The 123,670-nt window shown below is 36.8% G+C and overlaps 2 protein-coding genes across 2 annotated transcripts; both read left to right on the top strand.

Annotated features, from left to right (window-relative positions):
* Positions 1-4,046: 4,046 nt before the first annotated feature.
* LOC127847186 (uncharacterized) lies at positions 4,047-111,278 on the top strand. Its single transcript, XM_052378909.1, has 58 exons — positions 4,047-4,332; positions 7,975-8,007; positions 9,541-9,978; positions 10,701-10,841; positions 12,050-12,067; positions 16,201-16,215; positions 16,663-16,763; positions 17,239-17,578; positions 19,666-19,803; positions 21,021-21,290; positions 23,689-23,970; positions 25,037-25,318; positions 25,784-26,065; positions 27,855-28,136; positions 33,457-33,738; positions 34,598-34,879; positions 36,662-36,931; positions 37,321-37,505; positions 37,974-38,073; positions 41,332-41,352; positions 42,237-42,362; positions 42,920-43,097; positions 44,775-44,927; positions 45,387-45,496; positions 47,239-47,283; positions 47,858-47,872; positions 50,397-50,589; positions 51,695-51,917; positions 54,409-54,562; positions 60,695-60,967; positions 62,015-62,296; positions 62,838-63,119; positions 63,491-63,775; positions 65,090-65,374; positions 66,867-66,996; positions 69,304-69,397; positions 70,116-70,292; positions 70,601-70,763; positions 71,760-71,810; positions 72,991-73,217; positions 77,641-77,731; positions 81,706-81,791; positions 84,302-84,464; positions 86,413-86,523; positions 87,771-87,953; positions 88,696-88,930; positions 89,940-90,082; positions 91,340-91,453; positions 92,164-92,209; positions 94,218-94,403; positions 96,000-96,190; positions 97,726-97,863; positions 99,560-99,673; positions 100,231-100,396; positions 103,941-104,107; positions 104,764-104,841; positions 105,502-105,656; positions 111,165-111,278. Exons 1-57 carry the CDS (start codon positions 4,062-4,064, stop codon positions 105,600-105,602), a joined length of 9,792 nt encoding a protein of 3,263 aa, XP_052234869.1. The 5' UTR covers positions 4,047-4,061; the 3' UTR covers positions 105,603-105,656; positions 111,165-111,278.
* LOC127849038 (vitrin-like) lies at positions 110,213-117,959 on the top strand. The gene is made up of 4 exons (XM_052381762.1): positions 110,213-110,243; positions 111,165-111,278; positions 116,984-117,206; positions 117,599-117,959. Exons 1-4 carry the CDS (start codon positions 110,213-110,215, stop codon positions 117,957-117,959), a joined length of 729 nt encoding a protein of 242 aa, XP_052237722.1.
* Positions 117,960-123,670: the final 5,711 nt, after the last annotated feature.

The following is a 123,670-nucleotide window of genomic DNA, read 5'->3' as shown; positions in this document are numbered from 1 at the left end:
GTATGTTTGTGCCGTTAAATTGATAGATAATTCTAAAATTCGTGCCCTCGCACCACCACCCAGCGAAAGAAAAGCGATCTTTCTTCCAACGTATGAGAACCTTATTGCCTACGCAACTAAATATTTTGAAAACCCTTGTTAAGGTATTTTAATATATTAATATTATTTCTTTGCCTAAAGCCACATTTGATAAAATGATATATCTACAAGAGGCATGGCTTCTTTAGTCATTTATATTAAGTCAATTCAAGTACAATATGATAATGATTTCGAGGTATTATCATATTGTCAGCGTACCATTCAAAAAGCAAAAAAAAAATCAATTACGTTTAACAATAAGGATGTTACAGGACTTGAAGTTGCTGACCCTTCACTTCGTATAAAAATGGTGTTTTCTTATAATATGAAATTCTATAAAAATCAATTCGATGATAATGTATTTGCTGTTTATTTTTCAACTAGTTTTGGTGATTCGGCTTTTTCCAAAACGTGAGCGATCGTATAAAGTATACCGAGAGACGCTACTATTACCTCTAAGGTCGTGCGAGTCAGTTTGTCTACCGTCAACAATTCTCCAAAAGTTATTAGCAATCTGAACACATTTGGTGACAGAAATGCTAATGGAGATAGACTCTGTGTCTCTTCGGGTTTATCTCTAAGTCTATTTGGGTTTATCTCTTTGTCTCTTTCGGTTTAACTCTTTGTCTCACAGTCTGCGTTAATGCAAACAATCTTGTTTCTTTAATATTATATATAATTATCATTTCATACACTGTATTCCTTGTTTTGGATAGTGTGCTGTTGCTTAATATTGCTTTCACTTCAAACGTCTAGAAATCAAATGCCACAGTATCGTGTTTGTTGGTCGCGTCCTGTTCATATATATAGAAACGTGCACATACATTTTGTATATTATGCAATGGTTTAATATAATGTTTACTTATAATGTTTACTGCAGCACTCTCTTATTTCAGAAGTCGATGAGAGCAATATGTGTTTGTTTTATCCATGTTAGATAGATTTTTGATTGGCGATTTCGTGTTTTTCCTTCAATCTTGGAAATCACATTACTGTATGTTCTAACATAGTGTTTAAACAAAAATATCAAATATATTACAAAGATGCATACATGACAAAACATCAATCAAGATTAATATACGATTAACTTATATACAAAATATCACATTCATTGCAAAAATGTATACATGTCAACAAATCTTTCAAGATTAACACGAAATTAACTAACAATTTTGAACACCAAAATGAAGTAATACAAATAAAGAATTTACTTTGGTTGGACCGTTTAAAAAGGAGTGCATTCGCATCATCATTTAGAGACGCATGAACATGTTGTTTTAACAGGAAGAAATAACCTCGTGACTCACAAACAAGTACCTCAACCATCGACTGAAAGTACTGGTATTGTACGTTTTATACACATCAAGTTGTATTGTAATCTTAAATATTATTATTCGAGTTTCGTTCAGTGAAACTTAGATGTACATGTATGCATGTGCAAAAAGTGCAGTCCGCATAGGCTAAAAAAGGGACGAAACTTTCCGCTTTCATGGAATTTTTCGTTTAAATGAGGTATCTTCTAAACGAAAATCAAGTCTATGTGGAAATTGTTGCCCCTGGTTAGCCTGTGTGGACTGCACAGTCTTATCTGGGACAACAATTTACGCACATGCAAAGCGATGCTCTTATCTTTTTAATCATAGCTTTAAACATGTTTAGTAAAACAAGTTTAGTCACTCGAACTTATACATGGTTTTGGTTAAAAATCATTACTAACATACTTACATTATGCTTTTACATTAACACTTATATCAAATGCACCAACCGCATCAGGTAGTGTCCATTAAACTGCGTTATGTATGTACGCATAATTGTATTATAATTTGTTTCAGCTGCTAGCGGCGGTTTGCGCAGTAATGCATGTAAGTGTTTTGTCATTTGATTTTACCAAATTATTTTTATTTGCTTTTTATTTAAGTTTCTTATGTGCTGTATGATCAGTTTTATAGTTGTTGTTTTTTTATGCCCCCGGATCGGATGATCGGAGGTATATTGTTTTTGGCCTGTCTGTCTGTCATTGGATGTGTGTGTCTGTCTATCCCAAAACATTAACCTTGGTCATAACGTTTGCAATATTGAAGATACCAACTAGATATTTGGCATGCATGTGAATCTCACGGAGCTGCACATTTTGAGTGGTGAAAGGTTAAGGTCATCCTTCAGGTTGAAGGTCAAATATATGGCTTCAAAGCGCAGTATGTGGCATTGTATTTCACAAATACAGCTCTTTTTTCGAATGTATTGATTTATTTATACGCGTTTGATTATGTGCCTTTGAAAGAACTAATAGCTAATGGAAAAAATAGATCAGACAACACCGTGTCTCAAGCCCCTTTACTTTGATTTGTAAAATTATAATGTGTCAAACATTTTAATGTTGAACATGATTTTGTTTTTTACTGTCTTTGAAAATTATTTATGCGCGTTGGAGAAGAAAAACGTTTACACATGTGAACATGAACTAACATGAACTAACCTGGAAACTGATTGCAAACCTTGAATCATATCACTAGGAGGTGCAGAGTTATTGTTAAATTGTCCAGGTGGGAGGGGGCGATTCGTCAATAATTTATGTAAATCGTAATTTACAACTAGTCGTTAATCGTTGATGAAACGGCTCCCAGGTCTTAACGAGTGGATTTCTTGTTTCTTTATGCAATATTTATCAAATCGCAGTAAATGCATGTTATGTTACTATGTCCATTCCATTATATGGTTCATTTACAGGGAATGTCGTTCAAACAGTAAAATACTGGGCTTCTTCAAATATTGCAAATATAGTTAAGTACATATTCCCATTGAAAGCGCAAAAACTGCAAACAAACACAAATCTAGTTTTGGAATTATTGTTTGCAGCGAATATTTTTTTATTTGTTCTGTTTTTTTCAAGAGCAGTTTTGAGTTGCCAGCTTTTTGTAACTTCATAATAGCTAAACTGTCTGTGAACTGCAACGCATTGTGTAATTTTCAGCTCTGTCCGGTCGCTCTGACAGTAGGGCATGTAAGTATTGAGTCGCGTTCTGAGAAAAAAAGGTTCGATGCATGTGCGTAACGTGTCATTCATTATTACCATGTGAAGCCCACATAGGCACATCAGGGACGATACTTTCCGCCTTAACTAGATTTTAGCTACGAAGAGACTTTTTAAACCAAAAATATAAAAGCGGAAAGTGTCGTCCCTGATTAGCATGTGCGGACTAAACAGACTTATCTGGAACGACACTTTGCGCACATGCACTTACGGCCCTTTTCACAGAGCAAGGCTCATATGTTTGTTTTATTTAATCCGGATTTAACAGTACACATTGTAGTAAAGACAACACTATTAAACCCCCCTTGTATATACCCGTATAGCAATGTATGTTTCTGAATCGATAAACTAAGGAGATGCAAAGGTAGTGCACCAATTGTCACCATGTTTATGAATTGTTATAGTGTACTCTCTGCATTACTTACGATAAATAGATCACCCTCTGCATTATGTACGTTACAAAAAACGCGTATTATTTTATTATGTTGCGTTATTTGTTTTATGTAAGTTATGTTTTAGTATTGGAGACACACCAATAAAACAGTTTTTAGTTTTTAATAACAGCGCTTTCAATTCTATTTTAATGTCAAAGGAACTTTTTACTTCAATATATCGTATATATCTTAAACACTATAAACACTGATTTGCAGACACAAATGTAACCTGTGGCATTGCACAATTTGACTTGGTGATCATTTTGGACTCGTCCACGAGCGTCCAAATCCAGAACTGGAACACCATGTTGGCCGCGACCCAAACTTTGGTCAGCGGCCTTGACATTGATAACGGCAACGTTCGTGTTGGTGTCGTTGTATTCAGTAACAATGCAACTGTGGAATTGTTCTTGAACTCTCATCTAAGCAAACACACACTGATTGAAGCTATCGGTCGGTTAAAATACACTTACGGCCAAACAAACATTGCCGATGCTTTGCACACAACGCGAACTGAAATGTTCACTAGAGCGAACGGTGACCGTGAAAATATACCCAACGTTGCTATCCTGATCACCGACGGTAATTCGACGATAAACATTGAACGGACTATTCCGGAAGCTCAAGCAGCAAGGCATAGAGGTATTCTGCTCTACGCAATCGGAATTGGGCTGACCGACACCGAAGAATTGAACGAGATTACTGGTTCGGAACAGAATCGCTATTTCATCGACAACTTTGACGAACTCGAACAAAAACTGGAGACGATATTCAAAAGTCTTTGCCCCGGTACGCAAGTATCATTTTAGAATAAAAACATATAATATGTAGTTCTTCCAAAACGTGTCTGAAAAAGATGAAATTACGAAAATATGCAATCAATATAGCTAAATAGTTAATGTTTTGTCCGGAGTCGTTGTCATGTAATTCCCTAAGAAACATCTATTTGTTTTCTCGAAAAAAAAAGAATTTGGTTAGCAAACTTAATAGAAACGAATATGTAAAAAAGACTATTCCAAATCGTTTTATCTTGAACTTGGTCTGTTAGAAATGTAGTCAAATTTCACAAGTATATTCACATTTTGGTGTTAACGGTATTTCGTTGCTTTATAGGCCTATAAGCATTCCTTTTCAATTTCCTTAGCATGGGGATGGATCTGCTTATAAGCTTTATTACTATTAAGATAGTTCACCATCAAATTCTTATTACATATTTAGCGTAGTAAATTATAAGAAAAAATACTTGTAATAAGTAAGTAGTTTAATTGTTTAAAGATATTTGCAGAAACCACACTGGTACCATCAACACTTGAAACCACAGAAAGGCGTAAGTGAATTACAATTGTTGAATGCCGCCATAAATATTTTGTTTACTCATTAAATAAAAGTATAATTAGGGTGAAACTTTCCACATACACAAAACATATCTTTTTAAAATACGTATGATACAAATTAATAAGTTGAACGTGTATAATGGTTTAAAGAAAATTGCTAAGAATTAATAACTTACAATATCTTGTTTTCTCAAAAAACGGAAAGCCTGCATCCAAACCCGAATAGATCTAGTGTTTATTCTGGACTCATCAACAAGCGTCACACTTAATAACTTTAAACTCGTGCTGAACGCTACCAAGGACTTTGTTGCGAAATCTGACATTGACTCGGGCAACACACGTGTAGCGATCGTAACGTACAGCACTAAAGTTAGAGAAGAATTTTATCTAGGGGACTATGCCTCCAAGGAACGGCTAATAGACGCTGTTGACAACATAAAATACGTGCACGGTGATACTAATACAGCTGGAGCTTTACATGTTATGAGAACACGAATGTTCAGCGCCGATCGAGGGGATAGGGCGAATGTTCCAAACGTCTGTATTATAATCACTGATGGAGTTTCGAATATCAATTCTTCGGAAACGATACCCGAAGCGATCCGAGCGATACAGGCAGGCATAGAAATCTTTGCCATTGGCATTGGTTTAGCGAAGACAACCGAACTAGATGCCATCGCTGGGCGGCCTAATCACAGATTTGACATAGAAGATTTTGAAAAATTGGAGGTCGATATAAATGCCATTTACAAGGAAGTATGCACTGGTATGAAACAGAATCAAGGTGTTAAGTAACATACACATATTTCCTTACATTCTAACACACAGCGTTGCAAATTACAATTTAATATGTCCAGATGGACGCTTGTTTTTATAAAAAGAAAAGCAATGAAAGTATATTTTAATTTGAAATTTTTAAATTGCTAAAACTTTTTGCATTGACAATTTATAATATTTTATCGTTTGTTTTTAAACAATAGTGGACTTCACCACGGCCGTTTCCACGCGAGAAATTAGTAAGTGGTGTAAAGGAATTGTTCCAAACATTGGCTACAGTGACTTACTTTGTCACGTGCATCTTCTTCTATATGATCGTGTTGGTAACCATGCACTCTCTACCGAACTTGTGTCTACTTTGTGTCTTCTTGAGAACTGCAATAGTGCTAGCAGCTAGTTATCACTGTTCTAGCTCACTCCTTTGCTCTGTCACGTGAACCACGAACTGTTAATGGTTTTAATTATATCTAAAGAAAAACTGTGGCGAGCGCGTATGAACCTCTAGTTTTTAATCACGTGTGCTCTGCAACATTTCTTTCACTTTCACAAACACTGTTTCACTAACTTTCTTTACACACTAACATACAATTGTGTAAATTGTATGTGTTAACACACTGTTTATCCATTGTTTTCTCCCTAAAAACTTTTATCTTGTTCACAAACTTGTTCAATGTGCTCTAATTCATTTGATGTTGCCAGCGTTCTAGGAAACTAACGCGCCCACCTTTACTATAATATGTATTCAAAAATTATCAAACAAATTTGCGCAAGTCATTTTGCATTAAGCGGACATGCTGTGCTTCAAAAGGAATCAACCGAAGAGGAATTACCCAACAAGAACACATGGCAAAAAATAAAGACAACCCCATGAAATATCTGTGTGCTGGCATACAGTTTGAGAATCTCAAAAATGGTATTTTCTAAGTAGACGACGCCTCACTATGTTGGGAGTGAAAATGCAACCGCCAGAGCAAATGGCAAGGTCGAACGCTTTTATCACTCCATTGTTTGATGTCCATGTTGACTATGGACATTATACTAACGCAATCAGATATCATTCAGTGAATTACAACATATCATTGGACAAACAAGGTAATGCTAAAGCATTAACGCGACGGGGACGTTCTTTTCAGCCCCGAATATGAGAACAAAAATAATAATTGCAGACTTTTTGTGAGGGTGAAACTCGAAATTATTCGGAAAACAAGAATCGTTGTAATATCTGCCTAAACTTGTTTCCCATACTCAAAAACGAAGTTACTCTGGTATACGATTTAAACTCATTAACAATATCGATCGAAAAGTGTTGATATGAAATTACAAATAAATCTTCAAATACACAAAATAATACTGTGGAAGATAGAAATGGCATGAAAAGATACATACAATAATATATTCAGTCAGATGTTCAACATGTTTGGTCGTATGTATTTTTTTTTCAAAATGGATCTGTAGAATAGATTGAAATGGGGTGTCGGTGTACAGACTAGATGCAAATATATAAATGTGTTTGTGTGTGTATGTTACGTGGTTTTGGCGTGCATGTGATTATCAATACTGGTTTTGTTGCATAGCAGGTAACAAAATGGTAAGAATATTGTCATTCGCTCCTCCCTTAGTTTCGTATTGTGAACGTGACATTCAGTTGTTGTTGTGATTGGTCAGAAGCAAGAGTGTTAAGGGAGTTTTGCGCGTTATTTTTTATCGTTTCGACTTCCGTCACAAATATTGATTTTGGAAATCGAAGGCTTTGTTTAATTCGTCAGCATTTGTGTTTGTGTTATATTTAGCTAAGCATTTAGTTTCGCCAGTTGTGCTTTTGAATATGTTTACAATTGTTATACCGAAAAGATAGGTAGTAATGCGCATGGATAATTACTAAGTGCTTATGCGTTGCTAGGCGATTTAATGTTCCCTTTTCAGCGCTGAGCGTGCATGTTTGTCGCAGAGACCTCGTGTGAAGTCGCATAAATTATATTCTTTACTCTATTTTTATGCATTAACCCGATTAATTGAATTATCTCGTATATCTTTTTTATGTTAACAACCGCTGTTTTCAAACACTGTTTGTTTGTTCATTAACACGTCCTTGTTATTGCTTTATAAATTAATGTAGTTTCTTTATTCGAAACATTTTGTTTTCTTTTAAGTTGCATAACAAGTACTTTTATTTTATTTGTTGTAAATGTAATTAAGTGCATTTATATAATACTTTTAGTTTAATTAACATATACTAACGTCAAATATACTTACAAATATTGCAGCATAACCTGACACATTATACATTGTTTTATTAGAAAATAACACTTTCTATTTACAGTGTCGCGGACTACGACATTAGCCCCGCTAAAATGTAAGTACAGAAACTTTATGTGTCACATTTTTTAACAATCATTAAATTGTCCAACCACCGCGCAGAGATCTGACTGAATCAAAATTGCTGGATCAAATCCCTGCTTTTATAACCAACAACGAGCCTAGACTCGCGGCACAATAATGTTACCGTTGTTATTTTTACTTGAGAGTTTTTTATCATGAACCTGAACTTATACACTATTTTCAAATTTTAAAAGAAAATAAGACTACTTGTCATAAAATAGTACTAAAACAAAAAAAAATCCTACCAAATCTGGTAGGATTTTCTTGTGATGGCAGAGATTGTATGTGAGAGCAAGGAACGACAACTCTGCGTTGAGATTGTAAACTGTCATGCTAAGGGGTAATGATATTTAAATATGCATATAAAAAGGCAGAATAAACAAATAATTACTATATTGAAAAGCTAACATCTACACAATTTCTTGCTTTTTGTCCTATTGCTTATAAAAGCTTAGAACATGCACTTTTGTATATTCAAGTAAATTATATATTGATTTTACTACAGCAGCCTTTTAAAACGCTTTTCTACACTTGCAAAACTCAATATAAAGCATTAAATGACAAACTTCAATACATGCCAAAATCTTTGAAAAGGTTCTTTAATACACGTGCGTAAGTGTCGTCCCAGATTAGATTTTGCAGCCCGCCTATTTGCCTAGCTCGGACGCCAACGCCGACACCGTCGAACCGGACAAGATTTATATATATAATTTTATTTAAAATAGCCCCTTCTGATTGGTCTGAACGCATTCTCGTAAAGTGTCGTCCCAGAAAATCCTGGGCAGTACAACAGGCTAATCAGGGACAATACCTTCCGCTGTTTTATTTTATTTTTTTCGTTAAAAGGAAGGCTATTTTAAACAAAAATTTAGTTTAGGCGAAAATATTTGTCCCTGATTAGCCTGTGTGTACTTCACAGGATTTTCTGGGACGACACTTTATGAGCATGCGTTCAGACTAATTTTATCAGAAGGGGCTCTTTTAAATAAAATTATATATATAAATATATAAACCCATTTAAGCTTGGCGTCTAGAAAAAAGGCCTTTGCAAACAGCGTAGACCCTGATGAGACGCCGCATGATGCGGCGTCTCATCAGGGTCTTCGCTGTTCGCTTAAAGGAATTTCTGGATTAAACTCGTTCCGTTCGACGGTGTCGGCGTCGGCGTCCGAGCTAGACTAATGGTTTTTGGTTTGCTAGTTTCTCAAGAGTGACTGTAGAGATTTCATTCAAAGTTGACAATTGTTTTCCCCATACTAAAATGACCCTATGTATTAATTTTCTTCAATAATAAGCTTAAAGGAACAAAGTTGTGAACAGTTTTTTACTGAAATCGTTTAGAATTTGATTGTATAACACTCAAAAGAAATACGTTTTAACAGTATTGTACTATTGTCATAAATCGTTTTTTCTCTATTAAACTGAAAGACACTAAGTTTGTAAAACTGTTATGCTGAAGGCATTTAGCGTTTTACAGTTTTATACTATTAAAATTATCGTTCTACAGCTAAGTGCGGCCTGGCGACGGTCGATGTGGTCATTATCATTGACGCATCGACAAGTGTCACGGAGGCGAACTTCAAGAAGATGCTCGACTTCGTCAAAGACATCGTGCAGTCGGGCGACATCGATTCCGGTGACGTTCGCGTTGGCGTCGTCATCTACAGCACGGAAGTGGAGGTCCAGTTCCATCTCAACCAGTACACCACGGAGGCAGACGTGGTCGCCGCTATCGATAAGATCCCGTACATTTACGGCAGCACCAACACTGCGGATGCGCTGAAGACGATGCACGAGCAGATGTTCGTGACGTCACGAGGAGATCGGCCGGAAGTGGATAACGTCGCTATCGTGCTTACTGACGGCGTTTCCAATATTAACTCGAGGCGAACGATCCCGGAATCGGAAGCTGCGCGAAACAAGGGCATTGAAGTATACGTTATCGGTTAGTAGTTTGTTCATGCTTTAGGATACGGATCATAGCGTTTACATGCAAATGTCGACTTCAAGTTATAATCATTGAATTCTCTATTGATTAAAAAATATCATCAAAACCCCCAAAAAATGTAAGAATGTTTTGAAACAAAATGCCGTGAACCCATGGATGAGAAAAGACTTTATTATTGGTGTAATATGACACTTCTTAAAGATGTGGGACGTAAATGTGTGGATAACTGATAATGGAAAAAAATAGCAATTTGCGTTGATCATTTTCTGATGTTTGTGTTAATTCGTTGATCGTTTTACCCTCGAAACCAACGGTAATGTATGTCCCACGAATTCATAATAATTTTACAGTGATAGAGAGGCAGGAGAGGCCGATTGATTTGAAGTCAACATTTGAAAGGGCACATTATACAATGGGTTGTTTTTGCGGTTCATAGAGCACACTTTCACGATTGCACAAGTTGACAACTTGGCTGCAAGTATTGGGCTACAAGTGCCGTGACCAAGTAGGCTAAGTGTCTCCCTAGCGACCGATAGGTCACGGGGTGGGAGCGTTCTTTAGATCTCCCCAAAGACACCAAGTACTGGTTCTACTCAGGAAGCGGACTCTAGAGCGTTTGAGTAAGCCTTGGGCTTTCGATTCATTCGAACTAAAAAAAAATAGGGTTAACCTAAAATAAGTCTTCGGCATACCTCATTTACAAACATTTCGTTTTGCAGGTATTTCCCTCACTGACATCCGTGAGGTCGAGGGGATGGCTTCGATTCCCAAGACCAAGTACCTGTACAATGTACAGAAGTTCGAGCAGCTCAAGGGTCTAGAGGAGGACATATTTGGAGGTGAACCCGGCACCGATTGTGGTAAGCAATAAGAACTGTTTCTGATGAAGTACAAGATTTTAACAGTTTCTGCATTTATTAAGCGAGCATCGTTCTGGCAAAACCGGTCTTAACACATGTGCGTAAAGTGTCATCTCATATTAGATTTTCAGTCCACACAGGCTTTTCAAAAACGACACTTTCCGCTTTTATGGACTTTTCTTTTTATGGAAATCTCCTCTAAATGAAAATCATGTTTAGGCGAAAAGTATTGTCCCCGATTAGCCTGTGCGGACTGCAAAGGCTACTTTGGGACGACATTTTACGCACATGCATTAAGCCCCGTTTTTCCAGAACGAGACTCACATAAACCATCATGTTGATGTTTTTATTCGGTGTGATGAGGCCGTTATATCTTCACTTGAATCGAGAGATTTTGTGGAACATTACGGCTGAACCCATTCTTAAATATATTGTTATAAATGAAACCTTTATTGACATACATATGTAATGTGTAGTGCACAAAAACCATAACTATTGTGTACATTCTTATTTGCAAACTTATTACCCTTTTTTAATCTTCGTGCTAAAATAAGTCCGGGTATACCTCGACAATTTTGACAGGCATCGGTTTCAAATTGTATTTATATGAAGTTTTCTTTAGGGGGATGTGCAGTACCAAAGAACCATAACTATTTCAGTACTAGTTCTCGCTCCTTGTTTAAAAACCGAACTAGCAATTCCCTCGAAATCGTCAATGCTCAGACACTTCTTGATGGTGTTGTTTGTTTGTTTTTTCAATTGAATGCGGATATATGCAAACGTAATCATGTAATTATGCCTTATCACTGCTATATTAGCAATTCCGATCGCCAAAATCGCCATCGGCGATTGAATCTTTCCTCTGGCGATTAAAGTCTATTCTAAATACGAAAATGGCGATTGTCAGAAAAAAATTAGCAGATGGATTGTTAAAGGAAATATAATACTGATAACTTATCAGTATCATATTTTCTTAACAATCCAAGCGTATCAGTATGATATTTCCTTAAACAATCCATTTGATGTTTAATATTTCCTTAAACAGTACACCTGAGTTAAGAACAAGGGGATAAATCAATCAGAAGCAAACAGTTTATTTAGTGTTTCACACATGCTTTGCGAAAATAACTGTCACACCTGCAGCATGTTCACACATATATGTCTCTTATTCACTGTATTCACTTTTGTGTCTGCTTTCACGTAAAAAGGCAAAAAACCTGTTATGAGTAAGTATGGAGCATGTCATTTTCACCCAACAATTTCGTATATTAGTGTGTATATGTGCGAGTTCCATTTAGTTCAAATCCAACATGTTGCTATTTTGCTGTTACTGACTCCCAGAATGAAGTAATGTATTTTCCTTGTATGAGCCTTGTTCTGGGAAAACGGGGCTTAATGCATGTCCGTAAAATGTTATCCCACATTAGCCTGTGCAATTCGCACAAGCTAATCAGGGTCAATACTTTCCGCAAAGACTGGATTTTCGTTTAGAAGAGACTTCCTTCAAACGAAAAATCTCATAGCACAGGCTAATCAGTGACGACACTTTACTGACACGCATTAAGCCCAGTTTTCTTAGAACATGGTTCATATGTGGAACTATTTTCAAATGTTTCGAGCGCAGGAATACACAAAGTTTGTAAAGTAACCTAGGCCGCTATTCTCCAACCTATTCTTAGATTTAAGAATATAGTATAGACATGTCCGTTAATAACGGGCGCCACCTCTTTTTGAGATACATTAAGAAATGAGTCAATGCTACTTCCGTGGTGGCGCTAAAGACCGGATGTCTTCAAATTTAATGGATTATTTTATAAGGTGAGTAAGTTTTATATGTTTTTTTCAAAATGTTTCGCTTTTTCTAATCGGTCAATGTAGTGCGATTAAGCGAAAATTAAATCAACCACAAATGTACAGAAACGTACAATCCTAGCCCATTTGAACATGTGAGGACCTTATTAGTTGTGACATGTTATAGCTTTTAAAAGCAAATCGATGTATTTTGCATTTGTGACGAGAACACTTTATACACGAGATGGCGCCCGTGAGTAACGGCCGTTAGAGACATAAATAAAACAATATTTATCATTTTATTTACATATGACTTGCTTTACGCATTTAAATGTTAATACATGAAACATGAATATCCGTACACTGTAGGAGTTTCAACAGTATTCTCGTACGGAAAGTTCTTTTCCACGCATGATGGAGTATTGCATTATAATGTGTGTGTCTGTGTGATGCATTGAGAATTGTGTGGTATTGACCAAGAAATGAGTTCCCCAAAACAAAAGTGTTTCCACGCAATTATATATATATCGCTCACTTCATATGTATTAAAAAATAGTTTTGTTAGTAAAAACATATCAGTTAATTATTGCATAGTGTATAGTGGAAACCATGGAAATATGTGGTAAGGTATATCTAAATAGTACTAGGTTAATGCATTCATGAAGCCATACAAATACAGGATTATTCTAATAAATGATCCGCGATATGGGAAAACGGGGCTTAATGCATGTACATGAAATGTCGCCCCGGATTGGCCTGTGGAGACCGTGTAGGCTTATCAACGACTTATCACCTTAACTAGAGTTATGCTAAGAAGAGACTTATTTTAAACGAACAATACCATAACGGAGACGCACGTGTCATACTTGATTAACCTGTGCGGACTGCACGGGCTAACATGGGGCGACACTTAACGTACCTGCATTAAGCCCCGTTTTCCCGGATCGCGACTCTTATATATGCATGGTCCATTTTAAACTGTAACCGGTAAACAACTGATAAGAAGCTTGGACGCTCGGGTTGAGATAAAAGTGTGTGGGCGTGTGAACTGCTTTTGCATCATGCAGCGCATTATATCAAATTGTATAGTCTATATATTCTGCTATTTATATAATATCACATGCTGAATATAAAGTAGCCAGCTTTCAGCTAAGCTTTTGCTTAATTTGCTCTTCCCAGGTCCAGATTGTGATCAGACAAACGCAGATATTGTTTTTCTTTTGGACGCCTCGTATGCCGTAGGAGATCGTGAATTTGTACGTATGCTGCTATTCATCAAAGAACTTCTCGCCGACGTTGACACGGAAACTGGAAAAGTTCGGGTCGGCATTGTTACCTTTTCCACTAAAGCCGCGATTCATATGAACCTTGGGCAATTTTCATCGATGACTAGTCTTTCCGATGCGGTCGACGAGATCCCGTATGTTCCCGGCGGAAGAAATATCGCCGACGGGTTGCGGAAGTCCCGGACCGTATTTGCAGACGGCCGACGAATAGTCGCCGGGAACAGCAGCCGCCGGCAGGAAGTTCTTATACTTATAACAGCGGGGGAGTCGGACATCGAATCCGAAGAGACGCTGTCAGAAGCCCAGAAGATAAAACAAGATGGCGTACATATTTTTACCATTGGGATTAATATTGAAAATATCGAGGAAATAACGCGGATAACTTCTCCGCCGGAAAATGAAAGCAGATTCCTTCTTCTTAGATTTGATCAGATAAATTTACTGACTGAGACTATGCATTTTGTTCCTTGCGAAGGTAATAGTAGTGTTTAGCAATTAAGATGCATCCTTTACATTGTATGTTGTATGAATCCTTCAAGACTTCCATATACTAGTATTATTTTATATGTTACTGTTTCGTTGACTTCATTTGTTCTTCAAACAGGTATATAGCTGATGAGCTGCTATATTATCACATATTGAATTTCAGTTCGTCTCGGTAACCCAATGTCCCTACGTTTATCCCAAAGTATAATTTATTTAATTCTTAAAGTGACCTGTTCACGGTTTGGTAAATTTACAAAATTGACAAAAATCAGATTTGCAACTTTTTGTTGTAGTTATGTTATTTGCGAGGAACCAGTAATACTGAACATTTACAATGCTGAAAAATATCAATTATATGCATCTGTGGACGATTTAAAAACCTGAAGATTATAAAGAGTTGCAAAAGGGAAACGAGTTAATAATTTGGAGTTTTCTGTTGCTATCGTTAGATTTTGTGACACTACCTGGATTGCTTATAAAATGTTTAAAATACACCATACTCAGTACCAGCACGGATGGCCGAGTGGTTAAGCCTCTAAACTTCTGCTCCAAGGGTCAGTTGTTCGAGTCCAGGTGTGGATAACCTTTTTTCTTTCTACAATTGAATTCTTGTTTTATAATGGAGCTTTTTAGTTCCGATGTTTTCATTTATGAATTTAAAGCATTCGACAACAAATTTCAAAACATGCCAATATCTGTGAGCAAGTCCCTTTAAAGCATCGCAATGATCACACACTAATTATGTTGTTAGTGGTACATATAATCCTATTGTGCTCGAACAGTTAAAACTATTATTAATACGATCTATCTTTAACTGTAAAATCATATTTATTCGCGGGGATGATATTTCGTGTGTGTGTGTGTTTTTTTTTTTTTGTAAACAGAACTTTTTCGCTGACACGTTAATTCGTGGATTTCTGGCTTTTGAAAAATTGGCATCTGTCACTTTCCGATGTGTTTGTGTTTGATTCGTGGATCAGTCCACAGGTGTTGGGCGCGTGGCCAATTCACTGAAACACTATCAATATGTAATAAAACAACAGCTTTCATCACTTTGATATAATATATATGCATATTTTTATATCAGTAATTTTTTGGTCGAAGTGATGAAAAATGTTGTAGTATGACATATTGATAGTGTTTCAGTGAATCGGCAACGTGCCCAACACCTGTGGATCAGTCAAGCAAAAAAGAACCGGAATATAATATCCCAAGAATAATACTGATTTTGCAGTACGTTTGTTCTTTGCATAAGCATATGTGTGTGGTAGCTAGCGTTACATGCATGTTTTAACGCATATAACTACGTGTTTAATGTTTAAATATTAAATATGAAGCTGTAATTTTACTGAAGTTACATTCCAAACACGACATATACTATCTATATCACGCATATACCGGCTCTTACATAAACGCTTATTTGAGCGTCGTTCTGGGAAAACAGGGCTTAATGTATGAGCATAAAGTTTCGTCCCAAATTAGCATGAGCAGTCCGCACACGCTTTTCTGGGACGACAATTTCAGTTTTCATTGAATTCTTTGATAAAAGGAAGTCGCTTCTTAACAAAAATCCAGTTTAGGCGGAAAGTGTCGTCCATGATAAGTCTGAGCGGACTGCACAGGCTAATCTGGGATGACACTTTATCCACATGCATTAAGCCCCTATTTCCCAGAACGAGCTTTGTAATTGGCTATACATGTCACCTTAAATATGATCAGCGTTCAATGAAGAAATCTACTTAAAGAATTTGAAAATTCACACAACATAATTAACAATTATTTTGTTCTGCTTTCAGCAACTCCAAAACCAGGTACGTTGAGTGAATTAATATGTTTGTTCAAAAAAAAAAAATTAAGTGTGTTGTCACACATATATATCATTAAATATCATTAAATGTGTAATTTTGCAGAAGAAAACTATAATGAAACGAAAATCAGGTTCTAATAACGCATTATTTGTAATTATCTGATCAGATACTACTTTAAAGTACCTCGGGTGCTTTTATGTAGACTACAAGTACCCGGGGTACGGAAAATATTCTCAAAGTATCACAGAGTACGGCCGTTGCCTTTAAGTTTATTTTCCATTCCCGAGGTATATTGTAGTGTGCATTAGAATACCCGTGGTACTTGTAAGTATTACCTGTGCCGACAACGACCAATGGAGCGCAAGTGACAACATTTTATATTTCACACACGTGCATTTCGAACCGCAACATTTACAATGGTCTGTTTAATACATATCGATTAATTTCCAGAACCGAAATGCGGCCTGTCGAAGGTGGACGCTGTCATCATTCTGGACGCCTCGACCAGTGTCACGGAGCCCAACTACAAGAAAATGCTGAAATTCTGCAAGGTTTCGTGATGTTTTCATATAGAATTATGCGCAGATTTTTAGGATTTTTTCTTATCCTTACACTGAAAAAATGAACCGAAATGTCTTTAGTTTTTGTTGATTACTTCTGATGCGATGTGAAGCAGAAACATAAGAGCTTCGTTCTCGGAAAACTAGTCTAAATGCATGTGCGTAAATTGCCGTCGATAAGCATGCGCGGACTAACGTGACACAGGTACAAGAATTGTCTCTAGCGGCTTATTTCTACCGTATCGTTCTGGCGTGTTTTGCGGGACTGAATGTCACCAACACGAGAGCACGTAACTACGACAAAAAGAGCGACACATCTTGCCATTGTCGTATCGGCTTTTTTGGCGATCTGGAAAGTAAATTTGCCGTTCTTTTGTGTTCACGACCTACTTCAAACCCGACAAAACGCCTGAACGATATCGCGAAATCAGTCACTATAAGTTCACGCTTAACTCTTGAATTTCAGGACATCGTGGATAAAGCCGACATCGACAGCGGGAGTGTAAGGATTGGTGTGGTGATCTACAGCACAGACGTTGAAATCCAGTTCCATCTGAACCAATACCGAACCGCCGACGAGGTCAAGGCAGCGATCGACAAAATTCCATACATTTACGGGAGCACGAACTCCGCCGATGCCCTTAAAACGATGCACAACACGATGTTTACGGCGGCAAACGGCGACAGACCCGACGTGGATAACATCGCGTTCATGGTAACGGACGGTGTGTCTAATATCAATAGCAGACGAACAATACCGGAAGCTGAGGCTGCGAGGAATAAGGGCATCAGGGTGTATGCAATTGGTAGGTTTTATTGTGCTCAGTAAGAATTGCAAATAAGTATCGCATCGTCCATCCGTTCTTACTTGTGTCCGTCTTTCCGTCTGTACTTCCGCCCGTCAGTCTATTCCGCTTTTTGTGCGAAGTAAAGTTCGAAAATTATTGAATGGATTCAAATGAATCTTCCTGTAGTTATTGCGGGCTTTGAAGAGAATTGCACACAACAAGGATCATAACTTAAACTTAAAGTTGTACATAGTTGGTGCCCTTCAGTCATATTTTTGTGCCCGGCATATTTGCTAAGTATTGAAGGTCTTTGGATGAAAAGTCGTTCATGTTATATAGGATACTAAAAGACAATGCAGGGAACAAGAAACACGACTCTCTTATCGCTATTTTTTTAGATTTGCAATGTCGTAAGGTGTGTATAGTCCTTGTTTCACTCTTGTGCGGAGAATAACTGAGAAATAAGTGTAGGAAATCGAATGAAACTTCATTGAATGATAGATAGGAATTACCGAGGACAAAAACAAAAAATCTGTATTCAAGATGCAAAGAGTAAATTATATTAAGTATAAAAAAATGCAGTGTAATACTAAATTAGTATTGAATGTATTTACATAAAATTGTATAGAGATAGAAGATATAGAGAATAATTGCAGAGTACAAGAACTAATGTATCACTTTTTTTAGTTATTTCCCTTTTTGTATAGTTTGATTATTGTGTGGAGCAGTACTCTGCAAGTGTTTAATGTTTTAAATACATCTTCATTTACTGATATATGGCGGAGAAAAAGTTTAAACGTTTTGTTATTTTACCTTTTTCGAATGATGACCCTCCATAACCTAAACAATAAGTCCAGAATATTATTGCACTTTTAGCATTACCCTGAAAGAATAATACACAAAATTATATAATAAAAACAACATTAAGAGGCAGAAGAGAGTATAAATATCATTACTCTCTCTCTCTCTCTCTCTCTCTCATATTTAAACAGATTAATTGCCCTTTAATATCTTTCGTTTTTCAATGAACGTACAATAAATAAAAGGTTTATATTTCCCCATATTTATACCCCCACAAACGAAGTTTAGGGGGGTATATAGGAGTTAACTTGTCTGTCGGTCTGTCTGTCGGTCGGTCGGTTTGTCTGTCGGTCCGTATTAAGTGTGCGCTCTCTAATTCAAGTAGTTTTCATCCGATCTTCACCAAACTTATTCAGAAGTCGTATGTAGATAATGTCTAGGTCAAGTTCTAATATGGGTCATGCCGGGTCAAAAACTAGGTCACGGGGTCACTTAGTGCGTTTTTTAACATTCAGTATGGTGTCCGTTCTCTAATTCACGTAGTTTTCATCAGATCTTCACCAAACTTGGTCAGATGTTGTATCTAGATGATGTCTAGGTCAAAGTCGAATATGGGTCATGCCGGGTCAAAAACTAGGTCACGGGGTCACTAAGTACGTTTTAAACATCACCATGTTGTCAGCTCTCTAATTCAAGTAGTTTTCATCCGATCTTCACCAAACCTGGTCAGAAGTTGTATCTAGATGATGTCTAGGTCAAGTTTGAATATGGGTCATACTGGGTCAAAAACTAGGTCACAGGGTCACTTAGTGCTTTTTAAACATCACCATGTTGTCCGCTCTCTAATTCAAGTAGTTGTCATCCGATCTTCACCAAACTTGGTTAGAAGTTGTATCTAGATGATGTCTAGGTCAAGTTTGAATATGGGTCATGCCGTGTCAAAAACTAGGTCACGGGGTCACTTATTGCGTTTTTTAACATTCAGCATGGTGCCCGCTCTCTATTTCAAGTAGTTCCGATCCGATTTTCACCAAACTTGTTCAGAAGTTTTATCGAGATGATCTTAAGGCCAAGTTAGAACATGGGCCTTTCGGGGTCAATAACTTGGTCAAGGGGTCACTTAGTGCGTTTTAAACATTGAGCATGGTGTCCGCTGTTTTTTGTGAAGACGACATGCAAAATATTCTGTGTCAATGCGGCATGTGGGGGTATTCGTCACGTTTGTGACAAAGCTCTCGTTTGGTTATGATTGTGGTTGGAATACTAAGAAATTAACAATTATGCGTGGTTAAAATTCTCCTCAGGTATCGGTCTCTCAGACACGAGGGAGTTGGATGGCATGGGCTCGGAACCGAAGTCCGAGAACGTGTTCAATGTGAAGCAGTTCGACGAACTCAATGACGTCATCGAGAAGATCTTCGGCGGAGATTCCTCAGCTTGCGGTAAATGCCTCATTTTTTTACTGCACAACCATTTAGCTCAAATCGTGAAATATTGACTATTTCCGGCATCTTCCGTAAGATAGTTACGTCCACTATTTCCGGAATTCCCCGTAAGAAAGTAACGTCGACTGTCTCCGGAATCACCCGAACGATATATTTATTAAATAAATCGTGTGCTGATCAGAGTGCATTTAGTTCGTAACTTTCGCACTTTTTATTTTGGATTGGTATTATGAGAACATGAAAAATGCATTACATGGTTAGTTTTTTTTAAATTTTGGAGTTAGAGCCATTTTAGAAATTCGTGGAACTTGTAAAAAAAATATCTTTAATATGAACAGATTACTGTAATGTGTATTAAAATGTGTCATGCATACCATTGGCATTGGGTTATTATTTGACTTCGAGCTTCACGTCACGTAAACAATTATACTCATGAATGGTTTTGTTTCATATATCATTTTATTGTTTTCCGTTAACATAAAGATGTAAGAATGTCGCATTGAATTCGATATTGTATATTAAATTGATGTATTTTAATTCAAAAGAGTTCGTAGAGTTGATCCCTTCTCTGGTAGCGTAACTTCAATATATAGAAATAATGAACCTCCATACACATTATCAGGGGAACAATTCAGCACACATAGTATTTCATGAAACTGGGTTCGTATTCACCAACCAGTTTTTACACTTTTTTTAAGAAAAAAAAAACAACTTAAAATTTGAATATAAAAAAAAGTCTTCTAATTTTGAATCATGTGCATGACCACCTCTGTTTTCATAATTCTTCATATAGATCGTTTTGTAAAATCAGTTAATGACATCATCAAATTCAAACATTGAACATATTTTTATTGGTTCCAAGTCTTATCTTTATTCTTAATTTTAAGCATTGATTGGTGTCCTCAGAACAACTGCCTCGAAAGTCAATTACTGTATTAAACATTTAGTTTTAACATATTTATTTTAGCTCGAATGTATAGGAAGCCTACGGCTTATGTAAAACGCTCGAGTCCGTTTCATGGGACTAGAACCAGTACTTGATTTATATGGGGGAATCTTAAGAACGCTCCCACAGTGGGGATCGAACCCGTGACTTCCCGATCGATAGGCGAACAACATATCCACTACGCCGCTTCGACCTCAATAAGCATTTTAATAACACGCATTTAGCTATCGATGCATTCGAGCTTATATAATTGAGCTCTGCTTCACAGCGCCCGACCTCCCACCGGTCGCAAACGCCGGAAGTGACATAGAGCGGCGATTCCCAGTGGCGCTTATTACCCTTGACGGCCGCGCCTCAAGCGACGACAAAGCCGTCGTCAAGTACACGTGGACGCTTCAGGACGGCACGCGGCTTCGAACGTGGAGCACATCGACTGTAAACCTCGATAACCAGCCCGTTGGTGTCTATACCTTTACGTTGACTGTCGAGGACGAGAAAGGGCAGAGTGACAACGACACGGTCAGGGTCACCGTCCTGGGTAAGAATTAATATGACGTTCGTATACTTGATTAACTTACGCCAGAATATGCTAAAAGTTTATAGTCACGGATAAATGGGCCCCGTACTCACCAGCCCATTCTTAGACTTAAGTATAAACAATAGACTTAGACCCACGTCCAAGATATATTACTTCATAGTTTCATGCTAAAAACGGAACATATGTCCTAAGCGAACTAGCCTACATAAAAAAATATGTAAGATGAGGTGTCAAAGATTAAAGTAAATGCAACAATATAGAAAGTTTAGAATACGAAAAAAAAGATATAGTATTTTACTGTTGACTTAAGTGTAACAATAGGTTGGTTAATATGGGCCCTGGATTGCAAGTTATCTTATCAATATCCTTACCCATTAATCGTTGCCTATTTCAATAAACATTCGGCCTCAAAACGTGTGTACTTGGGCACTATAAAAGCACATAAACTCTCAAAATCAACGAATATTCGTACAATATTCCGTGTAATAAATTTTACAAATAAAACTTCGTGTTCCTTATAGAAATAGCGAAAATTTCAACGCTACATGGGGTCTGGTAACATAGATCTAACGCGATACAAAATGCTCGTTATTTCCCGCGACGATATCCGAACATTTCCAAGCGAACCCGAGATAAGTTTCGGTCAGAGTCGGAAGCACGACGTAGTTCTTGTTAATACGTCGTTCTTTCAGCACAAAAAATAAAGAACGAGCATTTTATATCTCGTTATATCTATGTGACTATACCACATCTAGCGTTAAAATCGGAACACTGAATTCCCATGGGTTAACTTTCATTTAAGAAATAATTTGCGAAAAAATCGTTTATTTTGAGTATTTATGAGACTCTTAATTTATATTGGGCTATAGCTGTACATGGTTATAAAGTGGTTCAGACAAAGGTCACGTCACGCATAGTAGTTGCATACATAAAATGGGCTTTGGATAATATAAAATCATTTTTATTTCTCGGCATGAACTTTCGTGGATTTTGTTTTTAATTATTTTTGTGGTTACGTAAATTCGTGGATTTATTATATTTGATAAAAAAGGGTGGGTTTGGTCATTTTCCGATGCATTTGTGTTATGTTATAATGTCTTTGATTTGTCATCCCGCGTAATCCACGAAAACTTATGTCACGCGAATAATGAGGATTTTACATCTTTGCACTCTGGGTACACAAGGGATGTATTTTCTGCATGTGTATCGAGATATTGTTGTAATCAATCACAGCACAATTAGAATATAGAATCACAGCTTTGACATAATTGGCAAGTTGAATACTGACGTGTTGTTTGCCAGCAATCACAAATCGTTTAACGGTGCCAGAAAGCGTGCATTGCTATTAATGTATTTATGTACCTAACAATGCAATATTAAAGAAAGATTTGTATAATGGCAATTATAAAAACCTGATGAAATTGATATCAACAATCTTACCACAAAAGTTCTTTCTGACGCTGCCAAATACCAATGGGATACGGCTAGATTTAGTTTAACAAGCACCGACTTGTCAATAACCACCATTTGAGCCTGTTCAGGGAAAACTGGACTTAATGCATGTGCGTAAAGTGTAATCCAACAGTAGCACTTGCAATACGAACAGACTTATCAGGGACAGCACTAACAACTTGAATGAGTTAATGCACCCGGTATGGTTGCATAAAGCAGTCCGTCCGTCCGTCTGTCATTCATTCATTGTGTGTGTCCCAAAACGTTTACATTGGTTAGAGTTTTGCAATAACTTTTGCATTATTGAAGATAGCAACTTGATATTTGGCATGCATGTGTTTCTCATAGAGCTGCACATTTTAAGTGGTGAAAGGTCAAGGTCATCCATAAAGGTCATAGGTCAAATATATGGCTTCAAAGCGGCGCAATAGGGGGCATTGAGTTTCTGACAAACACATCTCTTGTCTCCAAAAAGCTTTCATATATTGACCTAATATTGGGTGTGTGAGTCTACCTACATGACTATTCTTTAAAATTACACTTCCAGATTTATTTCCAAAACGCTCTCAGATACTTTCCAAGGTACGTAATTTTGTCAAATATGAATGGACCGTAACTTTGCAATGATGTTTACGATGATTTATATGTGGACTGCTAATCTTCAATGACACTTTACGCACATGAATAAGCCTAGCTTTATCAGAACGAGGTTAATTGTTTTGCTATGTACTTTCATCACTTGTCCATATTTGCCTCTACTTGCAATATGTCTCCCATCACGTGCTTTACAGCATTTGCAGAAACATACCCGCCTGTTCCACGATTCTAATTATTGCATGCGTGATAAATTTGATATTCACGAAAACGACATTCATGTAAACACACGTGGATCAATCATTTACAATTCACAAGCACAGATGGTGTCACATCATAAATTTGCTAACAGCGCAAGATTTACCGCCTGTCGCCAACGCCGGCTCCGATAAGACCATTCAACTTCCAATCGACGCTGTGCTTCTGGACGGCAGAAACTCAACCGACGACCAGAAAATCATCCAGTACCTTTGGCGGCAGACAGGTGGCACTGCGGATGGTCTATTTATAGAAGGGGAGGGCACCCCTCGACTTATGGTCGAAAATCTTGTAGAGGGAGAGTACTCGTTTACGCTTACGGTTTTTGACGCGCTCGGGCAGTCTGACGACGACAGTGTTAATATTTATGTGAAAGGTGCTTATTGTTTGTTTGTCTAGATACTGTAAAATCATTCATATTCGTCGGAATGAAATTTTGTGTTGTACATTTGTTTAACGAATTTTCTTGGACAAGTAAATTTGTGGATTGCTTAAATTTAAATAAAAATAAGGAATTTGCGTCGATCATTTTCCGATGCATTTCTGTTTAAATTCGTCGATCTGTTAACCCATGAAATCGCCGAAAATTAATCACCCACGAATAACAATGAGTTTACAGTAATTCACGTAATTGCATTCTTATATGGGCATTCACTGTTTCTGTTTAGTGTATCAATAGCGCAGATTACAGTATTACTTTTTTATTCTTATGTAGCACTTATCTTTATTGCGGATTATATTTGCACATTTTCGTTTGAAATACACATGCTCTTTCATGTAGGGCCTTACATTTCGACGTAATTATTTAAGTATGCAGTCAAATACGACGTTTAGAACGAAACATTTGCCAAATAATAGACTGAATAAACAAAATAATTGATAATGCATTATGACTTAAGCAATTAAAGAATTTAAATGTTATATAATATATAATCAAGAACAAAGCGAAGAACGTAAAATGTAAGCGGCGTTCTTCTCGCATTTATTGCATTGTTAATAAAACAAAAAGCGACATGTTTTGTATTTTAAAACCAATATAATTCATAAACCAAGATTAACTGCCTTGGAGCCGAACATGTAATGTCTTGAAGTCGTACATGTAATGTCTTGAAGTCGTATATGTAATGCCTTGAAGTCGTACATGTAATGCCTTGAAGTCGTAAATGAAATGGCTTGAAGTCGTAAATGAAATGGCTTGAAGTCGTACATAAAATGCATTGAAGTTGTACATGAAATGCCCTGAAGTCGTACATGAAATGCCTTGAAGTCGTAAATGAAATGGCTTGAAGTCGTACATAAAATGCATTGAAGTTGTACATGAAATGCCCTGAAGTCGTACATGAAATGCCTTGAAGTTGTACATGTATAAAATGTATTGCTTATCACAAAAAGCCTGCTTGTAATGTCATGACACACAGTGTTTGTCGTTGCTTCACGTATAGCGGCTGATAGACCACCGGTAGCAAATGCAGGTGACGATCAACAGGTTCAGTTGCCGGACAATAACGTCACATTGGACGGCAGGCGTTCCACCGATGACGTCGCAGTGGTCAGTTACGCTTGGCGCCTCGTAAACGGCCAATCCGATGGCCTGAGGCTGACCGGGAAGGACGCTTCCGTTCTTAAAGTCGGGAACCTGAAAAGTGGACGTTACACCTTCGAGCTGACAGTGTCCGACGGGTCGAGGCAAACTGATACCGACATCGTGGACGTAGTCGTTCAAGGTTCTTGCTTTCATCGGCTTTGCTTGCTTTTTGTATTCGTTTTAAAATTGTGAAGACGTTTCGTTGACGTTCTCATGCACCAAACGTTGTATGTATTGCATAATACCACCAACTTGCTTTCAGTATGCGTTTACAAGACTGAAGACGTTTAATTGAAATGTTCTTCAATAAAACGTTGTATTTTTTGCATAAAACTGCAAACTAAACGTTCAACGTTCACTTACTCCTGTATTTATAGCGCTTCTAAAAGACTCGGATTGAATATGGTCTATAGCCTAGACTGTTCATTACCATAAAAGTATATCAAGTATATCAAGTATTCTGGCTATGGATTAAAATTTGTATATATTATGTTTTACATTTTGAAACAGAAATAACCGCTTGCATGATGTCATGATTTTTTATTTACATATAAAAATAGAAAAAAAAATAGCGACTATTGAAATGTTACCATATACTTCTCAGCGCAAGATGTTCCACCAAACGCTAACGCCGGTGATGACATCACAATTCAGCTGCCGAGAAATTACGTTGAACTCAACGGCGGTAGGTCCAGCGACGACGTTAAGATCGTCGATTATTCGTGGGCGTTAACGTCAGGGAAACGTGGCGCTATGGTCATGGAGGGGAATAGAAAAGCCAACGTGAATGTTCGCAACCTCGAAGAAGGCGCGTACACCTTCACCCTAACCGTCAGAGACGAGCTGGGGCAGACGGACGATGATTCAGTGAATATTGTCGTCAAAGGTTTCACTTTCTTCTGAATAGATGTGATACTAACAAGCTTCTACTAACATATTTCTTGTAGGTGAGTTTTATAGCCGAATGTTCAAGAATCTTTTAAACACATTTTAGCTCATCTATTTTTGGAAAAAAATATGGGCTGTTGTCATCACCTTGGCGTCGGCGTCGGCGTCGGCGTCCAGTTAAGTTTTGCGTTTAGGTCCACTTTTTTCTTAAAGTATCAATGCTTTTGCATTCAATCTTGGTACACTTACTTACTATCATGAGGGAACTGGGCAGTCAAAGTTAGATAACTCGGGCGTGCATTTTGACAGAATTATGTGCCCTTTTTATACTTAGAAAATTGAAAATTTTAGTTAAGTTTTGTGTTTAGGTCCATTTTATTCCTTAAGTATCAAAGCTATTGCTTTCATACTTTCAACACTTACTAACTATCATAAGGGGACTGTGCAGGCAAAGTTATGTAACTCTGACTGGCAGTTTGACAGAATTATGTGCCCTTTTTATACTTAGAAAATTGAAAATTTGGTTAAGTTTTGTGTTTAGGTCCATTTTATTCCTTAAGTATCAAAGCTATTGCTTTCATACTTGTAACACTTACTAACAATCACATGGGGACTGTGCAGGCAAAGTTATGTAACTCTGACTGGCATTTTGACAGAATTATGTGCCCTTTTTATACTTAGAAAATTGAAAATTTGGTTAAGTTTTGTGTTTGGTCCACTTTACCCCTAAAGTATCATAGATATTGCTTTCATACTTGGAACACTTGCAAACTATCATTAGGGGACAGTAAAGGACAAGTTGCATAACTCTGGTTGTCATTTTTACGGAATTATGGTCCTTGTTTGCTTTTTTGGAAGAAAATGTAATAAATGACCACACCCCCACACTATACACCCCCTTCCACTCCACCCCTCCTTCCTTTGTGATTGAAATTGAGATAGGTGCCTTTACCTTTAAAAAGAAAAATAGGTGAGCGGTCTGCACCCGCAAGGCGGTGCTCTTGTTCACCATCCGCTGTGCGCTTTTCCGAAGTTGTATTTATCTGCATGTATCAAGAGTTGCTCCACTTTGCACACGGTTTTATATACATGCAATGCATACCTGGTATATAATGTATTTGATAAACAATGGTGTCGGGTTTTGTAATAACTAATATCACTTTTCCTGGTAAACGCTTTCACTGAATATGCACACATGTGTTAATAACATTTATGCCCAGCGTCTAGAAAAAAAGGCATTGGCAAACAGTGTAGACCCAGATAAGACGCCGCTGCGTCATCTCATCAGGGTCTTCGCTTTTTGCTTAAAGGAATTTCTATAAGAAATATTCTAAATATAGAAATAAATATACTAGACATCCCTAATTTTCGAAATAAATTGATCCAATTTAGAAGGATGGGAGAGTCCACTAGGCATAAATGGGTAAATAATATTATGTCGTATCATGCAATCGTTAGACTAGGGCCGTAGTCATAAACCGATTCATAGACTTAAGTATAAAAAATGACTATTATCAAAACTTGAAAATCAAATCTTGCAAGGCAGTGGACACTTTTAAGTATATAATTATTCGTTAACAACAATTGTTAGTGATTTAAGCACCAGTTTTGCCTGAATCTAATCAAACGCTGAGGTAGTTTTATTAAGTCAAAGAGTATTCTAATTTATTTTTAAGTCTAAGAATGGGTTGGTGAAAACAGAACCAGATTTCTGAACTCATGGCCTCGCTTTAAAACAACACAAATCTTGCAAACTGCTTATTCCTAATTCATCATTCATGAAATAGCGCAAGACATCCCACCGAAGGCGAACGCAGGTAGTGACGTCACCGTTCAGCTACCAGACGACACGGTAACGCTGGACGGATCACGTTCCTCCGATGACGTCGCGATAGTCAATTACTCGTGGACACTTCTGGATGGAGAAGCGGACGGTCTCGGATTTGAGGGCGAGTTCACCGAAAGACTGACCGTGAAAAACCTGCGACCAGGAAACTACACATTTTCACTCTCGGTTTACGACGAACTGGGCCAAGTCGACGATGATACGGTTGTAGTGAATGTAAAAGGTATTAGTTTTGAAAAAAGGCTATTGAAATAGATAAACGGTCTCCAACCTCTTTTCAACGATCTCATGCCCTCACCAATCATTGGGCCTCGCATCTTTCGCATTTTGCTAGTTTTAGAGAAGGCATGATAATGCATAAGCACCAATCCTAGTAAACATGGCGGCCAAGATCACCTGGTGTGTAATGGCGGTCGACATCACGTGGTGTGTAATGGCGGCCATCTTTGCTAAAGAACGGCATCAGCCCTTTATGTTAGTTGCATCACTGTAGATTACATGTTGTAACGAATGCTGAATTTACCTGGTGTCGTCCTTTACCCATGAACAATCAAAACATAAATAAACGGAGCATGACAAAAATATTCATTTAAGGCTCGATCTATATGTGACCGTTTCCGTACCCTATAACGAAGACACCAACCAGATTTACCATTGCCCTTTGATCTCCCCCTTAACTGCAAAAGCCGATGAGGATTTAACAATAGAGCTCATGGTCAGATGCGAAAAACGAAGTGAAAAATTGTCCGTTACTATTTAACACTGGAGGATTGAGCATTCCACGGAACTTAGTCGAAGGTGATGCCACACGGGTGGCAATTTAAGCGAAGGCCGTTGTAGATTTGTCTTAGAAATTTATGATCCACTCGGAACAGTCAAGTCGGATACTTTGAAGAATATATCAAAGATATAATGGTCGGTTAAGGTTAGATATTGGTCCGAAAAGTTCAAGTTAAAATCTGTTAAAGTTCACAAATACTTTTATTAGTTGTATCCAATAATTGTATTCGTTCTACGCCGAGGCAACATTTACAGGCATATTGTATTTGTTTACGGAACTGAATTTTACTTGTCATAGATACATGCATTATAGATACAAAAAGAAAGATGAACTAGTTAAAATGCTGACTAGTAGAGTTAACTTTCGAAATCGCTCTCGGAATAAACCGATGTAAGATACAGACGGCAGCTTAGGCCACGACTTTTATATTTCTTGGTTTACAAAACCGCCGACCCTAATTTTTGGAAAATGGGAAAAAAAATAAAATCGGAAAATCGTCTTTTTTTTTTTAAATATTTTATTCCCGACCGCACTGCAAAACGAGCGAAACGAGAAAAAAAACGATCCGGTTTGAGTACGGTTGCGAATAAAATCAAGTAAGTACAATCAACGATTGGTTCACATATATTTAATTGCAGAGATCGGGATATTTTTCAATGTGACACATTATGTACCAGTCCTTTTATGGGCACTTCTCAAAATTTATTTCGGGTAAAAATTACAGACAATAAGAAAATCAGCGTCAGTCAAATGTCGACCCCATCAAAATTTATTTCCGTGTCTGTGACGCAACTATATTGTTTAACATGTTGATTATATTAAACAAACCCGATAGTATTTGATAATTAGTATAAATAATCCAATAAAACACTGCCATTATTTACGATATATGTGTTTAGGAATTTTGTAAAAACGTCCGCCATTATAGTTTATAGGAACTGTACAGAAAGTTTGGAAATCGGAACAAATCGGTATATCTCGGAAAATCATTGATAAATGCATTTGTCGTTTCAACGCTTTGGGCCGAGTAATTTCGGCAAATCGGAACTCAACTTGTGTAAAACACTAGCTCAATTAACCGTTAAACTCCGCCTCCGTTCTCTGCAAAAGATTCGAAGGCGGAGCTATGCACGTGCTTTTATTAAATTGGAGGATTGGAATTGAGAACCAAACACACAATTGATTCGGCATGTTGATTGCTAGACAAAGGAAGCCAATTTTTTCGGCGCGAAATTTGTCGCTTTATTGCTTTCGACAGAAAGCGGCTTTCCTTTGATGACGTCAAACTGTCAATTCACACAGACTGCACATTTTCGGAAGACTTTAACTGACTCCTTGTTTACAATTCCAGTAAAAAAGAAAACACTTGCTAACATTAAACTTTGGATTAAATTATCAAAATAAAGCAAAAGCGAAGTTGACAAATATGATTAAATTAATTCGCGTCAGTTCAAATAAGACGTTTTGCGTTGTAAATCAACGAGTTTTCATGACAACAACAACTTTGACAAACATTACCGCGACGACGCATGGATCGATCTACCTCGATTTTTTTTTCATGTACGATCTCATAAGTCGAGTAAGAGCAAACGGTGTACGGAAGAAACCCCCTCCGGAAGAAACCCCCTTCGCTAAAAACGGCAGGGCGGAAGAAACCCCCTTTCATAGTTTGCATACGCGGAAGAAACCCCCTCGCTAGTTTTGCATAGGCGGAAGAAACCCCCTCGCTAGTTTTGCATAGGCGGAAGAAACCCCCTTCCATAGCGGAACAAACCCCCTTCCAGACGATTTAGTTACATTAAAACGCACGGTAATTGTTTACAGAAATTCACTTTCATTTTCAGAAAGTTCCCGGTAAGCATGATTGCAAGATTCAATTTTTTTTTAAAGACGAATGCTATTGTAGGAAAATATGTGTACGAAATATCTTCGTCACTATCGTCTCTGGGATAATTTTGAGTTTTTGTTATTTTTATCAATCTAGTACAAGTTAACGCATATAAAATGGTATAATCTCCCTGAAACGAGTGCAAGACAAATTCACACGAGCATCTCATCATAAACAACTTGTGAACATACGGCCGGTACACCTCTTTACTCAGCACATAACAGTTTGGAAATAGATTTTCACACCTTCATTTAATTATATAAAAGGTCCTTTAATGTACCGGCTATTGTAGATAATGATGAGAAGTTGTGTCATGATCGGCGCCTTTGCGGCTCGTGTGAAGTTATTACAGTTTTTTTAATTACATTAGCATTCGGCTATAATTGTGTGATTTTAGGGAATGATTTGATCTTTGTAAATAAATTTAAATATATGCCTGTTTATCGTTAATAAATGCGTGTCTTTTTTCAACAACAAATTGTTTATTGCTTTCTAATATATGCTTGTTTGAGATCTTTGTAAATAAATGTAAATATATGCCTGTTTTATCATTAAATGCGTGTCCTTTTTTGCACCAACAATTTGTTTAAAGTTTTCAAGTATAAGCTTGCTTGATCTTTGTACATAAATGTTAATATATTTCATTCTTTTTTTGTCTATTTTATCCTTCAATAATAATTCTTTCCCCCATTCATACATTATTCGTTTTATTACCATCTTGATTATTTCTTCACAACTTGTGAACAAACGGCCGGTACATTTCTTTACTGTAAATCCGAAACACACTCCCGTAAGTTGGTGTTCACGCGTTTTTAATACGAAACACACTTCCAAATGTAAATGTTACCGCAACGTTGAAATATTTTTGCAGTGTAAATTCTATTTTGTGTTGACTCTTTTTCTCAATAAAAAGGGCGCGAAAATTATGCAGCATAGAAAGCGTGGGTGTATTGAGCGTTGTAACAAGCACACAACTAGTCAGGGGATTGATGCATGTTCGGAGGGAATATTTCATCAAGTCTATATATAGTCACTTATGCCGAAATTTATTTGATAAAGAGAAAAAATGGCAAGGTTTGTGTTAAAGAAATTATTGAGAGCTTTTATCGTTAATATTTACCAGAAAGTGCTTGAAAAAAATTATATAAACGGGATTATCGGGAAATGAATATAAACTTGAAAAGTAGCAAGCATGCAGTAATAGAGTCGGGTTGAAACGGGTGTATTGGGGAATCGTTCGAGTCGGGATTTTACTACCTCTGCGGGAAAAGACTTAACACTTAGGAAGGAGGTTTATTCCGCCTCTCTGAAAACACGAAGGGGGTTTATTCCGCCTGTCTGAAAACTCGAAGGGGGTTTGTTCCGCCTATGCAAAACTAGCGAGGGGGTTTCTTCCGCGTATGCAAACTATGAAAGGGGGTTTCTTCCGCTATGCCGTTTTGAGGGAAGGGGGTTTCTTCCGAAGGGGGTTTATTCCGGTAATCAGAGCAAACACATACCGGGTAATTTGTGTATGAGTAGTTTATCTTATATAAGATTTATGCAACGGGCATCGCATTGTGTAATGGTGCGCATCCAATTATGGAAATGAAGCGCAGTTTTCCGTTTTAATGGGAGAAGAACGCTTGTCATGTAATGCAGTGTTTAAAATTGCCTGATGTTACATAAGGTGCTGTTAGGACTCATTTTATTTGAAGATATAGATGTGTTTCATTGCATAATTTGATTTTTTGTCTCTGTGTTTAAGGTTAAACTGATGTTCTGATGTTATTAGTATTAACTTTTTTTTCCAATGATGGTTTTTTTTTTTTTTTTTTTTTTTTCGACCGCCCGATGGACCATTTTCAAAATAATTTTTGTAAACCAATAAAAAAAAAAGTCGTGGCCTTAGAATATTGACGAAAATAATCGGATATTGTCCGGAAATCACAGTAACCGGTTACTGTTAAATAATGTTGTTGTGTAAACTGCAAGAGGGTTACACACTTTGGAAACAATAATTACAGTCCCTAAGTCGCGCACTTGCATTTCACCGCCGGCCTTTTATAATTTCCGTCGGTAATGAACGATGTGCCGACGATCTTTCGCCACGTCCGGAATTAATGGTATGCTCACCGAACCCATACACATCCACTTATACAATAATTCGTTTGCTGAACGCATCCTTTTGTCATATAGGGCTTGACCCCCCCCCTCTCCCCCTGTCGCATATATTACGAGAAGAAAACATCAACACAAATACCTGTACGGATCTAATACATCGGAAGATGTAGAAAAAGTCTGCTATGCATGACCTCTTCTCGATGGCGATTCAAAAGGACTTTGCTTTTAGGGAGAAACCAAACATTCAGAAACTGAACCTTAAAGATGGAAGATATATGTTTTGGTTGAAAGTTTATGACGACCATGGCCATTCTTTAGAGGCATAGATAGGTCTATCAGCGTTGGAATATTAAACCTCGAGAGATTATTTGAATACTATATATTTGTATAAACTGCATTTCGTTTTTCTTTCCACTACATTCATCATACCGAGATATCCTTATCCATACTGTAAAATCATTTATGTTAATCGTCACAAAAATTTCCTGTTTTTGATTTCGTGGACACGTAATTTCGTAGATTGCTGATTTCGGAACAAAATTTGGGAATTTGCGTCGATCATTTTCTGATTGTGTTTAACTTGTGGGTCAATCATCCCTCGAAATCAACAAAATTAATATGAAAATGTTTTTACAGTATATCCAATAGTGCTTGTAGTTGTTTAATATATAGATGCGTCATAGAAAGCTTTTTATGTTTTACCTCAGTGCATTCAACCATTTACTCAGCATCGTATATACATTTTCATTCATTTAAAATCTTGTAACTCAGCCCGCGATTTGCCACCTATTTCGAACGCCGGAAATGACGTCACCATTCAGCTACCAGACGACACGGTCAAGCTTGATGGCACTCGGTCATCAGACGATGTGAAGGTGGTGAGCTATTTTTGGTCCCTGGAAGATGGCAACTCTGACGGGCTCGAACTTGATGGGCTAACATCAAGTGTGCTCACCGTGAAACGTCTGCGGCAGGGAAAATATACGTTCACCTTGACCGTTCATGATGACGCAGGGCAGGTCGACAAGAATGACGTCATCGTTAACGTAATAGGTATTGAATTTCCGTTGTTGACGTCATAATAAACGTAAGAGGTATTAAACTTCCGAAGCTGACGTCATAGTAAACGTAATAGGTATTGAACTTCCGGTTGAGTGTGTGTATTTCGAAGTTATTGAGCTCCCTTCGTGTTTGAGGCTGCATTATGTGAGAACCCTGCGAGTGTCTACGCACTCCTACTACTTGAACCACTTGAACGTCCGTTGTTGAAAACTTCAAGAAACACCAGTTGAATCTACAAATATATTAAATTGATTTGTTGCCCTCCGTTTTACCCAAGATTTTTAATGCATTATTATATAAGTTTTATGTGATCCCAAGATATTAACTGTAGTGCTCAAATAATTTTATTTCATACATTACCATAAGTATTCACGCACAGCAACTTCTTTGCACGCTTCTCCGTTCGCATAATACCAGATAGGAATTCCTTCTTTCCTGTATGCTTACTCCTGTAGTTAGGACGTGTTATGTTTATAGTAGAAAACAAATAGAGATATGGGCCTCGCTCTGTGAAAACCGGGCTTAATGCATGTGCGTCAAGTGTCGTCAAATGTCGTCCCAGATTAGCCTGTGCATTCCGTAGAGGCTTATAAAGGATATCACGCTCTGCTTTTATTGGATTTTCGTTAAGAAGAGGTTACTTTTATACTTAAAAATCTATACAGGCGAAATGTGTGTGCCTTATTAGCTTGTTCGGAGTGCACAGGCTTATCTGGGACGACTTTTAGCACATGCATTAAGACCAACTTTCAAAGAACGCCGCTCAAATACATATACAAGTGCTCGGCTTATCTATGGTTGCTTATCGCTTCATGTAACATTGAACATTCCTTAATATTTCAAAATCTAGCGCAAGATTTTCCTCCCGTGGCGAATGCGGGCGGCGACGTCATGATACAGTTGCCCGTAGATACGGCTACTTTAAATGGATCCCTTTCAACGGACGACGTAAAACTCGTCCGTTACGTTTGGATGCTAGAACAGGGCGCCGTCGACGGGCTTGTATTGGCTGGAGACGACACGCCCGTTTTAGATGTGAAAAATTTGAAGGAAGGCATATATACGTTTGCCTTGACCGTGTTTGATCAACTAGGGCAAACAGATTCTGACAGAGTTATGGTGATAGTGTCAGGTAACACACGACGCGATGTGTGAATTCATACTTCAATTTGAGTCGCGCTTTGGGAAAATAGGGTTTATTGCATATACGTAAAGTGTCGTCCAAAATTAGCTTGTGCAGTCCGCATATACTAATCTGGAGCGACAGTTTACGCAGATGCTTTAAGCCCTGATTTCGCAGTGCGATGTTTACCTATTTCTTTTTTTCGTGTATTTGATGATACATTGATGCTGTTCATACTATATTGTCACGTTGACACCTACGATGCAATGTTAAAAAAAGTTTTTTTAGTAGTGCATATTTCAAATTAGACTAGAGCGCTTTGCGTGGCATTTCAATTCTCGGCTACCGGATTAGATTGGCATACGTGTTTCCAGCTTAATCCCTCACTTCTGCTTGTAAGAGATTCCAATTGTCTCAACCTGCAAACTGCATCATATCGAATGATCACCTTCTTCTTTTACCCGTTCTATTCGGTGCACAATAGTTGATTCGACGTTGTGATAAATAATTATTGATATTGATATTGTGCAAAATTCCCATAATCTATTCATCAACTGTCTAACCTTAGTGTATTAGCCACGCTCTCGGAAAACGGGTCTTAATGCATGTTCGTATTGTGTCGTCCCAAATTAGCCTGTGCAGTCCGCACATTCTAATGTCGGACGACATTTTCCGCTCAAGCTGGATCTTCACATAAAAGAGACTTCAATGAAATAATGAATTCCATAAAAGCGGACAGTGTCGTCCCTGATTCCGCACCGGGACGACAATTAACTCACATGCATTAAACCTGTTTTCCCAAAGCGAGTATCGTATATATTGTTTGTTTATCGGCGTAAAGAGATAAGAATATTTTTTTCTGTAAATGTAATTTTTTAATGGTTGATGTTTCGTATGACTTGCACAATTCATTTAAAGCAATACACGTGTATACAATTAACAGATGTGGTGAAGGTATATATGATACTATAGTTAACGTATTTAAAAGGCGTAACCCATAATGCACGTATGTATTTTAATATCATATGAATATTTCCGACTGCAATGTAGCTAGATAAAGATAGAATTAATCCATATTGTAAATATAACAAATCAACAATGCTTTATATTCGCAAAAATACGTTTATGAAATGTTTAAGCGTCTTTTAAAGAATATTTATGTTGTTTATCTTTCTTTACTTCGGCAACAGATTGTGATTTCGGTCTATGCCCATTCACGCAGTAAAAAATATGTTTTAAACGTGCAATACATGAATAGTTTTAATCACGCACGCTCTTAATAAAAAGTAAAACGTAATTAAAGTAATGCATGTATAAACAATATTCGCATATGTGACAAGAAAGGCTTACGCATTATAAGTCCCGCTGTGCATATTTTGATAATGGTTAGAATTATTAAAGCATATAATTAAACTATTCAAATATAATTTACTTACTCAACACGAAGATCAGCCGTATTTTTTATAGAGAACGATATAGTGATATTAAATAAATAATTAAAAATTAAATAATTTATGACAGTAGTTAAATACAATATATTGATATCTTGGCATACACAAAGATATAATTGATTAATTATGTTGTAATATATTTATAATATTTCATGTTAATCATTTTAAGGTCTTTTAAAAATATGATTCAAGTTTATTGTTTATTACATTATTAACAAGCATTCAGTGTAATTTTCAAGCACAGACAATGCCGTTTTTAAGTATCGTCTATATAATAGCGCAAAACGAGAAGTTGGACTTGCAGTTAAACATTTATTTATCTAATTTGTAAATTCGTCAGCGAGGGACAATCTGCCAGTCGCCAATGCCGGGAGTGACGTAACAATTCAACTTCCGGTCAACTCGGTGACGCTGGACGGCAGCAGATCAACGGACGATAACGGCGTTGCCCGTTACCTGTGGAGTGGCGACCGCCGCGTCCGGCTCGCTGACGTCAACTCAGTGCGTCCGCTGGTGGAAGGGCTAGTAGAGGGGGTGTACCGATTCAACCTCACGGTGTTCGACGCCTTGGGGCAGGCGGATGAAGATTATGTAGACGTGACGGTTAGAGGTTAGTATTTAAATTTGGTCAAGGGTTGTGTGTCTAACTTTTGTATAGGGTACAAAATCTTGAACAGACAGAAAATTTTGTGTTCAACCCTCCAATTATAATATTCATATGCGCCTCGCTCCCGGAACACGGGCTGAATGCATGTGCGAAAAGATTCGTCCCAAATTAGCCTGTGTAGTCCGCACAGGCTATTCAGGTACGAGAGTCTTCGCTTTAATGGATTTTTTTGTTTCTTAGAAATCTCTTCTTAACAAAAATTAAGTTAAGTTGGAAAGTGTCGTCCCTCTTTAGCCTGTGCTTACTGCACAGCCTAATCGTGGACGACACTCTGCACATACATTAAGCCCAATTTTCCCAAAAAAAGCTCAAATCTACAATTTCTCTCGCAGCTGCTGATAAGCCGCCGAATGCTGTCGCCGGCGAAGACATCGTTATCACGTTGCCACGAAACTCCGTAACGCTTGACGGAAGTCGAAGCTCCGATGACGTAGGCATAGTGCGCTATCGGTGGCGTCTGAGCGACGGAGACGAGAGAGCCGTGACGATGAGAGGAGACAGGACATCGGTTCTGCAGGTTACTGTATACTAGATACTTGATTTTACAGTCATATTATCTAAAAAAATATCTTGATTTAATGGAAGACATGTTTTCAGTACAGTGTGTTAATGGCTCTCTTTGTGATATTCTGGTCTCGACCTGTATGAAGGGAAAGCATTAAAGTTCACCTAGGAATGACGGCTATGTTTAAGAATTGAAGACTCCAGCGGGAAACTTGCATTAAGTCGGGTTACAAACAACTAAAAATTAGCCGGGTAAAAACGTTGACCAAACAATAAGTGAACTTTCATTCGTATAAAGTTCTCTCTTAAATACTGTATGACCCACCGTTTTTATTTCTTAAATGCATTCAGCTTAGAATGGTCTTTAGGACAATGCGTGGTTATTAATGTCCGTATATGCAAATTGTTGACTTGTTTTCCAATGTTGAAGGTTTAACATTATATTTCATCAGAATTTGAATTAGTATATTTTTACCAACAGCTCACCGACCTGCGACCGGGCGCTTACACGTTCTCATTGACCGTCGTCGACGCAAAGGGACAAAATGACGTCGACAACGTTACTGTTATTGTACAGCCTGGTGAGTACGTTGTAAAATGTTATTGTGTTTTTAAACCCCTTCATATTTGTTGTTGGACTTTTCACTGTTTGTAGCAAAAATATTTCGCTTTTGGACATGTTTTAAACAAACGAATATGTATTTGTTTCATTTCGACACCTGTGTAAATCTGGATCAGCAATCATAATAGTATACGTTATTTTACTCACACATTTTATAAAATAATTCTTAAATTGAAAATTATTGGAACATACTTGTTTAAAAAATCTATTTAAGTGAAAACTTCAATCATTATAAACTTTCATCTGCAGTAAAAAAACAGTGAAAATCAACAAACATACTAAACGTTCATTTTATGCTTTTGTTATAATTTGTACTTTGTGAACAAAGCTGCAGTGTTCGCTTAAATTATAAGAAGAAGGCTAAATGAAAATTATAGCGAGAATATTACATGAAAACGGACAAAAACAACAATAGTAAGTCATTATATTTTGTGCGAGTTACCTTCTTCCTCCTTCGTAAATAAATTGAGTCGAGTTCTGGAAAAATAGGGCTTAATGCATATGCGTAGTGTCATCTCAGATAAGTTTGTTGAAACTTATCTGGATTTTCATTTAGAAGATACTTTCTTTAAACAAACAAAGATTCCATAATAGCAGAGTCTGGTCCCTGATAAGCCTGTGCCATAAGTCTGTGTCATTAGCCTGTGTCATTAGTCTATGTCATTAGTCTGTGTCATTAGCCTTGTCATTAGCCTGTGTCATTAGCCTGTGACATTAGCCTGTGTCATTAGTCTGTGTCATTAGTCTGTGTCATTAGCCTGTGTCGTTAGTCTGTGCCATTAGTCTGTGCCATTAGCCTGTGTCATTAGTCTGTGTCATTAGCCTGTGTCATTAGTCTGTGTCATTAGTCTGTGTCATTAGTCTGTGCCATTAGCCTGTGTCATTAGCCTGTGTCATTAGTCTGTGTCATTAGCCTGTGCCATTAGTCTGTGTCATTAGTCTGTGTCATTAGTCTGTGCCATAAGTCTGTGTCATTAGTCTGTGTCATTAGCCTGTGTCATTAGTCTGTGCCATTAGCCTGTGTCATTAGCCTGTGTCATTAGTCTGTGTCATTAGCCTGTGTCATTAGCCTGTGTCATTAGCCTGTGTCATTAGCCTATGTCATTAGTCTGTGTCATTAGTCTGTGTCATTAGTCTGTGTCATTAGTCTGTGTCATTAGTCTGTGTCATTAGCCTGTGTCATTAGTCTGTGTCATTAGTCTGTGCCATTAGCCTGTGCCATTAGTCTGTGTCATTAGCCTGTGTCATTAGCCTGTGTCATTAGCCTGTGTCATTAGCCTGTGTCATTAGCCTGTGTCATTAGCCTGTGTCATTAGTATGTGTCATTAGTCTGTGTCATTAGTCTGTGTCATTAGCCTGTGTCATTAGCCTATGTCATTAGTCTGTGTCATTAGTCTGTGTCATTAGTCTGTGTCATTAGCCTGTGTCATTAGTCTGTGTCATTAGTCTGTGTCATTAGTCTGTGTCATTAGCCTGTGCCATTAATCTGTGTCATTAGCCTATGTCATTAGCCTGTGTCATTAGCCTGTGTCATTAGCCTGTGTCATTAGTCTGTGTCATTAGTCTGTGTCATTAGTCTGTGTCATTAGCCTGTGCCATTAATCTGTGTCATTAGCCTATGTCATTAGTCTGTGTCATTAGTCTGTGTCATTAGTCTGTGTCATTAGCCTGTGCCATTAATCTGTGTCATTAGCCTATGTCATTAGTCTGTGTCATTAGCCTGTGTCATTAGCCTGTGTCATTAGCCTGTGTCATTAGTCTGTGTCATTAGTCTGTGTCATTAGCCTGTGCCATTAGTCTGTGCCATTAGTCTGTGTCATTAGCCTGTGTCATTAGCCTGTGCCATTAGTCTGTGTCATTAGTCTGTGTCATTAGTCTGTGTCATTAGCCTGTGTCATTAGCCTGTGCCATTAGCCTGTGTCATTAGTCTGTGTCATTAGTCTGTGTCATTAGTCTGTGTCATTAGCCTGTGTCATTAGTCTGTGTCATTAGCCTGTGTCATTAGTCTGTGCCATTAGCCTGTGTCATTAGTCTGTGTCATTAGCCTGTGTCATTAGTCTGTGTCATTAGTCTGTGTCATTAGCCTGTGTCATTAGTCTGTGTCATTAGTCTGTGTCATTAGCCTGTGTCATTAGCCTGTGTCATTAGTCTGTGTCATTAGTCTGTGTCATTAGCCTGTGCCATTAGTCTGTGCCATTAGTCTGTGTCATTAGCCTGTGTCATTAGCCTGTGCCATTAGTCTGTGTCATTTGTCTGTGTCATTAGTCTGTGTCATTAGCCTGTGTCATTAGCCTGTGCCATTAGCCTGTGTCATTAGTCTGTGTCATTAGTCTGTGTCATTAGTCTGTGTCATTAGCCTGTGTCATTAGTCTGTGTCATTAGCCTGTGTCATTAGTCTGTGCCATTAGCCTGTGTCATTAGTCTGTGTCATTAGTCTGTGTCATTAGCCTGTGTCATTAGTATGTGTCATTAGTCTGTGTCATTAGCCTGTGTCATTAGCCTGTGTCATTAGCCTGTGTCATTAGTCTGTGTCATTAGCCTGTGTCATTAGTCTGTGTCATTAGCCTGTGCCATTAGCCTGTGCCATTAGCCTGTGTCATTAGTCTGTGTCATTAGCCTGTGTCATTAGTCTGTGTCATTAGTCTGTGTCATTAGCCTGTGTCATTAGTCTGTGTCATTAGCCTGTGTCATTAGCCTGTGTCATTAGTCTGTGTCATTAGCCTGTGCCATTAGCCTGTGTCATTAGTCTGTGCCATTAGCCTGTGTCATTAGCCTGTGTCATTAGCCTGTGTCATTAGCCTGTGTCATTAGCCTGTGTCATTAGCCTGTGTCATTAGCCTGTGCCATTAGCCTGTGCCATTAGCCTGTGTCATTAGTCTGTGTCATGAGCCTGTGTCATTAGTCTGTGTCATTAGCCTGTGTCATTAGCCTGTGTCATTAGCCTGTGTCATTAGCCTGTGTCATTAGCCTGTGTCATTAGCCTGTGTCATTAGCCTGTGCCATTAGCCTGTGCCATTAACCTGTGCCATTAGCCTGTAACATTAGCCTGTGACATTAGCCTGTGACATTAGCCTGTGACATTAGCCTGTGCGGACCCCATCACATGCATTAAGACCTGGTTTCCCAGGGGGCGACTCACTGTAATTGTTCAAACCCGTACATATTATGTAATTCCTGTCATGTTTGTTAAATGTAAAGTTCTTGTTGTTGTTTTCAGCACCGACAACTCCTCAACCAGGTTAGAAAGTCTTTTTACATTACTTCATGGTTCATTTTTTTATTACGATTCTTTAAAAATTCTTTAATTACGTAAATATTGAGTCAGATATTTTTTTTCATGATATTCCTCTTTTACGTCTCGACCGCCGCTACACTTGCAGTCTGTAGGTAGGCAAGGATGTAGGACCTTTCTCTAGAGTCTTACTCTTGATTTATCTAATCTTCGGTCTGGAAAAAGGTGGTCTAACAAAGCTGCGTAAAGTGTCGTCCCAGATAAGTATGTGCAGCCAACACAGGCTGACCATGGGCGAAAGTTTCCGTTTTTACGGATATTTTCGTTTAAATGAAGTCTCTTCTAAACAAAATTCCAGTCTAGGCGGATCGTGTCGTCCCTGATTGGCCTGTGTGACCTGCTTAGGGTAATCTGGAACGTCACTTTACGCACATGCATTAAACCCCTTTTACGCAGAGCGCAGTTACTTCATATATATCGTAGGCATTTGTCTATTATTTAAAAGTTTTTAAACCAACATTCGATGAACTATTGATGAAAAAATCAATGCCTTCATTTGAATTATAAACGCATAATACCGTAATCTATGTAATCAAACGCGGTTTTGTATTTAATGTTCAAGCAAATGAACGATATACTACATCAATTAACGTGAGCTGAGCCCTGGAAAAAATGGGGTTTAAACATGTGCGTAAAATGTCGTCCCAAATTGGCTTGTGCAGTTTGCACTTTCCGCCCTGGCTGACATTTTGCTAAAAAGATACTATATTTAAATAAAAATTCAATGAAGCGGAAGGCGTTGTCTCGCTACCTTTTTAAGCCCGGTTTTCTTAGAGCGATGCGCTCTGTGTACCCCACAGATGTGTAAATCACTATTGTATACCCCACAGCGTGCGGACTTGCCGCCACTGACCTGGTGTTCGTCGTAGACGCGTCCACAAGCGTGACGGAGACAAACTTCCAGAAGCAGCTGTTGTTTATGAAGTCCATCGTCGAGTATGCCGATATTGACTCTGGTATGATCGTGTTTTTTTATCAATTCTGGTATGATCGTGTTTTGTTTATCGACTCTGGTGTGATTGTGCTTTGTTTATTGACTCTGGTATGATCGTATTGTTTTATCGACTCTGGTATAATCGTGTTTTAATTATTAACGATTTAAACACGCTTATATTAAAACACGCGCGTTTTCGTGATAAGAAAATACGCTGATAGTAAATGACACATACTTTGTAGAGTATTTATCTCATACTGTTCTGTCTTTTAAAACACGGTCATTCAAATGCTAGAATTCGGATCTTGGTATATTACAAAGCTGTATCCACTGTAATCATAGTTCTGTACAATCATTATTTTTCGTGGGACATTAAAATTCGTTTGTTTCGTAGAGTAACCGATTCACGCATTTAGTACAAACAAATCGGAAAATGACCGACGCTTATTTCTCCTTTTTCCAAACCAGAAATCCACGAATTATAATTTCCACGAAGGTCATTTAACAAAAAAAAACACGAAATGTCATATAAATAAATAAACAGTAATTAACATGACGCCTATGTTTGCTGTATCTTAGGGAGCGTTAGGGTAGGAGCGCTGATATACAGCACGGAGGTGGAGGTCCAGTTCTACTTGAACCAGTACACGACCAAGCAAGCCGTCCTGGAGGCTGTGAGCAAGATCCCCTACATCTACGGCAGCACCAACACCGCGGACGGACTGAAAGTCATGAGGGACCAGTTGTTCAGCTTTAGGTAAATAGCATTATTTCATATGATCTATAAATAAGCGTCTTCCCATTGGTCGGTTACACAAAACAAATATTTGACCTATAAATAAACGGATTCCAATTGGTCGGCGAAAGTCATGAGAGACCAATTGTTAAGCTTTAGGTTTTATATAATTATAACATAAGCTACTAACTGCTTCCCATTGGTCAGCGAAAAGCATTTTTATCCCATCATCAGACGTGCATTGTCGAAATAAACCACTGTGGAATAAAGTTTCCTCTATTTCGACAGTGCTGAAATATAGCTGTCACGCGCGGCGGAGAATGATCATATTACTCGGAATCAACTATAAAGTAATCATTTTTAGTAAAATCGAATCAGATTCAACAAAACAAACAATTTGATACCAAGATGTAATATATTTTTAGCAAATAATGCAACTCAAAAAGCAAAAAAAAAAATATTTACAAATATTAAGTGCGCGTACTCGTGACGTCATTATTAACACCTCATACGACACAATGCATGTTTTTTTCCCGGTTCTTTCACGCTAAAGCTGCAGTTGTTTAGTGTTTTTTTTTCATTATTTCTTAAAAATCGGGGACGTAGAGGTATGATAAACAGAAAAACAGGTTAGCTACTGATCTTTTTGTAATGTATTAGGCTCGGCACGATTAAAATAATAAAACAATGTTTGCTTAAAATAACTTTGGGATTTTCCGTGTAAGTCGATTTTACTATTCTATTTTTAAAGAAAATTGATGGGAAAAATCGAATACTAGGTCGGTGCGGAATAAAGCAAAGTTTATTTTGCTTGGCACGAAAATCTGAACCACTCGCCAAGGCTCGTGGTTCAGATTTTCTAAGCCTCGCAAAATAAACTTTGCTTTATTCGGCACCGACCTAGTATTCTCTATGTAGACCAAGTATTTAGCCTTAAACGTGTAAATAAACGGAATCCTAATGAACGGACTGAGAGTCTTGAGAGACCAATTGTTCAACTTTAGGTAAATAGCATTTTAATATAAGACCCTAGAAATTAACGGCGTTGGATTGGTCGGCGAAAGGCATGTGCGACCGTTTGTTCAGCATTAAGTACATAGCATTATTATATACGACCAATAACTAAACGTCTTCCCGTAGGTCGACAACTATTAGGTAAATAGCATTACAATATAAGACTCTTTAAATAAACGTCTTCCGACAGAATGCTGATACAATGGACAGGGTGGAAAGCTTGAACAGTCTGGTGACGTTTTCTCATTATTTGGTGACCTTTTATTAAGGTTTTGAACTATAGTATTTTCGTTTGCTATTGGATATTTGCAAACACATTAATTTTAAAAGACATCCACAAAACAGTCCAACAGTGACAGTAAGGGGAAAGCAAACAGGAGCAGGCTACTGAAGCAAACCATTTTGCTGTAGATATTTCCCTTATTTGTAAATCGGGCAAAGGTCGCCGTGTTGCAGTGGATATGGTGTCTTCTTAGTCACCGTGAAGTCACGGATGCGATCCCCACTATGGAAGCGCTCTTTAGACCTTCCCCACAGATAGCACGTACTGGTTCCACCCATGAAACAGACTAGAGAGCGTTTCTCATATCTTAAGTGTTTTCTATGCAATTAAGCTTTCATGAAAGGGTTCAAACCTTATTAAGCTGTCATACATAAATGTTTCATGAAACTTTTCCTTCTCAGAAACGGCGACAGAGATGACGCCACGAACGTCGCCATGGTGATAACGGACGGTGTCTCCAATATCAACTCTCGAAGAACCATTCCGGAAGCCCAACAGTCACGTGACGTCGGAATTCACATTTACGCCATCGGTATCGGCCTTACGGATACCAGGTGCGAATACACGTATTTTTATTTCCATAGGATCCCAGTATAAAACTGTCAACTTTCAGGGCTTTTTTTCTTGCCATTCGAATTGATCAAATTGTTTGAGCTAGGTATAATTTTAAAGATGGATCTGTCCTCCTCCATTAATTGCAATCATTTGGTACCATCTCGCAACTTCTAAGAAAGCAAAATTTTTCCAAAGGGCAACACCCTCGCAAAACAGGGTTTGGGCAGCGATATTTCGTCAAAATTACAGTACTTAAATAAACGCACCACAAACGTTCATCTTTCAACGAAGTCCCCGATTAAATGCACCAAAATGTTGCAGACTCAGATAGTATCAAGAACAAAACATAAAAGGCTTGGGTCTATCGCTATATGGCTTTTAAAGCAGAGGAGAAAATGAACTTTTTAGAAATATGCAGCACTTACAAAAATTAAATAATGTAATGTAACTTTTACCAGGGAACTGGAGGCCATGGCGTCGGAGCCGTCGGCGTCCAACACGTTCGCCGTCAGCGACTTCACGGAACTGCAGGGCCTGGAGAAGCGCATCTTCCAGTCCATTTGTAAAGGTGTTTGCTAGTTAGATAACGATAACGCCATCGAAAATGTAATAGTTCGATAAAAACTTAACACAACATAACAGATGATAAAGCCATCAAACATGTCATTGTTTAATGAAAACTTAACAGAACAGAACAGAATATTTTATTTCGACTTAAGCATATACAGCTCATCGTCATTAACATATACATACATTAACAGCATGCGTTTAAAGTAGTGACACAACATACATCGTTTCGAAGAATGAAAAATGTACAAAAACAAAACAACAAATTAACATTTTTTCGTGAGTGAGAATATCACATGGATGAGGTAAATGGTAAATACATGGTTATAACAAAGTGTCAAACCTTGTTTAACAATAGCAAACATCGATAAAAACTTATTGAAAACATATCTATGAATATTCAAATGGCATTGCAACTATTCGATTGACAATAATACGATCAAATACCGTAAAATTATTAATATGTATATTATTGGTCATTTCCAATCGGGTCATTTTCAAATGTGTTTGCTTTAACTTGAAAAAATCCACATGTATGACCTTTCTCCAGTTTCTCCAGGAATTTTAATTGTTTACAGCATACGGCGTCCGGGGTTTTCTTCCCCACTATCGTGACTCTAGCTCAAACTCTTTATTTTTTATATTCGTATAAAATTATCTGAGGCAAAATATTGCGATGAAAGTTCTCAAAAAGATAATTGAGCCATGCTCTGTGAAAATGGTGTTTAAAGCATGTGCGTAAAGTGTCGTCCCAGACAATTTCCGCCTTAACGTGATTTTTGCTTAGGAGTGACTCTCTTGAAATGAAAAATAAAATAAAATCGGAAAGTGGCGTCCCTAATTAGCGTGTGCGGACTTCGCATGCTAATCTGGGACGACACTCTACGAACATGCATTAAACTCTATTTTCAGAGATACGGCACGAATGATTTTGTTAATTCAAGCGTACTTTAGATTTTGCATTTATTGTTATTAAAGCGATAATCATAATTTGCACTAAATGTAATCTCAGTAAAATCACGTATATTCGTCATATTCGTCATAATGAATGTTCGTGTTGTTGTGCAATTTTTTGAATTTCTGCTTTTGGGAAAATATTAGGACTTTGTGTCGGTAATTTTTCGATGGGTGTGTGTTAAATCCGTTGATCGGCATACCCGCGCAATTAACGAACATTAACGAACATTAACGAACATAAACGAGCATAATGTCCAATAAATAATAATGGTTTTACAGAATACAAATAAAAAGAACTGTATGAATGGCACAAAGTGTTTGAGTATAAAAAATTCTATCCATTTTTTTAATAATATATTTACGTTTTGTCAAGTTCTATCAACAATTTGCAGAGCATCTTTGAGAATAAAACATAATGTAAAATTTTGCAATTATATTTTTGATTTATTAAATATATGTGCCGCGCTGTGTGAAAAATTTTCTTTAATGCGTGTGCGTAAAATGTCGTCCCAGATTAGCATGTGCAGTTTCTGGCTAAACTGGATTTTTGCTAAGTTGAGACTTTCTTGAACCGAAAAATATCATAAAAGCGGAAAGTGTCGTCCCTGTAAGGCTCATATGGGATGACGCACATGCATTAAACCCCCTTTTCACAAAGCAAGGCTCAATTATATAAAATATACATGTGCCATTCAAGACCTTGAAATGTGTCAGAATATATTATGTCAATATTAATAAGTTTAAAGTGATAAAATTGTGTAAATATGTGTTTGTTGTTATTTTCAGAAACACCCGCCCCTGCTACCACTACCATTATGACCACTACACCAGGTTGTATGATGTTGTTGTTGTTTGTGCACTGATATGAACAATACCAAATCTTATTTTTTTGAATTATGAACTATTTGATGCACATATGGAAACGGTACACACAATTTGGAAAAATTCTTGCATATAAGTAAATCGCTGTGTATTATACGATGCGAAAACTGCTTGCATTCAAGTAAATGAATGTGATTTATTCGATGTGAAAAAGTACTTTGATACCAGTAAATGATTGTGTCTTATACCATGCGAAAAACAACTTGCAAATGATGGTGCATTAAACGATGCGAAGAAACAACAACTTGAATAGTAGGAAATAATTGTGTCTTATAATATAAGAAAAACTATTGCTTACCAGAAAATGATTGTGTCTTATACGACGCGAAAAACTTCTTGCATACAACTTCAAGCATATGTTGGTGTCGTTTTTTTAATGTTTTTGTTTCAGAGCAAACATTTCATCAAATTATTAAATTGCAATCACTTATTGCAATGATTTCTTACAAAAAATTATCAGAGAAACAATTTAATGTTTAATGTTTATACATTTCTTATAATATTCTTTTACACATTTAACTAGCTCCAGTAGTAGAAAGTAAGTATATTAGACTATTTCGGGTGGACTGATTGTGTTTGGTGATAGGCTAGATACCATCTCCACGCAGAGTTGTCGTTCCATGCTCTCACATAAAATGTCTGCCATCACAAGAAAATCCTACCAGATTTGGTAGAATTTAATTTTTGTGTTTGAGTATTATATTATGAAAAGTATTATTATTATCTTTTATATTTTAAAAATTAGTTTTGGTTAAAAATAAAAAATAAATTACATGAATTTAAAGGAAGGAAACATAACAACGGGACAAGTATACCACGTGACTCAGCTATCGTAACGTGGTTGGTTATGAAAGGCAGTGATTTGATCCAGCTATGCTGGTTTCAGTCAAATCTCTGCGCGGAGATTGATATGCTAGATCGTGTTTGTTATTGCTTGTATTTTATATTTTATCCTTAATACGCTTTTTAACATAAATGTTTCTTTTAAGTTGATGATCTGTCAGTTAAGACCGCATCATTTTTTTCTTTCGTTCTGTGTATTAACATTAGGTGCTAAGTAATACATATGAGTCGCGTTCTGAGAAAACTGGGCATAATGCTTGTGCGGAAAGTGTCGTCCCAGATTAGCCTGTGCAGTCCGCACAGGCTAATTAGGGACGACACTTTCCGCTTTTATTACATTTTTCGTTTAAATGATGTCTCTTCTTAGCAAAAATCCAATTTAGGCGGAAAGTGTCGTCCCTGATTAGCCTGTGCGGACTGCACAGGCTAATCTGGGACGACACTTCACGTGCATGGATTATGCCCAGTTTTCTCAGAACGCGACTCATATTTTAATTGTATAGGGTGTCAGTTGTAGTTTATTCTTATTATGCATTACTAAAATTTTAGTTTTCGTTGTTTTATGTATTTTTAATTGTGTATTTCTATTTGAGCTTCGCTTTGGGGAAACGGGTCTTAATGCATGTGCGTAAAGTGTTATACACACAGGCTAATCAGGGACGACTCTTTTCGCCTCAACTGGATTATTGATAAGATTATACTTTCTTTAATAAGACACTCCTTAAAACGGACACTGTCGTCCCTGATAAGCCTGTGCGGACCACAAAGGCTAATCTGGGACGACACTTTATGCCCATACATTAAACCCCGTTTTCCCAGAGCGAGGCTCAATTTTATATGTGTATTTTCAGTGTGTTGCTCCTTACAATATAGTACTAACATTTTTCCCCATGTTCTGCTCTATAATTTCAGTAGCAGACTGTTTGTATTCCTTGTAAACCATTTCCTGCTAACATCATCGGTTGTTGGGAAACTTTTGTGTGCCGGCCATTGTGATTTCTGCTTTCTTTGATACATCACTTGCGTGTAGAATTTTCGTTTAAATCTAACGCGCTTTTTGTATTTCAAAACAATTCGGAACGCGACACATAACACAGATTATTGGCGGCCATTTTTCGCCCATTTTGTGCAGTTTTGTAGACGTCTTCGGAAGTGAACACACCGAAGAATTAATATATACTTTAAAATGTTCGCATCAACGGCTTCATTTTACTCTATTCACTGGTGCAAATGACGCAGCAATGTTTTAGGAATTACGTCCAACAATGAAATTCCTACAAATGACGTCACGAGATGTCAAGGACATTTGAAGATAATATGACCGGAACGCCAAAACACTTGATGACTTGTTGTGTGGGAAGGCTGATGTCTACGCTTTGCTATTTAATAAATCATTTGTGCGTTCGAATTTTGTACGTATGTTGCAATACTGCAATTTGAATGCGACCGTGTTTCGGCTAAAAATGGTTTTATTGTCGTCCAAAGCATTTGTGAAACGCAGTGTCGACGTCAGATTATTGGAGGAGCAGAAGCGACGGTACATACTACGACATTTTAGAGACGTTAACATATACTAACACTTGCATCTTGTATTGCTGCTATATGTGTACCGAAGTCATCTGCTTTGAGGGTGCGTGCGTTGTTAATACGTTCAGTTGATGACAATATGTGGGCTTTACCAGACACGATTTTGTTATAACATATTTGTAGAAGTATAATGCTTGAGATAATAATATAATAACGTATGTATTAAATTTAAAATTTATTGGTAACGTATATTTAGTACGTACAATGTAACACTATATTTGTGAGTAACATGATATATAATTAATAATTTATATTTAAAATATAGCTTTGCGTATTTGTCCTGCGCGATGATTGTTAATTTACCAATTAAAATAAAAACACATGACAATTTCTCTGTTAACCTGGTTCTGTTAACAAATTTAAATATTTTTTAAAACTCGCAATTAATAATGCAATCATGAAAAAAATCTACGTTTTGGGAAAAACGAGCTTAATGCATTTGCGTAGTATCGTCCCAGATTTGCCTGTGCCCATTAAAGAGGAGAGTGTCGTCCCTGATTAACCTTTGCGAATTGCACAGGCTCATCTGGGACGACACTTTACGCTATTGCATAAAGCGCCGTTTCCTCACAGCGAGACGAACTATTTTACGGATTTGGCGCAAATTTGTTCTTAACGTTTTGTCTCTAAAGAGCCGTGCGGACTCGCAAAGACGGATCTGGTTTTCATTCTCGACGCCAGCACGAGCGTCACGGACGCCAATTTCCAGAAGATGCGAGATTTCCTTAAGGAATTCCTCTCCAACGCCGACATCGACTCTGGTTCCATTAGAGTCGGCATTAACCTCTACAGCACCGACGTTGACGTCCAGTTCCATTTAAACCGGTAAGTTGCAGATTTGGTTGTTAGGCCATCGGACCCCGATTTCTTAAATACTGTAGACTCATCATAAATCGTTGGGTATTAATTAATCCATTTATGCCTAGTGGACTTTCCCATTCTTCTTAATTGGATTTCCAAAATTAGAGATGTCTGGTATATTTATTTCTATTTTTAGAATATTTCTTACAGAAATTCCTTTAAGCAAACAGCGCAGACACAGATGAGACGCCGCATGATGCGGCGTCTCATCTGGGTCTACGCTGTTTGCAATGTCCTTTTTACAGGACGCTAGGCATAAATGGGTTAACGTTGATTTTGTAGGCTTCTGATCCACGAATTGTACACAAACACATCGTCAAATGACCGACGCAAATCCCAACTTTTTTCTATAATAACAAACACGAATTTTCGTGTCAACGTAAAACAGTCATAAAAAAAAACACGAAATTTCATACGGACAGATTGAAGCTATTTTACAGAATTCCACATTCTGTTGAAATAATAAATGGCTTAAAGTGTTGTTATAAAAGCCTGAAATGTATTTTAATTGCAACTTTTAAACACTTAATTGCAATTTTAAAATGATCATCGTATTTAAGGAGACTAACGCATATTTATAAAATCTGGGCTGGGTATTTTGGTCTATAAATCAATCAAAGTATAGTTTAATTCAATGTTATACTTTAGTTAATTGGTGTGCTTGTAACGAGATATTTAAAAAGGAAAAAATTTTTCATATTGTTTTTGCGCTGTCCGGTTAGCGCAGTTGTTGGTTCTCACCTCGGCGATCCGGGTTCAATCCCCGATCTCGGAGGCATGTGAGTTTGGTTGGTGGTCACCGTACCGGAAAGGTTGGGTTTCCTCCGGGTACTCCGACTTCCCACCACAGAAACAGTTCCGCACTAATATTGAAAATACTTCAGTTACAACAAAAAAGCTGGAAATTGCAGCTATTATTAAAAAATTCGTCCCACCTTTCGTGAGTCGAGTGGTCTAGTAGGGCTGGGACACACTCTGGATTTACACATAATGCAGTCTCAGGCGCGGAAGGACCTTATAAACTTCGAAATACACACATTCCCATGGTGATTTCTATCGCTTTCATCAGGTACACCACATCTCGTGACGTCATGGCGGCTGTTGACCGCATACCGTACATCTACGGATCGACCAACACGGCCGACGCGCTGAAGTCGATGTCCGAGGTTATGTTCACGCCCGCAAATGGTGACAGGCCGGACGCCCCGAACGTGTGCATCCTGTTGACGGACGGCGTGTCGAATATTAACAGCCGTCGAACGATACCGGAAGCGGAAGCAGCCCGAGCCAAGGTCAGCTGAAGTAGTCTTTCTCCAACTCACTTTATTTTAAAACTGTAAAACAAATACGTATATATTATGAAAAAAAGCATAATGATGTACTGCAAACAGAGATGAACAAGATGCATAATAAAACACATCTAAAGTTATCTATATAATAGAAGTCAATAACATAGAAAACATTTAGGTTAGTGCAGTGGAAAAATGTCTTTACTTTTAGTATAAATATAACCAACATTATACACAGAATTTTGAAGCTTTACCATATTTTGCTACATAAATGTGTATATTCTACAAAATCATCTTCATGCAGAGTTACCTGTTTACAATATATTCTTAAGGGTAAAAATACCAATTATCTTGATAAACATGAGTTACAATCAGCATTGTATCTTTGTTGGAAATTACATAACATAACAGTACAAGGAACAGATGCTCAATGTCAATAAACATTTCAAGTTTGCAAACTTAGCTGAGGGTAAACAGTATAAGTAGCTTAAGGGTAAACGCGGTGTTAACATACAAAATTTGTGTTGTGAATGGAGTTTTAAATCGTAATATACCGAGCTAATATGGCTGGAGTCAATGACGTGATGGCTACTTTTACGAATTTTCACTTTCTTCTATCTTCGGTATAAAATCCGTAATCACGTTACGCACAAAAACGATGTGAAGAGTTAAATATTTGATGCCATTGGTAAAAGCCAATAAATGTCTCAGTTTGTCACAGAGGATTCCTTTGATAATATAGTTTAAACATAATTGAGCCACGCTTTGGGAAAACGGGGTTTAATGCATGTGCGTTAAAGGTCGTCCCAGATAAGCTTGTGCAGTCCGCCAAGTCTAATCAGGGACGACCCTTTACGGATTTTACTATTTTTCGTTTAAAAGAAGTCTCCTCTTAGGCGGAAAGTGTCGTCCCTGATTAGCATGTGCGGCACTTAAAACACATGCTGTAAGCCCATTATTCTCAGAATAAAACTGGGCTTAATGTATGTGCGTAAGGTGGCAGTCCACACAGGCTAATCAGGGACGACACTTTCCGCTTTTATGGTATTTTCAGTTTCAAGAATCCCTCCTTACCGAAATCACGTTTAGGCGGAAAGTGTCGTCATGGAATACTCTTTACGCACATGCATTTAGCCCAGTTTTCTCAAACAAGGCTCCATTATATTCGTGGATTGTTCTTCGAACGTTATAAACAACATATGTGTTTAACTATCATGTAGTCAAATGGTAGAAAGTCCCAATAGTAATATTAATCGAGCGAGCAATTTATAAAGTAATGTGAATTTATCCGAAAACAAAATACATCGAATTTACATTCATAGTTTATCTGCCAATTAAATCGTTCGTTCCTAGTCTTAGTTTTTTTTTTTAATATATGGGTTTACTCCCACCAACCCACCGCCACCACTACTTAAACCAACAATCGTAGTGTTATAATTACTATATTACTATAATAACTACAACATGTGTTATTGGCCGAAAGAGGACAATAAATCTGAAATTAATGTTATATCATAAATATTAACGGGGCATTAATTTTGTTGGTTCCTTAGGTTGACCTATCCACGAATTTGACCCAAACACATCGGAAACTTACCGATGCAAATTACTCTTTGTTTCCAAAATCAGACAACCTCGGATGTATGTTCCCGCGAAAAAGGCGCTTATTATGTCCCCCCCCCCCCCACTATAGTGGGGGACATATTGTTTTTGCACTGACTGTTTGTTTGTTGGTTTGCGTCAACCTTTAACATTGGCCATCTCTATAGTGGGGGACATATTGTTTCTGCCCTGTCTGTTGGTTTGTTTGTTTGTTTTAACGTTTTTTAACATTTGCCATAACTTGTGCAGTATTGAAAATAACAACTTCATATTTGGCATGCATGTGTATCTCATGGAGCTGCACATTTTGAGTGGTGAAAGGTCAAGGTCATCCTTCAAGGTCAAAGGTCAAATATATGGGGGCGACATAGTGTTTCACAAACGCATCTTTTTTAAACATGACATTGAATGCTGACGAATAAAACAGATGTAACAGTACGGTATTTCTTACGTTGTTTTGAACATTAAGTTGACGGCCTATTTTTTTTCATTGGGATCCACAATCAGACCCAAGAAATCGTATTCGCTACTAGCTTTGTGTGTTTTGGCTTTCGTATTATAGAAAGTATCAAGAAAGTGATAAGCGCTTATTTGGTATAAATATTCGTTTTTCATCTCGACTTTACGCGCCGCGAAATTTCTTTGTTTCGTCACAAAATTACAGCTCCAACATTCTTTCTGATATTGCTAGAAATTAAGCGGCATTTTAACAATTAATACAAGTAATAAATAGCATAAAATGTGTAAATAAAGTCTCTTCTTAGCAAAATCCAATTTTGGCGGCAAGCGTCGTCTCAGATTAGCCTGTGCGGAACAAATGGATACTTTACGGACATGCATTAAACGCTGTTTTCACAGAGCGAGGCTCATTTGCATTCTCACTAATATTCAGGGCATCCACCTGTACGTGATCGGTATCGCCCTCCAAGACACTCGGGAGGTGGATGCCATAGCCACGCCGCCGGCAGCCGACAACAGCTTCCACGTGGAGACCTTCGACCAACTGAAGGGTCTACATAAGACGATATTCAGCGCCTCATGCCCAGGTAGTGTGTCTATTTCTGAATTATTTACCAGTCGTTTGATTACTATAGATAAGATCGTTTATATATGAGTCTCGCGCTGGGAAAACGGGGTTTAATACATCGTTACATGTGATTTAAGTGTTGTCATATGTTAGCCTGTGCGGACGGTACAGGACGACACTTTCTGCATAGACTGGATTTTCGTTCACAAGGGACTTCCTTTAAACGAAAACTCAATAAAAGCGGAGAGAGTCGTCCTTAATTAGCCTTTGCAAACTGCACGTGCTAATCTGGGACGGTACATAACGCACGTACATTAAGCCCTCTTTACCCAGAACGAGACTTACTTATACTCATAGCTCGAATATTAAGGCAAACATTTGGTATCGAATGTTGTTCAGAAAACAAAACCGTTTTCGATTGGGTTCATTGATCACAAGCGTATATCAATATGGCATGCACTATTTTTATACATGTATTAATTCAAAAGCAGGAATAAATAACCCCAGCCCAGCTAAGCAGCAAAGTTGAGGAATGTTTTGTTTCAATTGATATAATATATCAGTATTCATGGGGAATTATACTGTACGTAACTGATGAACGAAAACTGATAAACGTTTACTGATAAAGGTTTACTGATGAACGTATAACTGATAAACGTAACATCGTTTGACAATCTATTGTAATGCGTGTATTTTTATGACAGAAAAGAAAGGTATGCTTTATTCGTATCCCAATTTCTCTAGACCTGAGTGTGAATGTGTCTCCCCTTCTGCAAGATATAACTCGATTTCTATTGGAGCCACGCTCTGGGAAAACCGGGCTTAATGCATGTGCGTTAAGTGTCGTCCCAGATTAGCTTGCGCGTACTACATAGGCTGATCAGGGACGACATTTTCGGCGTTTAAGGTATTTTTCGTTTAAATAGGGTATCTTCTTAGTGAAAAAACACTAAGGGCGAATGGTGTCGTACCTGATAAGCCAGTGCGAAGTGCAGTAGCTAATCAGGGACGACATATGCATTAAGGCCCATTTTCCTGGAGCGAGACTCATCTATGATTTGGTATTTACTGTGTGATTTCAATTATTTTGCTCGACTGCCTTGTCCAAATATGCATATCTTATTTATGTGTTATTTTTTTGTGTATTTATATTTTTTACATATATTTTTTTTAAATATTATTTGTTGATTTATGTATGCATAATCTATGAAATTTATGAAATATATACAGTCCACTCTCGTTATCTCGACATCGGATATCTCGATATTCTCGATATGTCGAAGTAAGCTCAATGTCCCAACTTTTTTCCTTCTTTATCTATATAAATAAACATCGCATATCTCGATTTTCGTTATGTCGAATAATTCGATATCTCGATATAAAATTTTGTCCCGAGTCCCGATTTTACATGTATTTACTGTGGTTTATCTCGAAGTGCGAATAACTGTTCCAGTGTTGACAAATGGTGAGAATTTTTTTCTTTGATCCGTTAATTGCATCAATGATCACACGTGTGTAATGTCGTCAGCCATTAACAATTGAGTAAGACCCAAACTACAAAATGTACATGTACAGTTCAGTATTCCGGAACGTGATTTAGATGGAAAACCCGCGTCTTGATTGGACGTCAATTGCATCATAACTTTAAATAGCAACTTTATCGGATGTTTACTCGACAGTTTAGAAAAAATATAACCGCATGTGGTCATGCAATTCTGTAATACTTAAAACGTCATTTTAAGCATTTAAATAGCAAAATTAATCGTGCCTCGTAAAAACGCGTATACTAGTATATCAGGTAGGGAGTATTGTGACACACGGGTGACGGCTTTAGTTAGACCACTTAGCAGGTATTTAGATCTTAAAAACAATTTAAATTTTCGTCTCATTTTTTCTTTGAAAACGCATAATCGGATATCTCGAACTCTCGTTATCTCGATATTTTTTCTTGTTCCCGCCGACTTCGAAATAACGAGAGTGGACTGTATATATATATTTATTTATATATTTGTTCATGTTTATAACGGTCCTTGGGATTTAGGAGCATTCAAATGAACAGCATAAATAGAAATTGATTATCAACTGGTTGTAATGAAAATAGAGAATAATAGATTGATGTTCATTATAGATCGGGTTTATCATGCGAGGCTTAGAAAACAAAAAGCACGAGCCTTTCGTTTTCGTGCCGAGCATGATAAACCTGATCTATAATCAACACTTATCTATTATTCTATTTATCCCACTTTTTATTTTGTAAACCTTTTTGTTGAAACAAAATTAGTTTGACTGGATAATTACGCTGGATTTATGACGTCATTTCGTCGAAATATTGACATCATTTCCTGCCGTTGATTATAGATGATATTTAATTAACGGGGCTTTAATCAACCGAATGCGCTGTGGGATGAAATTGACTAGTCTGCTTTTAGTTCACCCTTTGCCTTTCCTTTAGTACTTATATACATATTTTAATAATCATTTATATGAGCATATGGACTTCCAGTATCTGCTTTTGTATTTAGGTTTAAGTTGTAAACAAAAGCGTGGGGTTAATAGTTATGTTTTCTTTGTAGCCCATTGCATTTAAATGAGAATTTTGCTATTAAGCATAAGTTAGTTTTAAAATTCAAAACGTGTTTTGTAACTTTAAGTATTAATTTAGATGTATACAATCACATACGTCGATTTAAAAAATAATTATGATTTTTATGCCCCCGAAGGTTAGCATATAGTGATCACACTGTCCGTCTGTCTGTCTGTCCGTCACACTTTTGCGTTTAGGTTTTTAAAAAATGCTCATGACTTCTGTTTCCCTTCAGTTGTAACCTTCATATTTGGTATGAATGTGTATATGGACAATGCCTTTCCATACGCACAAAATGTTTACCCCTTTGACCATGACCTTGAACTTAGGGTCCGCGTTTAGATATCGAAATCTGCGTTTAGGTTTCGAAATCTGCGTTTTTCGAGGGCATATGTCTTCCGGTGGAGACAGCTCTTTTTGCATAATATTTTTAGCTTTCTCTCTGTTTTTGACATTTACGCTGTGTGTTAGTTATACTATAAAATGCTGTACGTTGATTTCATGAATTGACTCGTTTTTGTTGTTGAGGGTCAACTGTTATTTTGGATACAACATACATGTATTGGAATAACGTATCTGCGTGATTTAAAATGTACCATCGGAGGACAAATACTTAGACTCATCTAGGGTTATGAATACATTCTCGGACTGTCGACCAACGCGTTTGGGTTTCTAAATATTTAGAAACCCAAACGCATTGGTCGAAAGAACCCTAAACGCCCATCCGGCAACATTACATTTATCATGGGAACATGATATTAATGGTAGCGGCATGCAATTTGATAGTTCGCCTTTTTTCATTTGTTTTACCCTTTCTTCTTTTCAGTTAGGCTTATTTCATATGTTCTTCTTATTTTGCACGCTTACATTTGCTTTATTTCAGCCTCGGTTTGCAGATTCCAGAATGCCGACGTTATTTTTTTATTGGATGCGTCTGCTAATATTGCTAATGCCGACTTTGATTCCATGCTTGCTTTAACAAAATTCTTTATTCAGAAATCTGAGATAAATAATGGGAGGGTTAGGTTTGGCTTGGCAACATTTGACGATGAAATCAGACTGTATTTTAACTTGAACACTTATGATTCAAACGCGGGTGTGCTTAACGGTGTTGACAGCGTAAAAACCAAGAAGTCAATAAACAAATACAAAACTAATGTTCTAAAAATAGTCCGCAATATATTATTTAAACCCAATGTTGGTGACAGGAAAAATATTGATAATTTCGTCATAATAATTACAAATGGTTTCGAACATGAAGTCGAAAGACAGTTTTTAATTGAAGCAAAGCTTTTGGAGGCCCAGGGTGTTTTGATATTTACAATCGGAATAGGTTTAGCTGCCGATCACAAAATATTCAGTGCGTCAGGGCCGAAAAAAAGAATAGCAGTTCCCAATTACGGTGTCCTGACTTCAGTTCCTTCGCTCCTCTTTAATATGTCTTGTAAAGGTATGCACCTACCGTTTGTCAAGGATTGATGTAGTTAGAAACGAAGTGAGATCATTCGAGCCTCGTTTTTTGAAATCTTGGTTTAATGAATGTGCGATAAATGTCATCCCAGACTAGCTGTCGCAGACCGCACATGCTAATCAGGGACGACGCATTCCGCCTTAACTTGATTTTCGTTAAGAGCGACGTCATTTAAATGAAAATTCCATGAAAGCGAAAGTGTCGTCCATGATTTTCCTAGGCTAATCTGGGATGACACTTTACGCACATGCATTAAGCCCAGTTTTCTCAAAACAAGGCTCTTTTGATTCCAGAGATGCTCCCTTAAAAGTCAAATGCCGTGTCTTTAAAAAAAAGTCTTACTGCATATTTAAGATAGACTTGGCTTTTCGGTGTACAGAAGATGATCGTTAACGATCAACGATTTCCTTAAATTGGGACATCGGTGGTTGCAAATAATCTATGTGCCTTCCGACGCGAAAAGAAAAGTCCATGTTTTAGTCCACTTTCTCTCCGCACAAGATCTACAATTGAAAAAGGAAAAGCATTTATAACATATTTAGTTAAAATTAAATTCAATTAAACTATTCTGATTCGATGCATAAGAGAAGATTGAATATTGAAAATCGGAGAAGTAATAGTCTCTCTGTGAAGGAAATTTATAAGTCCTAGAGATGCAGTTCTAGTCTTGCATGTTATGTGTAGTTTGATCTGTGTTTGATTATGTAGTCATGCATGTAGCCTATTGTTTCATTTGTGATTTAAATAACTCTAGCGAATGGAATCTACCAGGTATTTCCTGTTTTCATCTCGATGGAAAGTGTTCAGATATCTTGAATAATTTATTGTGAGAACAGTGGTCTAATGGTAGGACGCTGGCTTAGAGATCGAGAGGTCCCTGGGCACCTGAGCTCCTGAGCAAGAAATTTATCCCACATTTGCTCCTCGCCACCCAGATGTATAAATGAGTACCTGTGAGGGAAATTAGCCAATATGCCGTGGTTGCATACTACGCCAAAATGTTAACGGACGACTTATGACCCAGTGATCAGGGGAAAAATGTGAAGCGCCTCTGAACGCACATACTGTATGAAAAGGGCGCTATAATAAATGTGGTAAAAATATTAAATCAGATTAATACGCACCTTGCGTAAAGCTGTCGATGCTACGTCCAGTGTACATATCAATATAACTGTACATAACGTACATGACCGATTGACATACCAAAATACATATGAAAAACTTCACTAAAATCGGGTTGCCACGTTTGCTTATGGTTTATTTTTATTTTTATTTTGTAAGACATCATTGATCATTTTCATATTTTTGTTTTGTTGTTGCTGCTAACTGCTTTTTAATCAAATAAATGAATCAAATTTCATTAACGCATATCTCACCATTTAAAAGAATCTTTAAAGAAGATCAAAGTAATAAAATAAACTACGAACAGCATGTGCCCACGGTGCATTCAATAAATTAGCGCGTTTTACTAATGTTTTACTAATGTTTTACTAATGTTTTACTAATGTTTTACTAATGTTTTACTAATGTTTTACTAATGTTTTACTAATGTTTTACTAATGTTTTACTAATATAACAGCTCAAAGATTATTCGTCATACTATTTCTGTGTTCTGTGTTTTTAAGTTTGGTATTTTGTTACTCACCTCACAGTTCATTAAAAAAAATCAGGATAATTAAATATCTGTTATACATAACCTTTGAAGAAATTATATGCTTGCATACACGAACAAAACTAATATTTTCCAATATTTAAAGAAAAAAATTGTGTCTTAAAATTAAACTTATTCATACTTTTCAACTTCTTTCAGCTTACTCTCTTTACTCGAATGTTAATTGTATATTAACTAAAATTAAACTTTGTGTGTTTCTATAAACATAAAACGAGAACATAAATTTTTGAATCAGTTTTTTTGGTCAGGTTCTTTAATACTTTAATAGACTATCTTATCATTTATTATCTGAACAACCAGTTGTAAATTAAATGTTCCTCGTTATCATTATTGTAATATAACATACGTGACTAAGCAGTGCCTTTAAAACGTAATAAATCACAAACACACACCCACACGTTCGTCGTAATTCTAATGTACCTAGACGACCCACCGAGGGCGAATGCCGGACCCGACAGAACCGTCCAGCTTCCGGAAGAATACGTGATCATTTCCGGCGACGGCAGCAAGGACGATATCGGCATCGTGAAGTACGAGTGGAGCCAGATATACGGCCCCGCCGTCCAGGTCAATCTGACCAACGACCCGCGGTTGACGCTTCGGGACCTCCAACCCGGAACCTACGTGCTCGAACTCACAGTCACGGACATGCTCGGACAGGAGGACACCGACAACGTAACACTCGTCGTTGTTGCGCGTATGGGCTTTGCTATTAATATATTTTAATTTTATTCTGTTGAAAGCCATAGGGGCTTTTATTGGTCGCTGCGGCGTGTATGATATAATGCCCACCTAAGGACCGGGAAGTCACGAATTCGATCCGCACTGTAAGAATGTACTTTAGATTTCACCAAAATACAACAAGTACAGGTTCTACCAAGGTAACGGACTCGAAAGCGTTTCAATAAGCCTTAGGCTTTCGAGGCAATCGGGCTGAAATTAAAGAATTATACTTAAGAGGCTCATATAAGCGTTTCTTGCTTTTGCTAATAGGCCTTGCGCAAAGTTTGGACTTGTTCCGAGCAAAGCTGTCAAATCCCTTAAATCGGATTAATTTTTCACTCTTCTAGTATGTTTGTCGGGAAACTATACATAAAAAGTCAAATTATTTATATAAAAAAAACACTAACTTTAAATAAAAGGAAACAAATCTTAAATCCGTTTAGGTCTAACAGGATTTTAGTTGTGACGGTACAGGTTATCAGTTTCCTATAGAAGAGGTAACTGTTATCATTTTTCTTTATGGGAAGTAACCTTGGTGTGAGTTTGAATTTTGTGGAAATCAATTTTATAATACTCAGCTCATGCAGTAGCTTTTTTGCAGCTGAAAAATACTTTCTTAAGTTGTAGTTAGTAAAAATATATGTGAGTCTCGCTTTGGGTAAACAGGACATAATGCACGAGCAGACGACACTTTTCGCTTTTATAAAATGATTAATTTAAGTCTCCTCTTAAAAATCCGGTCTAGACAGAAAGTGTCGTCTCAGATTTGCCTGTGCGGACTGGACAGGCTAATCTTGAACAACACTTAACGCAAATGCATTTAGTCATTTTTTCGAGAGCGCGGCTCATTGAAATTGTACCACTTTCTTACTATGAGTATGCAGTTATTGGCTAAGGTTATTGTATAAGTAGGATATTTCTAGAATGGTGGAACCCGTGCGGAGAGCTTTTGCAGATTTTATATCATGCTTAGTCAGTGACTGTGTAACATGTCTCATTACATCGGGAATCCTTTTTGCAGAGGATGCACCACCCGTTGCGAACGCCGGCGCCGATCAAACAATTCAACTTCCAGACAACAGCGTCAATCTAGACGGTTCTAGAAGCACGGATGACGTCCGTATCATAACGTACCGCTGGAGGTTGACGTCAGGGGATGACCGCGGTGTGCGTTTGACAGGCGACAGAACGCCAAGGTTGAACGTTATCGGTTTGAAACAGGGCGAATACGTTTTCACGCTTACGGTTGAAGACGGAAAAGAACAGTTGTCAACCGACGACGTCAGGATTATTGTTCAACCATGTAGGTAGTTTTTATATGAGAAACGGGGTTAAATAAGTTATTAAATCATTCCAATCAATCAATCAATCAATCAATCAATCTTATCATATTAATGGCATTTTGTTGATTGCCATGACGTCATTTGTAAATCGCCATGGCGTCGTTTTGTGAATAGCCATGACGTCATTCATTGATTGCCATCGCATCATTTTGTCGATTTCCAGATGTCATTTTGTTGACTGCCATGAAGTCATTTTGTTGAATGCCGAAGTCATTTTGTTGATTGCCATGACGTCATTTTGTGGATTTCCATGACGTCATTTTGTTGATTGTCACTAAGCCATTTTGTTGATTGAAATGACGTTATTTTTATTGCAATGACGTTATTTAGTTGATTTCCATGACATCAATTTATGTTTATACTTTCTATAAACCGTTAAACTGATATCTTTAGTCATCTGAACTATATAACGTTCAATATGTATTATTAAATTGTCAGATGTTTGAATACACGTGTGATCTCAAAACTTTATAAAACAACAAGATTCCATTTATCTGTCAGCGGACGCGCCACCAGTTGCAAACGCCGGTACAGATCAGACCATTCGTCTTCCAAATAACAACGTCATTCTAGACGGTTCAAGAAGCACTGACGACGTCAGGATCATAACGTACCGCTGGCGGCTTACGTCAGGGGATGACAGCGGTGTGCGTTTGACGGGCGACAGAACGCCAAGGTTGAACGTTAACGGTTTGAAAGAGGGCGAATATGTTTTCCAGCTAACGGTTGAAGACGGAAAGGAACAGTTGTCGAACGACGAGGTCAGGGTGTTTGTGCAAGCAGGTTAGCATTTTTACCATGATTGTTGCGAGTGACATTAAATGTTATGTTATTTCATTATTCCAGCACCAGTGATGAACCAACGCCTAGAAGGTATATGTCCTTCATGTTGGCTAAAACAAGCTGATATTTCCAGTGTGATTATTTTGATCTTTAAACTTAATTTTTTTTCTAGTTTTCGCTATCTTTGAAAGCTAAACTGCACACACTTTTGTCTCTATATTGAATTGTTTTAAATATAATATTTTACATATGGAAATTTGTTTACTAATCTACATCATTTGACGTTAACGACGGCATTTTTAACGACGTCTTTGTATATAAAATATAATTTATGATCTCGCTGAAATTTGAACGCTGTTTCTTTACTATAGTTCCTGACGCACCTCCTGTTGCGAACGCGGGCCCAGATCAGACACTTCAACTTCCGACCAACCGCGCCATTCTCGATGGCACTAGAAGCACTGATGACGTCAGAATTGTGACGTACAATTGGAAGCTGAAGTCGGGTGACGATAGTGGAGTGCGCATGACAGGCGATAGAACGCCGAGGCTTAGCGTTGAAGGTCTTAAGGAAGGAGAATACGTGTTTACGCTCACTGTGTCCGACGGAAAAGAACAGCTGTCGACTGATGAGGCTAGAATCGTTGTTCAAGCGGGTGAGAAATGGAGCCAATTATAGAAGTATCAAATTTCACAAATATTAAAGGAGATAAATTTAGCCGCGTTCTTAGAAAAGTGGGATTAATGCATATGCGTAAAATGTCGTCCCAGATTAGCCTGTGCAGTCCGCATAGGCTAATCAGGGACGACACTTTCCGCTTCTATGGTATTTTTAATTTTAAGAGAGTCCCTCGTTATAGAAAATCAAATTTATGCGGGAAGTGTCGTCCCTTATAAGCCTGTGCGGACTGTACAGGCCAATCTCTGATGACATTACGCACATGCATTAAGCCCAGTTTTCTCAGAACACGGCTCAATTAGTGTTACATCCTGCTAGTATTTTATATAAGGCAAGTGACAAGTGGCAAATAATTTATTAATTACATTGACAGTATTCAAGCAGATTCTATCTGAAGGGAAAATTTAAAAGAAGTTCCTGAAATTAATAAATTTCCATAAGTCTCTGGCAAAGTTGCATTTTGATATTTTTGCATAAGCATATTTTATACAGGAAATTTTCCTATATCTATAAATATTCGTGTTTTCACAAAAGTTAAAATTTTAATATACTTTTTTATCAGAAATGTTCCCAGACGAACAACTTTAGGTAAGATTCACCTACAGAGTTTTGTGAATACGGAATCAGGAAAGAAAAAAAAACATCACTCATCCAGGGCGTTTTTCCTGTAGGGAAATAAAATCACAATGCACTCTTTTACGTTGAAAATTACACGCGCACATATCGTAAAATATCTTTTAAAAAAATAAACAGAACGTATCGCCCATTTGTTTTTGATAAGATAATCCGCTGTTCTAATTGTCAACTCTATTAAATATTCGAGGAATTATGAGCCTCGCTGTGAAAATGGGGCCTAATGCATTCACGTAAAGTGTCGTCCCAGTGTAGCCAGTGTAACCTGCATAGGCTTATCACGTAGGACTTTACCCATTTAATGGTTTTTTTCGGTTCAACGAAGTCTTTTCTGAACAAATCTCTCCAGTCTAGGTGGAAGGTGTTTTCCCTAATTGGGAATCTTTGACGACACTTTCGGCTTTTATAATAATTTTTGCTGACAGAAAGTCTGTAATCAGCGAAAATCGGCGGAAAATGTCGTCCTTAATAAGCATGTGCAGACTCCATGGGCATATCTTGGACGACACTTTACGCCGTGGGCATATCTTGGACGACACTTTACGCCGTGGGCATATCTTGGACGACACTTTACACCGCATGCTTTTCAGCCACGTTATTTTCAGAGCGCGACTCAATGATTTAGAAAAACAAATTTTCTATTTATTTTGTTTGTTAGAACCCAACGCGCCGCCGGTAGCGAACGCCGGCCCAGACCAGACCATCCGTCTGCCAGTGGACAACGTCGTTCTCGACGGAAGCAAAAGCACCGACGACAAACGTATCGTGACGTACCGCTGGAAGTTAACCACCGGAGACAGCAGAGGCGTGCGTTTGACGGGCGACAGGACGCCGCGATTGAGCGTTGCCGGCTTGAAAGAGGGAGAATACGTCTTCCAACTGGAGGTGTCCGACCAAAATGAGCTTCTCGATTATGACGAGGCTAGAGTTGTTGTTCAAAGAGGTATAAATTACACGCGTTCTGAGGAAAATTGGGCTTAAGGCATTTTCATAAATTGGCCTGCCAGATAAGCATATGTAGTCCGCCAGGGCTTATCAGAGAGGACACTTTATGCACCCACTAGATTCGCCTTTGGAAGAGACATCATTTAATAGAAAAATTTACTACAGGTGGAGAGTGTCGACCCTGAGTAGCCTGTGCAGACTTCATAGGCTTATCTGGGTCGACAATTTACCAACTTGCATTTTGAGCAGTTTTCGAAGAACGCTCCTCTATTGATGTGTTTTTAATTAATGGTACATGTTTTTCAAGGACTAAAATAAATGAGAATAGCAGAAATGCACGCATGCATATGCGTAAAATGTGTTCCTTTGCGTACAATATTGTCATTTATTTATTTCACAAAACATTTATATTTGTATATAACATATAATGGCGTACATAAGTTTTTATGTTCTTAACATAGACATATTATGTAATGATATGGCACATCAAAATTGTATGTTGATGATCCATCCATAAACCATGCTGAAGGAATATTGCTTAACGATTTCGCTCCAGAGCAAAGTAAAAAGTAAAGTTAACGTGTTTTTAATCGTAGCGTCATATATCAAAAGCTATGTTATTTTGACTAATGGCACATATTTACTAATGAACATCTTTACTAATGAAGAGTCCTGGTCTTTTTGCTTGGCGCTTGTCAGAAAGGCCACGTATCTCCTTGAATTCAGCCTCCTTCAAGGAACACCGTGCTTACTGCATGTGAGTATAGTGTCGTCACGGATAAGCCTCCTGTGCAGCCCGCACAGGCTATCGCACATGCATTAAACACAGTATTCCAAGAATGAGGCTCAATTCAACCAGCTGCTGGGTAAGCAGCCGGCCATGTCGAAAATTGTCCTTTGTAGGGCTCGCACTTCGACCTCCCGCTATGGCAGCGAATGCCTTTACCACGAGACATTCGTCGCACTAATTCTAAATGCACGAAAGTCTAAAAAAGTGATTTTGAGAAAATCGCTTCTAAAGTTTTGAAATAAAAAACCATATACTATAAAACAAGATATCTTTATATATTTTGACAGGTGGTTGAGATGTATGCAATCTTTCGATTTGAAAAATTCAAAGACATACATAAAAAAGTTATATTAATTAATATTGTTTTTAATCTGTCGATTTGTGCATTTTTTTGACATTCGCGACATTAGAATTAAAGCGACTTATAATTGGCTGAATCTTACACAAAGACATTCGCGATTTTAGAATGAATATAAAATTGTCACGTTTCGCCAATGTTTAGGGGTCGCTAGTGCCTTATTAGAGAAAGCTACACATATGCCGTGTGTTGCATCGTGTAGAGCTTGCCAAATGATCACAAATATGTCATTTTTGCAATTTTTTATATTCGCAACTTTAGAATTAAAGCGACGCATTCAAGAGATGAAATGCGTTTATCCCGACTGCTTATTTAAAATGCTTCTTTGTGTACATTTCATAGCCCCGCGAGTAACCGGCTATGATGTAATTTTTGTACTGGATTCTTCGGTAACCCCCGAGCATTTCCGATGGATGATCAATTATACCCGGGATGCCGTCCGTCAAATGAACATTGATGACGAAGAGTTTAGGTAAGCCTTGCTTAAAAGTGCCTAGCATTTTTAATAAAAATACAATACTAATTAACACCATTTTTTTAACTTCGCTCTGGTTATATGGGCTTTTTATATTTGCTCTAAGTGTCGTCCCATATTAGCCTGTGTACTCCGTGCATGTTCATAAGGGACGACACTTTCCGCCTTACTGTGTACTCCGTGCATGTTCATAAGGGACGACACTTTCCGCCTTATGGTATTTTGGTTAGAAGAAACTTCCTTTAACCCTTTGCATGCTGGGAAATTTGTCGTCTGCTAAAATGTCGTCTGCTGAATTTCTAAAATTAGCATTTTCTTCGATTTTTTTTTCAAAGAATATTATCAGAATAGCAAACAGTTTGGATCCAGATGAGACGCCACGTTTTGTGGCGTCTCATCTGGATCCAAACTGTTTGCAAAGGCCTTTAAAATTCAGCTCCAGCGCTTTAAGGGTTAAACTAAAAATTCCATAAGAGCGCAAAGTGTCATACCTGATAAGCTGATGCGGACTCTAAGGTTTTCTAAGATTCTAACTGGTGACCTAGTTTTTGGACGTACATGACACAGATTCCAACTTGTTTTGTATATTGTCAAGATAATGATTTTGACTAAGTTTCATAAAGATCGAGTCATACATGTGGCCTCTGGAATTGTATCTAAGTTTTCATAAGATGTTATCTACTGGCCTAGTTTCTCGCGTGACCAGATTCATATTTACTCTATATGTTACCAAGAAAACAAAATTGGACCAATTTACATCAAGATTGAGATGTGACTTCTAAAATGGTAACACGTTTTTCTACGATTTCACCTGGTGACCTATTTACGGTCTATTCCTTCAGGAGAACCTTATTCGTACTTTGTACAAGATATGAGCAATCATTTTTATATGATCGATATCAATACCATCCATACAAGGTCAGCGGCATTGAAACAGATCTGTTTTAGACACTTACATACTGAATTGTAGTTTAGTCTCATTATTGTCTGTTCTCTTTTTGTGTCGAACATAAACCATTGATTGATTGTTAAGTTTAACGACCTACTTGAAAAAAAACTTAAGAAATGCTGGACAGTTGTTTTTTTCATTTTTTACAAGCACATGCGCATAGTAACAAACCATAGCAACAGATCAGAGGGGACGATAATATAAGAAACTTTGTACATGATACAGATTACGATAGTGGGCTTTATCTAGCCAGTATTTTGCCAAAACATTGCGATTTAATGTAAATTTACTGTCAGTAACCAGACTTAACATTTAAATATTTATTGAAATATTAAACATGTGTGTTTTAAAATATGTTCGCTTAAAAATTGGTTCATTTATTAAGCGGGCAGATACTAAGGTTTCACATGCTAATCTCTGTGTACACTAAAATCACGAAAACCCATGACTTTGTTGGAATAAACACAATAAATGTAAACTCATTATTGTTAGTTGCACATGTTTTCCGTTTATTTCGTGGATTGATCGATTAAAACAATTCACACAAAAGTTCGGAAATTCACTATCCCAAATGCCATTTTTTTCCGCAAAATCACATATTCTCGTGTCGACGAAAAAGTGCGTGTTTAAAAAAAAACACGAAATTTCATGCCCACGAATATTCATGATTTTACAGTATTTGACATTGAACATTACTTACAGCAAAGAACGTTGCAGATTTGTGACAGAGCTCTACTTAATTTTAACCCATTTATGCCTAGCGTCTAGAAAAAAAGGCCTTGACAAACAGCGTAGACCAAGATGAGATGCCACATGATGCGGCGTCTCATCTGGGTCTGCGCTGTTTGCTGAAAGGAATTTCTGTAAAAAAAATCTAAATATAGAAATAAATATACTAGACATCCCTAATTTAGGAAATAAATGATCTAATTTAGAAGGATGTCAGAGTCCACTAGGCTTAAATGGGTGAATCGAAAAATTCCATATAAACGAAAAGTGTTTTACCTGATTAGCAGGTGCGGTCTCTAAGGTTTTCTAAGATTTTGTTGGAAGAAACACAATAACTGTATGTAAACTAATTATTGTTAGTTGAAAATAAATTGCCGTTGATTTCATTGATTTATCGATCCATGAATTTAACACACAGATCACCAACCTAAATGCCTATTTTTCCGCAAAATCACAAATGCACGTGTCGACGAAAAAGTGTGTTAAAAACACGAATTGTATGCCCTCGAATATTTATGATTTTACAGTATTTGTCCTTGAACATAACTGACAGAACGTTGCGGTGGTATAGGTCAGGTTTCTGACAGAGTTCTAATGAAGGTTAACATTGAAAATTGTTCTTGCAGGGTCGGGTACCTGATCTACAGCAACACTGGCTATAAACAGTTTGACCTTAAAGACCATTTGACGAAGGCAGATGTTCAGGCGGCCGTTAACAGGGTATTGCATTATGGTTTGAAATAGTGTGTAGCAAATATGTATCTAATGCCCGTCTTTTAATTAATCATCAAATGACAATTAGAACAAACGTCTCGTCGTTTCTATATTCTCAGCCTCAACCGTTATTATAAACAACGTTAGGGCTGTAACCTGTTATTGTCTATATTTGTTGGAAGATCTTTGATAAAGACCATTGCAACATTAATTTGTAAAGCAAAGCAAAGACCGTTTGAGCAGTGAGCATGCACGTTTTACGTAGTACATTTAACTGCATTGTAGTTATTCATTTATATATTGTAAATGCCTTTAAGTATGTCACGAAGAGGAATCTCTCTGAAATAAGGTCTTTGAATTCATGTTTAGGATATTGTTTTTGAGTCAACGATCAGTAACACAGCCTTGTTCTGGGAAAATGTGCTTAATGCATGAGCGTCAAGTGTCGTTCCAGATTAGCCTATGCAGTCCACACAGGCTAATAAGGGATCGCACTTTCCGCCTTCACTGGATTTTCGCTCAGAGGAGACATCCTTTGAGTAACAAATTCCACAGAAGCGGAGAGTGCTGTCGCTGATAAGCCTGTGTGGACTGCACAGGCTAATCTGAATTTAAACTTTACGCACATGCAGTATTCTCAGTTTTCTCAAACGTGTCTCAACAAATTACTGCAGTGAACATTTCTAAAGGAAAGCCGAAAAAACAGCAAGGTTTTCTATTGTAGGTTGTGTACAGACCAGGCACTAAAAATACCGCCGCGGCCTTAAAGCATGTACGTACCAAGATGTTCACTCCAGAGAACGGGGACCGGGATTTCGCCAAGAATTACATCATCCATTTGACCGGAAACGGCACGAGTGATGACCCCTTCGAGGCTGCAACTGAAGCATGTACCATCCAGGTAAATTAAAGGGACTTACTGGACCCGTATTCACCAACCCATTCTTAGTGTTAAAAATGAATAACAAACTTACTCCCAAGAATAGAGACTCCAAGAAAACCTTTTCACAGAAAAATGCGTTATCTTAATGATTGAAAATGGTAAAATCGATGTAGCGTGCACCATTCAGGTAAACATAAATATTTATTTAAAAAAAATGAAATGTCAGAAAACTTGTCAGAGGCGAAAGCCTTTTTACCCTCGGCAAAAAAGTGAAAGATATTCCAATTGTGATGCTTTTATTAAAAAATGTTTGTTTTATAATTTAGGGACAGGGGGTCGGAATGTTTGGCGTCGGATTCGGCGACGTTCGCAATCGAGACGAGCTTGACGCGCAGTCCTCTGTGCCCACGTCTGATTGGGCACTCACGATCCGAAACGAGGCGGCCATCGGCGAAACACCCGGACTCATGTTGTACGGAATCAAAAATCGTACGTACACTACAGTATCTTTACATTTTACAAATATTGTATAGTGCAATTTATCATTGATTTGCAGCGATTTTTTCCCTTCTTTATAAATGTCCCGTAAAAGGTACTTTCGCAAATGAGGAAAACATTACAAGATTGCCCATTGCCGTCTTAAAAATTCTTAAAAAGTAAGGATTTTTTTGGTAAATTTTGTTCCAATAGTGAATTATGTGCAAGTGTACACATAAAATGAGCACTGAAATTGACCAAATTAAGCACAAATGAATATGAATAAATAATTGACTGATTTTGACCAATGAATAAAAAAAACATAATTCCAATTCTTATGATTTTAGAAGGCTAATTTTTCCATTTTAACACGCTTATTGTTCCCATAAGGTTTGGTAAGGTACTTTACGCAATTGGGGAAAAAATACATGATTTAAAAAATTATCTGATATCGCAATCACGATCAGAAAAGAGGCGGTTTGTGGCGAAACAACTGGAATCATGGTGTGCGGGGTGAAGAATCGTACTTGAATTAAATTATTTTTTATATATTGCAATTTATCAATAATATGAAATTGTGTATTCAATTTTGCTGAATATTAATATCCAGCTTATTTTTTGTGTTAGATTGTAACTTCAAAGGAATACATTGACTGTTTGCAAGTGATATGTTTTATTATAGAATTTTAAATGTTTCCAGTTGATGTAAATCAGTCCGAATTTGTGTCATATATTGTACTAGATATAGCTCAATTATCTTGATCTTACGTTTACCCGTATTCATGAATATATAAAAATGCCGTTAACGGTGAATATAGTACGTTTCGTAATTGTGGGGAATTACATACATTTAAGCGTAGCACGGGAAATAGACTGTTGTATCATGATACAAAAGGTGATGCGCATATAAAAAATATATATAACAATATAAACATATTATTGATGCTACCAACGTTCAGAAATATGAGGTCGGAGTTGTCGGCAGACTTCATAGACTTGATTTTGTAGGGACGCCAAGACCGTCACAATGTCCTGAAAAAGCCACCCACGCACCTTCCGGTATGTATAATTTTAGATGTGTTTTGAGAATATGGGGCTTAATGCTTGCGCGTAAAATGTCGCCCCAGAAAAGCCTGTGCAGTCCGCTTTCCGCCTAAACTATTGGTCGGTCATTTTCCGAAGTGTTTGTGTTTAACTTGTGGAGCGTTCAACCCACATGCTCAACGAAAATTTATGTCCCAAAAATCATAAGTAATTTACGGAAATGTTATTTATTTTACAGGATGCCCCCACTTGAAACATTGTTCAATGAATTTACATAACATTACTCTTTTTCGAGATGCATGACGGCTAATCGCCAACATATCATCATAGTTATTCTATTCCCGCTATCTTTCTTACGTCCTTTATATAAGAAACATATTGATTAAAAATGCTGCTTTCTAGTGAACAGAAATTTTAGTTGTACCTTAATTTCGTATTCAAATCTTTAAAAAGACATGGTCAAAATACTGTCCACCCATTTTTGTGGTTGCATTAATTTCCGTTAATTCATGTGTTGACTTAATCATGAATTAAGCACAAACACATCGAAAAAAAGACCGACGAAAATTCTTCTGTTTTGCCCCGAATTCAGAAATCCAAGAATTTACATGGTTACGAACAAAGCACAATTGTTTAAACTTTGAAATTTCATGTCAACGAATATAATTGATTTAACATTATTTGAAATGAGAATGATGAATTTGTTTATAGTCAACTATGGAAATACTTATATGGAAAGCCTTAATCTTTTACTGATTTCAAAAGATGATCATCCATTGATAAACCAACAATTATTAACATATTTTATTATAATTAACTAAATGTGTACATTCTTTTTTTCAAAGCTATGAACATTATTGTGAAAATCACATTTTACCATTCTGTGAATATGTCCCTTTGTGGCGAAATCAATATGAAAAATAAGTTTTTGAACAATAATTTCTTTAACCCATTTATGCATAGCGTCTACAAAAAGGTGAGCAAACTGCGTAGACTCAGATGAGACGCCGCATCATGCGGCATCTTATCAGGGTCTACACTGTTTGCTTAAAAAATATGTTAGAAATATTATAAAAATAGAAATACATATACCAGACATCCCTAACTTTGGAAATAACTTGATCAAGTTTAGAAGGCTTTGAGAGTCCGTTCGACATAAATAGGTTAAAGCTATTGTTGTTTCGTTCGTCTACAGAGTGCTTCGCGTCGGCTGACGTCGTCTTCGTTCTCGACTCGAGCGGCTCCGTCGGTCAAGACAACTTCTACCGTCTGCTCAACTTCACCTATCAGACTGTTGACGGCCTTGACATTGATAGCGGACGCTTCAGGGTCGGGGTCACGACCTTTAGTGACACCTCAAGGCTCGATTTTAACCTGAACGAGTTCAAAAACAAGCGCGACATCGAGGATGCACTGACAAAGGTATGTTTTTGTGTGAAAATACTCAGGGTGCCACCGAATATTCGAAAATCATCCGATTATTCGATTTCGAAATTCTGATTTGATTATTTTATTTTGTGCAAAGTTCCAAAACACTGTACACGTCTGAAGTGGACAAGTATTTTCAAAATATTTGCTGCCAACAAAAGCTTCTTTAAGGACCTTTTTTTCTTCACATGGTACATGTACTATCATTAAATATAGTTGCAATTATCCAAAGATCAAAGCTTTCAAGAAAAACTAGAACTAAATAATGTTCTATTGCTATGCTATAAAAGGTTTTGGGGCCAAAAATGTGTCTGTGAAAAGTCATTTTTTTTCAATGACCAACTTTGATCTTTAGGGGGCATATTATGTACAAAACAGAAAGTGATTATACATGAAACCATGATTTGGAGGCGAAAATGATGTTCATTTAACACCCTTTGTCTATGGCCAACCATAGATTAAAATGAAGTTGGGTGGGGAAAGTTTTACACACACTATGTGATTAGTATTTTTACATCTCTGTTTTTGATCGCAAAAATTAGCATTGCGAAAAAGTCCGTTGTGAATGGTCGAACACGGTATTCTGGACATTCTACACACTCACAATCTGATAACATATAATTCTAATTTTTGGACGCAAAGTTAAATTTTAAAGGCCCTCTTCCTGGTACCAAACTTGTGCCATGCTAGTTTCTATAGGATTAAAACATACCAAATGACAAACGAATGTAAAGTGGCATTTTTAAGGAGCAATAACTTGCCTCTTGCAAATGATTTTTAAGGCAGCTGATGTAACAATGATAGTGATTGGTTCAGTAGCACAGTTTAACCAATCAAAACCCTTCGTACATTCCGACAGCAAAATTGGAAGAAGTAATGTCATTTGCGTTTTCAAACTTTCAAGTCATGTTGTGTTTTTTTGTATGTCCTTCCTTAAAATAATTATTATTTCTATAATGTATGTCTTTGTGACGAAAGTAATACGTTTTTAGTTAAACATTTGTACACATCTGGTTGAAGTTGAAGTGTTCTGGGTGAAATAGCACCATATATGATATGATTTTATAATTATACGTGTGACGCATTTCTTTATTTGAACCTCTGCATGTTTGCATTGATACAAAGATTTAGATTATTTACTGAATATATTAATTTTCTTGGTGTGAAATTATTGTTGTTGTTATCTTTGATTTCATTATTTTTTTTAAATATAATTTTGCGCATGTTTTCTTATATCTTATGCTTATAGACCTATATAGTGTAAACAAAATATGGATTCAAATTTGATTCTTTTAATAAAGGTATGGCTTTGTTGAGTCCATCCCCTATTTGTAATTTTATTTATCTTTTTGTAGCTATGACTTATATTTAATTAATTTTTTATAATATTTTCATACAAGGATGCTTTTGTTTTTATTTCAGCGGGTAACCGATTGCTATCCCTTATCTTGATATAAGTATTGCTTGTCGTTGATTAATGTTGGTAAACGGCTATCACTATCATATGCATATTGCCATACTGTTCATATGGAGCCTTAGTGTGGCAAACTGGGATAAATGTGTCTTGTTCTGATAAAACTGGGCATAATACATGTGCGTAAAGTGTCGTCCCAGATTAGCCTGTGCAGTCCGCACAGGCTAATCAGGTACGACACTTTCCGCCTAAACTTGATTTTCGGTAAGGAGGGACTGTCTTTAAACAAAAATACCATAAAAGCGGAAAGTGTCGTCCCTGATTAGCCTGTGCGGACTGCACAGGCTAGTCTGTGACGACACTTTACGCACATGAATTAAGCCCATTTTTCTCAGAACAAAACACAAATGCATGTCGGCATAGTGTCTGCTTTTATGGAATTTTTCGTTTAAAGAAAGTCTCTTCGCAACAGAAATCCAGTCTAGGCTTAAATTGTCGTCCCTAATAAGCCTATGCGGACTGCATAGGCTAATCCGGGATGACACTTAATGTCATTCATAAAACCCAGTTGTCTCCGAACGAAGCCTTACTGGATCATGTGCACAATACATTCTTCAATGGTTACATCCATTGTTCTGTGATCCATTTGGGGTTGGATTGCATACCCTGTTTCTTATTGTTTAACAAATGTATTACTCATTGAAATATTACTATTTTTTATAAAAAAAAGCTATATACATGCAATAAAGATACAAATAATATTAAATTAAGTTTCACGTACAAATTGCAATTGAAGTATCATGAATTTCACTTATTGCAATAGCAACGTCCTTAACTCTATGAATTGAAATTTAAGCAATTTACACTTAACGAATTTGAATAGCTACACATTATTCTTCACTATTTAAAAAAACACAAATGTCACATACAAATTACAATAAGTAATAGAACTCTTCGTGAATTAAAATTACAAGTCTGTGCAATTCATGGATTGCAATGACAAGACTGTATACTACACTAATTGAAATAACAATAATGTTAATTTTAATAATTTCAATAACAGCATAGTACTTGTCTCGAAATGCAAGATATTTTTCATGAACATCACGAATTGAAACGGCAGCCTGATATTGTTCATGAATTACAATTACAGCATCTTGCACTTCGTGAATCATGAATCGCACTTATAACATTGAACACTTCACAAATCACAACTGCAGCATCTCACATTTCACTTTTTGCAATTACAGCATAGTATTTGTCACAAATTACATTTTACGAATCATAGAATGTTGTCTATATATGAGTAGATTGTATAGTCATTTGTTCTGACAAAACTGGGCTTAATGCATGTGCGTAAAGTGTCGTTCCAGATTAGCCTGTGCAGTCCGCACAGGCTAATCAGGGACGACACTTTCCGCTTTTATGGTATGTTTTGTTTCAAGGGAGTCCCTCCTTTCCGAAAATGAAGCCTGTGCGAACCGCACAGGATAATCTGGGACGACACTTTACGCACATGCATTATGCCCAGTTTCTCAGAACACGACTCATATATATTATTTAGTATCATGCTCAGACGCTAATGTAAGTTATGAGAGAAAATAATGTACTTATAATTGCATGCACTTATATAGTTACGACTAGTTTCTATTAAAATTGCCATGTCACTTCTCCAAAAGTGAATCTTTAAGACTAACAGCATTTCATTTTTGTTTAGAAAAAAAATGCATTGCTTTTGTCCTTCAATACAAGTACTTTGTTTTCCTTGTTTGTATGTAATACAAAAATTACGATTTGTAAAACTTGTTTCTTTTCAATAACTATTTGCGATATCTTAGTAACCCCTATATTAACAAATACTGACATTGTTATACCAATGCTTTATAATATGTTCAATTACTTTGGCTTAACGACAATGTTTGCTTATGTGTGAACTAAATCAGCAACTACTTTTTTAAAAACCTATGTTAGGTCAAAATAAAGGTAAAAACTGTTGAAAATAGAAAAAAATCACCACATACAAACAGATATTTAAATGGTTGATAACAATGCAAATTGAAATTTTATGCTATTTTTTTTTCTTTATGTTGCTATGCTTACTTATGAATATTTTGTATCTTTGCTGAAATTATGACGTAGTAACGTCATGAAATAACGTCATTTCACAATATGAAATTATCGATAATTTTCCCGGCTATACTGTGAAATGACGTTATTCCATGACGGTGTTACGTCATCATCTAGCAAACATACAAAATTATCATTTGTAATATTCACTGTTTTAAACAGTAAATTATCTGTTTTAATTCACTGATATTTCTCTTTAAACCACCGGAAAACATAAAATAATATACAAGTAAAAATTCACAATATCAGTTAAGACCCACTAATACGGTAAATCAGAAGGAAAAACATAGTGTATCTTATAATTATCTATTTTTCAATGTGTTTTACCAACGTTTCTGACCATTCAATGTTTTTGTCTTTTAAATAAAATATTAAGCATCATTTGGATAAAAATGCTTTATTTTACATATTTGTTTAATCTTGGTTAAGAAAATGGCTATCAATATTTTCTTTCGATCATTGGGTGTGATATTATTTCTATTTGCTAGTACCTACATAATTATGGTCCAATATTTTACAGCATCGTACAAGACATTGCTTTAGGCGTACCGTATAAATGGCAAATATATATTTATTTTATAGAAGAAAGGGAATTTTACCAAATGAAATGACAAGTTTTTGTTCTGTAGGGAATGCGTGTCACATAATTCAAATGTGGATTGCTTGCATAATTAGAACATATTAGAATGGCATAATGATAGCACCCGTTACATTTTAACATGATTAATTTAGTAGAGTGATTTTTAACAAGTGTGTCAAAACCCTTCATTATGTTATAATGTATTTTAATATCTTTCATTTAATTCTTAAAGCGTTATGTTACCATTGTATAAACTACATTCTAATAAGGTATGTTTGCTTTTCCTCTTTTCCAAGGTGGTGTACATGTATGGAAACACGCACACTGCGCATGCGCTGCGACGGGCGCGTCTAGAAATGTTCACTGCCCCGTCTGGTGATAGACTTGGTAAGTCTTAGACCCAATATCAACGCAGAGTTGTCGTTCCTTGCTATCACAAACAACCTCTGCCATCACAAGAAAATCCTACCAGATTTGGTAGAATTGTTTTTAAGTATTATATTATGAGGAGTCTCATTGTCTTTCATATTTTGAAAATAGTGTATAAGTTCAAGTTCAGGATACAAAATAAACAACCTAAAAAAGGAAAAATTATAAGGGTAAAATTATTGTACCGATAGGCAATGCTATCATCACGTGGTTGGTTATAAAGGCAGGGATTAGATCCAGCCATACTGGTGCCAGTCAAATCTCTGCGCGGAGGTTGTCTAAGACCTCGTAACGGTAACCTCCCCTATCCGATAATCGTCACCATGCAATAAAAAGCGTACCTGCGGGGCTTGTATTCACCAATCAATTCTTAGACTTAAATATAAGGATACAGAACTTGTTTAATCTGCTTTTTTTAAAAATATTGTTGAATCTTACTTGATATATGACACCTCAAATCGCAAGATTGACTACATACGAGTCTTGCTCTGTGAAAAGGGGGTTTAATGCATGTGCGTAAAGTGTGGACCCATATTAGCTGGTGCAGTCCGCACAGGCTAATCAGGGACGACACTTTCCGGCTTAACTGGATTTTTGTTATGAAGAGACTTTTTTTTAAACGAAATAAACATAAATACGCAACAATATATTTTTACTGTTTTATTGCTTTCAAACCATATTAAAGCGACATAAAAATTCTTTCTTTTTCGTAAAATATTTCCCCTAAATAGGCTGTTTTAAAATGTTATTTTATAAATGGACTGCATTTTCTTCTTGTAGTTCAACAAAACAATTGTATACAGGCGTCAAACAGCATATTAACAGGAAATGACGTCAAAACAGCACTGATGCAAATTTGTGCCACAAAAAAATCGCATGCATATACAAATACACTGTTCGAACAATAATTATAATAACGATAAAAGGAAGCTAAATAACAACAATAATAAAAATAATAATAATGATAATATTAATAATAATAATAATAACAAAAATAATAATAAGAATAATAATAAAAATACTTATAATAATAATAATAATAATAATAATAATAATAATAATAATAATAATAATAATAATTAATAATAATAACAACAATTATAATAATAATAATAATAATAATAATAATAATAATAATAATAATAATAATAACAGTCATAACAATCAGGCATTTATCCACACTAATCCACACTCATCCACACATTTAACTCAAACACTATGGGAAGTGACAAACGCAAATGGCTTTTTTTTTTCCAAAAGTCAGAAATCCACGAATTAACGTGTCCACACACAAAAGAACAATAAAAAGAACACGAAATTTCATCCCAACAAAGATAAATTACTTTTCAGTATTAAAAAATGTACAACACAAGCACACATTTTCTTAGGATTTTGTCAATATGACAATGGAACAACTCTCTATTATTTAGCCGAATTATTTGTCTGCTGTCTGGCAGCCGCTTTGTTCGTCTGATTAACCGCTTCGTTGGTCTGATGTCCGTCCCTATCGTTCCTGAACTTTCTCCACTCCGTCTTTATCTCAGTCGTGCACCGGCTCAGGTCGAGGTGCCAGTCGGCGATACAAACCTTTCGAAACCAGCTCGTGTGGTGGTAGAGACACAGCTTTAACCCGCCCTCACGCACCGCCCTACGGTCTCTAACCGGAAACTGGATGTTGTGGGACCGAAACGTCTGGTCGTGGCGCGAATGCACCAGCGTCAGTTTCTTCTTGTACTTTCCTAGAAGCGTTAACGTGGCCGTTAGTTTGGAATACTTGTGCAATAGCAGGATGCCAGGCATTACGCCGGTCTGTTGAACGATGATGTCGAGTTTGTTGGCGCCGGGGAGGAATCTGTACACGCACCCGACCCAGTACGACTGGCAGCTCCCGCTGAACGTCCATTCCGTCGGTGCGTGGGTGAATTTGTTCGTCGTGTGGAACACCAACGTCAGACGAAACAGATTTTTGATTGATGGTCTAGACACCGCGGTGAAATATAATGTCATCAGTATTTTAAGTGTATTTTTTGTTTATGAACTCAGTCCCTTTGTGTTTCCTGTTTATTATTTTGAATGTACAAATTTCATAATCTTGACACCCTCCATAAAACTCATCCGTATTTAAATGTTGTTGTATTTTTGTTAATGAACTTGCTCTTTGCGTTTGCTTTTGTTCTATTTTCAGAATATATTAAGTTCGTCCATATTATTTAGAACAATACAATTAAGTCGGTCATATAGTATTTCAAAGTTGTGTACACACAGTCTTTTCGTACTTATTACGTATTTTTGTATACTTGTATTTTGTTAACACTTAGATACTTTATAAGAAGAAAAGAATCACATGCTCTTTCAAAATCAAAGTTTCAAATTATCCACGTAATGTTCAACACAATAGAGCTTCCAGTTATTTTGTTTATTTCAAATGGTTGGATAACTCACAAAAATCACCCACTAAAAATGTATCAAACACTCATTATGCATGGATATTTTGTAGTTTTATTTTTCCAGTGAGGTTCCGGGTTTAATCAGAGGTTACGCTTATAGTGAAACGTTGGTTATATACCAGTCTGAGGTGAACAAGTGTTCTTATATTAGCACTTTCCGTTTTCAAGTTGATCAAACTGAGGATGGCTTTGCATTGGTCGAACAACATGCTAACTAGAAATGCGGTGCTTAGTTAAAGGCGTGAACATCGCTAATAGGTTGAAATGCAAATATAAAGTTTGTTCAAATCATGCCTATGGGGTAAAAACTGACTGCATCCCAGGCGTTATACGTGTAATATGGTTCATACTAACTTTAATGTATAGAGTCAAAATATATTGAACACCTCTTCAGAAAACAAAATGCCTACTGATATTATATATGGCCCAGCACTAAGTATGAAATCAGGCATCTAGGGTATAAACTGGACAAACGCCAGGGAAACAGCGTTTATAAATGGACCGTGCTTTGTGAAAAGGGGGTTTGATGCATGTGCGTAAAGTGAGGTCCCATAATAGCCTGTTCAGGTCTTGCACTACGTAAGGACTCAAGGTCACGCATTAGGCTAAAGCTGAATAATAATTTCAAGAAGTAGTCACTATTCGCCCAACAAATTGCCCATGGGCATCTACCACGTTTCCCAACTCACATATTTTATCAGACAGACAGATAAACGGACGGATCGACTGACCGACACAGACAGACCGACACAGAGAGATGGGCGAACAGACAGACAGACAGACAGACAGACAGACAGACAGACAGACAGACAGACAGAACAGACAGACAGACAGACAGACAGACAGACAGACAGACAGACAGACAGACAGACAGACAGACAGACAGACAGACAGACAGACAGACAGACAGACAGACAGACAGACAGACAGACAGACAGACAGACAGACAGACAGACAGACAGACAGACAGACAGACAGACAGACAGACAGACAGACAGACAGACAGACAATTGTATTTGCAAATAAAATATGTGCGTAGTCATATAAACATTGCAAAACATAAATACAATAGCATGTCAAGAGAATTTGATTGATATAATATAAAGTTTACTTGAGGAGAATGTCCTTTGATGTGAGTTTAATATTTGGAGTCCTTGTATTACTGAAACAAAATGGATATTATATTTATTAGTACTACAACTTTTAAATAGCATTGCACCATTAGTTTTATCAGATATAAACAACGAAAACAGACTTCAGCAGACAATGCATATAGTTCGACCAATAACAGAAGGCTATCAAAAGCAGACATAATTAATTAACTGCCACGTTCGTTGATATACTGCTAAGGTTACCATCCACCAAACATGTGATGTTATTGGTTCATATTGATTAAGTTGGTTCCGGAGTTCTGATTTGTTAGTGGTTTTAATAAGCTAAATAAAATTATACTTTATCACATGTTGTTTTCATTTGATATTGCAGACGTACCAAATGTCGTTGTGATTATCACTGACGGACAGTCGAATGTCAACCACGAACTTACGATCCCAGAAGCAAGAATGCTAAAGGTATTATGTTTACTAACAAAGCTATATGGTAGTTTCAGCTAATAACAACAGCAAGAAAAAAAGTTTAATTAAAAAAAATGCCTTCACAAGGATTCGAACCCGGTTTCTCTGGAAGCAAAAGCACAACCACTGCGCCTTTCTGGCTTTAGTATCGATTTTCAAATGATAAATGCCATAATCATGCTTAACTTGTTAACCAAATAATTGAGGAAAAGCGTTGCAAATTGTACTGATTTTGAATGATAATTAACCCATTTATGCCTAGTGGACTCTCCCATCCTTCTAAATTGGTTCAATTTATTTCCTAAAATAGGTATGTCTAGTATATTTATTTCTATATATATAATATTTCTTACATAAATTCCTTTAAGCAAACAGCACCTCATCTGGGTCTATGCTGTTTGCCAAGGCCTTTTTCTAGACGCTAGGCATAACTGTGTTAATAATGGTTTTCAAATTATAAATGCCATAATCATGCTAAACGTGTTAACCAAATTATTGAGGAAAAGCGTTGCAAATTGTACTGAATTTGATGTCAATTATTACAAACAGTGAACCAATGCTTCAAACATTCTTCTTGTCGAGGAGTGTTACTTCACTTGTTTTAACATAATGTATACACACTCTATTTTGAATCTATGACACTTAATTTGAAAATCGTCATTTTTAACCAAACTTTTAACTAGTACCTTTAATATTTAATAATGTTCATGTAATTGTGAGCAAACAGAACTTAGCCTTTTTAACCGTCTGTTGGTTGTCCTTACAACTGTTATAATTTCCAAATGATATCTAGAGAAATATTTTACCTACAGAGATCTAAGTTTGTAAGCTGGTTACTTGTGAGAAAATTAAAACAACTATTGATTTTTAGCGAAGCTGTTTTCAGGGAGAAAACCCGAGCTATAGTCATAGCCAGCTCGTCCGCCGTCCGACGTCCGCCGTCCGACGTCCGACGTCCGCCGTCCGCCGTAAGCGTCGTGATAAAACCTTAACATTGGCTCTAAAATCAAAGTGCCTCCACCTACAACTTTGAAACTTCATATGTAGATGCACCTTGATGAGTTCTTTACGCCACACCCATTTTTGGGTCACTAGTTAAAAGGTCAAGGTCACTGTGACATCTAATATCAAACTTTAACATAGGCTCTAAAATCAAAGTGCTTCCACCTACAACTTTGAAACTTCATATTTAGTTGCACCTTGATGAGTTCTACATGCCACACCCATTTTTGGGTTACTAGTTCAAAGGTCAAGGTCACTGTGACCTCTAATATAAAACTTTAACAAAAACCTTAACATTGCCTCAAAAATAAAAGTGCTTTCACCTACAACTTTGAAACTTCATACGAAGATGCACCTTGATGAGTTCTACACGCCACACCCATTTTGGGTCACTAGGTCAAAGATCAAGGTCACTGTGACCTCTTAAAAAAAATCTGACAAGCTTTCGCAGCCGAGCGTGGCACCCGTTATGCGGTGCTCTTGTTTTAGATTCACATGTCACATGTTAAATTCGATGTCACACGGGACTGAATTCCGAAACTGTTTCCTGCCTAGACTATTTTGTTTCGACTGGATACCTCTTACCCTCTCAGAAGCAATGTAAAAATGCCTATATTCATCCAGCATAAAACGAGTAACTTGCAACGTGTTCAAGTTTTATGATGTTTGCTGTTCAACAGTATCTTAGGGTTAGAAATGGCGGTTTTAAAACTTGAATCTAGTAAGAAAGGTCATGAATTTGACTTGACTTTCTAAGGCCCACTACAAACGCGCGACAGTGCGCATCTGAGTGGTAAAGTTTTATCTAGAGTGAATGTAAGTTATATCTAGAGTGTATATAAGTTATATTTAGAGTGTAGAGAAGTTATATCTAGAGTGTAGAGAAGTTATATCTAGAGTGTAGAGAAATTATATCTAGAATGTAGAAAAGTTATATATATATATAGTGTGTAGAGAAGTTATGTCTGAAGTGTAGAGGGGATATATCTAGAGGGTAGAGACTTTATATCTAGAATGTAAAGAAGTTATATCTAGAGTGTAGAGAAGTTATATCTAGAGTGTAAAGAAGTTATATCAAGAGTGTAGAAAATTTATATCTAGAGTGAAGAGAAGTTATATCTAGAGTGTAGAGAAGTTATATCTAGGGTGTAGAGAAGTTATATCTAGAGTGAAGAGAAGTTATATATAGAGTGTAAAGAAATTATATCTTCAATGTAGCTAAGTTATATATTAAGTGTAGAGAAGTTATATCTAGAGTGTAGAGAAGTTATACCTAAAGTGCAGTGAAGTTGTACCTAGAGTGTAGAGAAGTTATTTCTAGAGTAGTGAGAAGTTATATCTTGAGCCTAGAGAAGTTGTATCTAGAGTGTAGAAAAATAATATCTAGAGTCTAGAGATAATGCTGTTTGTATGCTGTTTACTTTAATGAAAGAAAGAAGCGTTTAATTTATGAGACAAGTCTGGAGAATCGTATCTACTAAACTATTGAATTGCTTTTGTTGTAGGCGGCTGGCGTTTCCATCATCACTCTTGCCGTAGGATTCACATCGGAGACCAGCGAACTCGTCGGCATCACGTCTGAGCCTGTCCAGAAAAATCTCATTTACATCGAAAACTATGAGTCTCTGGGGAAAGTGAAGGAACAACTGATCTCTCCTCTTTGCACGGGTATGTGATATATTGATACTATAGTGATTTCCCGCTCAGACGCAACTCGAAAATGGCTTTATGCAACCAGCATAAAACCCCAAAAGCCAAAATGCTTTTTTCTGCTCATCAGTATCTTAGGGTTAGAAATAAAGCCTTTCAATTTTGAATCTAAAAGTTGATTTTCTGAGATACTACAGAGACGTCAACGTGCCAAACCTGAGTGGTAATGGGTTAACAAGTTCAATAAAGTGAGTGTAGTTTTTAAAAGGAACAGGTGTAAATAAATAAAAAAATACTTATTTTAGTACTTGATAGTGACGGTGTAAATCAATAAAATATACCTGTTTTGCTTTAAAAAAATATCAATTGTCTCCATATTGATAGGAATAATTTGCTGTTGTAAATAGAACATATAACATTTACATATATATTTCCCGAACAAACAAGCCAAAAGCAATATCAATTGCGTGAAAGTAAAACATCGTTAATTGCTATTATTCGTAGTGCTTTATGATACAGCCGTAAATCTTCATCTGTTGTCATACAATGCTTACGTTGTAAATTGACAAATTAAACAATTAGGCCAAATTTCAAATTCGATACAACTAGTTCATCTGAATTCATAATGAATAAACTGATAAAAACCCTGATGTTAGTAATCAGTATTTTTTCATGAAACTTTGGAAAACAGCAAATATCAGTCAATTTGGGAAAGATTGCTTTGTTTTCCATCGTATAGGAAATTGTATAACTTTCAGCAAAATCTGACAAACAACAATTATAAAACAGGCTATGGTTTGCACACATGAAATTTATTAACATCATGATGCCAAATTAGCCAAGAATTGGGGTATTTTCCATTTAAGAATTTTCGTTTGAAATTCGGATTAGAATGGTACAATTATTTGGGTCTCTCTATTTATCAAGATGCTAAGTGTTTGATTCTCACTTTGGGGGCGTAGTCAATGTCTTCTCTTAAGACAACACGTACTGGTTCTATTAAGGAAACTGAGAGCGTAACCAAGGTCTTCTCTTAAGACAACAAGTACTGGTTCTATTAAGGAAACTGAGAGCGTATTCAAGGTCTTCTCTTAAGACAAAAAGTACTGGTTCTATTAAGGAAACTGAGGGCGTATTCAAGGTCTTCTCTTAAGACAACAAGTACTGGTTCTATTAAGGAAACTGTGAGCGTTACCAAGGTGTTCTCTTAAGACAACAAGTACTGGTTCTATTAAGGAAACTGTGAGCGTTACCAAGGTGTTCTCTTAAGACAACAAGTACTGGTTCTATTAAGGAAACTGAGAGCGTATTCAAGGTCTTCTCTTAAGACAAAAAGTACTGGTTCTATTAAGGAAACTGAGGGCGTATTCAAGGTCTTCTCTTAAGACAACAAGTACTGGTTCTATTAAGGAAACTGTGAGCGTTACCAAGGTGTTCTCTTAAGACAACAAGTACTGGTTCTTTTAAGGAAACTGTGAGCGTAGCTTCTCTTAAGACAACAATTACTGGTTATATTAAGGAAACTGTGAGCGTAACCAAGATGTTCTTTTCAGACAACAAGTCTACTGGTTTTTATTCAGGAAACTGAGGGCGTAACCAAGGTGTTCTCTTAAGACAACAAGTACTGATTCTATCCAAGAAATTGAGAGTGCCTCGATAAGCCCTAGTTTTCCGATGCCATTATATATGTTAAATAAACAAGTTTACCAATATAGGCATTTCTCTGGGAAAACAGGGCTTAATGCATCTACATAAAGTGGCGGCCCAGATAAGTCTGTGAAGTCCACTTTTAGGGTTTTTTTTGTTTAAAGGATGTTTCTTTTTAACCAAATTCCAGTCTAGGTGGCAAGTGTCGTCCCCGATTAGCCTGTGTGGACTGCACAGGCTAATCTGGGATGACATTTTACGCACATGCACTGAGCTTAGTTTCCCAGAACACGACTTATATTAATGTGCCCCCTTCCAGATTCCAACCTGTGCAGCCGTAGCCCGTGCGCTAGAGGTGTCTGCTTGGACGGCATCCGCTCGTACGTTTGCCAATGCCCGGACGGCTTTTTTGGCACACATTGTGAAAAGCGTGAGTATTGTTATTGCGTATAAGTAATAATAAGCTAATAAGCTACGGCTATTTGGCGTAGATTGTGAAAATCATAAGCATTGTCATTGCTAATAAGTAATAATAAGCAAATAAGCTTTTGCGATTTGGCATATATTGTTTAAATCATATGTATTATATTGCTTATGAGTAATTACAAGCTAATAAGCAGCGGCAATTAGGCGTAAATTGTGAAAAGCATAAGTATTGTTTTGCTTATGAGTAATAATAAGCTAATAAGCTATAGCTATTTGGCGTAAATTGTGAAAAGCGTTATTATTGTTTGCTTATTAGAAATAAGTTGCTTAGTTTATTTAAGGAATAAATTGACCTAATTGGTATATCCCCCCCCCCAAAAAAAAAATTGTATGAAAAGTATTGTTGCATTCATAAGAAATAAATCTTCTTTCTTCAAACATCGATTTGTTGACAATATTTCGGCTATTACGAAAGCGTAAAAATCGTCACTAATTCTAAAACATAAATTATAAGGCTTGTTCAAAGAAATTTGTACTACATAAACCCTTTTTTCCTATAAGAAGAAATTGAAAATGGCAATGTGCAAACAGCCTAAAACCAGAACAGTCTGCGACACATATGGTCATGGTCATCAGTCAAGGTCACTGTGAGTTAAAATAATTGTAAGTGGTGTTAATGCCAAAGATAGCAATCTCTTAAAATCAAGATTTAAGTACCTCATAGAATATGTTGCCAATTACAAAAAAATGGAATTACTTAAAAGGTAAAATAGCTGACTGTGTACACAGACAATTTTGTTCAGGAAAAAAGAGCCAGAAATTCTTGAAAAGGAACAAGAATCAACTAGCATGTTCTCCTCCTACGGTTTTCTTTCCAACTTTAAGTTTTTGCTAGCATTGGGATCTTATCATTTGCTAGACAGTATCTGCGAAATGTTAATGACCACCAAAATGTGCCTTATCCGTGTTACAACTGCCTCAAAAATGTTGTTAAGCATGACTTTTGTGCTGAAAAAAAATAATCTTAACTACAATCAGTTTACACATGTCGCCGTGGCATAGTGGATATGGGATTCACCAAGCAACTGAGGGATCAAGGTTTCGATCCCCACTGTGGGGTTCTATAGCTCTCCACAAAAGACACAAGAACTGGTTGTAACCAGGAAAAAAAACTCGAGAGTGTTTCAATAAACCTTCAGCTTTTGATGTAATCGAAGTAGCATAAGTAGGTTTAAACTAAATCGTTTACAGAATGCGGCGAACCGTCCGACGTGGTGATCGTTCTTGACTCCTCCAACACAGTGGGCCAGTACAACTTCGGTCGCCTCAAGGAGTATGCGCAGCACCTTGTACGACAGATGAACAAGGACTCCTGCGATATCAATATCGGCTTCATGAAGTACAGTTCTAACGCAATGGTGCAGGTCCCTCTAGGTATGGAATGTGATTGTTCTTGTATGTATCCACATTGACATAGATAACATTGGATAAGTTATAAAGATCTTACCAACGAAATTTTAAGCTCAAAACGTTGAAAGCCATTTCCTTGGCCAATACTCAAAGTTGAGACTGATTGGGGCAGCTAATACATATCTTACCAATGTAATTTTAAGCTCAAATGTTCAACAAAAATTCTATGGTCAATACTTAAAGTTGAGACTGATTCAGACATCGAGAAATTTCGTCGTCATGGGTATTTAGAAAGTTATCTCTGTGTACACTATTTTTTATGGTAAGTTAATAATTATGGTTGCTATGTATGGAACTATTTGGACACAAAGTCAGTATGCACATTTGTTTTAAAACCCATATGATGAGTAATAAAATTGAATATTCGATTTCCATGAATTTGAAACCATTACACGAGCCTCGTTCTATGAAAACTGGGCTTAATACATGTGCGTTAAGTGTCATCACAGAGTAGCTTGTGCAATATGCACCGGCTAATCAGGGATGTCACTTGCCGCCTGAACTGGATTTTTTTTACTTCTACGAGACTTCCATTTGAAGGAAAATTACGTAAAAGTGGAAAGTGACCACACGGATTAGCCCTATTAGCATATTGCACAGGCTAATCTGGTTCAAAACTTTACAAGCGTGCATTTAACCCAGCTTTACATGGCCATAACATTTAATTGCCACAAATCTGACATGATTTTGACATTATATACCACAGGTCAGTATGCGGACACCGACACAAACATCCAAGCTCTCGATCAGATATCCTACAGCCGTGGTAGGGCCAATATGGCGGCCGCTTTTAGGGCCATCAGAACGGAAATGTTCAACGGCAGACGCGGTGATCGAACAACCGCGAAAAACATTGCATTCGTCTTGACCGACGGCACGAACGATGTTCATCGGGAAATGACGGAACCAGAAGCAGAACTGACGATCTCCAGTGGAATAAGGTGTTATTAGTTTATACTTGTATACCTTTTACAACTCAGATGGCATCGAAACGTGTTTATAGCCCCTTAGAAAATCAAATTAAATCGAAGACCTTTCTTACTGAATTCAAGTGTAAAGGATTCATTTCCAACCCTTATATATACCATGATCAGCAAACAGCATAAAACCTGAACGCGACGCCCAGTTACTCGCAGGCTGTTGTGTTTTTATTATTGTTGCATATAAGCATTTCCCCTTTTCCTCTTAGATGAAAAGGGTTCCTGTTGTATAATTTGTGTAATTGGATTTAGGTATGATATTGGTCGGTCGGGTGGATGTCCGGTGTCATAGAACTGGACTTTTCCGTTCATTAATTTGAAAACAAAATAAGAAACATATATGTATCTTGGGTTAGCATTTGATTTTGATTTGGTCAATTTTAGTTATATTTTTTTGAAAATAAAAATGGTTACTGTTTTATTTCTGAGTGGAGCTATCCTAACGAAAGTAAATGAAATTATTGAGAGTTTGAGTAAAGGATTGCATATTGTGTGGCTGGGGCAAATGTCAAGGTCAACGTTGCCAGAAATAAAAAAGGCCAACAACTTTATAGCTATAAACAGTACTGAATTAAGGATTGGAAACAAAACTAAATGAGTGTATTTAAAGTGTCGTACCATAATCAGGGAATTTATTTTTCGCTTGTATGGTATTTTTTGTTGAAAGAAAGTCTCATCAATAGCGTTTTAACTTAATACTGAATTGGGGATTGGGAACACAACTTAATGCATGTGTATACCATGTCTACCATAGTAGACTGAACAGGCTATTCAGGGAAATCTTTTTCGCTTTTACGGTATTTTATTAGCATAAAGCATGTCTTATCTAAGCGGAAAATAAAGATTAGGCAAAAAGTGTCGTCCCTGATTAGCCAGTGAAAGATGCGCATGCTTATCATGAACAACCCTTTTCCGCACATGCATTAAACCCCATTTTCACAGGGTGATGTTAAAATACACTCTTTTCCAGAATTATCCCGATTGGTATCAATCTTCGTGAGCGATACGAGCTGGATAACATTGCCGAGAAGCAGGGAATCAACGTTATCGAAATCAGAGACGAGATTGGTCTACTGCAAAGCACTGATGTTATTCTCGATACGCTGCGCAAAGGTAGGTTTTTATAAAGGACATGACCCTTGCTCTGTGAAAAGGGGGTTTAATGCATATGCGTAAAGTTTCGTCCCAGATTAGCCTGTGTACTTTCCGCCTAAACTGGATTTTTGCTTAAACGAGACTACCGGGTACCTTTTAACGAACAATACAATAAAAACGGAAAGTGAGGTCCCTGATAAGCCTGTGCGGACTGCACAGGCTTATCTGGGACGACACTTAACGCACATGCATTAAGCCTCTTTTCAAAGAGCACGGCTCATATTTTTTTGTTTCGGTTTATTATCAATTTTAGCTCATGAGGGATTAGAAAAATGATCAGTTTTGAATCACTGACAATTCCCCATACTCTACTGAAAAGCGTGGAATGAAATAAATGACTATACAGAGGAAAATCTGTGATTGTTAGTAATAAATTATTTAACAAAATTATATTTTATTTTTTTTTAAATCTGAAGATTTGTTATGTGAATGTATTCATTTATTCTTTTTTAGCCCAAGTTTGTCAATAGCTATGTATCAAAATCTGAAGATCTGTTATGTGAATGTATTCATTTATTCTTTTTTAGCCCAAGTTTGTCAATAGCTATGTATCAAAATCTGAAGATCTGTTATGTGAATGTATTCATTTATTCTTTTTTAGCCCAAGTTTGTCAATAGCTATGTATCAAAATCAGAAGATCTGTTATGTGAATGTATTCATTTATTCTTTTTAAGCCCAAGTTTGTCAATAGCTATGTATCAAAATAAAAATGGGTTGAGTAACGGCTGCTTAGCTAAGAGAATGTGACAATAATGTTCAGTGGAGTCTATCACTACAGTAGACAAAAATAAGGGAAAAAAAGATGAGTATTCATTTAGTGCAGTAGAATGAAACACGTATGCTGAGGTCAGAGACTTCGTTTCGTGTGGTTGAGGGTGGTTTAAGAATTAAAGTTTGTTCTTTATTCTGTATGAAGATAAGATCGTGTCATATTTGACCGAATGATAATAAATTAGCCTTGCTCTGGAAAAACAGGGTTAAATGCATGTGGGTCAAGTGTCGTTCCGGTCCGCAAAGGCTAATCAGGGACGACTCATTTTGCCTTCATGCTGGATTTTCATTTCGAAGATATTACCTTTAAAGGAAACAAAATCCAAAAAGCGGAAAGTGTTGTCCCTGATAAGCTTGTGCGAACTGCATAGGCTTTTCTTAGACGACATTTTTTCCCATGCATTTAACCCTGTTTTTCCATGCTCAATACAACTGTGTTTTAGGAAAGGATTTCTGCTCCGAGAATCCATGTAGGAACGGTGGAAGCTGTAAAAACGAGGCGTTTGGATACACATGTGAATGTGCCGTTGGCTTTACTGGGGATTCCTGCACACAGAGTAAGTAAATTACTTAGCTTAACCTATTTATGCCTAGTGGACTCTCCCATCCTTCTAAATTGGATTAATGTATTTCCAAAACTAGAAATGTCTAGTATACTTCTATATTTAGAATATTTCTTACAGAAATTCTTTTAAGCAAACAGCGTAGACCCAGATGAGACGCCGCATGATGCCAATTTCTTTTTTTTATAGACGCTAGGCATAAATGGGTTAATAGTCCACAAACTCATTGAACAAATGTGCTTGTCTGCAAGTATAAGTCACTTGATCTTTAATAAAGAAAAAATGTGTTATTTTTAATATTATGTTTCCATTTTGTGTAAGACTATTATGAAAATACATTCGCTGATTGAAATTAACCAAATATATTTCTTATACATGTTTAAGAAGGTTTATTTCTTGATGTGTAATCCTATTTTAAGAGATTTAAGAGATATTTCTTAAATGATTAAAACAATCAATATTCAGCGTTTATTAATTAGTATACGTGTATGCATTGTCAGAAGACCTTAAAAGAAATGGAAAAATACTTAAAAGTAAAAAATGCACACCATAAATTAGTTAAAAACAATGTATGTTGTATACTTTGTATTTTCGTCATAAAGATAATTGGTTTGTTGATTGCCAACACTAATAAGTAAGTAAGTTGATTTTCTGTGGATTTTCGGTGAATTTTCTTTTGATTTAATGTGGATGTTCTATTGCAGGTTGTTCTGCCAAGGGTGACGTTGTGTTTGTGGTTGACACCTCAAGGTTCGTAAATTGTAAAGAACCTTTGAGCTGTGCTCTGGGAAAATTTGATGAATGCTTGTGCTTAAAGTGTCGTCACAGATTAACCTGTGCAGTCTGCACAGGCTTATCAGGGACGAAAAGTTCTGATTGAACTGTATTGTCGCTGAGAAAATACTTCCTTTAAACGAACAATACCAATAAAGCAGAAATCATCCCCACTGATTAGCCTGTGTGGACTGCACATAATAATCTGGGACGATACTTTACGCACATGCATTAAGCCCCCTTTTCCTAGAGCCAGGCTCAATTAAAGCAAATACCTACAGTGTATCGCACTATCTTAACCATGCATACTTTCCAGGGCTTGTTTAAACTTGGAATAAACATATAGACCTAATCAGTCAGTATGGTAAAACGATTTGTAGATCAACTTGATTGCATATAAAGCCTAAGGCATCATTTAAATACTACAGTGCATTTCCTGGGTAGAACCATTAATAAGTGTCTTTAGGTAAACCTTGAGACCGCTTCGAGTTTGGGGATCAAGTTGGGGTTCGCATGACCGACAGATGGCAACATATTAATTACACCACAACCTGTCAAAAAGTCTTAAAGCAGTTGTTATAATAAGTAATGTATACGTTTTCTATTTTTTACGTCCTAGCTTATTCAAATTGCATATTAAATGTGTATAATGTTTATTAATAATTATCCTAACAGAATTCTGATTGTTATATACTGCAAAGACGAAAATGATCATTGTTTAGCGAGCCAATTAACAATTAAAAAAGAAATATCCATTGTGAGCCCATCCTAGTAGCATTAAATCATCTTTATTTGTGGGACATTAATTTTCGTAGATTTTTTGTCTTTAACCATCCTTGAATTTAAAACAAACACAGTGGAAAATGACCAACACAAATTCCTCTTTTTTCGAAAATAAAAATTCCAGATGCATTTGCCCCCCCCCCCCCATATCAATCTTTTAATTACAAATTAAATAAATAAAAAATAAAATAAAATAATTTCATACCTACGAATATACGTGATCTTATTTCAAATGCAAAATTCAAATGCAAAAACACATGTTTAGTATTTTGATTCTAGAATGTTCTAGGCTGTTCTAGGCTGTTCTAGGCTGTTCTAGGCTGTTCCGCCTACTATTCAGACTTTTCATCATTACAGGGATAAATGTGATGAAACCATCACTACAAGTCATCAATTATTGGCTGATTAACAACAAAATCCTGAAAAAAATATCAGCTTATTTAGTTTAAACCTTTCTGTGTTAGCTCAATTGCATTAAAAGCGTTAGGCTTAATAAAACGCGTTTCAGTCCGGTAGTTGGTGAGATCTAAAGATCGTTCCTACAGTGGGGGTCTAAACTGTGACCTCCTGGTCGCAAGGCGGGCACCATATTAACCACACCACGGCCACCTTAAAATATTTAAAGCAGACACCCACAGTCGCTTTTAACGCCATTGATTAGACTGATTGAAGGATTACACACATTAATCAAGTATTATTATATCACATTTATCAATAAATGTGTAGGATCGATCAGTCTTTAAATTTTGTTAAATCAGTTCCACAAAAAAATGAGTAGATCGAATCTATTCCATCTAAAGCAAAATACTTTTTTTTAAACTTTTATCCAGATACATTCTTGGCTGTCCGCTATAATCGCAGTGGTTTCTACACGCGCTTTTCACCTTAAAAGCCCGGTTTCGTACCCCGAACCCAGAAGCATGTTCTTATAGTTGGTGGTCACAATGCCAGTCCGGTGCGGTTTCCTCTGGGTACTCCTGCTTCCCACCCACAACACAAGACCACACCAAAATCGATCAATTTTCAGTAACGTTTAATAAGCTGGAAATTGCAGATATAATTCAAAATTCCACGCCACTTTTGTGAATTGTATTAGTTAATAATGCAAGGCACTTGGATACTCCCTGGGCCCACAGATAATGCAGTCCTTGCAGGGGCAGAAGGGCAACATGATAATGAAATAAACATGTATACATTGTAGATATGTGACGAGGAAGGAGCTGAAGAGTATTCGCAAGTTCATGCGTTCAATTGTGAACCGACTCAAGTTCCACAAGGACGAGTTCAGCATGGGTATGGTGCAGTTCACCAACAACGCCCACGTGACCTTGACCTTGGACGAGGGTCACTCGAAGAAGGCCGTCCGCTCTGCGATTGCTGGATTAAGGTATGTACAATTCCGGGCTCGTTTTCTTGAAAGCTCTGATGAAAATGTAAGCTGTGTAAAGGGAGAATGGCTGGTATGCATACATGTATGTGCATGCAGCAAAAAAACAGAAGAGCCTGCGGGAAACTCGCAGTCTGTTCAGGTATAATGCTGTTTACTGCTCATAAGTATCTAAGGGTTGGATATGAAGCCTTTAAAACTTGAATCCAGAAAAAAGGTCTTGAATTAAATTTAACTTTCGAAGGGACCACACATGCGTCGAAATACGTATCTAAGTGGTTAAGGGTTAAATACGTGTCTAAGTGGTAAAGGGTTAAATACGTATTAAGTGGTAAAGGGTTTAATACGTATCTAAGTGGTTAAGGGAAAAATACGTTTCTAAGTGGTAAAGGGTTCAATACGTATCTAAATGGTAAAGGGTTAAATACGTATCTAAGTGGTAAAGGGTTAAATACGTATCTAAGTGGTCAAAGGTTAAATACGTATCTAAGTGGTAAAGGGTTAAATACGTATCTTCGTTGCAAAGGGTTAAATATGTATCTAAGTGGTAAAAGGTTAAATACGTATCTAAGTGGTTAAGGGTTAAATACGTATCTTCGTTGCAAAGGGTTAAATATGTATCTAAGTTGTAGAGGGTTAAATACGTATCAAAGTGATAAAGGGTTAAATATGTATCTAAGTGGTAAAGGGTTAAATATATATATAAGTTTTAACGGGTTATATACGTATTTAAGTGGTAAAGGGTTAAATACGTATCTAAGTGGTAAAAGGTTAAATACGTATCTAAGTGGTAAAGGGTTAATACGTATCTAAGTGGTAAAGGGTTAAATACAAATCTAAGTTGCAACAGGTTAAATATGTATCGAAGTTGTAGAGGGTTAAATACCTATCTAAGTGGTAAATGGTTAAATACCTATCTAAGTGGTAAATGGTTAAATACCTATCTAAGTGGTAGAGGGTTAAATACCTATCTAAGTGGTAAATGGTTAAATACCTATCTAAGCGGTAAATGGTTAAATACTTATCTAAGTGGTAAAGGGTTGAATACGTATTTAAGTGGTAAAGAGTTAAATACCTATCAAACCTATTTAAGTGGTAAAGGGTGATGCGTCCAGCGTAGCTCCACACCATCCTGCATGTGCACTTCCTGGTTTCAACCGCATACACGATGAGATCATGTTCCGGTGAATATGTCTCACTTTGCGAAAAACGCCTCATTTGTTAGATATCTGAATAGAATATGGGACTTGCTCTTGGAAAATGGGGCTTAATGCATGTGCAGAAAGTGTCGTATCTGATTAGCCTGTGCAGACTGCACATGCTAATCTTGAACGGCATTTTACGCTCATGCACGAAGCCCAATTTTCTGAGAACGAGGCTAAATAAGACTACTGAATAGTTTTTCCAAATCCAAATCTTTATCTCGCCCACCTTAGTACCTGAGGGGGGCGTGGAGCACGCCCGAGCCCTCTCAAAGGCCGCGTTCCAACTCTTAATGCGCTAAATGTAATAAAAATCAAAAGACACTGTTCTCTGCTTACAGAAGGAAACTCAATTATTTTCAGAAATATTCAATTATCTAATGTAAAAACGCAGAGTACACGGAGGTGACCCTGAGCCCGCCCAAGCCCTCGCCAAGGCCGCATTCCGCATCTTCAAGGGCCGCGGGGAGAGCAGAGAGAAGCCTGACTACATGATCCTGGTCACCAAGAGCATGAGGGATGAAGAGAAGATCTTGACGGAGGCCAACAAGCTGAAGATCGACGGCACCAGAATCCTCGGCGTCGGTACGATGCGCCTGTTGTTAACCATTTTAATGTTTTCGTTAGAAAGTATACATAATAAACAGTTTGGTCTGGTTGCTTAAATTTTAATTGCCAGTTAATTTTTTGATCAAGTTATTTATGTGATTTAATTGTTTACCCTTACATATGTGTTAATTGTAAAAAAAAGTATGCTTAAATAAGTTTCATTATTGATAATACTGTTGTTTAAAATTATTTTTATTTCTGGTTGAAGTTGACAGAATCTTACCTTAACTGTCAATTACAGTTTTGAGCTAACGGCCTTTGTTATCAACTGCAAATATGTATAAACGATCACATTTTGTTATTAACCCATTTATGCCTAAAAAATGCCTTGGCAAACAGCGTAAACCCATATGAGACGCCGCATGATGCGGCGTCTCATCAGGGTCTGCGCTATTTGTTCAAAGGAATTTCTGTAAGAAATATTCTAAATATAGAAATGAATATACTAGACATCCCTAAGTTTGGAAATAAAGTGATCCAATTTAGAAGGATTGGAGAGTCCACATGGCATAAATGGGTTAAACATACTTGAGTCAGTACATCAGATTATCTTTCATATAAAAAATTCTTACAATATTTTCTTGACCGCCTATTTGCTGCTGGAAAATTATTTGTACGATTAAATAGTTGTTTTGATTAAGTGAACATTATGACTTGATTCATCAGATTTTTTGTTATGCCATTAGCATTGAAAGGCAGTTAAAAGTTTACGTAATGGACCGCTGGTTTGTAGCTGACCATTGTATGCCAAAACAAACAACTACTGTTAACAATAAATTGTTTTGAAATCATGAAGAAATAGTGAATAGTAACTATACGAGTCATTCAAACTATTACGTTATACATGTACGATTTATTAATGATTAATTTAATATTTTATTTTGGTCATCTGAATGATTGAGATTATTTTGAACTTCATGAACAAATGGTAAGCATTTATGATTTGTTAAAAATGTATTGAATTTTATATTTCGGTCAGTTAACCCTTTTCCACTCAGAACCAAATTGAAAATGACTACCGGTATATGGAACCAGCATAAAACAAGAACAGCCAGCGAGTAACTCGCCGTCTGTTCAGGTTTCATGCTGCTTGCTGTTCATCAGTACCTTAGGGGTTTGAAATGAAGCCTTTAATAGTTGAATCCATTAAAAAAAGGTTTTAATTTAATTTGATGATCTGAGGAATTACAAAGTCGTCGAAGTGCATATCTAAGCGGGAAATGGTTGAGGATTTAGAAAATTTCAAAACATAACATGCCCCAACCCTTAGGCAGGGATCTTATTGGCACATTTCACGAACAAATTATGACCAAGTAATTAAACACTGTTTTATCGTACACGTTGTTAAGGATTTATTTAACTTTATACTTCTGTCAATTTAGCATTTAGACCATTTCAACACATAACTTGCAACACATCCCTATGGCATAGTAATGATTTATTTACTTTCACATTTCGGTCGTTTAAGCGTTAAGAGCATATTTAAACACAAAACATTCCTCAACCCTCAGGCATGGGTCTTACTGCTGACGAACAAGAGTACATGAAGTCTGTTGTATCCATGCCCTTCCGTGACACCGCGATGTTTACCAACGAGACCACGGATCTGGAGCTAATTGCCGACAAGATCGTGCAGTTCATGTGCGAGGGTAAGTGGATAAATGTCGTGTGAGGGTAGGTGGATAAATGTTCAGTTCGTGTGTGAGGGTAGGTGGATAAATGTTCAGTTCATGTGTGAGGGTAGGTGGATAAATGTGCAGTTCATGTGTGAGGGTAGGTGGATAAATGTACAGTTCATGTGTGAGGGTAGGTGGATAAATGTCGTGTGAGGGTAGGTGGATAATGTGCAGTTCATGTGTGAGGGTAAGTAGATGAATGTGCAGTTCATGTGTGAGGGTAAGTAGATGAATGTGCAGTTTATGTGTGAGGGTAGGTGAATAAATGTGCAGTTCATGTGTGAGGGTAGGTGGATAAATGTGCAGTTCATGTGTGAGGGTAGATGGATAAATGTGCAGTTCATGTGCGAGGGTAAGTAGATGAATGTGCAGTTCATGTGTGAGGGTAGGTGGATAAATGTACAGTTCATGTGTGAGAGTAGGTGGATAAATGTGCAGTTCATGTGTGAGGGTAGGTGGATAAATGTGCAGTTTATGTGTGAGGGTAGGTGGATTAATGTGCAGTTCATGTGTGAGAGTAGGTGGATAAATATGAAGTTAATGTGCGTGGGTACGTTGATAAATGTGCAGTTCATGTGTGAGGGTAGGTGGATGAATGTGCAGTTTATGTGTGAGGGTAGGTGGATAAATGTGCAGTTCAAGTTTGAGGGTAAGTGGATAAATGTGCAGTTGATGTATGAGGGTAAGTGGATAAATGTGCAACTTATGTGTTAGGGTAGGTGAATAAATGTGCAGTTCATGTGTGAGGGTAGGTGGATAAATGCCCAACGCTTAAACTAGCTTTCATTATGCCTTTTTTATTAGATATATGTCTCTTTCTATTTATTTTCGGAAATACTATCAACTAATTAGTAATTTATAACATATTTTCATTTGTGTTTATATAAGACCTTTATTCTGGTACATTGGGGTTTAAGGTTTGTGCTTAAAGTTTCGTTACAGTCTGCAAAGGCTAATCAGGGACAACACTTTCCGCCTGAAATGGATTTTCCGGTTTTTCTGGGAGAACTGCGCTAAATGCATGTCAATCATTTGTTATTGCAGATTAGCCAGTGCAGTTTGCACAGCCTAACATGGACCATACTTTCTTATTTTATGGAATTATTCGTTTTTAGAATGTCTCTTCTAGACGGCTAATATACAACAACACTATACGCTCATGCATTAAGCCCCCTTTTCACAGAGAGCTGCTCATATCATTTTCAGCAGACACGGACAAGACCTTTTTGACATTTGTTTTAGATTTAAAATGATAAATATGGGCTACATGTGAAGTTGGGTGTCCTTTTCTGTGCTTTCTAGAGATACCTGTACAAAATTGTTCGCCCGTTAAAGGAAATCGGAAACTAAATTCTTTTAGCAAAAATGTTTTCTGGGGCTATTGTTCTATACATGAATTTAAGAAGGATGATTTCGGGAAGAATCCGGTCGGAAAAAGGGGGCAAAATATGTAATGAGGTGAAGTGGCGGGGGGGGGGGGGGCAAAATTACAGGTGGACATTAGAGTACGGTTGGAATATCTAATTTTTGGCGAAAAGTCGAATAAAGGGCAAAACATAAATAACAGATGGCATTTTAAAAAAAACGGTCATAAACCTTGTTTAAACAATATGATTATGACGAATATTCTCTGTTTATGTATGTAATAAGATTGTTCCATTCTTCCTAGACGAGAACCTGTGCGCGGAGAACCCGTGCCGAAATGGCGGCAAGTGCCTCAGAGTGGGTGGAGACTTTTACTGCGAATGTGGCGTCGGATACGCTGGAAGATACTGTGAGAACAGTAAGTGATCAATTTTGTTTGATGCTTTATAGTGATGAAATATTAAACAATGTTAAGAAAATAATGTGATCTATTCTCCAAATAGTCTACTATGAATGTGGAGTTGGATACGCAGGTAGATACTGCGAAAACAGTTACTGATTGTTTAATGCTAAGTGATGAACTATTGACATTCCCACAATGTAATTGATGATGATCTAAGAAAATCACAGCATTTGTTCCGTTCCCAGAATTCAATGTTTGTTGTCTAAACATATTATTGCAATGAAAATCTGAAAATAGCTCACTTCATTCACAGAATTTATTCATTGCACATTTTATAATCACTTAAAATCTGAAAAACAACATATGCTATAATTTTGCTCTCCGCATTTCCTTATTTATTTCATTTGTTGTACAAAAGAACACTTCAACAAATAAATTCATTATTGATTGAAATTGGTTGGCAAAATGCAGTAAATGTATTTGTTTCACAGGTACGCATAAAAGTACGCATACAAATACATATATTTACATTTATAATCATGCGTCTTATAAATCATTTTCCCCCCCCCCAGAATGCAACGCACGTGCCGACATTGTGTTCCTGCTGGACTCTAGTGGAAGTGTCGGCCACGTGGATTTCCGGAATGTCAAGCAGTTTGTGACCAGAATGGTGAGCGACCTCCAGATTGGTCGAGACGCCTCCAGGATTGGTCTCGCCACCTACAGCAGCAAGAGCAGGTAATAATGTTTGTGCGCTATTGTTTTGGTGGTGATATGGGGTAGTTTTTTTTATAAAATCGTAGTTTTTAGGTTAAAAAAGAAAGCATATATATAAATGCATGCTAGAAAATGATCCGTTTTTTTTTACCTGGCAATAATTTACTTAGATATTCCTGGGAGGAGAACAATAATTTTCATGTGCGAAATGACAAATGTAAAAAAAATGAAGAGCCCACACCCCTGGTAGTTTATGTGCGTGTTATACTTGAGTGCGTCTTATATGTGGATTGAATTTAAAAAATGTTGGAAAGTATGGAATGCATCTTCTACTCTGGCGCAACGTATACCCTGGGAAATATGGTACCTAAGATCGCTAAATGACATGTGGTTGTTTTTATTATTTCAGTACCAAGGTCCGTTTTTTAAAGTGCATTATGTAAAATATGTCTAAAATTAACACTGGGTAACTCAATGGCATTTGTATTGGTGTTACAAGCCCGTGTTTATAAGCAAATTTCCAATACATTTATTGTATAACTAAATGACAGGAGGTTGCTGTATACTGATCTACTTTTTAACAGATATTAACAACATAGACATATCAACTTAAGATACATGTTCTGAGTAGCTACTAAACCAATTTGTTTCCGCTGGTCAAGTGATTGTCACAAAAATTTTAATAAATCTCTTAGCATATTAGCAAACTTAATTGCAAATAAGTGAAACAATAAGGTCTGTTTTCTTCACAAAGTGAACGTACATTTATGAGTGAATTCTATTACACCAATACTGTTTTTCCCCAAATGGAGGTTGAATACCGTGCACGTGGGACGCGCGGATCTTGTGAATGCTCACAGAGTCGGGATCAAACCCGGAACCACCAGATAGCTTTGCATACACCATAATTATACACTAGCAAATGAGGCATATAATGTTTTTTTTCCAGTGCAAAATTTTATTTTTTCTGTAGAATATAACACACATACGTAAAAAATTAAATACTTACATACAAATCTTTTCATAAAGTATTAAGTGTTTAATAAACAAAGTATTTCATGTTCAGCAACTTGATGGGTACATACAAATATTTGTCGTACATTCATCATACGTTCATATACAAAATTAATTGTGTTTTACTTCAAGTATTTTACAACAACGACACAATACAAGCCTGTACCATACACACTAAATTAATGTGGAATATAAGTGTGAATATCATTTATCATAATATATTTTTTATATTTCACATAAGAAAATTAAGTAGTAAGTGCTGAATTGCATTTTATAATAAAATTGATAATGCAGAGTATACAAAAAGTTTAATGATAAAAAATATGTATATTATGTGTTAATATTTGTACTGTTGGTATATGGGATGTCAGTAAATATCTTAACAAGGGACCAGATTCTTAATTCCTCATCTGATTTAATTGTTTTTTTGCAAACTTTAACCGCTTCCTTCACATGCCTTTCACATGACTTTTCTAAACTTGATTGTACACTAAGAAAAACATAAGAAATCATTTTGTTTCACTGCATATGCATTTGTGGAAACTTTGGAATGCTTCATTTTTACTTCTGCACTTTTATGCAGTTCACAATGCGAACTTGTTGCCTTAAAGAGCCGTGGGGGGTTTACATTACGAATCAGTCATAATGACGCACGTGGAGTTTTGGGGCGGAAGTGTAATGTATGGGCATCGATGTCTAATTGACAACTGTTACGTTTTAATGCCCCCCCCCCCTTTAGAAGAAGAGGGGGTATACTGGTTTGCTGGATGAGGGTCGGTCAGTCGGTGTGTCTGTCGGTAGACCAGTTCGTTTGCGATCAATAACTCGTCAACGAATTGACTGATTGACTTGATACTTCTCATGTGCATTGGCATTGGGCAGTAGATGACCCCTATTGTAATTGAGGTCAGTAGATCAAAGGTCAATGTCACTGTCACAATAAGTGTTAAACTTGTTTATAATCAATAACTCTTCAACAAATTGACAATTTGGCTTGATACTTCACATGTTCATTTGCCTTGGACAGTAAATGACTCCTTGTGAAAATTGGTTCATTAGGTCAGAGGTAGAGGTCACTGTCACAATAAGTGGGAACATTGTTTCCAATCAATAACTTGTCAACGAATTGACCGATTGGCTTGATACTTGCCTTGTGCATTGGCCTTGGACAGTATATGACCCCTATTAACATTGGGGTCACTAGGTCAAAGGTCAAGGTCAATGTAACAATAAGTGTGGAAATCGTCTCCGATCAATAACTCGTCAAAGAATTGACAGATTGGCTTGATACTTCACATGTGCATTGGTCTTGGACAGTACATGACCCCTATTGAAATTTGGGCCATTAGTTCAAAGGTCAAGGTTACTGTGACATTAAGTCTTAAATTGGTTTCCGTTCAATACAGCATCAAGGATTGAGTAATTGGTGTCAAGGCCCTGTTGTTTTTGTTTTTTTTTAAGGGGGGGGGGGGGGGCATCTTTCTCCGACCGCGGAGCTCTTGCTTACATTTTAGTTCTGTCATCGTCTATAAATGCCATATCATGATTGGTATTTCAGATCCCAAGCACCGTAAGAATTATTCCTTTTATATCGCCTGTCATAAGTGTGTCATCATTGGTGTTTGTATTCATTTGAAAGCCTTTAATCCTGAAGCTTTTTTTGACAGTGCAATAACCTGACTGTTTGGATTGTTGACATTAACTCTTATTCGCGATAAAATATGGTAATTAAATAATTTATACATGAGGCTCCTTTTGCATTTATTAACATTGCAGTTTGTTATAAAAACAATTCAATATTGCTTAATTGGCTAAATTGCTTGCCTTTTTTGTTCAACATTACTAGTTTTTCATTTTGTGTTTTGTTTTTGTTTGTAAAACATGTTTTCTTTTTGCTTCTTGTTTGGTGTAATCATATTGTCGATTTACAAAGGTCGTTTAGATTGTTTGGTGTGCTTTTTCTTGACAGTTGGTTGCTAAGCAAAAGTTTAGTTAGACTTGCAACAAGAATCTGTGAGAATCAATATCTTGAGATGGTAACTGTTGTTTTATTCACGCTCTTGTAAATCTATTTTACCATTGAGGTTTACCTAACATGTGTCATGTCTGGTTGACCCTTTGCATATTGTATATATGTATACCCTTTATTTTTATTATTCTATATATCTTGTCTTATCATTAAATGCGTTATTAACTTTAGGTCAATTGATGTTTCCATTTGTTTGGCATTGCTTATTGACCCTTATGTTCTCGTGACGTCACATTATCCTATATTCGATCCTGATTGTTCATCATGCATATTGACTTATATTAAACAATGCTCATTCTTCGGTTATTTTTCCCGTCATTTCTACATGGAACATGTTTACCTTTCTTAAACACAGCACATGCGGCATTATTTTTCCCGTCATTTCTACCTGGAACATTTTACCCCTTATCAGACACCGCACACTCCGCATTATTTTCCCGCCATGTCTACCTGCAACATTTAGACCTTTCTTAACAACAGCTCTTTCTACATTATTTTCCCGTCATTTCTACCAATTTTCAGGCACGGTTTCTTCATGAACAAGTACCAGGACCTGTTCCAACTACAGAACGCCATCGAGGGCATCAGTTACGAGTACGGTAACACGAACACTGCCGAGGGACTCCGAATGATCCGCGAACACTACTTCAACGGGCAAAATGGGGACCGCAAAGAGATTCAGGACTTCTGTTAGTATATAGATATGGGCCTTGCACTGTAAAAAGGGGGTTGAATGAACGTGCTTCAAGCAGTCCGCACAGACTAATCAGGGACGAAAACTTCCGCCTAAATTGGATTTTTGCTAAGAAGGAAACTGTCATTTAACAAAAAATATCATACAAGCGGAAAGTGTCGTCCCCGATGAGCCTGTGCGGACTTGACAGGCTAATCTGGGTCGACACTTAACGCACATGCATTTAACCCCCTTTTCACAAGGCACGGCTCATATATTCAGGTTGTAGCTAAGCTATCCAGCCAGTTAAAAATAATTAAACATAAACAGGTGCAATACATAGCAATACATACATAGCATATGATTCATAAAAACACACTGATATAGAAATCACATAATCGGCCTCCTAATTACTATATAAGCTGTAAAAAGGGGGTTTAATGCATGTGCTTAAAGTGTCGTCCCAGATTAGCCCGTGGAGTCCGCACAGGCTAATCAAGGACGACACTTTCCGCTTTATATTTTATGTTTAAAGAAAGTCTCTTCGTAGCGAGATTCCACTTTATGCTCCAATAGTAGAGATATGGAAGATGAGTTTCATTTCGTTTGTATTTGTCCATGTAATAGTGTTTAAAGACAATAACACTATAACGTACATTTCTCTTTTTTCAGTGGTCGTCCTGACCGACGGTGTGTCCAATGTGAACCCTGACCAGACACTTGTAGAGGCAAAACTGATGAAAGACAAAGGTATGTTGGCCCTCGACTTATCATTTGTAAGGCCAAAATAGGCCCCTTAATATTACCATCCCCCCCCCGCCCCTACCCCCCCCCCCCCTCGTCCTATCAGATGTCCAAATTGTAGAGGCCAAACTAATTAAAGACAAAGGTTTGTTGGACCTCAACTTTTCAAGTGAACTGACGAAATATTATGTCTTCTTTAAAATGACCCCCAGTCCTATACAATGTCCATAATTGTTGAGGAAAAAATAATTAAAAACAAAGGTAGGGAGGCGCTCAACTTGTCAATTTTACAGACGAAAGGCTGCCTAAAGACACAACCCTCTATTAATCCCCCTCCTTTAACATGTTTAAAATTGACACAGAAATTTACATTTTAAACTTTTGATCTATAAGTTGTTTGTTAAATGTAAGAAAATTTAAAACAAAGAGAGACTGGTATAATACAGTATACTTTGCTTATTACATATTGAATACAACAGACTGTCTGTCAGTAATATTATGCTTGTTAAAAGTTATAAATAAGAAAATGGCACTTTCAAGAATGTCCAATTAACTTGTATAAATCAGGCATTTTCTTTGTAATACATAGGTGTCACTCAAGCTCCCTACAAGAAATACATAATAATTCAATTAACAGTGTTTCACCTGTTGTTCATGTCGTTAAAGGTGTACATATCTACGCCGTCGGCGTCGGTGATTTTGACTCGACGGAGATCAAGCGGCATAGCCAGCAACCCCGCCTCCAAGAACGCCTTCTTGCTGCGTGACTACACCGCCCTCTCCATACGTATCGAGCAACATCGTGCGAGCCACGTGCAGGGGTAAGAGTTATCTGTTCTTCTCATTAATTGCAGGGCTCCTCTGGAGCATCGACGCAATTTTACTATTTAATGAGTCTTGGGCCTGGGTTGAACCATTATAGTGGGGCATTATAAACCAAAAAGTAGTTGTTGTCTTTGGAGGTGATCAAAAGAACGCTCCCACAGTGTTGAACAAACCCTTGACCTCCTGATCGCTAGGCCGTACCATATCTATTACGCCACCGCAATCTCCTCGTTCACAAATAAAATGTACTTTAAGGACAATGGATATGAATCTCGCTCTGGGAAAATGGGGCCTAATGCATGTGTGTTAGATTAATCCCAGATTAGCCTGTGCAGACTGCACAGGCTAATATGGGACGACACTTGACGCACTTGCATTAAGATCTCTTTTTCCCAATGTGTGGAACCTAATATTTATCTCATAAGCTTTCTCTTTTTTTCAAAAACACCTGTAAGCTTGTAAAAAAAGAGAGGTATAAAACATAAATCACACATCTTTGACTGCCTATGTTTCCTGATAATAGACTTGTTTTCATGGTGGAAGAGGATTGGAACATATGCCTGACTTAAATGGACCTGTTCACGGTTTGGTAAATTGACAAAATTAAAATAAAAAATATTTCAGCTTTGCATTTTTTCGTTGAATGATTTGGTGAGTTTTGTTGTTATCATTATATTTTGTTACACTACCTGGATTGCTATAAAATACACCCTTCACTACATGAGCACGCATGGCCGAGTAGTTTAAGTGTTATACTTTTTACTTCAAGAGTCATTGGTTCGAGCCAGGTTGAGGATTAATTTTTTTCATTCTTTAATTGTGTTCTTGTTTTGTTACTTGAGATATTTAGTTCCTATGCTAACATTTATCAATTTCAAGAATTTAATGACAAACTTCACTACATGCAAAAAGCTGTAATATACAGTATAAAATAGATGATTAAATTAAAAGCACAGATGGCCGAGTGGTTTAAGTGCTAGTCTTTTACTCAAAGGGTCAGTAGTTCAAGCCCAGGTTTGGGCTTTTAAACTTTTTTTTTATTTCTTTAATATTATTCTTACTTTATACTGGAGATTTATAGCTCCAATTTTTACATTTATCAATTTTAAGCATTTAATGACACATTAAAACAAATGTCAAAATCTGTGAACACCTACCATTAAGACAGAATTTTAGAAACAAATGTCACATTTATATTAGCATATTAACACTCCCACATGTACTGCCTAGCGCTTGACAAATTGATAAAATTCATTTGCAGCTTTCCTTGACAGAGTGTCAATACACCCAAGGCTTTCAATGTACTTGGTCTAAAATGAATATAAGTTAAAACTAAAATAATATGCAATATACAAGTTTACATACAATGTATGATTATTTGTCATTTAGAAATATGAAAGATTGTTATGCCCCCTAATTGAATGATCGGGTGTATATTGTTTTTGGTCTGTCTGTCATTGTATGTGTCTGTCTGTCTGTCTGTCATTGTATGCGCGTGTCTGTCCCAAAACTCTAACATATGGTCATAACTTTTGCAATATTTATGATAGCAACTTGATACTTGGCATACATGTGTATATTATGGAGCTGCACGTTTTGAGTGGTGAAAGGTCACGGTCATTCTTCAAAGGCAAATCTATGGCTTTAAAGCGGCGCAGTAAGGGGCATTGTGTTTCACAAACACAGCTCTTGTTTTTAATAAAGGTGTACCATTAATTGCATGTATTATATTGTCAGTTCAAAGGAGCCTTGTTCTGGGAAAGCGGGGCTTAATGCACGTGAGTAAAGTGTCGTCTCATTTTAGCCTGTGACGTCTGCACAGAATAATCAGGGACAATACTTTCCTTTTGTATGGTACGTTTCGTTTAAAGGAAGTCTCTTTTTAGCAAACATCAGGTTTAGGCGGACAGTGTTGTCCCTGATTAGGCTGTGTGGACTGTGCAAGCTTATCTGGTAGGATACTTTGTGCACATTCATTAAGACCAGTTTCCCAGAATGAGGCTCATATACCATGATTTGTCATCAAAAAACATGGATTATATTGTCTCTGTATATAAAAAGCTGTCAAAATACAACATTCCGGAACTGCTTCCAAAACAGTGCATTATTGTACGCACTGAATGCACAGTTAATTTAGTTGAGTGGAATCAAACGATATCTCACAAAGTATAATTTTATTTAACGTTACCAAAATGTTGTTTATGTCCCCGAAGAGAGGCATATAGTTTCCGCATTGTTTATTCCATCAGTCCATTCTCACCTCTTGGTTTTAAATGCCCCCCGATGAAAGGCATATAGTTTCCGCACTGTCCGTCCATCAGTCCGTTCCCACTTCTTGGTTTCTAATGCCACAATATGATAGGCATATAGTTACCGCACTGTCCGTCCATCAGTCTGTTCTCATATCTTGGTTTGTAATGCTCCACTATGATAGGCATATAGTTACCGCACTGTCCGTTCTCACTTCTTGGCTTGTAATGCCCCGCTATGATAGGCATATAGTTACCACACTGTCTGTTCGTCAGTCTATTCTCATTTCTTGGATTGTAACGCCCCGCTATGATAGACATATAGTTACCGCAATGTCCGTCCGTCAGTCTATTTCAACTTTTTGTTTTGAGCTCTCTAAGTCAACCAGTTTTAATCAGATTGTCCCCCTTTATTTTCTGTTAATGTTTATTATCCTGCGCAAAAGGTGGAGGGATATAGAATTGTTGTTGTCGGTCTGTCGGTCAGTCCGTCTTGCCATCTGTCACACAATTTCGAAATTGGCTTGTGATATAATTTCAACTAATTATAAAAATGATGTCCATGGTATATGTCCAAGCCAAATCTCACAAGAAAATTTGGAGTTAATGCCCTTGATTTTCTTACAATATGGCTTTTTTTGTACTTAAATCTATCCAGAATACTATATTGAAAACTGAAACAGGTATCAACTTGAAACTTTACAGGCAGGTAAATCTCATTGAGTGCATTTCAAGTACACCAGACCTGTTGCTGCCCTTTTTTTGAGCTTGACTTTTGAAGAAAGGGCAAGCTTTTTTTTTTACTCGTTCTGTCCTTGGTGTTTAAATTTGTTCTGTAAGCTAGTTTTGCAGTAATAGCTTAAAACTTTTAAATAATTATATTTTGTGAAACACATGGTTCTTTTGTAGTTGAAACCACCAAATCATATTAAACCTTAAAGGGGCCTTTTCACAGATTTTGGCATTTTTTTTAACTTATTCATTAAATGCTTTATATTGATAAATGTAAACAGTGGATCATAAAAGCTTCAGTAAAAAATCAAGAAAAAAATTAAAAAAGGAAACGAACATTGCCCGAAACAGGTTTCGAACCAGTGACCCCTGGAGTCCTGCCAGAGTCCTGAAGTAAAAACGCTTTAGCCCACTGAGCTATTCCGCCGAGTACACATGCATGACGTATTTTATACGTTATATAAGCAATCTTCGTAGTTTCACAAAATTTAACGACAAAAACAGAACTCTCCAAATTATTTAATCGTTTCGCGTTGCAACGCTTTATAATTTTTAGGTTTTAAAATCGTCAAAAGATGCATATAATGGCTATATTATATTATATATATTGACTAATTATCTATTTGGTTCTTGTTATCCAGTAAAGATTGGACAAAAATGTGACCTCTAGACTGTCAAGAAGGTTTTACTATAGTCATATTAGGAAAACTGCCATGCCCACTTGACCCATATTTTTAAACGAACCGAAACCATTTTATGACTCAGCTTAGACATCATAAGATGTGTTCTGACCAGGTTATATATATTAAACTAAAAATGTGACTTATTGAGTGTAAAGAAGGTTTGATTATAGCCCACTAAGGAAAACTACCCGACCCCCTGGTGGCATTTCTATTTGATAAACCACAACCATTTTCAAAATCGGATGAGACATAATTAGAACAAATGTTCTGACCAAGGCATGTTTCATGTTGATTGGTCTAAAATTGTGACTTCTAGAATTTTAACAAGGTTTAAGTTAAGCCATATAAACTGCCCCGACCAATGGCTGCTATGTTTTTCAACTAACCAGAACCATTTTCGAGCTTAGCCGTGATATCATATGAACCATTGTTCTGACCAAGTTTCATGATGATTGGACTATAAATGTGACTTCTAGTGTGTTGACAAGTTTTGATTTAATTTCAAATAGTTACCCAGATTTTGACCCCTCATGACCCAGTTTCGCACACTGCCACTATATCATTGGGACAAATGTTTTTATCAAGTTTCATGAAGATTGGACTGTGAATGAGGCCTTTAGAGTGCTAACAAGGTTATTGTTGAAGACGGACAAACCAAAACGGACAAAAGGGAATCATAAAAGCTCACTATGAGCACATTTGTGCTCAGGTTAGCTTAAAAGGTATCAACTTGAAAATTGAAACAAAGGTGGACTTTTTGTGGTATGTGCAGTGCACAATAACCCTAACTCAGCTCCCCTATATTAAGAGTTACTGTTCTTTTTAAATGACTGTCCATCTAACACTGCTATACGTGTCCGGTGTAATTTATCGGGGCATCCATAAACGATGGTAGAATTTCTGGTCACAACACACTATTGTATGAGGTTGGAGTAAGACCTCAATCTTGGAATAAACTGTGTTTTTTCAACAATGCATTATATCCAGTTTTACCAAATGTGATTATTAATTACGAAACATTTTAACCCTTAAAGCGCTGGAGCTGAATTTTAAAGGCCTTTGCAAACAGTTTGGATCCAGATGAGACGCCACAGAACGTGGCGTCTCATCTGGATCCAAACTGTTTGCTACGTGGCGTCTCATCTGGATCCAAACTGTTTGCTATTCTGATAGTATTCTTTGAAAAAAAATTAAGAAAGTGCTTATTTTACAAATTCAGCAGACGACATTTTATCAGACGACAAATTTCCCAGCATGCAAAGGGTTAAGTAAAATAGACACACATAAAATTGGATCATGTAAATGAATTCAAATTCTACAAAACTGGACATCAAATCGGATTTTACTTGTAAATCCTAAAAAAGGTGAAACCGTGTCCGTATGTACATTCACACAACTTATAAATGAAGTAAAACTGATAAAAAATACCATAACTGTTTATGAAAAAGTGCTTATCAATATTATACTAAGATATTGGCAGCATTTAAAAAACATACAGATCATGGAATGAACAGTTTTGTTTGAGCAATCACCACAATCATGTCCATTCCAAGTTTGAGGTATCATTCCAAATTCACATAATACAGTGTTTCACCAACTTAAACACACTTTTTCATCCACAATGCTTTCCTTAGAATGCTTTCCTTTACCACCACATTTTAGTTAATATTTCTTATCTTCTGTTTCAATGCACGCTTTTTTCCTCAGACCCGAGCGTGTGTGACAGGAACCCTTGCAAGAACGGCGGTGCTCTCCCTTCATTTTTTCACAATTAAAAAAAGTTTGCGACATTTTTGTACAATTTGACAAGTTTGTGACGATTTTTTTTCTACTTCTGTAGACCCCAGCGTATGTGAAAATAACCCCTGCAAGAATGGAGGCATCTGCGTCCCAGGAATCAACGGACTGTTCTGTGAATGCCGCGTTGGCTACCGTGGAGAGTTCTGCAACGAATGTAAGATTATTTTTTAATTAATCGCAATTTATTGTTTTTTATGTCACTTAGCTTCATTTAAAGTTCCTGTGTTCCTTCGTAGTCAAGTTCTGCTTCCACCGGGGAAAGCTGAAAATAATGAATTGATGTAAAGTCATTTATATTGATCAGTATAAATTTTGTAGTTTTTTTGTGCACACTTTACTTGGTACGTTTCTAAAAAATTCAACAGGAAGTTTGCGTTGGTAATTTGTGTATGTTTGTTTTAAATTCCTGGATAGGTCAACCCACGAAAAGATATAAAACAAGAGGGCCTGAAAGGCCCAAAGTCGCTCACCTGAGATAACAAGATATTATTGGGACAAATCTTCTGACCAAGTTTCATGAAGATTGGAAAATAAATGTGGCATTTAGCCTGTTAACAAGGTGTTACTATAGCCATATAAGAAAAAATGCCCCAACCCCTGGCAGCCATGTTTTTCAACCAACCGGCATCATTTTCGAACTCGTCCAAGATATTATTGGGATGAATCTTCTGACCAAGTTTCATGAAGATCGGACAGTAAATGTGGCCTCTAGAGTGTTAACAAGGTTTTACTATAGCCATATAAGGAAAAATGCCCCGAACATTGGTATAGATGTTTTTTCATGAAAACGTGACCATTTTTAAACTCATCCAAGATATCATTGATACCAATCTCCTGACTAAATTTCATGAAGATTGAGCAATACATGTGGCCTCTAGAGTGTTTACAAGGTTTTACTTAAAGGGGCCTTTTCACAGATTTTGGCATTTTTTAAACTTATTCATTAAATGCTTTATATTGATAAATGTAAACATTGGATCGTAAAAGCTCCAGTAAAAAATCAAGAAAAAAATAAAAAAAAGGAAAAGAACATTGCCCGGAGCAGGTTTCGAACCAGTGACCCCTGGAGTCCTGCCAGAGTCCTGAAGTAAAAACGCTTTAGCCTACTGAGCTATTCCGCCGAGTACACATTCATTACGTATTTTATACCTTATATAAGCAATCTTCGTAGTTTCACAAAATTTCACGACAAAAACAGAACTCTCCAAATTATTCAATCGTTTCGCGTTGCAACGCTTTATAATTTTTAGGTTTTAAAATCGTCAAAAGATGCATATAATGGCTATATTAGAGCATGGTTAATGTTCAGTATTACTGTTTCCTCACAAATATCATAACTAAAACGAAAACTTACGAATCTGAAACAACTTTTTTCAATTTTGTCAATTTACCAAAGCGTGAAAAGATCCCTTTAAGCCATATATAGCCATGTAAGTCAAAATGCCCCGCCCCTGGCGGCCATGTTTTAAAAGCAACCAAAACCATTTTCAAACTCATCTAAGATATTATTGGGACAAATATCCTGACCAAGTATCGTGTAGATTGGAAAATAAATGTGACCTCTAGACTGTTAACAAGGTTTTACTATAGCCATATAAGGAAAAATGCCCTGCCCCCGTGGCGGCCATGTTTTTCAACCAACCGGAATCATTTTTGTACTCGTCTAAGATATTATTGGGATGAATCTTCTGACCGAGTGTCATGAAGACCGGACTATAAATATGGCCCCTAGAGTTTTAACAAGATTTTACTCTAGCCATATAAGGAAAAATGCCCTGCCCCTTGGTAGCCATGTTTTTAAGCAAACTAAACCATTTTCGAATTCATCCAAGATATCAATAAGACCAATCTGACCAAATTTCATGAAGATTGGACAATACATGTGACCTCTAGAGTGTTAACAAGGTTTTGCTAAAGCCATCTATAGCCTTATATGGAAAAATGCCCCGCCCCCTGGTGGTCATATTTTTAGAGAAACCAAAACAATTTTCGAACTCATCCAAGATATCATTGGGACAAATCTTCTGACCAAGTTTCATGAAGATCACTGTCTATCATCACCACCGGAAATAGTTTACCAGCGAAGCGAAAGTAAACCAACCAACCATGGAGAGCAGTCAGTATTTACCTAACATATCTAATAATAACTCGCTCCTGGATAACCAGTGCATGTTAGGCATCTTACAGAAAGATTAATATATTTTAAAATGTGTATCTTGCAATTCTTATTAATGAAGCGTTATTTACACAAAGTTATGACTGCTTGGAATTGGGTTGAAATTGGAACTTCTCGAAGAAGCAGCTTTTCGTTCATGATTACATGGTTTGCCATCGGGTATGGAGTACATGTATATTCCCTATTCTTATAGGCAATATATACCATCTTAAAGCTATTTTTTGTCTTGGATTGATTATTATTCGTGGAAATCTATTAAATTGAAATAAATATAGTGTACGGCGAATAGTTGTTTATGACAAAAGTCGTGTACGGTGAATAGTTAAAGTCATGTACGGCGAATAGTTGCAGCGTATTGGCCAAAGTTGTCGCAACTTAAAATGATTTTTATAAACTATTTATTCAATGTACATATATATTTTAAAGTCGGACTTTTGCCCTTTTTAATGATGTATAAATCTTAATTTTTAACTTTGTATTGCCCCCCGAATTAATACGCAAACACAGCTTATGTGCTGAAATTAAAACAATGGCGACGCCATGTGAGTTTGCGGTTGAACGCTACAACGCTGCGAACAGACAGTAACCCGAGATCCAATAATTACACGAGTTGTATATCAAATCCTGATTGGAATGCACTTGTAAGTAAATATTTTATCGATTTATCTTGATTTTAAAACATAACTACGATGAAATACACTAGACTCGTACTAAACTAAAATACGGACTGAACAATGGTCGATCGAATATCATACCACCGCATTGATATCTTCCTGATATATAGAGAATAACAGGTTACTGTCTGATCTTTTTGTAATATATCAGGCAAGGCTTGCCTCGCCTTTATATTATTCTAAGCCTTAGCCTCGCCTTTATATTATTCTAAGCCTTGCCTGATATATTACAAAAAGATCAGACAGTAACCTGTTTTTTCTCTATGTAACTGGTGCCCGTAATACAAAACATATTTATAAATTTCAACAATGCATAAGACGTATTCTTTGGCCATAAACGGTCTCATCGTAAAGAATATAATTGTATTTATTTGTTTTATACCAAGATGGTCACGTATTTGCGAAAATTTTCCCTTACAAACTCAAAACTATTTGCCGTACACAATTTAATTTTATTTTGCTATACGCCGTACACGTCAGGTTCTATTTGCCGTACACAACGAAGTTTATATTTTAGCCAAACATTTGCATACTTACCTGATTTTTGGGTTGAAGCTTGCAAAAACCGATAGTTTCTATAATTCTATTTGCACACCATTGAACAATTCGGCAAAATTATTATATTTTCCTCGGACAAAAGGAAAAAAGATGTCCCAATGAACTTAATTTTCGGTACCAGGTAGCTGATGATTGATCTATTTCAATACACGAATGTATTTATAAAGAACTCCATCTACTTACGATATAAGTTTGATATGTTCACTATTAATTTGTCACACAGTTTTTTGAAAACGTTCGCGATAAAAATGGTAAAACTTATTCTTTTCACGAGCACAATCTCTTGCGTGATGTTTACTTTCGCTTCGCTGGTTATCTATTTCCGGTGGTGATGATAGACGGTGAGATAGGAAAATAAATGTGGCCTCTAGAGTGTTAACATGGTTTAACTATAGCCATATAAGGAAAAATGCCCGCCCCCTGGTGGCCATGTTTTTTAACCATCGGGCATCATTTTCGTACTCGGCCAAGAAATGATTGGGATGAATGTTCTGACCACGTTTCGTGAAGATTGGAAAATAAATAGAGTGTTAACAAGACTTTACTATAGCCATATTTAGCCATATAAGGCAAATGCCCCGCCCCTTGGCAGCCATGCTTTTCAAGCAAAGGTTACCATTTTCGACTCATCCAAGATATCATTGGGACAAATTTTCTGACAAAGTTTCATGAGGATCGGAACATTAATACGGCATCTAGAGTGTTAACAAGGTTTTACTATAGTCATATAAGGAAAAATGTCCCGCCCGCTGGCGGACATGTTTTTTAACCAACGGGCATCATTTTTGTACTGGTCCAAAATATTATTGGGATGAATCTTCTGACCAAGTTTCATAAAGATTGGACAATATATGTTGCCTCTAGAGTGTTAACAATATTTTATTAGAGCCATATAAGGCAAAATGCCCCGCCCCTTGGTAGCCATGTTTTTCAAGCAAAGGTTACCATTTTCGAATTCGTCCAAGATATTATTGGGACAAATTTTCTGACCAAGTTTCATGAATATCGGAAAATAAATGTGGCCTCCAAAGTGTTAATAAGGTTTTTCGTTAGCCATATAAGGAAAAAGGTCCCACCCTCTTGCGGCCATGTTTTTCAACCAACCGAAATAATTTTTGAAGTCGTCCAAGATATAATTGGGATGAATCCTCTGACCAAGTTTCATGAATATCGGACAAAAAATGTGGCCTCTAGAGTGTTAACAAGATTTTCCTATAGACATATATAGCAATATAAGGAAAAATTCCCCGGGCCTTGGCAGCTATGTTGTTCAAGCAAACGTAACCAATTTCGAACACATCTAAGATATTATTGAGACCAATCTTTAGACCAAATTTCATGAAGATTGAACAATAAAGTGTTAACAAGGCACATGTTGACGCCGCACAACACATGACGGACGACGGACCAAAGGCGATCACAAAAGCTCACCATGAGCACGTTGTGCTCATGTGAGCTAAAAATGGTCCACATGTTATTGTAATGTTACAATATGCTAGATATAATTTGTTAATTTGGTATCATTCGCTTGTGTACTTTTTTTTAACCTTTTCTTTGTTTTATAGGGTCATTTGTCATACTGACAAAAAATTGATTGCTCACAATTACACTGTAAGCTAAAATATATAATAAAACTCTTGCAATGAAAGCACTTAAGCAAACAAACTGTTTTGATCTATCTTGACGTTACGAATCCATGTTTAAGAAACTAATATGTAGAAGAAAGTAGAACATTTTTCAGCCAACAATTTGTAAACTGTCTCTTTAATCTTACGTTGAACATAAAACTGTGTTTATCCCTTACTGCATATCAACCTCCTTTGGAGAAAACTGCGCTTCATGCATGTGAATTTTTAATAGATTTTTCGTTTAGATTAAGTCTCTGCTAAAAGAAATCCCCTTTAGGCGTAAAGTGGCATCTCTGATTAGCATGTGCTGACTGCAAAGGCTAATATGGGACAAGACTTAACGCAAATGCATTAAAATCTGTGTTCCCAGAGCGAAGCTTATATAAAATAGTTGAAATCCCGAACTGCATAACTACCCTTTTATAAAATGTCTTCAAATTTGGAGACTGTCTCTTTAATCTAACATTTAATATAACATTTGCATAACTAACCAATCGTTTACTAAAAGTAATCAGACTTATCAAAACACAGTAGTTTTAATCCCAAACTGCATTTAAGTCTCCTTCTGGAAAAACTGAACTTAATTCATATGCGTTAAGTGTAATTACATGTTAGACCGCAAAAGCTATAATTAGGGACTACCCTTTCCGCTTTCATGGACAAAATTAAAAGAAGGGTCTGCAAAACAAACATCCAGTTTAGGCGGAAAGTGTCATCCCTGATCTGCATGTTTAGACTGCAAAAGCCCAGTTTTCCCAGAAAAAGTCTTCATAGTTTTAATCCCAAAACTGCATACTTACCCTTGTCAATGTCTCCATTCCAGCCTGCGTCTCTGACAAGGACATCTTCTTCCTGCTCGACAGCAGCGACAGTGTAGGATCCCAGAACTTCGAAGCAGCCAAGCGCTTTGTAACGTCTATCATCGAGGAGTTCAGTAGCAAGGACGCCCGCAACCGTTTCTCCCTCGTCACGTTCAGTACCGAGGTCCAGATCGTCTTCTCCCTGGGTCGCTACAAGGACCTCCCGATCATCCAGAACGCCGTAAAGTAAGTTTTTCCATCCACACTAAATTAATAAAAAATAGTTTCATGTGACAAATCAGTAAGTTCTAATGTATGCATATATATTTAAGAAGCCTTGATTATAAGAATACGATCCTAAATAATACTGTTTGATGTGTTTTATTACCGCCTTGATGGGTTGTATTTTATTGTATTTATATTCTTTAATGACTACTGTATAATGTTATGTTGTTATACCAATTCACTTGAAAAAACTAATGTGTAATGCGTATACAAGTATGTAAGTATGAAGACGATTTACTTTTGTACAAGTCTTAATAAAATGTCTGTCTGTTTATGTTTTATAAGCTTTTTGGCATGTAAAGTGCATGTGTGAATATGCAAGCACATATATACACGTGTTCGTGTTTTTGTAGGTACACACGCTACCGTCCCGGAAACACTAACACGGCAGGTGCCCTGCGAGTCGTCGAAGAGATTTCACATGAAGAGCTTGGTGATCGCTTCGATGCCGAGAACATCATCTTTGTCATCACAGACGGCGTTGCGAATGTAAATGAGGACGACACGATTCCGGCTGCCACGGCCGTGAAGAACAAGGGGGCAAGGATTATCTCGATTGGTGTCAATTTGAACGAGAGGACGGAGATAGAGCGCATGGCATCAAGCCCGACCGACGTTTTCACCGTGAGAGATTTTGACGCTCTGGAAGGCATCACCGCAGATATCGTTAAAACAACATGCAAGAACGGGAATATAATAAAATTCGGAAAATAAGTGAATGTAGTAGTTTCTAGAAAGAATTTTTCTCTATCTTGACTTTCAAGCTTTATGACATGTAAAGAGCATATGTAAATATGTAATCAAATGTTTCCGTTCTTATAGGTTTTCTTTGCTTGTGTAAGGACCCTGCATTTATAAAGAAGGTTTTATGCTATTTGACGTTTTTATTTGTGTTTGTTTAATGAAAGAGAGTGAGATAGGGAGACAGAACGCTTTAGGTGCAGACTTGTGGTTGGTGTTTAAGGCAACACAATGTATTAATGCTAGGCCGATGTGCCAAAACTGTAAAAGAATAATGAGTTATTGCTCTAGATATTAAATCAAAACCCATTGTTTTACAATTTTTTTTAGAATTCTGAATCCCGAATGCATGACATATATGAAATGATTCGGGGCTTTGTGTAATCGATTTGTATTCTAGCTTTTTTGCATATGTATTTGTAAGTACGTTTGATATTTAACGTGTGATTCAATATATGGTCATCACAAAGAATTCATGACAGTTGTGTCTTTTACACCCGACTATGCACTGACATTGAGATTATTTTCTTGTTGTTTTTTATCGTGCCATACCAATTGTGTGTTTAATAACACAATTCATCATAGTGTATCTTGCTTGGTGTAATTGATGTTCCATAGGCCAGTGAAATCATAATGATAATACATTGCATTTATCAATAACATTAGACAAACATGTATAGCTTATTTGGTTAAGGCTTTAGATGTTTATTACACATTTTTTAATATATTTTTTTACCTCAATTTTTGGTATAATGGTATTTTGTTTTCAACGAAGAGATTAGACCAAACTTTATTTTTAAGATATAGCATTACAGTAAGATAACATGAGACAAAATAGATATTAGTAGTAACTGTATCATAGGTAGTTTCAGTATAATTAAAATGAAGTATAGGTGTTTTTTTACCAATGCAGTTTAAAAATGTATTTTGTATGCATTTGCTATTTTTGTACCTTTTGTATGAATGACCAACTTGAGATTATGTTGAACAATTAAAGGAGCCTTGTTCACAGATGATGGTATTGGGATTTTTTTTTTAATTGTACTAACATGTACTTATCTATATTGTTTTGAATAATCTCAACTAACTATAGTAGCAAGAAAATCAGTTGAATAAAGTATATTGCCTTTCCCGGTATTCGAACCAGGGATCCCTGCAAGCAAATGCTAACACACTACCACTGCATCATACACGCTTTTAATCTATTATGGAAACTTAAATGCTGTTTTAGTACTCCAAGTATTTTCCAAAGTTTCACAGACAAGCGTTAAAGAAACGCTTTATTATTTATTAATTTTAAATGTTGATCATCTTTTAATTAACAAATATTTTAAACATGTTTCTAAGTCAGGAGTGTTACTTTGCTTCTTTAAACATAATGATAAGATTTTTTTGAATCTATGGCAATGATTTTGAAAATCGTAATTTTACCAAACTGTGAACAAGTGCCTATAAGTTCAAACAAAAACATGACATGCTTTATATAGGTAAAACAGAAAGACAGAATGTGTACAGATTGGATAATATAACTGTTAAAATTGAATCGATAGTAAGAGCGAAATAAGTGCTTTCAAAACATAACAAGACCATTGCTATTCAAATGGCATCATAATAATTGTTAACTTAAAAACGTACAAACAAAGAAAATGGCGACAAATGACACTCAATTTAGGTTTTTCCCAACACAAAATAAATGTAAATAGCCTGTCATAAATTCTATCTTGTAACAATCTGTGCTTTTTCAACAATTCACGGTATGCATGTTTAAGCAATTATTTGTTAATTTTGAAACATTATAAGTTAGATACAAACGTGCATATATAAATGTAGCACTAAATTTGATTTGACTAAAACTAGATGCTGGATTAGAGTTGTTTGAAATCTTTAAAAAAAATCAACAGTGTACATGTTTAACAAAACAGTTCAATTGGGGGGAAAATTCACATATTAGAGTCTTTACAACATTCAGAACTATATTATGTTTACAAAGAAGTGGTTGGATAAATTCTGCCACAATTCATAACTGTTGCTCTGTACATATGTATGTTAATGTTTTTGTTCTTGGAAATCCATCTCAAATTTCACCACATATGCAATTATTCATGACAATAAAAGAAGAAAGCACTAATCTTCTCATAAAATGTAAAAGAAACTAACAATTAAAGCACAATTTGTACATCATACTAACAATACACAGACTTTAGAGAAACAAACAATGACGGTGCCATATACATCTAAAACGCATTTCCATTTTGTGAAGTCTGCATTAAGGTAAATTTAAAACGTTCTCTATATATTGATGTAATCATTTCAACCCAGTATGAATAGTATTGTTCGTTTGCTTTATAATAAACTAATGAAGTAAGAGAGGAAATATTGTTTGTTGTTGTTTTATTTCCTTACTTTAATGCCGAAATCATGCGAACGTCCATCTGTACCCCCATCTGTACGCTCTGTCGGATCTGGGCAGAAATCATGAAATTAACAATGAGTTCAAATGTTACTTTCACATAGATCACTGTCAAATAGAGCACAGCTGGTGTTGATGACAACCTAAGTACCAGGCATTTAAAAATTTTCATTTAAAATGATCAACATCAGAAGATAATCTGTCATGCATAAAACCTGTGGGTTGAGAGTAGAGAGACTGTTGTTAATCCAAAACGTCGTCTAATTATAGTTTACTTTAGTATTTGTTTAAAAAATCCCTCTTGGCAATTTTTGTTTGGGCCAAAGTGACATTGAATTCTTGTGATCTTGACCTTTAAGATAGGAAGATAGGGGTTAAACAGAACAAATTGTCTTATGATGGTGTCGTTTTTTGCAAAGTCAATTCATAATCAATTGAAATATGGCAAAGTTATGGCTGAGGCAGGGTATTTCGCATAGACGTACACACAAATGATGCATACAAGTAAACTAAAATATCATGAATAGCATTTCAGTCAAAGAGGAGTAAATGCCTCAATATCCTATATTCAATTTAAATAGGAGTTGTCTCAAATGTTAGATAAGTCTACTTTATGACTTAAGTGGTAACAAGGTTTTCCTAGAATTTGACCTGTTGACCTAGTTTTTAAATGCATATTAACCAGATTCAAACTCTGCCTAGTTGTTGTCACAATAAACATTGAAATAAATTTGCATCAAGATTAAGTCATAACTGTAACCTATATAGTGGAATCAAGGTTTTTATAAGATTTGATCTGTTGACCTACTATTTTAATGCAACTTAACCCGATTCAAATGCTTCCTATTTATTGTCACAATAAACATACTTATAAATTTGCATCACAATTAAGTCGTGAGTGTGGCCTCTAAAGTGGTTACACGCTTTTTAAATTTGACCTTTTGACCTGGTATTAAGACGCACGTGACTCAGATATATACTCAGTCTAGAAAATAAACATTTTGACAAAGTTTCATCAAGGTTGAGTCATACATTTCTCCTCTGGAGAGGTAATAAGTTTTCCTTAGATTTTACTTTATGACCAAGTTGTGCCAGTGATTCAGATTCAAAATCGGCCTTAAGTTTGTCAAGCTTATCATTCTAAGTAAGTTTTAACCCAACTGGATGAAAAATATATCGCCTAGAGTGGTAAAGAGCTTAAAGTTAAATAAGTTTTATTTTTATCTCATTAATACTTATAATTTACAAATGGCAATAACTGGGTAAATACTAACGACTGTGTATTGGTTCACGTACTTTTGTTTTCCCTTACAACCATCTATCATTAAATGAAGGGTTCATTTGAAATTCTTCAATTTTTGAAGCTTTGCGAGAAACAAGAAACGGGAAAATTTAATAAATATTCAGAGGGCAATACAAAACAAGAGGGCCTGAAAGGCCCAAAGTCGTTCACCTGAGATAACAAGATATAATTTGGACAAATCTTCTGACCAAGTTTCATGACGATCGAAAAATAAATGTGGCCCCTAGAGTTTTAACAAGGTTTTACTATAGCCATTTAGAGAAAAAAGCCCCGCCCCCTGGCGCCCATGTTTTTCAACTAAAGGGCATCATTTTTTGAACTCGTCCAATATATTATTGGGATAAATCTTTTGACCAAGTTTCATGAAGATTGGACAATAAATGTGGCCTCTAGAGTGTTTAACAAGATTTTACTATAGCCATATATAGCCATATAAGGAAAAATACGCAGCCCATTGGCAGCCATAATTGTCAAGCAAAGGTTACCATTTTTGAACTCATCAAAGAAATCATTGGGGCAAATCTTCTGACCAAGTTTCGTGAAGATCGGAAAATAAATGTGGTATCTGGAGTGTTAACAAGGTTTTACTAGAGCCATATAAGGGAGTATGTCCCGCCCCTTGGCGGCCATGTTTTTCAACCAACCGGCATCATTTTCGAACTCGTCCAAGATATTATTGGGATAAATCTTCTGACCAAGTTTCATGAAGATCAGACAATTAATGTGGCCTCTAGAGTGTTAACAAGATTTAACTATAGCCATATATAGCCATAAAAGGACAAATGCCCCGTCCCTTGGCAGCCATGTTTTTCAGGCAAACGTAATCATTTTTTAACTCATCCAAGATATCATTGAGACCAATCTTCTTTCCAAATTTCATGAAGATTGGAAAATAAATGTTGCCTCTAAAGAGTTAACAAGCCAAATGTTGACAGCGGACGACGCACGACGGACAAAACGCGATCACAAAAGCTCACCATGAGCACATTGTGCTCAGGTGAGCTAAATATAAAGCAAAAAGGAAAACTGTTGAACTTGTACTCTACACTACCTCTAATTGTGATCTTCCATGTACAACGTTTTGTTAAAATACATTCAATACTTAAGGAGTTATGCTCAGGATAAACATGAGGGCTTTGGGCCCTAGGGCGCTCACCTGAGACCCAAGGGAACTCAACTGAAATGGTGGATTTCAGAAGAATTTAAGTATTTTATAAAACATAAATAAGTTATTTCTATGCAAATTCATATGATTTTTTTGATAATTTCAAATATTTCCTACACAGAACATATCAGTATATATTAATACATACGATTAATTAATAGGGGACAAGACTACTTATACAATGGCTGATTGTCTCCCCTGCAAATGAGCCTGTCAATAGAAAGTTCAATAGTTCATTTGTGAGTTATTTATATAGCAAATGGAAAGATTCCAATTAAAGCTCCTGACATACAATGTATGTTGGATGAAAGGTCACATTAGATTCAAAGATTCAAATGAAACAAGTCTTGTTTGTTTTATTTGTTGTAATTGATTTAGCACTATGAGATTTTGGGGAAAAAGTCTTAAGCAACGGAAATACATCATTGGAGGGTTGTCTTTCAACATGACACTTGAAATAGGGCGACAGATGCTACTCGCGAGAAATTAACGTATGGTGGTTGACATTTGTGCCAAGTGATTTCAAAATCAATCAATAAACAACAAAGCTATGGCTGAGACAGGACGCTTTGCACAGACGTACGGACGGATAGTGCGAATGTAATGACACCTTTTTCGAAGTGGCGCATAAAAAATTAAGAGTGGTAATTGAAGCAATTAATCCAAAGTCCAATGCCTCGTTGTCTTTCTAATTCTTTTTGTTTTGCCAAGAAAGACTGACTGGTTGATCTATAAATAATATTTTTTAACAAAAAAAGATAGTGTTGAATCATGTGAATTTAAATAGAGCTGTCACAAGACAGCGT

This window comes from Dreissena polymorpha, chromosome 10, assembly GCF_020536995.1.
Source record: "Dreissena polymorpha isolate Duluth1 chromosome 10, UMN_Dpol_1.0, whole genome shotgun sequence".
Lineage (NCBI taxonomy): Eukaryota > Metazoa > Mollusca > Bivalvia > Myida > Dreissenidae > Dreissena > Dreissena polymorpha.
The sequence above is the reverse complement of the archived record's forward strand: the minus strand, read 5'-3'. Positions and strand labels throughout refer to the sequence as shown.

What these genes read in the sequence shown, in the direction of transcription:
- LOC127849038 (XM_052381762.1), top strand. Translation starts at nt 110,213, where the DNA reads ATGGTAGAATTTCTGGTCACAACACACTATT. An exon ending in TCTGGTCACAACACACTATT is followed by an intron (nt 110,244 to 111,164) that starts GTATGAGGTTGG and finishes CTACTTCTGTAG; the next exon opens with ACCCCAGCGTATGTGAAAAT. An exon ending in TGGAGAGTTCTGCAACGAAT is followed by an intron (nt 111,279 to 116,983) that starts GTAAGATTATTT and finishes TCTCCATTCCAG; the next exon opens with CCTGCGTCTCTGACAAGGAC.
- LOC127847186 (XM_052378909.1), top strand. Translation starts at nt 4,062, where the DNA reads ATGTTCACTAGAGCGAACGGTGACCGTGAAAATATACCCAACGTTGCT. An exon ending in GACCAGTTGTTCAGCTTTAG is followed by an intron (nt 43,098 to 44,774) that starts GTAAATAGCATT and finishes TTTCCTTCTCAG; the next exon opens with AAACGGCGACAGAGATGACG. An exon ending in TGGGGATTCCTGCACACAGA is followed by an intron (nt 91,454 to 92,163) that starts GTAAGTAAATTA and finishes GTTCTATTGCAG; the next exon opens with GTTGTTCTGCCAAGGGTGAC.